At 46.9% G+C, this 144,179-nt stretch overlaps 1 protein-coding gene across 1 annotated transcript; it reads right to left on the bottom strand.

Moving 5' to 3' along the window:
* Positions 1–1,026: 1,026 nt before the first annotated feature.
* On the bottom strand, positions 1,027–96,993 carry PRMT8 (protein arginine methyltransferase 8). The gene is made up of 10 exons (XM_012455896.2): positions 96,499–96,993; positions 53,325–53,510; positions 43,711–43,866; positions 40,077–40,140; positions 24,889–25,031; positions 24,174–24,261; positions 16,753–16,868; positions 10,814–10,964; positions 2,666–2,787; positions 1,027–1,897 (listed from the first exon to the last, which is right to left on the bottom strand). The coding sequence occupies exons 1-10, from the start codon at positions 96,571–96,573 to the stop codon at positions 1,814–1,816; spliced, it is 1,185 nt and encodes a 394-aa protein (XP_012311319.2). The 5' UTR covers positions 96,574–96,993; the 3' UTR covers positions 1,027–1,813.
* Positions 96,994–144,179: the final 47,186 nt, after the last annotated feature.

Below are 144,179 nucleotides of genomic sequence, written 5' to 3' on the forward strand. Positions count from 1 at the left end.
ATCTTGGCCCAGCTCACATCAGCTATCAAATGGCTGGAGTAAGGCCTCTGCGTGTAACTCCCAAGGCTTCATGGAATTGCCAAGTCCATGGACCTCAGAAGGTTATGGAAGTGCAGAGGCCATTGCTATTGGATTCAGTTATCATTTCATTATCCAGGGGCTCTACCATCACCAGCACCCCCACCCATGCAAAGCCAGGCCCGCAGTCTCCCCTGCATCTTCCCCATTCCTGGGTCCCATCAGCTTCACCCATCATTTCTAAATGGCCCCTTCTTCCTTCCTGCACCTGGAATGTCTCTTCCCAGGGAGGTAACATTGATGAGAATCATGGTCTTGGAAGCTAAAGAAAAACCCAAGACCAAACCAAGTCAAAACACTCCACCACTTTGGGAGGCCAAGACGGGTGGATCACGAGGTCAAGAGATCGAGACCATCCTGGTCAACATGGTGAAACCTTGTCTCTACTAAAATACAAAAAATTAGCTGGGCATGGTGGCGCGTGCCTGTAATCCCAGCTACTTGGGAAGCTGAGGCAGGAGAATTGCCTGAACCCAGGAGGCGGAGGTTGCAGTGAGCCGAGATCGCTCCATTGCACTCCAGCCTGGGTAACAAGAGCGAAACTCCATCTCAAAAAAAAAAAAAAAAAAAAAACCACTCCACCACACCCTGAAAAGTACACCGTATTTCTGTCCTTCACAGATTCCACTGTTATCACGGCCAGACCAAGGCTAACGAGTCAATCCTGACAGGTCTCCAAGCTATGCATGGCCTTCTGTCCTGGCACACTCTTGGTTCACTCCTGTCCCCCACCCCAGCTCCGTGACCTTCTTCTCACCCTCTAAGGCAGGACCCCTGAGAGTTCATGGGAGAGATGCTCTTAGACCAGCCCTGACTTCCCTGCTGGGGAGCAAATGTGAACCCATGTAAGTGCTGCTGCCCTTGAGTGTCCACTCCATGACGGCCTCTCCTCTGGCTTCCTCCCAGCCCTCCTACTTCAGAGCACCAGGAAACCAGCCATCCCACCACTTTGTTCTCATGTGTGTTTATTGAGTGCCCACGGAGTCCGTGGTACTATGCTCAGGGTTCAGAGCCACAGTCCAGTCAAAAGGAGACCAGAGCTAGTACAGAGAATGTTTCATAGCTGCTTAACATCTGGTAAGGGGTGGGGAAGGGGCGAACTAATCACAAAACAAATTCCTATTCGAAAGCAACAGAATCTCCTCTGAGAGTAATATATATTCTAGGCACACGCGCACGCACGCACGCACACGCCCCTCTGAACACCTAAGTATACCCACTTGGTTGTATATGCATGCATATACAGGTATTTGTGGGTAAATATGGACTATGCTGCTCACACTCACACATGCACGCACACACACACCACCGCACACACAGATAATCTGGCTTATGCTATCAAAGATGCTATGTCTCCAGGTTCTAGTGGAAGCAATCTGTCCTAGACACCCGCAGCATGCAAAACTCAGAAGACCCGGAGAGTCACAGTTAAGGAGGAGACAGGGAGACGCGAATACGTTTCCACCCTCGGGGCCCAGCCACATCTCGCGAGGTCGCTCTTTGCTGGCAACACAAAGCCTTCATGAAGGGCTCCCAGGGCAGAGCGGAGGAGCTGGAGGCCTTCTGTCCAGTGGCGGAGCCCACAGGAACCCTGGGGAGTTCACCAATCTTCAAGGCAGAGTTGAAAACTCTGGTTTTCAAGTGTGTAGTCCTGCAAACGGTATTCTTTGGGACGGCACGGCAGATCGAGGTGAGAGTTCCTTTTCTCGTTGCTCTCTGCAGCTTCCCACGTGTGCTAACGCATTTTGTAGTCATTAGATACGGATGTTTCACACAGCTGTCCCTTAAAATCCAAGTCTACTGTGAAATCGAGGTCTCGCTGCAAGGCAAAGAGAGAGCGAAGGGTCAGGCAGTCATCTGGGTACGAAACCACAGCCCCACTCCCTGGCACTGCCTGCTCCTGGCACCACAGGGATGGGTGGCACCAGCGTCTTAAGGCTTTCTGGTTAAAGGGTTCCCCTGAAGAGCGTGCAGGAATCCATTCTGATGCCTCCTTGTCCTCACAGGAAGTTCTTCCATTTCTCCCTAAATCCTTCCTGCTTTAATTTTAAAAGTTCCCTCTGAGTTCACCCTGGGAGTAAAGCGATTGGGGTGGTTGAGTGTTCTGTGAGGTGACCCTCAGTGCATTCTGCAGACACTTTTAGCTCACATGCCCACATCTGGGGCTGCCCAGAAAGAGCCAGCTGGTCTCCCCGCCACCAAGCCAGCGGAAGAAATGCACGCCAAATATCCTGCAGGCCACCAGGAGCTTGTCTCCTGGCCCAGCCCATGCTAAATGAAGGAGGACCCATTGATTCGAAAGCCTCTCACGGAAAGAGCTGGAAGCTGTCTTCAAAGCTGAGACAGTCCAGAATCGGACCCAGGGAAAACCTCTACTTTCTGAGTTTTGAGAGGTCAAGCCTGAGTCCCTCCATTAGGCCTAGTCACGTCCACATGTGGCTACTGACTGCCTCCCTCAGTAAGTTTCTGACTGTGCAGGAGACACTTAAGAACCCCGGCAACTGGGTCCTAGCAAGCCGGCTCCGTGGGTCCCTTCTCCCCTGTGTCTCTGGTCCCCCTCTGTGACACAGGTGGCCTCGGCACTTACCACATTTTTGGCATTTGGCTTCATGGATATGGTCCCGTAGATTTCCTCCCCCCTCCGGACAGTGAGGTAATCTTCCAAGTAGAAGACAGTCTGCTTCCAGTGGGTGTAGGGAGCGTCAGGGGCTGAGGGTAAAAGAACAGCAGAGGTGGGAAGAAAGAGTCAGGGAAGATGTCTCCAAAGGGCTGAGGCTGGGACCCTGCATAGAAGTTGCTGGGCTTCCCCGGGGACTCACGGAAACCACCCGCTCCAGCATCTTGTTGTGTCAGGGGCATAGTCCTTGCAGCCTGGCTCTGCGCCCCCACCAGAACTCCCGCTCAACCCCAGTGGCCTCTCCTCCCATCACGGCTCCATCCCCTCAGTGCTGATGGCTGATCTTACCTGGGGATCAGCAGAGAGACAACCTGATACTACAAGTTCACACCGAGGGATGGATGATGAATGCCTTGTCACCAACTAAACGCATCGATGTAAATGCATCTGAAAATGCTGCTGTTTTTAATTAGTTCAACAGAGGGAAGATCTTCAGACAGTGTGGGGAAGAGATTTGTAGAGTAGGCCCTCCTATCTCCCCTTGAATCACATCATTCACGCAAACACCACAGCTAAGCCAGTTTCCCCAGATCCACTGATAAGGCAGGTACCTGCTCCTCAATCTTACAAACAGCTTTCCCTGCTGGGCACACGTAGTGGCTCACAGCTGTAATCCCAGCTACTCAGGAAGCTGAGGCAGGAGGACTGCTTGAGCCCAGAAGTTCAAGACCAGCCTTGGCAAGAGAATGAGAAAATTAGCCGAGTGTGGGAGCACACATCTGTGGTCCCAGCTACTCAGGAGGCTGAGGCAGGAGGATCAATTGAGCCTGAGAGTTCAAGGTTGCAGTGAGCTATGACTATACCACTGCACTCCAGCCTGGGCGTCAGAGTGAGACTCCTGTCTTAAAAAAAAAAAAAAGACGCTTTCATTGCCTGCTTCTCTGTGCAGGGGAAACTATACCTAGCACCTTGGCTCAGGCCTGCTGTAGGGTTTCAGGTGTGTCTTCCTAACTGTATCAGAAAGAAATGAGCACAGCCCTAACGCTGGCCCACAGCTCACTCATCCTGCATGACTCAAAGCCACAGTGATACCTGCACCTCCCCTGTATCTCCCACTGAGTCTCTTCCCTTCCCTCTCAGCACAGGACACATTCTCCAGCTAAATGTGACGGGTCCTGCCTCATAGGCCATCATCCTTGCCAGCAACGGTCTCTGAAACTCTCCCCCTCCCTCCTCTCCAGCCTCTCTCTTCCTCATCCTTCCTCTGAGAAGCCTTGCCTGACCCGCGAAACCTGGATTGAGGGCTCCCATGGCTCCCTGAGCTTCTGTTATTGCAGTGTCTGTCACACAAGGTAAATGCCTTCCCTCCACCCCCACTTGTCTGCATCCTCCATGGACTGCAAGCTCCATGAGGGCAGGGACCGGGCAAGCCTTGCTTCCTTAGTGCCTGCCTCTGTGCTTGCTGGATGAACAATGATAAGAACCCGAAGAGCAAGCGTCTGTGATGCTTCAACGTACTCGTACATGTCTAATTACACTGGGGGCCTTTGGAATCTACAGATTGTAGATGAACCAATTTTATTATAGGAAGTTCCTTTTGGTTTGGGCTGTTGCATTTCTCTACCAGGATTTCCTCTTTTTTTTGAACCAATGATAAAAATGAGAAGACTTGGGGATAAAATAAGGGTCTTCAAAACACTTCAAAACTGTCACATGGAAAGACTTACATGTGGCCTTATGGCTTTGGGGGCAGAACAAAGGCAGAGCTAGGAATAATTAGAAGGCAGATATTTAATTAACCAAGAAGAATTAGAGCCGTCCCACAATCATATGAGCCACCTGAGGTCCACCCTGGCAGGTGTTCACACAGCACCAACTGGGGCTTTATCATGCACTGACTCAGACCAGGTGACCTCTAAGATCTTTCAAAACCCCAAGGTCTATTTTAATGGTACCGAAGAGTCTGTCCTTCTCTGTCCTTTGCAATGAACTGGCTTGATCAAATGTCAGTGGTTTGGAGAGAGATTCAAGTAGCCCTCCATGAGTGCGTTTGGGAAATTGATGCAAATTCGAGGTCATGGGGAGCAAGCACAGCCTGCACATTTGGAAGGAAAAGAGGATCACGAACGTTGAATCTGCGCCTTTCAGACCCTGCCTGGGTTCCCGAACACATTCAGCCTTCTGGCCTCCAGGGCACACTGCTGTCTGCAGGCAAAGTCCACCTGCTCCCAATAACCTTCTCTGCCAACTACCTCTAAATAGTCAAAAGATAGTGCCTGGTTTTGTGTGGAGACTGTCAGTGTATGACTGACAGCACTCTCGCCCCCACTTCCACCTACACCAGCTCAGACAGGTCTCTCTCCTGTTCCTAAAGACCTTCAGGCAAGGGAATTCAAGCAGCCTCCTTCTGTCACCTAATCCGACGCCTTATGAGACCCCCAGAGACTTCCTGGCCCAGATTTGCCAGCCATCGGTCTGCCTCTGATGGTAGTCCCCAAAACATACCAGTTTTGAGTTGGAGGAAGATGATTTTTTTCCTTGATGTCAATATCAAAGGGTTAAGAACATCCATAAACATTTCATTTCCATGATGGGGCCACTAGCCATGGACTAATTGTCTAAACCAATTTTCCCAATCCTACTTGTCCATCAAAGTGCCCGGGAGAAACTTAGTAAAAGTCAGTGTTTTGATTCTATTCCAAGAGATTTGAAGTCAGTAATTCTAGGGGCTGTGGAGGGGCAGGCAACGTAGACACACAGCCATGGCTGAATCGCTGTGCATCTCCTGACCTCTTTTGGCAAGGTAGAGTGGGAAAGACGTTTAATTAGGTGACGATAGGCCCAGTGTCCTGTCTCCGCTTTGCCACTGACCAGGGGCTCCTTTTCTACATCTGCAGAATATGGATCACGATATTTGTCTCCTGATGTATTATGAGGATGAAATGAGATGAGGAGGGGAAAGCATCATATACTAACGGTGACCAAGCCTCCTGTTCTGTCTGGGACAGATCCAGTTTGCATCTGTTTCCCTGGCATAATAATTACTAGCTTTCCCCATGTTAGGGACTTACTAGGCGATTGTATCAGGCAATTCTTTGGTCATTACAGTGTATATGATTTTATTTGTCTATCAACTATGGCCCTGGACTGCAAAGGTATGCCACCTCTCTAATGGTAGAGAATGTCTTAGAAAATATCCAGAATGTCACCGTGCACAAGGGCGAGTGCTCAACAAAAGGTTATGGACAACATCTAGAGTTCTCCTTGTCAGGGAGCAAGGCTTTCCCTTCCCCTGCCCCACCCCTATCTGGAAAAACTTCTTCTGGGGCTCCTGCCCTTCCACCCACTACCTGGCTTTCCTGGATTACACAGTAGCCCCAGGGGCCCCAGTTCCCACTTCTACCCCCACCCTACTGAGGATGTGTTGAGGAGGGGCTGCCATGCCCACTGGCTGCCACAGCCTGGAACCCTGGGTGTCTGTGCCTATTTACAACAGCTTCTGCCTGGAGCTGCAGGGACTTCAGAGCCATTAGAAGGGATCATTTTTCAGGCTGTGCGGTACGGGATGTCCTTCTAAGTGGCCCGCAGAGCGGGGCTACCACTGGGCTGAGACAGAAAACTCAGTTGGGGGTTGATAAGGAGGGACCACACACAGCAGGCTACACTTTGCATCAAGTCCAAAAACAGCTGAGACCAAACGATACCTTGTTTAGGCACACGCACCCATGTGATAAAACTTTTCAGAAATAGCAAGGGGATAAGGATCACAAAATTCAGGGTAATGTTCATCTAGAGGTGATACGGGAGGTGGGATGGGGTAGGGTATCCAGGAAGATGCAGAGATGTTGGTAGCATTTCAGTCATTGAGTCAGGGCATGGCTCGAATTAATAAGTGCAAGCAAATTAATGCAAATATGCATTCATTTATTTACCCTTAATTATAATCATATTACAGTTATTACCATTGTCTTTCTAGTTTATATTTAAATGAACAATTTATATTTATTTCTAACATTAATGTAGTACCTTCTAATAGTAATACTAATAAATTTATTTACTAGTATTTATTGATTTATTTTATTAGATTTATTATTTTATTCTAGTTACTATTTACACTCTAATTAATAGAAATTAATTTATATTCTAGTTACTGAGTTACATGGTGAGTTCATGGATATTCATTATGTTAACATATATTAATATATAAGTTAGCAAAAAGTGAACCATACATGGCCCAATAATGACATATGTAATGAGCCAAGAATTAGGATTAATCTGAGTCTGTGGATCTGAGATCCATAAAAACAGAAAGGGTTACTCTGTCAGTTGTCAAGAGTACAGACGGTCTGAGTATACCCCACTGCTAACCCACATGAACTGGGAATGAAGTTTGCTACCTACTAGAAACAGAGCCCCATGCTGACAAACGAAGGTGGCTGAGAAAGTAACTCAATAAATGATTCCCCCACCCCGAGTGCTAGCCATATGGGCATGTGCCAAGAAAAGAGATTTAAGTCAGCCAGAAAGCAGAGTCTTTGTGAGGCCTGAGGGTATGCCTGAGTGAGGAGATGAAATAGCCTTTCCAGAAGAAAGTCAACATTGGTCAAATTCTCAGCCTTCTGGTTCAGGGCAGTCTTGCACAGAGGCAGTAGTCCTCAAGATGGAGCATGCATTGCAATCAATTAAAGGTCTTGTAAAGACACAGACTGCTGGTCTCCACCCCCAGAGTTTCTGATTCAGTAGGTCCAAGGTGAGGCCCAATAATTTGCAATTCTAACAATTTCCCAGGTGATACTGATGTTACCCGTCCAGGGACTACACTTTGAAAACCACTTCTTTAAAGAAGTTTTGCATGGCAAACTGGAGACTGTGGGACCTCCAAATGTCTTTCAGAACATAGGTTTGTGAAATTCTGTGCAAAAGGGAGGAGGTATAACACTATAATTGCAAAAAGACAGAGGAGCAGGCTCACAGCTGGGTTTAGACCCATGATCTTTGAACCACGTGGGACTGTGGTGGGGGTGTGACCAAAGACTAGGGAGGAAAGCCACTGGGTTAGAGCCTTCAGCACTCAAGGCAAATCCTCACCATCTTTCAGGCAGCCCAGAGCTGATGTCTTGACTGTGGACATGAGCTTAACCCAGGCTCCTCCACATGGGGCCATGAAGAATGTCATCCCTGCCACCACAGAGCCAGGGAGCCATCTCTAGACAGGGTCCAGAAGGCTGTCTGCTTGACCTTGGGGACTAGAAATATTAATAGATCATCTCAAGGAAAATAAAACCCTGGCTGAGAGCTGCAGGGATGGAGCCTGGGCTTTGGAAACTTAGATTATTTTTCCAGAGTATCCTTGTCCACTGACTTTCTCATCACCTACAGCAGGGCAGGCCCTGGATTAATCATCCTGGGGATGGAATAGGCAGAGCCAGCTCCTGTGACTTCATCTGTAGCTTCCAATCACAGCCATTGTCCCCAAAAAGGCTCCTCCCCAGCTCCTTCACTACCCCCACTCTCACTATTGCTAGGCACAGTCTTCCCAATCCTTCAAGATCAAAGTAAAACCTGCCTTCCCCCTCCTGGCTGCTCCTGCCCACTGGCTCCTACTGGCCCTGTGAGGAGGGCAGCAGCTGACAATCACCCAGGGCAGGAAAGCACCATCACTGCCTGACTGACAGAGATCAGAAGACTCCCTCTCAGTACTCAGGAGGCACTGGGTCTGGGAGAAGCCTTTCTGTGAAGAGATTAGTTTCATGCCCTCTCTTTCCATAGGTAAAAGAGAATCATTGAGACCAGCCTGGGCAATGAAGCAACACCCCACCTCTACAAAACGTTAAAAATTAGCCAGGCCTTGTGGCATGTGCCTGTAGTCCCAGCTACATGGGTGGTTGAGGCAGGAGGATTGCTTGAGCCCAGGAGGTCAAGGCTGCAGCGAGCTATGATTGTGCCACTGCACTCCAGCCTGGGAGACAGAGTGAGACCTTGTCTCTGAGAAAAAAAATAAAAGCATCATTGTCATCATGGCTTCTGGAAGCAAAGAATCATGTCCTCGACTTCTGGTAGAACTCACCTCCCCACTCCCCCTACTAGACACACAATTACTCACCTACTCACCCCCTGATGCCATGCTCCCAATTCCCAAGAAGACTCAATAGGAACACATTCCCAAGGGCAGGGGTCATATCATCATACGCTTCTTCAACAGCGATTTGTTTAGAACTGTGCTTTAGAAGCCAGGAATGCAGAGATCACTGAGATGTAATTCCCTACTCATGCAGGAGACTGACGGTTGCAAGACAGAGTGAGAATGCTGAATAAATAATGGCATGGCCTGTGTGGTTGTTTAAAAAAAGAAACTAGATATCCCTGTGAGGCTATGAGGGTATCACCAAGATAAGCTTGTTAAATAAAGAAAAGGTAGCTGAGGGCAGTGTGGAGGGTAGGATCAACCTAAGTGTTTTAAAAAAGGTGCAGTTTTCACATTGTACTATGCTTACATAAGACCCCTCCAATGGGGCAGCAGGTAAAAGGGCTCACACAACTCTGTGTACTATTTTTACAACTTCCTGTGAGTCTGTAATTATTTCAAAATAAAAAACCAAAAACAGAGGTGTCTGTGGATATGTATGTGCTTGTGTACCCACTGAAACTTGGGAGAATGATACAAGAGAAGTCATTAATAACAGTATTTGCCTCTGAAGAGTAGGGGGTGGGGGAATGGGTCGTGGGTGCGAATGTTTTGTTTGACTTTATACCCCTTTGTCCTGGTTTCTTCCTGCTATTGTGCATGTGTATCACTTGAAATGTCACCATGACAGGCACATGCATGAGATGTTAGGGAGCCCTGAGGACACTGAACCTTAACCCAAAGGGAAGGCAGGGATCAGGTAACCCCTGAGCTGAGACAGGAAACCAGGTGAAGAGATGGGGCAGGGGCGGTATTACCACCTGAATTGTGCGACCCTCCCCCCATCAAATTCATGTTGAAATCCTAATTCCCAATACCTGAGAATGTGACTGTATCTGGAGAAAGGGCTTTAAAAGAGGTGATTAATTTCATCCAATCTGACTGGTGTCCTTAGAAGAGACAATTAGGACACGCATAGGGCCATCAAGGGCTCATGAGCACAGAGGAAAGACCATGTGAGGACATAGCGACAAGGTGGCCATCTACAAGGCAAGAGGAGCTCCTCGCCAGAAAGCCACCCTGCCGACACCTTGCCCTTGGACTTCCAGCCTCTAGAAATGCATGTGTGGTTTAGCCCCCAAGCCAGGGTACTTTGTTACGACCACCCTCGCAGACTGACGCAGGAGGAGAGAGGATGATGAGAGCCTCTGACAAAGGCCCCTCCCGCCTCCAGGGCATACCTGAATGGGCAAGGGCTGGTGTGTGCAGAAGCCACAGCCCAGAGAATGAAGAGGCCTCACTGAGTTTAGAAGTCAGCAAGGAGCTCGGTGTAGCTGGGCCATCCGTAGGGTAGCAGCGATGGGACCCAGCTCGGCCAAGGACGGGTGGTGAGGAATGAGCCTGGAGAGTGGGCCAGGCCTAGGCCATGGGATCCTCATTTGCCAGGTTAATCTACTGCAGACAGTGAGGCACCTCGGAAGCGGGCCTGGGATTTGGGAGTGGAGTGATCTTGGGGGAACACCATCAGGGATTTAATGAAGGATAGGTTGGTGTGAAAGTAAGGCAGAAGGGAAGGAGACCAGTGTGCAGGCTGCTGTGAGACAGGCTGTGTCCTGCACAGAGGCATGGCAGTGCAGACAAGGCTTATTCAACTCCATCCATAATCCCCCTGCCCCCCGACACAGAATGTGCTCAGAAAATGCTACTGAACAAATATGCATTTGAAGGGTCTTGGGACCTCTCCATGAGCCCTACCTCCTGCCTCGCCCTCATCCAACACACTCTCAACTTGGGCTGTAACAACCACAGCATTATTTACCTTCCCCTTGGACAGCATACACGTAGGGATGCACGGTTCCTCCCTGGCTGGGGAGGGCTGATGAGTGTCGTCCAGCTAACACTCGGTCCAAGTCAAGGCCAGCCCTGGTCACCCCACAAAGACTTGGAAGAGCATGGGAGAGGGAGGAGGCTCTAGGAAGCAGTAAACAGCTCACCTGTGGAAAACCCCATTTTCTTGTGGCACTTGGTAAATTCAATATTAAAATAGGTGACCAGGGCGTGGACGTAGTCGTTGCGCTGTATCTGCAGGCAGAATGCAGATGTGAACGACAGCTCTTCCGTCTTCACTGTGTAAATGTCCACCTCCTGCAGCCCAGAGAAGAGAGAATGCCGGGAACTTATTGCCTCCACCAGGTCTGGGTCCCGGTCAGCAGCCTTGTTCTACGAGAGACTGTGGTCTGCCGGCTCTCTAAGGGAGATTTATTATTACTCTTGAGGTGATTTCCCAGGCTCCCCAACACCCTCCAATCACCTCCTCCATCCTTTCAAGGGTGGGGTATGCTCAAGCAATGGTGCAAATGGATTGGAATCAAAACCTGAGGGGAGCAGAATTCCAAAGGTAAATCTTCTGGGATTTGGGGCTGTAGGGGGATGACGAGGAAGGGAGAGAACAGGAGGGTTAATCAGATAATGCGTCCCTACACCTGTCACAGCAGCCTTGAGTGGTCCACCCAGGCATTGCTTCATCCATCGCTCTTAAAATGTGGTCCCTGAAAGATCAGCATCAACAGTACCTGGGGGCATATTCTGAGGGGAGCCGGCCTGCTGCATCAAAATAGCAATCTGTGTTTCATCAGGTCCTCCAGTGATGTGGATGGACCAGACCACGCCTTCCCCAATTTTTTGATACTCAGGTTCCCAGCAATAGGAGGCATCAAGGATGACATTAGGAGTAAGGATCCGAGCCCACAAAGTCACAGACTGAGCTTAGGAAAGTTCTGCTGCCCATTTATAACAAGGCTGGACTGTTTTCAAAAATAAATAAAAGGGGAAAATAAGAAGTGAGGATTTTCAGTTCTGGCTGGGGAATGCGGAACATGAAGAACTAATAACGCTAACAATTTCAACTGGAAAGTGGCTGCAAATCAATCTTGCATGGGGAGCAGCTGGCATTGAAAGAGGTCTGCACTGTGCTGTTCTTTTCTATGTGAAGAATCCTGGCCTGCTGCTTGCTGGCCCCGGGAAGCAGGGCAAACCTACCAGAGCCCAAGAGGCATCCTGACAGATTCTAGTGAGGCCCAGGGAAGAACTTCCCATTGGTCAAGTTTGCATGGCAAGGACCTCTGTCCTGAAAACTGTAAGAACCAGAAGGCCATCTGTGTGCCTGGATGGTTCCACAGGGACCTCCTGAGGCCCAGAAGACGGAACTGTTAGGAGGAATTAGGAGAGGGGCCGGAGGGTAGGAAAACAAGATCAGCAAAGCAATGAAGTGACACTGTAGAAATGGCTTTTGTCTCAATGTATTTCTAGGATAAATAAAGGAAAAACAGATGCAAAGTATCTTGGGCCCTTCAAAGAGAAGTCCTGACAAAGGGAAGAAAAAGTGGTCGAGGGAACCAATCAGATCAGAGTCCCGCTGCGATCTGTGCTGTGCGGCCATGACATCCTCTGCGGAAGCGGAAGCTCTCTGACTGTTGATTGGGAAGAAGGTGAGGTTGCAAGTTTAGGGGAATGTGGGAGGCCCTTGGTAAGGTCACATTCAAATGCCAGTTACACTGTGTTTCTAGAGCCCAAAGATGGGGAACAAGAACTAATTGAATGATGAGCCCCGGTCAAGCACACAGAATTTGATGGGATTATAAAGACCATCTTCTTAAGCTGAGGCCTTTTATCCAGGCAAGATCCTCCTCTCTAGTGGCCATGTAGTGCTTGCTGATCACCCTTCTAGTGCTTGCTGAACATCCATCTAGTGCTTGCTGATCACCCATCTAGTGCTTGCTGATCACCCATCTAGTGCTTGCTGAACACCCATCTAGTGCTTGCTGATCACCCATCCAGTGCTTGCTGATCACCTTTCTAGTGCTTGCTGACACCCATCTAGTGCTCGCTCAACACCCATCTAGTGCTTGCTGATCACCCATCTAGTGCTTGCTGAACACCCATCTAGTGCTTGCTGATCACCCATCTAGTGCTTGCTGAACACCTCTAGGGATGGAGAATTCACTATCTGCCAGGAAGCTCAGTCCATGTCCTGGCATCTCCATTCTTTAGATCCTTCTTCAAAACTAATTAAGAAAGTCCACACTCGTCCCTCTGTAACTTCCACTCGCAGAAGCCAAATGTCTGTTCCAACTCACACAGGTCCCTTAAACCTTTTCTTCTCCAATATAAGCTATCTCTGGCTTTCTATTCATTCCTCATACGTTATGATGTCTGACCCCTTCATCACCCTGGCCTTTCTCCTCTGGGTGGGTCCTGCCACTTGCAAAACTGAGTGTTACATTGACCGCATCAGGTCCTCCAGTTCCTCACCACCTTTTACCTTTGCCCCGGCCAGTACACTGGAGCCCTTCAGTGGCAGAAGCTACACCTCATTGGCCTGTGTATCCTCAGTGCACAGCAGCACCTCATCCACAGCAATGTGTGTTGACTCATCAATCATCTTCTCAGAACAGGTCTCCCTGCTTGAAGACTTACTTCTTTGCCCAGGCCCCTCTTTCATAACTAAGGTTCATCCAGACTGTGTCACTCTCCGGACCTATAACCTTCAATGACTCCCTATGACTTATTGTAGATGTGGTTACTTTCTCCTATCACTCCCCTTGCTTCTTCACTACTTTCACCATGCATGTGCGCACGCATGCACACACACACCCCTCACCCCATCTAGCAGGAATTCCACCTCTAAACCTCTAAAGGATCTTGCTCTCAGATGTCCATCAACCGAATGTCAGCCATCAACTCTTGTGGCTGACAGTGTTCAATAGATCTCTCAGACATTTGCATCTTAACAGAGGCCTCTGATGGAACAAAAGACTTCAAGACCAAAAGTATTGAAGCCACATATTATAATGGCAACAATAGAGGCAGGTGGTCTTTTGGAGTGGGGGTCCAGGCCATCTGTGAGGATGGGATCAGCTGTAGCTAGGCTTCAAAGACACAAAGTCCTCCGGGCTCAGGTCTCCCAACCCCCAACCAAAGTTTACAGATCAGCCAAGTCTACAGATCAGCCTCAGTTACCCTGACTCCCCAGAGCCCAGCCCCCTTGGCTAGGAGGCTTCCTCTTTTCTGCAGCAGAAACAGCAGCTCTGAGACCTCAGGGAGACCCACTGACTTGGCCTCAGGTGACCCGCTTGAAGCAGAGGGCTCCGCCAGCACAAATTACTCAGAAGTGCCCCTGGCCGCTGAGATCCCCACCACTAAATAATGTAACAAATGGATGTCTCTGAGCAGAAGTCTGGTCAAAATAGAGTCTTAATTATAATAAAGTGTCATACTCTGCGATGTTAATAGCAATGAAAATAGCAATTAAGTGTGTGAAGAAGGGCAAGTGTTTTCCCAACAGGCTCTGCAAGACGTTGCTTAGCACATTAGCAGGAAAGAGCTGGTGGAAGGGCTCTCCTGGAAGCAGAAGCAAACAGACAATCGTCATCCTTCTCAGGAAGATGGAGGAAGAAAGGGGCCAGCATGGGGCAGGAAACCATCACAGATCGTGAGTCCTGAGACACAACCCTCAGAGCCCCGGGAGTTTTCATAAGGAGTGTGCAAAACACACGCCCCTCCAGCCGCTCCTTGGCTGCGTTGTCTCTGGATATGCTCAGGTCTAACCAGGTGAACGGCCCCTGCTCATTTTTGCCTGGGGAGTGGAGAGAGCCAGTTGCTGATGTATCCAGCAGTGCAAACAGAAGAGCAGTGGCCACACATCCAAGTAGGGGCTGGGTCAGGGTCAGAAAGCGATCTGGGGTCTAAGAACATGGAAAGAATTTTATCCCCAAGCTGAGGCCATTACATGCAGAGGCCTAATGGTACATATCACTGCCACATGTCATTTTGGCAATTCAGTTGCACCAGTAGACATCTGCCTATTCTACATTTACAGAAGTGCCTTGCACTATGGTTGAGCTTCTTGCTGGGGGCATACTTTCCTTGTTCTTGTTTGGGATGCCAAGGAGGAGGAAGAGCCTTGAGGGACAGAGGACAGAGGAATTGGTAGGAAGAAACAGAAGGACACATTTGTTCTGGGTCCAATGAATCCTACCTGGACCCAGAAAAGGCTGAATGAAGTAGTGAGGCCCCTGTGAATGGAGAGTCTGAGGCTTAGATTCAAAGCCACACCTCTCAGGCAGGATGTTACTGAAGAGAGGGGCATCTGATGGATCTGATGAGGTCCATTCTAGTTTTATTTGCCCTGTGAGGTCCCTTCTAAAGGCCACAGTGATACTCCATCCCAACGGGTGCAGTTCTTCCTAGCAAGGCTTGTGTCCCGGGACAAAGGACAGTTCTCATGTGGGCAGAGCAGCAGTTGTATCGGTCTTTCCAAAACTTCCCCTGATTCCCGGTAGCCCTGAACTCCTCTCCCTTCATCCTGCTATAAATATTCCAGTCGCCTGCCCTGATACTTTCAGAAAAAGAGTGATGCATGCAGGAGCATAGTAGGCCAGCATATTAGCAAGATGAGAGTCAAGTGGGCTGATTTTTAAATTTAAAATTAGCCTGGGCCAGGTGTGGTGGCACGTGCCTGTCATCCAAGCCCTTGGGAAGCCAAGTGGGTGGATCACTTAAGCCCAGGAGTTTGAGACCAGCTGGGCCAAACCCCATCACTACCGAGAAAAAAAAAAAAAAGTTAGCCATGCCTGGTGGCACGCAGCTGTAGTTCCAGCTACTCAGGAGGCTAAGGTAGGAGGATCACCCGAGCCTCAGGCTGCAGTGAGCCATGATCACACCACTGCACTTCAACCTGGGTGACAGAGAGAGACCCTGTCTCAATACAACAACAAAAACAACAACAGCAAATAGCTTGAGCTACACGAAACTGTTCATTCAGTCGAGGCTGCAGTGAGCTGTGATTGTACCACTGCACTCCAGTCTGGGTGATAAAGTGAGATCCTGTCTCAAAAAAAAAAAAAAATTGGCTTGCACCATGTGAAACTGATGTCTCTTTTTATTTTGAGAAACAGTCAAATATCAATAGTTTTATATTGTTCAACATAATATACTAGCATATATAATGCAAATGCATACAAAAAGGAGTAGAAGAGGCAGCCCAGCCTGTGAACAGTGGTTACCTCTGGAGGAGGATGGGGCTGGAGGGAGGCAGGGGGCACCTTTCACCTTTACTCTGTCTAAGTGGACATGTTTGAATTTTTAATAATAAGAATGTACTAGGGATTGGTGTGGAAAAGATGCTGACCATTGTTCTTCATCTGCACTTCATAAGGAAACCTTGGGAAAAGGTGTTTAGAGCAGCAGTGTCTAATCTTTTGGCTACCCTGGATCACATTGGAAGAAAGAGAATTGTCTTGGGCCACACATAAACTACACTAACGATAGCTAATGAGCTAAAAAAAATTACAAAAAAGTCTCATAATATTTTAGGTTTACGAATTTGTGTTGGGTTGCATTCAAAGTCATCCTGGACCGCATGTGGCCCAGAGGACGCGAGTTGGACAAGCTTGGTTTAGAGCAGGTACAAACACGGATGCTTAGGAAGGGGCAGCTGGAAGCTCTATCTGGCAGGCTACCAGGGCAGAGGTGTGCTTGGAGGCCGGAGCATGATGATGATGACACAGCATATTGAGGGCCCGGATTCTTTCCTAAGAGAGATGTCTACCTCTGAATGGACCAACAGCCCCAAACCTGAGCACGCTCTCCTCCGATGCCCTTCCCCTCTCTGCACCCCCACCCTTCCACACACCACCAGGACCCCTGTGCTGGGCCCCTCCCTCATCCGTGCCACCATGGACCCACTCTCTCAGTGGCTGTGTCCAGGCAGACTGTCAGCTTTTGATTTGTGCTTACGGAGCACCGCAGGCTCTGGCCAAGGAGGCCTTGCCTCACCAGGTGGGGCTGTGCAGGAGCCGGTGCTGTCTGGACTCCAGGGTGGCACAGTGGGGCTCCCAGCACACCCAGCTCCGCCCCGGATGAGTGTCCAGACCTTTATTAAACAGGCATTGGTCACCACTTGCTTTGGATCCACGATGTCCACTAGAGGCTCCTTCATGGCCACGTCCCGGATGCAGGTCATGTCAAAGCCATAGACATTCTCCCACCCTGTGGGAGCAGAGCAAGACATGAAGGCTGTCGCAGGACCCCCAGAAGCTTACCCGACCCTCCTGAGTCCTAGAGCGCAGAATGCCTGAGGGCTGGGTGGCAGCTGGCATTCCCTGCATGGAAATAGAGGCAAAACTGCTCCACTGGGGGCACTTTGTGATGTGCCAAATGCTCACTCCCATTTCCCATTTCTACCTCTGGAAAAGGTAAGTCCCACTTTGTCCTTAGGTAAACTAGAGCTCAGAGAGGCTGGGACACTGCTCCAAGCTCCCACAGTTACAGTGAAGCAAGGCAAAGACTAGAACCCAGGCTAGCTGACTCTTCCTTCCTGACCCCTCCCCAGCCCGGCAGCATCTCCTATGAACTCCCTTACCTGCCTTCTATGTTCCTATTCTTATGCTGGCTCAAGCTGTTCTCCGCACCTAGAAGACCCATCTCTCTCCCTTTTCCTGTCCCCATCCAGTGAAGCTTTAATTCAGCACAGAGAATAATGGGCTCTTGAAGTGAAATCGATGACAGTTTAAATCCCAGCACCACCACTTACTGGTCAGCCTTTGTACAAATGACCTAACCTCTCTGGACCTCAGTTTTCTCACCTGGATGGGCCCAGGAGCATCTCTGCCTTCCTCGTATGCAAAAATGTACTCACTAAGGATCTACTCATTAGAAATTACCCCCAAGTGGACCACAAACCCTCTCAACCATGCTCCTTGTCCTCTTTGGGCTACTTGTAAGATACTTTGTTTGGGAGGAAGAAAGATTTAAGGGTTGGTGAGAAATTAGTTCAAGTCTGTTGGTTACACAGCATATTGAGTAACCAATTCAAGATCACCCTTAAATATGGTAATCATTGCTATCTTTTTTTTTTTCTTGAGACAGAGTTGGGCTCCGTTGCCCAGGCTGGAGTGCAGTGGCCCAATCTCAGCTCACTGTAACCTCCGTCTCCTGGGTTCAAGCAATTTTCCTGCCTCAGCCTCCCAAGTAGCTGAAACTACAGGTGCTTGCCACCACACCTGGCTAAGTTTTGTATTTTTAGTAGAGACAGGGTTTCACCATGTTGGCCAGGCTGGTCTCGAACTCCTGACCTCAGGTGATTCACCCGTCTCAGCCTCCCAAAGTGCTGGGATTACAGTCATGAGTCACCATGCCCTGCCAATAATTGCTATCATTGACTGATCATTCAGTCCAGGCCAGACTTTTCATTTAATCTACCCGGCAACCCCATTCTATGCTACAGATGAGAAAACCATGGCTGGGAGAAGTTGGCATCTGGCTCACACATAATAACTGGCCCGTGATCACACATCAGGGAAATGGTGGGACAAAGGCTGAAGCCCAGCCTGTCCCCAAATCCTTCACCTGCCATGGCCCAGCTGTGACAGCAGCCAGGAATGCAAGTTTTCTCTCCCTGCAATGCAGAGAGGATGACCTTAGCAGACTCTTTAGTTTCTGGGCACCTCAATCTCATTCACCTATTTTTTCAGATGGGTTTCAAAATGCCTTGAAGTAGAAATGCTTTTCTCTAAAATCTTACAGGATTAAATTTTATTTTAAAACATTCAGCAAACAAATGGGACCTTAGGGAATATATGTCCCCGTGTGTGTTTTGGAGAGTGGGCGTGTGTGGCAGGAGATGTGAATGGTCAGTGACAGCTTTGCTCCTTTGACTCTGATTCTTTTCTAAGGCACACAAAGAGCTTCTTTCTTGGGAAAAGAAGGCAGAGAAAGTAATCCCAGAGGATGAGTGCTTATGAAATTCTGGTTTGAGGATAAGACGCCCATCGTATCCCATTAAACCACCTGAGGCTGTGCCAAACTCCCAATTGAAACCTACTCTAGGGGGAGGAGGCTGCTTAGTTCACAGCAGGGCAGGTTTCAGAGAAGACTCCCGTCTAGAATGTGGAAACAGCTATCACCCTCTCCCCAGATAAAACATACACACTAAAACATGTTGCCTTCTGGGTCTTCCTCAAGAGACTTGCAGCTGTGCTCCTGCTCTTTCCTCCCTGGACCCCGCCTGGAGTTCGAGTTCGCTGCTAGTGCTAGACAAAGGCTTGAGAGTCAATGTGTGTAATGGTTAAACGCCTAGGCTTTGGAGTTTAAATCTGAGCTCCGCCACTTATTTGCTGGGGAATCTTAAGCAAGAATGTAACCTTTCTGAGCCTTGGTTTCTAAGGATTTTTTAAAATGGAAATGATATAATGACGGTGATCCCACAAGAGTGTTATGAGGATTAAATGTGATAATATATGTAACGTGCATTAGACAGTGCCTGGCACACAGAAAGCACTTGATACATAACAGTGGTTATCACTATGTGGTTTGAGTTCTGGCTTGGCTGCCATGCAAGCTGTGTGGCCATGTGCAAATCAGTCCTTTTCTCTGAGCTTACTTATAAAGTAAGGATTTTGGTTCAGCGGTTCTGAGTTCTAGAATCACTTGGAACCGTTTTTAAAATGCAGACTCCTGGGCCCACAGCAGACCTACTGAATCAGAATCTCCAGATTTGAGACCCAGGGAGCTGGAGTTTTACAAATCTATACAGACAATTTCAACCAGTTTGGAAACCTTTGGGGTACATGCTATTTAGTGTCTTCAAATCCCAAAATGGTGATCTTAATGTCTCACGGTCTTTGTGAAGCCTTCTCTAAACGCTCCTGACCACACCACCCCTCCTGCCTCCTCAGCACCCACAGTACAGCATTTGGCACAGAATGGGCCCACCGATAATGCTTCTTGAATTGAGATTCATTCCCAAAAATTTAATGCCTGCACTGCTCTGCAATACCTGGTGTTTTAGTTACCTTTATATGGGTTAATTCAGGTCTTATTTCCTCAGCTGGGCTGCCCCAACTTCAGAGCACAGATCACCGAAGGCGTTAGATTTTTTCCTCCTCTCTGCTGGCCATTTATTTCCCACTAACCCTTTTTACCAGAAGTGGAGCAGAGATGGAGTAGGATAGAAATCAATCATATTAATTATTTGTTGCAATTGTATATTGTTTGCTAAATGAGTGTATGCGGGGTAAGAGCTATTGGTCATCACAAAATATGATTATTATCTAGAAATCAGGGAGGCCTGTGAAGCTTTTGTTAGTGGGTGAAAATAGACTCCTGAAAAGAACTGTACTATGGTGTATGTAATTAAAGCAACGACAAAGCCCAAACCTACTATTACTACAGACTAGATTGACTCACACCCTTATTCTAATAGCCCGGCAGAGCCAACACTGTTTTCTGGGCATAGATGTGATTAACCTGTCTCTACTGGTCCTTTATGTGCAATGTCCAGCATTAATGAAAAATTATAAGACACATAAAAAAAGGAAAAAATGTGACCTATCATCATAAGAACAAAAGTCATAAAACCAAAGTTAGAGATGCTCAGATGTTAGAATTATCCAACAAGACTTTAGAGTATCTATACTAAGTATGTTAAAGAAGCTAGTGGAAAAGCAGGATGACGTGCATGAATGGATGGAGAATTTCATTAGTAAGACAGAAACTTTTTTAAAAAGCCAATGGAAATGCTAGAAATTAAATTAATGATATAAGAAAAAAAGATTTTTAAAAATGAACTTGTTAACAGAATGAATATATCAGGAAATAATCAATAAAGTTGACAACCGGGCAATAAAAATGATCCAAACTTAAACACAAAGAGAAAAAAAGAGTGAAAAAAATAGAGGATCCAAGCTCCATGGGACAATAGCAAACAATATCTCATATAATGGGAGCTCCTGAAGAAGGGGAGAAAGAGAATCAGGCAGAAAAAAATATTTGTAGAGATACTGGCTGAAATTTTTCTAAACTAATGAAACAATCAATCCACAGATCCAAGAATTCTATATGATCCCAAGCAGGATAAATAAAAACACACCTAGACACATCAGAGCCAAACTGCAGAAAATCAATAAAGAGAGATATCTCAAAGCAGCCTGAGGAAAAAAAAATTAAGTACCAGGGGAGAAATGTGACCTCTGATTGGAGAGAGTTATAGCTACAATCTCCCTCACCACCCTGGCCCCAACCATTTGAGTTTCCCTGATGAGGCTAATGGGACTGCCTCAGAATAAGGTTAGAGAAAAATATAACAAGGGCAACCAGATGCTACTTACAGATTCTCCTCTGTGCAAAAGGGAAAATGTTTACAATAGATTGACATATTTTAGGCTCTCGGGAACAAAGTGGAATCCTTTCATAAAATGGGCTAGAGCCAGAGGAAACTCTGGATGTCATGAGTGGAAGTGAAGCCCACAGACAGCAGCTGAGCCATCCAAGCGGGCTGTGCTTCAATCATGAATCTATAAGCCCTGCCACCTCTGCATGAGGTCTTTCTTTCAGTCTTCTCATCAGCCAAGAAACTGGTGTCCATCTCTCTCATTCTCAGCAGGGTGTAGATTCATGCATTGGGTGCAATTCATGTATTGTGCATGAAATTGAATAAAATATCCACCAAGTTTCCTTCCATTTTTTAAATTCTGTGAATCTCCTTTATAGCAGAAAATGTTTGTAAAATGACTTCTCCTCTCTAAGAGTTAAATACTACACCTTGCACATCCCTCTGCTGGTTTACTTTTATTCTCTCATTTATTCATTCATTCATTCATTCATTCAACAAAATTATGTATTGTGAGCTTAGCATATGCCAGACATTGGTCTCTCTCTATGTGGTCCATATTCATTGGTGAGCAAATGGAGGACAGGTTCTACATTGCACTCATTCTTGCATTCCCATGTTGCTGCATGTGGTTGAGAAAGAAAAGAAGAAGAAAGGAGGGAAGGAAAGAGAAGGGGAGGGAAGGAAAGAAGAGGAAAGGAAAGGAGAGGAAAGGAAAGAAAGGTTTCCCTCTAACAATTTACTTTCTGAAACGGCTGAGCATGTCTCACTCTCCTGCCTCACTTCAAAATTTTTCCTTCTTAGCTGGTTCTTGAGCCAATGGAAAATTGCTTACGGTTGTTGCCTCAGCAACCAGCAACCTTTATGGTTTACTTCTGATTTAGAACTCATAGTAACAAAAATCTCCATTTATTTGAAATGAATTTCTGCATGGGCTTGCTTCCTTTACTAAAAAAATAGATTATTTTAAAAATGTAAATAGAAAACAATATTTTAAATAAATTTTAAGTGTCTGTTTATTAGTGTTCTTTTGGGGTGGGGAGGAGATTGGGGTATTTTTCACAGCCACTCTAGAGCAGGCACAAGAAAAAAATGGGGTTGACTTTCAGATTTTTTTCCTTTTCCAGAAGCTATGAACACTGCACTGAGAATCAAAGAAATAAATCACATGACCTCCTGTCTGGGGCCAGTGCCCTAGGAGCCTCTCCCGGCCCCAAGCTGGCTCATTGCAATGTGCAGTCCTGCAGAGGTTCCCAAACACAGGTATCTTTGTTGCGGAAACCATGAGGAAGTTTCTTAAAGAGGTGTGCCTTGGGTTGGAGCTCAATAAATATGTAAGTGAATGTGAGAGAGAAGAATGTACTTAGAAGTTTTCCTCCTCAAAACACTATTCAGTACAATTGCACAGCAAGAACTCCAAAATGCAGCTCCAGGGAAAAATGTGTCCTATTTATACATGCATTTGATCAACACTCACTGTTGAGTTGTGTCTGCAATCTTCTATGAGAGTACATCTGTCCTAGATTCTGAGCCACCAGGGGCTTGGCACTCAGGCTCACTTGTCAGAGCCAGGGGCAAAAAGGGGCTTAGCTACACAGTCAGAGACTAGATCCCATCTAGTCCCATTATAGGACCAAGAACTGTCATGTCCTTTAATATACATCATCTCCCTTAATCCTCATGACAAGTCTGTGGGATTGAGAAGATTATCCCTTAACTGAGGCTCAAAGATATTAGACAATTTGCTCAAGGTTACACAGTTAGGAAATGACAAAGACAAGATTTAAACCCAGGGCTGGCGGCGTGCAAAGCAGTTAACCTGGGGCCCCCTACCTCTCACTGTCCTCATTTGGTATTTTGCCTCCTTCCCCCAGGAGGTCAAATAGTAGAAATCACACCAGATTGGCTGGAGGCAGACAGCAACCAGAGAGGGTTTCCAGGGCACAGAGCTTCAAACAGCTGTCCCATTTTTGTCTTCTTCTGAACCTGGCTCTGAACTTCACACTTTGATTTTATGTTTCCAGAAGGGCATGAACCCACACAAATACACACATTCCATAGCAGAGTCCAGCCTAGTTTTCATCAGTGCCACTAACAACGATTAGATGATAATTGTTTAAATCCACGGAGCTTCCATTTGTTGAACTGTGGATGGAGTCTTAGCCCCTTGCGGAAGGAGGCATTTATTCTTCTATTCAATCTGTGAACTACTCCACAGTCATCTTGCCAAGTAGAAATGGACCACCTTTTTGAGGCAGGAACCCCAGATGTGCCCAGTCTGATGGATAGGTTGGAGCTTCTGCCTCTTGCTTTAATTTGGATGTTTGGGTGCTTGTCTGTTTGAGGGGTTCTTTGCTCCTTTGTTGTATTTGGTTCTGGTTGAGGAGACACAGCCATGTTCAACTTTACAAAAACATGTTTGGTATAATCTCGTTAAATATCAGGCCTGTGTCACAGAGAAGTGTTACCCTTTATGAGAAAGAGGATAACAGCACTTTCAGACCAGGTAAAACATGGGAGAGGCTTTTTGGCTTTATTGTTCTAGGAGAACCACACACTCTGAGCTGATAAGGCATTAAGAACACACATTTAGGTAGGAGCCCCTGCCTTATGCACACATGCACATGTGCACTTGCCTTTGTTTCATTGTTCAAAGCAAAATCTCCACTCCTTCCCACCCCTTCTGCTATCTATTCCTCAAAGGAACCTCAAAGAATATGTATTTGGATGTGAAGAAGAATCAATATTATTTTGATAAGTTTGAGTGGAATGAAGGCAGGATGCAAAATAACTGGTCTGGCTAGAGATCTGCCACTTCTGACACCTGCGGTGGACTTTTGGACGAACTGAATCTTGACAGGTTTCAAGCTACTTGCCCTGCTGTTCTCTGCAAAAACTCAGCCTCTGCTATCTCAGTTCAGTTTTTAATTCACATTGCATTCATCCTTTCACCCCAGGACATTTCCCTTATACAACCAAATGACTTATTGTCTCTCTGTAGACCTCTCATCCTTGGGACCAGATAGAAATATCTAGAGAGAAGACTCCAGGAAGGGCCCCAGGTAGGCTCCTCCCCAGGACAACAATGGTGTTCATGTCACTGCCTGCTCATCTTGGGCCCACTGAAGTGCCTCCCACCCCAGCTGTGGAGTGGAAGTCCGCCAGAGAAGCAAGAGGGGACTTACAGTGGATTTTGAAGTCCTTGTACTGTCTGTCTTCAATCGCTACCACGTACAAAGCTGCCCGGTCTGGAAACATAAGCCCTCCAGGTTTCTGTTGATGAATTGTGGGGAAATGGGTCTCGTAATCTATTCACCTGACAAAGACATCACATTTTGAACTGCACATAGAGTCACCAGACAAGCACCCCCTTGCCAGCATCTCTCATGCAGTGGACTGTCACCTTGTCTGGGGTCAGGGTTAGGACAGCAGTGCTCAATTTTTGTTTTGGAGCAAGGAGAATTTAAGGGACCTAGGTGGAGTCAATAGGACCAATGAAAGGGGTGAAGGTAAATCCAATGAGGAGCAGTGAGGGATGTTATGACTTTGACCCGGAGAAGCCTAGATGAATAGCACACTCGGCTCTGGCAGCCATGCAAGTCCTAACTACTCGTTGACCAAAATGGCCTTTTAACTTGACAAGAGAGAATGGATGCCTATTATTACAAAAGAGGCTGAGGTGAGACCTACAGAAGTCCACTCTGATGGTTACACATGTTGGACCCAGGGCGACCATTCCATTCCCTGATGCAGATCTGCTCTCAAGAGAGGGGCCTGGGGCAGTGACCTCCTAGCCTCAGTCCTCTCTGAAGTCCTTGTATTCCTCCTAGGCTGCAGGCCTTGGGTAGAGCAGCAGGACAGCTGGCCGACCAATGTAGGGACAGCATGCAGGACACTTACCAGCCACTTGTCCCTGGCAAAGATCACCGTGTTGAGCATGGACTCATAGAACAGACAGTAGCCCATCCACTCGCTGATGATGATGTCCACCTTCTCCACAGGCAGCTCCACCTCTTCCACTTTACCCTTAAATATGGTGATGACTGGAAAATAAGAACCCCAGGGCCATGCTTTGCAGGGACCCCACCCGGGAACCACAAGCACCTCAGTTCAAGGTCAGATCTCCAGGTTTCAGCCCTGTTCCAATCCTACTTTTAGGATGTGACGTAGCCCACCCTTCGCCACGCTAGTTTATACCAACATAATTGAAAACTACCTGCATGTTTCCCCGTAAAAGAAACTGAGTCATGACTATGTGCCTGGTACAGCGCTAAGCCCATTATAGTCACGTTATCACATCATCCTTCCAACAACCCTATGAGGTAAGTGTATTACAGTTGACCCATGAACAACATGGGTTTGAACTGCACAGGTTCACTAATATACAGATTCTTTTTAATTTAGACCAAGTGTGCCTGCCCCCCCTTCTACCTCACCAGCCTTGTCAACCTCTGCCACCCCTGAGACAGCAAGGAAAGCCCTTCCTCTCCCTCCTCCTCAGCCTATTCCATGTGAAGGCAATGAGGACAGAGACCCTCAAGCTGACCCATTTCCACTCAATGAGTAGTGAATATATTTCCTCTTTCTTAAGATTTTCTAAACAGTTTTCTTTTCTCTGGCTTACTTTATAGTAAGAATATAGTATATAATACATATACAAAATATGTGTTAATTGACTATGTTATCAGCAAGACTGCTGGTCAACAGTAGGCTGATAGTAGCTAAGTTTTGTGGGAGTCAGAAATTACGCTTGGATTTTCACCTGTGTGGGGGATTGGCACCCCTCACCCCTGTGTTGTTCGGGGTCAACTGTTAACTTTTGTTTACAACTAAGGAAACCAAGGCTTAGAGAGGTTGAGTAGCAACAGTGGAAACAGAGCCCAGATCTGATATGACACGATTCTAAAACTCTTCTCAAGGCCCCCACCCTATTTTAGGTAACAGTGACAATTCAGACCCAAAGAAAGCATAGATGCCTCTTCTACTGCCTTTGCATCTGTTCACAGCCAGGCTCAGTACCAAATGGGTGCCCTTCCAGTGTTTGTGAGGGAGGCAATTGATGTTTTGGTGAGAGCATGGGTTCTGCAGTCAGGGAAACCTAGGTTTAAGTGCCAGATCGTCTCACTATTAGCTGTATGACTTTAGACAAGTTACCTGACCTAACTAAACTCCAATTCCCAAGTGAACAGCCAGGAAAAGCAATATCTATTTAGAGGGTGATTGTATTGATCAAATGAAACGACACATGTGAAGGGCCAGGCCCATAGTTGAAGCTCAACAGAAGGTAGAAATCATCTGACATATTCCTGCTTGTTGACCCACAGATGGAGAGGGGAAGGGGATAGGGCCAGGGTCAAAGCCCCGTCCCCAGTGGCTTCTGCTTATGAGTCACCTCCAAGACCTGTGGTTTCCTCTGTGGCAGGAGACACTTCTTAGTTGAGTTTTTGATCAACTAACACAGACATACACATAATTTTGGAGTCTCTTTTTGTACTTGTTGCTGTAAAGATCTGAGCAAGCTAGTTTAGATACCACTGTTAAATTGGTAGGCTGATGTACTGGTTGGCTGGTTCTTTCTGAACATTTCCTTGGAAAGGTTAAGTATATTCATCCTCTGAAACTCTCATTCTGTAACATCCTCTGAAGAAAATCACACAATGCCTGAGCTTGCTGGGAAAAATGAACAATGGCCTGTACTGACGAGTAAAAATCAAAAGAACCACGTCTGCCTAGAATCTGAGTTTCATGAAAATTAATTTGAACTGGAGGCTCCTGGATGGCAAAGGACACACCATTTGCTGGCTTCATTTAGCGTCTTTACAGTGAATAATGCGGGCAATAGAGTGTCCATTAGCAGCTTCTAATGACAGTTTATTTTCCACTATGCCGTATTTAATCAAGCTTTAATTGGATGCAGCCTCCTTTACAAGGAGTAAGACACTTTGTACACATGCACTGACCCAGATCGTTCTACAGTGAGGCTCAGGCTTGTGTGCCCTCCTGATTGGTTACTGCTTATCAGCCCCTACCACTAATAAATAATAAACGGAAGAGCTAGTCTCCAAAAGTGCTGGAGGGGGTGGGGGAAGGCAGGTGTTAAAGTTTCTCTGGGCCTCAGAGGCCCCAGGACAGGAACTGGACTGAGAGCAGGGCCCAGGGTGCACTAAGAACATTCATAGGGGGGCAAAGTAAAGGATTTTTAAAAATGCAAACATTGTGCCTAATTTATTCCTTATTTTGAAAAAGAACTGACAAATATATGCATGACTCACCTGCCTAATTATTTGCACGCAAAGCCTGGATTGTTTTAGTGTTGTAAACTTAAAAATTGTCTTTAATGGCCTCCCTTATTTTTTTTTCTTTTCCATGTTTCTCGAAGATTCTTCCCTAATGTCTGCCTGTTGTCTCTGTGGCTATGGGTCAGTTCCTCCTCCTGCATTTATATCATGACCTCCTTGAAGCCCCAGAAGATGTTTTCTCCTGCCTCTGGGGCCTCATGGCCTCCACACTGAGTGTTTAGTACAAGGCTCCACCCATGACGATTTTTGTGGTAAGGACTCTATTAGGAGCTGCAGGAAACAGACAAATAGTAATCCATTATCAAGTCTAACAAGCAAGTATGTATGAAATAGTCCTCGGGTGTCCCCCAGAGTTACCGCTGCTCATCTTCTCTGTATCAGCCCTCCTATCCATTAGTTGCTGTATCCTCATCAATATGGATTACAAGAGATGATTGATAGATGGGTAGATGATATAGAAGACAGATAGATAGGTAGACGCAGTGGGTCACAGAATAGCAAAATTACAGTCTCTGCTTGCAAAAAGGGAGACAGAATCAGTTAACCCTATAAAATGCTCGACGGTCTGGACTTCTGTTCTCTTAACATTACCCTTCTACATCTATTAGAGTGCAAACATTTCTCAGTGTGGACGGCCACACGGTTGGCTAGATGAGGAGATGAGCCCTTTGTCAAAAGAGAAGGACACATCTCCCTCAATCCAGTGCTGGACTGGCTTTCAGATCCCATTCATCTCCTTTCTCTGGTGCTTCTGTGCTCCACCTGTGCAACTTTATGCTGGAATCCTAAAAGGCAGCAACTTATGCTCTTGTTCCAGCTGACAGCTAATCTCAATCAAATATCTCCTCTATTTTGAGGCCTCAGTTTCCTTATTAGGAAAATAAAAAAGAAGGGAGGTTGAATCTGAAATTCTTTCCAGTGCTAGAGAGCTGTGGTTCTTCAAATATGTACTGAGTACTTGCTATGTGTAAGGCATTCTGCAAGATTCACTGGTGGAGACAGCAAGCACCAATAAAAAAGGATGGTGCCTGGAAGTTCCAGTTTGACTGTCATTTGCAACACTTTCTGGGTCTATTTATTTTTTATTTTTATTTTTATTTTATTTTATTTTATTTTTTTGAGACGGAGTTTCGCTCGTTACCCAGGCTGGAGTGCAATGGCGCGATCTCGGCTCACTGCAACCTCCGCCTCCTGGGTTCAGGCAATTCTCCTGCCTCAGCCTCCTGAGTAGCTGGGACTACAGGCACACGCCACCATGTCCAGCTAATTTTTTGTATTTTTAGTAGAGACAGGGTTTCACCATGTTGACCAGGATGGTCTCGATCTCTTGACCTCGTGATCCACCCGCCTCGGCCTCCCAAAGTGCTGGGATTACAGGCGTGAGCCACCGCGCCCGGCCTGGTCTATTTATTTTTAAGAAGTCACATTGTTTCTGTGCATCCAAATACAACTGTCCAGCTGAATCACCATGGATATTCTTCCTGTAGTCTGTAGTCACCACCAGCAACCACTTAAACTTCCAGATTCAATTTCCCAATCTACAAAATGCTACCTCTCCTGGTGGGGCTTATGCCAACTCACAGTGGGGCTATTGGCAAACACAGGGCGTTAGGCTGGGTCAAGGAACTGTGTGGGCACACACAGCAGCAGTCATCTCTTCTTCTCCATGCAAAGGATTTTCAAGGCGGTCTAAACTATTGATATTAAGATTCTGAGCAGCCATAGGTTACAGAGCTCCATGCCCGATCTAGGCCCCACATCACTAAAACTGCATCAGCTCAAGGTTGCATTGAGGTCACTGTCCAGATCCATGTTTTTATTCCGTAAAGATGATGGAAAGTTTGTTCAACAAACTGTGACAGGACCCTGGCTGGTAAATTTTAGAATGATTAATCATAACTAAATGCATAGCAGGGAGCAATAGACTCTAAATTGGGAAAATTTCTCATGTAGCTTCAAGTTTGCAAATTAGACATCCAGATTTTTAAAGACAGTTTTGAGTGGAACTTTTTTTCTTTTTGATTTGAGTGGTTCCCACAGAAATCTAGTCATTCTCATTAATGGTCATTTTTATGTTCAAACAAATCAGGCCAGTCCAACCTCATTTGAGCCTCCAGAGCATTCATCAGTCAGCTGACTCCCTTAGGATCTGAACTTAGTGATCATTTTTAGGGTTCTCACTGTTTTGGAAAGCAGATCCTGTCCCACAGAAGAGTAGGCATGAGGGTCACGTGTATGGGAACAGGGAGCACATGATGAGCCTGTGAAATCCCCTGAGCCCCCACCAGCCCGACTGCAGCAAAGCCCCCCACTCGCCCTCCCCACTCCCTTGGTCCTTGCTCACACACCTATTTTGGTGACACCCACGCTGGCTGCCTCACACCTGCAGAGGGCCTGGCTCACCTCCAGCGTGTTCATTCTTTCTCTTCGTTGTCTATTTTAGCTTCCTATTTCCAGGATCTAGCCGAGCACTTGACTCCTCACAAACATTCAAAATCATTACTGAATGAAACGGATGGATGAATGAGCGATTTCAAAGAAAAAAAAAAGGGCATCGTTTAAGAGACAAAAGATATTCAAACTAGTCTTAATTGTGACAGTAAAAAATTACTAGCATTTGAATAGCAGCTTCTTGAGTGATTTTCCATATGTTACTTCAGTGATCCTCCTTGGAACTTGTGTGTTTGATTCTATTATTCTTTTTGCCTAAGGAGAGAACTGGAGTTTAGAGAAGTCAAGCTGTGGAGGCAGGACCTAGGCCCGTTGTGCATGTTGGTGCCTCCCCGTGGTTCCTTTCCTCCCCCTGTGAATGGGTGCACATCTGACCTCCCTGCCACCTGGGATTCTTGTGGACTTGGAGCAACTGCATAGGACGTTGACAGAAGAGAAATCAGAGAAGGTAAAGGACTGACCCACCCTTCTCCTGCAGCTGGTCAGGTTGGTTGGCAGGTTGAGAGGAGATCCAGCCATGGAGAGCAGCCAGGGTGGGTCAAGATCCCATACATCTCCCTTGATGTCAGCCCCTGCCTTGCCCTGCCACCCTCTCCTCCTCCGGAACCTGGGTGCATGGATAAGCCTCTCTCACAAGGTCAGAACCTACCTATTCTGGAGACCGTGGTGATGGGAAAAAGGATGTCAGTATCTCTGCCCTCAATGCTTCAATGTCAGGTGGAACTGGGAATGTCCTGTAGCAAACTGACCCCGTTGCTGGAGTGGCATAAGGGAGCCCCGGGTAACATGGAGCCTCAGTGTGGTAGGTTCCACAATATAGTACCCCTCTCCCTGCCCAAATCCCCCATTCACCTGAGACCATAGGACTCAAGGATCTGCCTGGTCCCCACTGTGTAATCTGCCTGGCTTCATGTTCTAGCCTGCTCTGGCTCCCTTGAGGGCTCAGGGCCCAATGTGCTTAGCTGGAGCTCTAAGGTCCTGCTAGCTTTGCCAGAGCCATTCCCTGGCCAGAGATCCTGCCTGGTTTCTCTCCACCCTTAGGCAGTGGCTGGAGTACTCAATTAATCAGAACAATACCAGGACTCCTCCAACCTCAAATCACCGCCCACCACTTAGAACTCCGTCTGCGGTCCAGCCTGGCACATACCAGGCATAATCATGTGGGTTTGGCCAAAGGGGAGCAGGGGTTATCAAGAAGGCATTGGTACTGGGTAGTGTGGCTGAAATCAATGGGAATGTAAAGGTCAACAAAGCTTCCCCTGGGCTTAGGTGTTCAGAAAACCATTCCAGGTTTTCATTCTCTCCCTGCTGCAGAAGCTTCCATGGGACAGAAAGTATCTACCACCCGAGGGACTGTGTGGTAAAACTCTCTTCCTGCTGCTCTCAGCACGGTCCCATCTTCACCTTTAGGTTTCCAGAACGGAAAACAAAACAGCTCTGGTTTGCAGGGTCTGCCAATGTCCATGGTGTAAATACTTCCACCAGAGCCGATTTCAAGCTAATGACACGCACGACGTCATTCAAGGCAGAGTTGAGAAGAGATGAGTGCATGCAGCTGGCTCTTGGCAGGCAGTGAGTAAGAGCCAGCATGCCCCTGCGACCACCCAACTGAAAGCACAGCCCCAGTTTCTCAATTACTCCATGCTGTTTCTCTCTAAACACTTTCGTAATTTGTGATTGTGCTGTGATTTTGTTTGTTTGCTTGCCTTCATGTCTGTCTTCCCCTTGAGACTGTAAGCTTGATGAGAGCAAAGGTTTTGTCTGTGCTAGTCACACCACGAAGTCCCCCCACCTGACATGGGACCTAGTACGTGGCTCGATAATACTGGAAGGGATGAATACATGAAACTCACTTCTAAGATTATTGATGGGTTGTTTCTCGAGCAGTTAGGAAAGGAAGTAGCAGTTGCCAGCAGTCACTTGTACAGGCTCATTAAAAATAATTACATATGATTGGTCTCATTTCTTCTTTGACATGGTTATTAGTCAAGTTAACAAACGGAATAATAATAACAATCGCTAACGTTTATTGGTTGCCTGGTGCCCACCGGATGCTGCTGTGTTTTATACAGTGGTGTGCTGCAGATACTTAACAACTGTCTTTCTGGGAGAAAGAAGCTCTTGTTTGTCACCTTTGCTGATTTCTGTGGTATAAATACTTCCACCATGGCCAATGAAGAGCATCCATTCCAGAAATTTACTGAAAATTTCACAATCAGCTCTCAGAATCCTTTAAGGGGCTGACTCCAGAATGCCACGGTTATACAAGCAGAAACTATGCAATCCCTACAATGGCCCTAAAGGTGTGAACCACTAGTTCCCATCCCATAGATGAGGAAACTAAGGCACATAAACTAAGTCATCCAAGATCACAACCTAATTCGGGCAGAGTTAGATGTGAGCCAGAAAGTGATTCCAGAGCCAGGACTTTCAGGATAGCATGTGGGACTTTAGCAAGGACTTTGACGAGGCCCCATTGCCATGGCCTCCTAAGGGAGAATACGACAAACTGTGTGGATTCGTGGCTGACTGCATGACCCTCTTCCAAGGAGCTGGTTAAGAGCCGGATGTAGAGCAGCCTATAGGAGCTTCCACTCTCCCCATAGGACACCCATCACAAAGCCAGGAGCAATGACCCCAGGAGAGTGAGAATCTGTAGGGCTTCTTAGTCATTTGTGATAGAAGACCAATTCTAACAACATGGTGTTAAATATGAATAAAAACATGCGACTCTCGGTTTGGATTGATTCAAAATATCCACCAACCGGATATAGGTTAGGAGGCACCACTTGGCAGCAGCAAGTGGATACACAACAGATTGCAGTTGGCCTCCAGCCAGGAAAAGTGTAACACGGTGTTTTCCACAAGTGCCGTCAGAAACTGGAGCTTCACTGTCACAAGTGCAGCATCTCGGCTCCTCCCATTGACTGGTTGTGTTTATTTCTTAGCACAACCCTCTGCTGTTGAAAAAGATGCTAAAACACGGCCAGAGGAGAACGCTCCAACCATAGCCCTCCTGAGCAAATGGGGAAGGAACTGGGGATGTGTAGCTGTTGTGGAATCCCCACCAGGAGAGTTGTCCCAGGACTGGATGGTTGCACAGCACAGAGGATTACTGTCAGAGCACTGAACCAATCATCACCTATATAAGGCTGAGACTGTGTGGCCAAGTATCATCGAGGTGTAGACTACTACCGCTGAAATGACCTGTAGCTGACATTTGAGCACCTACTGTATGGGACGCCCTATATCAGGCACATGACCTACACAATTTCTAAGCCCCTAATAACCCTACAAGCTGTGCACTGGCCTGCCTCCTCGAAAGGGGACAACTAGAGGCTCAGAAAGGGGAAGTGATTTGACAAAGTCCTACCTACCATTAAGTTGCAGAGACCCAGCTGTCCCTTGTCCCTGCCTCATGTCATGCTACCTTAAAGTCTCTTCTAGCTATGACATGTATGCTTTAGGTCATGCAAAAGTAGAAGAAGGACAAGGAGGGGTGTGCTTTTTTCCTTGAGATTTCTGGGAAGTAAACGGGTTATATAGTTTTTTGCTTCTAGAGTTATACCAATGCAATCAATCTCGGAGCTCCTATGTCAACTTTCACAAATGAATTTGCCTTTTTAAGCATCTCGGCAGATGAGAGGAGATAACGGTTGTTAGTGCTTAGGTCAAAGAAGAGTCACTGAGCAGTGTGTGTGGGCCACACATGTGGAAGAAGCCATGTGAAGGCTGCACGCCTGCCGCAGGTGGCTTCCTGTGGGTGTGTGTCTACGTGTGAATAACTCCATCACGGGAGCCGTACGGAGGTGGAGAGGGAGAGTGGCTGATTGCTTCTGGGAAGCAGGTATTCCATGCTCCGTGTTGTTATTTATGTCTCTCCACCTACGCTCCCGAGACCCACAAGGCTGGCTGTTGCAGCATTTCAAAAGCATTTCCATGGAAGCATCCGTGCAGCCAAGCTGTTCTCCTCTGAGTACACACGCCAAGGCTGAGCGAGTGAGCGAGCGAGTGCAGCAGTCGGGGCCCTGGGTGGCCTCGCTGGCTTCACCCTCCTATTGCAAACCCTGGGAGGAAGAAGTAAAGACCATTTTGCTTTATGAAGGCACCTGGGCCTGGAGTTCCCTCCTCCCTGGAACAGGTGTGTGAGGGGAGAAACAGGCACAGGGAAGCTATTCCCTTAGGACAATGGTTTGCCCTCTTCAGCCTTTGCCTCGGTAGCACAGAATCAAGTCTGAGCCATCAAAATCCAGAGCATGAACAATTCCATGCTAAAGCCATGAAGTGGGGCAGAGCAAACCCAGAGAAGGGTGGGTGTGTGGATGCCACAGCGGGTCAGCATGGACCATGGCAGCCTGGCTTGGGCAGAGGAGGGTGCCCGTTCGGGATGCTGCCCAGTGAGGGTGTCAGAGCCCAGCACGGGGTGACAGACATCTGCCTGGGGCAGGAGGTGGTGACAACAGGAGATTGATTACATCCAGGGTATGTAAACATATTATAAATGAGTAGTAAGCAAACATATCACCAAAAATGGGAGTCTGGTTTTCCAGAGAAAAGAGGTAGAAATACGGAAAGGGAGGAAATGAGAGAAAACTCCATGGTATTGGTTAACACTGGAGTATCATGTGAGCTCCCACCTGACAATACATATAGATAGATACAGGAATAAAGATTGTGTAAATGTGTGCACTCACGCAGAGACACACACTCCCCAGCTCTCCCCAGTGCAACAGCCTGGGAGCATCGACACTTTAAAATTAATGAGCGTCTAGCCCTGACCTTATTTTCTAAATGCTGTTGTCCACTAATTGGAACCGGGGAGAAATGACTGATTCCAGAACAGAGGTGTGGAGGCACAAGATGAGCCTGCAATATCTTGTGTGGGAAAGCAAGAAGACTTGGGAAAAGGGACAGAGGCATTTCAAAGGGACACAGAAGCCAGCTGGAAGGGCATCAGTGACCAAATCAGGGACAATTTCAGTATCAAAGCAAGTAGTGATAACAGCTGTAACCTATTAAATAAAATAGGAAACTAGAGTGAAATGAATGAATACACAGATCAGTAGATGGATAGATGGTTGGCTGGCTGGCTGGACAGTAGATAGCTAGATTAGATAGATTACATAGACAGGATAGATAGACAGGTAGATAGCTAGATTAGATAGATATAAATAGATTAGATAGATAGATAGATAGATAGATAGATAGATAGATAGATAGATAAGGTAGGCAGGTAGGCAGACAGACCAACAGACAGAGAGAGAGAGACAGATGTTAGTTTGATGAGGAATCCAATATTTACATGGTTTCAAAGTACCTCCTCCAGAAAATCTTACTAATTACAAAGGGAAAAGAGCAGCTTTCCCATGGCGAAGGCTGGCAGACACTGCCTTCCCCAAGTGGCCTAAGTGATGCTATCAGTAATGAGACAAGCCGAAAATTGCATGAGAACACAGCATCCTCTCTGTGATATTTCTACCCATGATGCAGAACCTGAATCCAATCATGAGGAAGCATTGCACAATTCCAAACTGAGGTACAGCCTACAACACACCAGCCTAGGATCTTCCAGTGTGTCCAGACCATGAAAGTCAAGGAAAGTCCGCTAGGCCAGCTTGAAGGGAACCAGTTATGACAACTAAATGCAACGTGTGATTCTGAACAAATCCTTTTGCTATGAATGTTATTGAGGCAATTGACAAAACAGGAAGAGGATCTGAGCATTAGGTGATGATGTGTTAATCTCCTGACTTTGATGGTTGCCTGTGGCTTGTAGAAAATGTCCTCGTTGGTTGGAAATGGACATTAATGTATTCAGGGATGATGGAGCATCACACCAATGACCCGCTCTCAAAGGATTCCATAAAAAGCCCAGCTGTATGTGCGCCTTTTCTGTACATTGAGTATTTCAAAGGTTAAAATAAAGAAGAAAGAGAGGAGGAGAAGGGGAGGAGAAGGAAGGGAAGGAAAGGGAGAGCCCTAAGGTGTGAGGCAGAGCAGGATGATGAGGGGGCTGTGCAGTTCCTTTCCTGGCAAACAGGTCAGAGATGCTGCAGGTGGAGTTAGCCACCTCCCCTGCCAGCCTACCCCATACTCTCTATGAATGGCTGCAGGGCAGTAGCCCCTGCAAGCCTGAGGAGGAGGGAGACCAGGGAAGCTGTGTTTCTAGAGCCTCAGACACTTACTGGGGGTGGGCTGGCACTGAGAGGGAGATGAAGAGTCAGGGGCTAGGTGAGAGGTCAGGAATTACGGTGCAGGTGAAACCTGTGCAGAGGCAAAGGAATCATCTAGGTATTGATTGGAAGCCTCTCGGGGCTCAGGGATGAGACTCAGGACCACTGAGAGGACATCCGATCCTGCTGTGCCTGCACACAACCTCCCTTCCCACAGGCTTTCAGGGTCAGCAGCACTCCTGGCGCTTCTGCATCCACACAAACACACCTTAGGAAAGGGCGCAGGGACGAGAGCCCAGGCTCAGTCATCCACCTCTCCTAGCCTCAGTTTCCACATCTGTTAATGGGAAAACCATTTGCCCTATTTCACGCGCCACGTAGAAGGATGCCAGGCTGTGTCACCCTCCCAGAGAAAGAATCAATCAGTTTTCTTTTTCTGTCTTTAGTAGGCAGATAGGGAGCCCGGGTCAAGCACTTCTCTGAGGAGGGCACAGGAGAGACCCGGCTCTGCTGGGTGAGCTACGAGAGGCTGGACACCAAGGCAGAGGTCAGAGGGGCCGAGCAGCATTCCCCTACTTGGGCCTCAGGATCTCAGCTCCACTTGTGGCCACTACAGATGCTGCCCACCCATTGCTCCAGCCTTTGTTACAATCACCACTGCCCTTCCCGACTTCCTTCCTGTCTCAGCTTAGATCCCACTGTCCATCACTGTCATCAACTTCTGGGCCCTGCGCCCTACACACCACCCCCCACTGCCCGCCGTGTGCTCCCAGCAAAGGCCTGATCCAGGCAACTTCCACTCCAATGGCACCCAAGCTCCTGAGTGTGATAAGAGAAAGATCACACAACAGCGAGGACGGGATGCACTGTGTCTCTATAGCCACACATCTCTACAGGCATCAGGTGTGTCACAGCCATCCTCACTCTCCCAGCCTGTCTGCCGCCCTTTCTCCTTCCCTCACATTCTAGGCCTCACATTCCTTCACCTTCTGCCTTCTCGGCCAGCAACTGTCTCATTCTTCACTGAGCAAATGAAGCAGCAAAACAGGGGCTTCCCACCACTGGCACTTCCATCTGGACCCACACTCCCCACTTTCCCCCACCTTGCTACGGCCAAACTGTCCCTACCCCAAGGCACAGGTTGCCTCTCTGCAAGGCAAAGGCCACCCTTCCACCTGGGCAGGGCAAAGGTTGATTCTTCACCTGTGCAAGACAAAGGCCACCCTTCCACCTGGACAGGGCAAAGGCCGCCCCTCCACCTGTGCAAGGCAAAGGCCACTCCTCCACCTGGGCAGGGCAAAGGCTGCCCCTCCACCTGTGCAAGGCAAAGGCCACCCTTCCACCTGGGCAGGGCAAAGGCCGTTTCTTCACCTGTGCAAGACAAAGGCCACCCCTCCACCTGGGCAAGGCAAAGGCCACCCCTCCACCTGTGCAAGGCAAAGGCTGCCCCTCCACCTGTGCAAGGCAAAGACCACCCCTCCACCTGGGCAGGGCAAAGGCCACCCTTTTACCTGTGCAAGGCAAAGACCACCCCTCCGCCTGTGCAGGGCAAAGACCACCCCTCCACCTGGGCAGGGCAAAGGCCACCCTTCCACCTGTGCAAGGCAAAGGCCACCCTTCCACCTGGGCAGGGCAAAGGCCACCCCTCCACCTGGGCAGGGCAAAGGCTGCCCCTCCACCTGGGCAGGGCAAAGGCCACCCTTCCACCTGTGCAAGGCAAAGACCACCCCTCCACCTGGGCAGGGCAAAGGCCACCCTTCCACCTGTGCAAGGCAAAGACCACCCCTCCACCTGGGCAGGGCAAAGGCCACCCTTCCACCTGTGCAAGGCAAAGACCACCCCTCCACCTGGGCAGGGCAAAGGCCGCCCCTCCACCTGTGCAAGGCAAAGGCCACCCTTCCACCTGTGCAGGGCAAAGGCCGCCCTTCCACCTGGGCAGGGCAAAGACCACCCCTCCACCTGGGCAGGGCAAAGGCTGCCCCTCCACCTGTGCAGGGCAAAGGCTGCTTCTTCACCTGTGCAAGGCAAAGACCACCCTTCCACCTGGGCAGGGCAAAGGCCACCCCTCCACTTGTGCTCTGGAGCCCCCCCACCACACACACCCCCTACCTTCTCAAGATCTTTGCTCCTGAATTTACTTTCTTCTGCATCTGCAATTTTTCTCTGTCCCTCTACTACACCGGTGAATCACATACACATTTTCATATATCCTATTCTTTAAAAAAAGAAAAAGAAAACACTTCTTCACTTGACACCACCTTCTTCTGCAGCTACTGTCCATTTTTCTATTCCCATTGCAACAAGAGCTGTTTCTGGTCCTCGCCTCACAGTCTCTCCTGAACCTACTCTAACTGGATTTCTCTCTCATTTGAGCCTGTGCTTGTTAAGAGCACTGGTAACCTCCATGTGGCCATAGTCAATGGTGGTCCCTTCCCTGTTCTTCCCTGATGTGATTCCCTCCACATTCCCTACAGTTGGGCATGTCCCCTCCCCAGGCCTCATGGTCCTCCTCTCCCCTGAATGCCCTTCAGCCTCACTGAGTGCATCTTCTCTGCGCCTTTTTGCTGCCCATCTCTCTTGCTTGACCTCCGAATGTTGCAGTGCAGGGCCCTAGAGCCCTATCTTTGACCCACGTATTTCCTCTAGCCACAGACCATCCCTAAGTGACATCATCTGTTCTGTGGCTGTAAATAACACCTGTGAGTTGACGACTCCCAAGTGGGGGTCTCCTGGTCTGGCTCTTCCTGAAATTCTAGACTCTCATATCCAAGTCTGACTCAGCGCATCTACCTGGATGACCAATGGGCATCGCAAACCTAACACGTGCAAAAAAGAGCTCTTGATTTCCTCACTCCTGCCTCCTCCATCAGTCCTTTGTCTCCAGCCAACCACCAGCCACTCAGTTGCCCAAGTCAAAAAAAAAATTCCTTGCTTCTCTCTTTTTTCTCATCCCCACACTCGCTCCATCCTCAGGTCCTCATGCCTCTATCCCCAAGCATATCCCACAGTGGTCACTTCTCTCCACTGCACCCCAGTCCCTGCTACAGCCCCTCTCACTGGAGCTCTGCAATAGCTCCTTCCTGTGTGTTGCTCATGTGTTCTTGCCTGCAACCTATTCCAACCCATCCTCCATAGAGAAGCCATGTCCCTTGCTTGAAATGTTACAAAAGACTGCAGCACCCAGAGAATAAAATCTAATCTTGTTTTCCTGGTTACAAATCCTGTGTGATCCGGTCCCCTCCTCCCTCTCTGACCCCCGTGTTCTCTGTGCTCTGGCTGCACGGCCTTTTTGTGTTTCTGGGGCATGCCAAGCTCGATACATCCCAGAGGACTTCGTACTAGCTGTAACTTCTGTCTGAGATTCTCTTCCCCTGACCTTCGTCAGCCTGGCTCCTTCCTGTCATTCAGATTTGAGCTTCACTGTGACCTGCTCAGAGAGCAGCTAACCTAATGCAGCCATGGGATCTCTCTCCATCCTGTCAGCTGGCTTTGTGATCTGCAAAGCATCTATCAGCACCTGGCATTTTTCTTTGAGTGTCTGCTTCTTTGTTTATTATCTGTAACCCCGCCCCCAAAAGGGAATGTGAATTCTGTGAGGTCAGGGACTTTACCTGTCTTGTTCCCTGCTCTGTCCCCAGAGCCTAGCTCATGGTGGCTTGCAGAGAAGTTTGTTGAGTCAATAATGCTCCTGCCCTTTCAAAGAGTCTGCAGCAAGTGGGTCAAGTGGCAGGCAGGACAGGTGGCAGGGCTGAAGCCACATGGACACAGGTTTGTAGTGTTGTGTACAGGTAGGTACCACCTGGGTGTGGGTACTCAGGTCAGACCCAGAGGGGTTGCAGGGCAGCTGGCACCCTCTGAGAGGGCAGAGGAGTTTTGGAAGGTTAGCAGGGAGCACAGCAAGGGCTGCATCCATAGAGCAGAGGATTGCACACACAGAGAGGGGAGACTGAGCTGACTCCTCAGTGCCTCGGATTCAACAAAGCCCACCTGCCAGATCTCCCTGCCCGGGCTCCCTCAGGAGGGACACTGAAACCAGACTCCTTCCCAACCTGGCATCTTTTTCCCCCTGCCCCAGACCCCTCAAGGGAACATCCTTCCCTCTCAGCTCCAGCCTTCCCACCTTTCAGAACTCTGCAGGGAGAAAATACTCAGAGGTATGTCTTACTGTTGTCCAAGTGGTTGGCCTTAATGATCTTCTCTGAGTAGTCAGAAATACTGGAGCATTCGATCTGGAAAGGGCACAGGACAAAGGAGCAAGGCGTCAAAAAAAAAAAAAATCACAGCAAGACCCACACTGGTTCAATGAATGGAGACGCTGAGGCCCAGACAGGGGTGGTGACTTGCCCACGGCAGCATCACGACTTTGAGGCAGATTGAAAACCAAAACCCAGCCCCCCCACCTCAAGGCCAGTGGCCTTCCATGAAATTGAGCTGCCTTTGTGAAAAGACAGATCCAGCCGCCACCCATGATGGAGGGATTGATCTCCGTGCTGGAGACTCAAAAGGGGCTGGCAGACCTCATGCTCCTGGCCAGCAGAGAATGGCAGGAGGCAGCACAGCCATGGTTCCCCCAGGGGAGGACGTGGGAAGGCAGAGCCAAGCCAGAGTTTCCAGCCTCCCTCGATATGATCCTCCACAGTCCAGCCCTTCCAGGGTAAACGAGCCATGTGCCAGGACGAGACCATCCGGAAAAAGCCAGGTCAGGACCTCAGGGCTGGTTTAAGATTTTTCTCCTCCCCTCCCATCCCCCACATTAGCTTTTGCTGCTCCATCTTTGAAAGAATTTATTCCTTTTAATCCGGACATCTTTCCAGGCTCTCCAGACCTCCTAAGCAAAGGGCCAAGGTACTTGAGAGATGAGTGGACCTTCCCTGAGAGGAGGCCCTCGTGGGGATAGTTGGAAGCCAAGCTCCAGTCCAGGGTTAGAGTCTCAGGCACACAGCCAGGGGTGCTGGACATGGAGGGGCAGCTGCCGAGAGCCGTCCTCACCTCCAGGGCCGGCCCTCTTACAGAGGCTGGCCCATGCTAAGGCTCTGAGCTCTACTCACCTCCACACTTGGGGGCCCCTCAGACTACCCCCAGGCCTCGGGCAGGGACCATTCCCTTGAGAAGTACTCGCAAAGGGGCACTGAGGGAGATTCTGACGCCTCTGGCCACGCCTTGAGGAAGGGACAGGGCACCTACGGGGTTAGAAGGGGTCACTCAGTTAGAGCTGCGTCCAAGGAGGCAGACTCCGGCCAGGGTGCAGGTCCCGGGAAAACCAGCCCTTTCCTGGACTGCCAGGTCCCTGGCCTTCAGGTCACACTGTCTATGGGGCTGTGATTCCCTCTTCTTCTCCCCCTCTGGCCATGTCATCATCTGATCTGCAAGAGGTGACTGCATTGAGTGATGAGGAGCATGAGATCTGGAGCAGGCAGCCCCGATTCACGCCTGGCCACTGCCCTTCCTAACTGCAACTCAATGTCCTCCCGAGAGAATTCAAAGCCCCCAGTGCACTTGGGTGTTGTGAGGGTGAACTCAGCCAGAGCTTGTTCACCGCTCAGAGGGTGGGGTGGTGTCCTTCCCTCCTCGTTTTCCTTTCTTCTGTCTTCTCCTGTTCCATTTCTTCTCTCCTCTCTCTTTATCACCTCTCTTCAGTTTCCTGATTTTTTTTTTTTTATTATTTGAGATGGAGTCTCTGTTGCCCAGGCTGGAGTGCAATGGCACAATCTTGGCTCACCAAAACTTCCGCCTCCTGGGTTCAAGCAAGTCTCCTGCCTCAGCCTCCCGAGTAGCTGGGATTACAGGCGCCTGCCACCATGCCCAGTTAATTTTTATATTTTTAGTAGACACGAGGTTTCACCATGTTGGCCAGGCTGGTCTTGAACTCCTGACCTCAGGTGATCTGCCAATCTATGCCAATTTTCTTTTGTGCTTTCTACTTTGTCTTCTTTCTGCTTTTTCGGACCCCTCCCCCATTTCTCTAGCTTTTCTCTGCGACTTTCTCTCTCTCTCTGTCTCCTCTCCATTGCTCTGATCACATCTGTCTCTTTCTCTGTGCCTATCTCCACTCTGTCTGGGACGATAGTCTTCTTCCCTCCCTCTCTGTCTCTCTCTCCCGCCATCTCATCTCCCCACCGGAGGACAGCAGTGGGTGGAAGGGGGTCTGGAACAGGAGAAACTGTGAAATGAGCCATCCGGAAAGGAGCCCAGCTAAATGTGGAGGAGCCATTTATAAAAGAGCTGTTAGAGAGAAGGGCGGGAGGCAGACAGATCTCGCCAAGTCACCGCAGCTGGAAGGCACCAAGTGGGAGCCTCCTCCTGACAACTCCTTGGCTGGAGCCCCCGGATGACTCAGGCGCCAGGGACACCATGCTCAGCCCTGTCCCCTACCAAGGCCAGCGCTGAGACCGGGCCTCCGTGCTGGGAGAGAAAGCACGTGGGGGTCACCAGAGGCCTCAAGTCCAGCTCTCACGCCCTGTGAACTCACTAAGAGTTGTCTGTCCCTCGCCTGAGGTCTCCATCCTGGAGAACCAACAGTCATACCAGTGATGATGGCATGATCTGCCCTTGGACATCCGGGTGGGTTTCTGCCCCCAGCGAGTGCCTCAACTGAGAACATCACAGCTTTTCTGGATCAAATCTACACCTGAGGCAGCCTGAGGGCAGCCCAGGCTTCCAGAAAACCCTTGGGCAGTCACGGCCCAAGGGTTTTCCAAGCCAGGCTTGGAGGAAGAACGCTGTCCTGCTGAGTGACTTAGGGGCAGGCCTCTGGAGGCAGAGGGTGGTCAGGGGATCTAGGAGTGTATAGTCGACCTAGAAGTTAGCGGCAGGGTGGTTCCCCAGGGCCAGCTATGGGATGACCCAGCCAAATGCATGGGAGCAAAGACCCGCTGCATGCTGCTCAGGTCAGCAGGGCCTCTGCAGTTGGGCTGGCTCACATGCAGGCTGGGAATCTCATTGTGCTTTGCCTTTCATTTTGACCAAGATGAATACTCGTGCTCCAGCCCTGGGCCCACTGCATTTTTCAAATGTCAGCCCGCAGCTCGCAGCTCTTCTTTTTTCGTTTCTTTCCAGCTCTGGACACTCCCAGGCCCTCTGCCATCAGGCTGTGTAAAGCTGCCTTAGGAGAGCTGGGGGACAGCTGGGAGGCTTCCCAGAGGGTCAGACCCCACATCTAGCCTGGAAATGCTGCCACAGCCAAAACAACAGAATCTAAGTTGACCGACTTGCCCTTTAAAGAAAATGGGAAGGAGCTTTTCCCATTATCTCTAGGGGCCCATCTCAACTGTAATAATAGATGCTGAGCATTTGCCATATGCTGGGCACTATTTTAAGCACTTTATATGTATTAAACTCATTTAATCCTCACAATCACCCCATGCGCAAGGGACTGCTATTATGCACATTTTACAGATGGAGAAAGTGGGGTACGCGGAAGTGAATAGTTCAAGGTCACATGCTTAGTGAATGTAAATGCAGAAATTCTAACCAGAGCTCCCCCGCATAACCACCTGCACTGCCTCTGAAGTTGACCTTGGGGCTAAGCACCGAAAGATCATGATGACATTGGAATGGTCTCAGGAAAGCCAAAATTCCTCTGCAAATGTCAGTGGTCGCAAGGACCCAGGAGCCATGCATAGGGACAGGCAGCCTGCCTTGCTTCCTGAGAGTCACACCTGATTTCTTCTACTCCTCGAAGGCGTGACCCCAGCAAAAGAGATGAATCAGATTTTGTACTTCTAAGAGGGCGGGTGGAGGCAGAGGACAAGGGGCCAGCTCTGTGGAAGCCAGCATATGGGAGGAAGTGGCATGCTCACCCCAAACACCTTCTTGGCCCCTGCCTTGGCAGCAAACATGGAAAGGATCCCAGTACCACTCCCCACATCCAGTACCACTTTGTCCTTGAACACGTGCTTGTTGTGGTACATGGAGTTCCGGTAAGTGAGCGTCCGCACCTCGTCCTTCAGCATTTCCTGTGGTGGAGGGAAAATAAATGAAACATCAGTGAATTCAAGGTACCTGGGAGTACCTTGTACACACCACCTCAGGTGACCCTTCAGGAGACTCAATGATATCATCAGGCAGAGCCACAGAGGACAGCAGTGGGGCAGCTGGGCCAGGTGCTACCATCATCATTCCAAACTTCCTCCGCCTTAAAACTCTACCCAGAAAGATAGTTATGCACCATCAAAAGAGAAACTCATGTCCAGACCTGGGAAAGCTCTGATTTATTAAAGGATCAAAGGAGAGATCAGTACAACACAGCGTAAGAGATTTAAGTTAGACCCAAAGCAGAGCTATCTGTCATGGTGAGAGAATGATCATTGAACAAGTTATTTAAAGAGGCTTTTGTGAGTGTATTTTTTGCTTTGTTTGCTTTTTTTTTTTTTAAAGACTGGGAACATTTTCCTCTGTCCAGCATAAGGGCTTTGCAGTGAGAGAAACAAGATTACTTGTTACAATGTACTCTGACCCAAAGAGAACATGTTAACTCTGTGTATGGTGGTGAGGTAGGGATCTTTGGCCATTCAAGGTATCAGCAAACGCTTTTAACTAATTTATCATCAAACGTGATTTTTTTAGAAAGCATAATTTGCATACAACAAAAGCCCAGGTTTTAAGCTTCTGGTTCAGTAAAAGGGCTTTGACAAATGTACACATGTGTAACCACCACCATTACCAAAATATAGAACATTTCTATCACCCCAGAAAGTCCTTCATGCCCTTTTGTAGTCAATCTTCAGCCTCTCCCAAGATGACATATGATCTGATTTCTATCACCAAAGCTTCCTTCTGCCTATTTTAGAACTTTATATAAATTGTGCAACATGAAGTTTTTGAGATTCATCTATGTTCTTACACAGATCCAAGGTTTGTTCTTTTGCTGTTGTTATTGAATGGTATTCCATTGTATGAACATGCCACAATGTATTTATCCATTCACTTGCTTGTAAAATACTAAGATTTTTTCCAGTTTTTTGCTCTTTATTCGTAATAGCAAAGGATATGTTTTCATTTCCCTTGGGTAGATACCTAAAAGTAAGTGTGCTGGGTCTTAGGGTGGGTACATGTTTAACTTTATAAGAAATTGCCAAAGAGTTTTCCAAACTAGTTGTACCATTTTACACTCCCACCAGCAATGTGAGAGAGTTCAAGGTGTTTCACAGCCTGGCAACTTTGCATTATCCATCTTTTTAGTTTAGCCATTCTTGTGGATACGAACTGGTGTCTCATTATAGTTTTGATTGCATTTCCCTGATGATTATTGAAGTAGATAATTTTTTCATGTGCTTATTGGTTATTTATATATATCGTCTTTTATGAAGTGCAGATTCAAGTCCTCTGTTCATTTTTGTCTTGAGCTGTTTGTCTTGTTCTTACTGAATTGCAGGGGTTTATACATTCTGGAAACCAGTCCTTCATCAGACATACTGCACATATATTGCAAATATCTTCTCCCAATCTGTGATTTGCCTTTTCATTTTCTTAATGTTGTCTTTTGAAAAGCAGTTTTTAATTTTGATAAAGATCAGTTTTTCCATTTTTTTCACTTATGATTGGTGCTTTTTGTGCCCTGTCTGACCTTTGTGTACCCCAAGTCACAAAGACACTCTCCTTTGTTTTTTTCTAGAGGCTTTATAGCTGTGGCTTTTACATGTCAAATTAATTTTTGTGTATAGTGTAAGTTAGGGGTGTGAGCTCATTTTTTTCTTGCAAATAAATGGTCCAAGCATCATTTCCTCCATTAATTACCTTGTCACCTTTACCAAAAATCAATTGACTCTACACGTGTGGCCTCTCTGATCTAGTCCACTGATATACAATGTCAACACTGACTTGACTGCTGCACCTTTGTATTAACTTTGAAATAAAGTAGTGAGAGTCTTCCAATGTAGTTCTCTAACATGATTATTTTGGTTTTTCTAGGCCCTTTGCATTTCCATGTAAATTTTAGAATTACCTTATTAATTCATACAGAATAGTCTCCTGGCATCTATCAGAATTGTATTAAATCTATAGATCAATCTGGGGAGAACTGACATCTTAGCAATTTTGAGTTTTATAATCCAAGAATGTCACAGTTCTCCATTTATCTAGATCTTTTATTTATCTCTGGAATGGTGTATAGATTTCTGTATAAAGATCTTACATTTCCATTCAACTGTTTTATCTTATTTAGTTTTTCAAAAAAATTTAATTTTTTTGTTTATTTTGAGACCGGGTTATGAGACTGGCTAATTTTTGTATTTTTGGGGTAGAGACGGTGTTTTACCATGTTACCCAAGCTGACCTTGAACACTTGGGCTCAAGCAATCTGCCCACCTTGGCCTCCTAAAGTACTGGGATTAAAAATGTGATCCACCACACATGGCCCCATTCAATTATTTTATTTTGTGGTACTGTATATGGTGTGTAAAGCTTTTCATTTTCCAAAGTGTTGGTGTATATATGACCTTGTATTTTGCAGCCTTGCTCACTTCACACATTAATTCCAGTAGGTTTTTTTTTTTTAGATTTCTTTATTTTTCTACGTAAAACATCTTGTCACTTGTGAATAAAGACAGTTTTTCTTCTTTTTTTCCTACCTGTATGCCTTTTATTTTTTGGTTCTTTCCTCTTGCTTTATTGCACTGGCAAAGACTGCCAGTAAAATGTTGAATAGAATTACAGAGGACAGACATCCTTCCTTTGTTCCAATAATATATCCATTAAGTATAATTTAGGCTTCCTATAAATGTCTTTCATCAGACTGAAGAAGTTCCCTTCTATTCTTAACTTGGTGAGAGATTTTATCATGAATTGGTATTTAATTTTGTCACATGCTTTTTCATTTATTGAGATGGTATATGACTTTTCTCTTTATTTTGTCAATGGGTTGAACTTCACAGACTGGTTTTTAATGTTACACAAACATTTTGTCATGATGCATTAGCTTTTTAAAATATTGCTGGGTTTTATTTGCTAACATTTTGCTGCATATTCATAATTATGAGGAACGTTGATCTTTAACCTTGTCTTACCTTTTCTCTGGTAATCGAAGTTATACAGGGCTCATCACATAAGTTAGGAATTGTTCTCTGCTCATATATTTTCTGCAAAAGTTTGTATTAGGTACATTTCTTCTTTAAATGTTTATTATAATTCACCAGTAAAGCCATATATGCCTGGAGTTTTTTTATGGGAAGTTGTATATGAATTCAATTTCTCTAATTAGTAAAGGCTATTTTAGTTTTTGATGCATTTTATGTCAGTTTTGACAAGTTATTTTTTCAAGACATGTATCCATTTTATGTACAATGTCAAATTTATCAGCATGACATGTCATCATATTCTCCCATTGCCTGTTGAGTGTCTGCATGATCGTCACAATGTTCTTGCCTTCATTTATGATACGATAATTTGTGTTTTCTCTTTTTTTCTTGATTAGTCTAGCTAGATATTATCGATTTAATTAACCATTTCACAAAGCAACTTTTGGCTTTGTTGGTTTTCTCCACTGTTTAGTTTCTATTTCATTGACTTCTGTTTTCATCTTAATTATTTCCTTTCTTCACCTTACTTGGGTCTTATTTGTTCTTCTCTAGCTTCCTAAGGTAGATGTTTTGATCATTGATTTTATGCCTTTTTTTCCACAAGCATCTGAAGCTACAAATTTCCCTCTAAATATTGCTTGAATTTTCTTCCCCAAATTTTAATATGTTGTATTTCCACTGTCATTTAGTTTGGGATAGTTTCTCTTTCTTTCTGTGATCTCTTCTCTGACCCATGGTCTATTTAGCAGAGTGCTGCCTACTTTCCAATTACTTGGAGATTTTCTGGATAATTTATTGTTTTCAGTTTCTAATTCAATTCGTTGTGATCAAAAAACATACTTTGCATGATTTTAATCTTTGTTTTGTGACCCAGCATAGGATCTACCTTAGTGAATGTTCCCACATGCATGTCCTCTGTAGTTTGAAGATGAAATGTTCTAAAAATGTCAATTAGCTCATGTTGTTTGATTGTATTATTCAAATTTTCTGCATTCTTACTGATTTTTTTTGTGCCCGTGTCTGATCACTTACCAAGAGAGAAGTGTTAAAATATTTAATCATGACTGGGGATTTGTCTTTTTATTCCTTTACTTCTGTAGGTTTGGTTTCATGTTTTCTGGAGTTCTGTACACCACATTGGGAGGCTTTGCAACGTGTCATCTTGGCCAGGTGGTGCTACATTTCCCAAATTCTGTTTCTCTTACGTTTCCAGTTACGGTGAGTCACAGAGGAAATTCTGGTGGAGACTGAAGGTGAAAAGGAGGCATGAACCATTCTGAAGCCCAGCCATCATTTCCTGTGCTGCCCCGGGGCTGATATCTTTGATCTGATTAGAAGTTGAATAAGGTGTGGGGATTGGTTGTGTTGAGTTCAATTCTGGTTTTAAATACTCTGAAGGAGAGCTGAAGCCTTTCCCTATAGGAGATCTCGGACCAAAGACAAGATAGATGGTTTACCCAGAACCAGGCATGGGGCATGGTTCATAGCAGGTGCTCAGTAAGCAGGAAAACCGTACAGCACAGTGGTTAAACACACAGACTCTACAGCATTCAAATCTCAAATAACTGCATTCAGATCATACCTGCACTGCTTGTGAGCTCTCTGACCCAGACCAGCTTTCAGCTGTCTGTGCCTCAATTTCCTCATCTGGAAACGGGGAGTCATAACATCACCTACTTTGTAGGGTTTGTTATGATGATTACAAAAGTGTAGTAAGTTTCACAAAAATGTTAGTTCTGGCTCTTTGTGATAACTACAACCCTTTTCTTCATCCATGCAAGGAAATAGCTGAGGTGAACAGGGAAGGGAGGCAAAATACCAACAAAGGCCGAAAAACTGTTTCAATCTTAACCACAATTAAAAGTCTAAACTGCCTTTAGTGGATGGAAGTGGATTGGCCGAGTACCTCCAGAGAGCCTGCTAGCCCATACTGCACCATTTTGTAAGCTCCCAGCTATTTTGCAGACCTTGGTCAAAGCAAAACATTTCATAGGGGTTCAGGCCATGAGAAGCATCCTGCCTAACCACTTGACCGCAAGGCAGACAAAGGCCCAACTAAAGAAACATCCCTGGCTGGGCGCAGTGGCTCATGCCTGTAATCTCAGCACTTTGGGAGGCTGAGGTGGGTGGATCGCAAGGTCAGGAGTTTGAGACCAGCCTGGCCAATATGGTGAAACCCCATTTCTACTAAAAATACAAGAATTAGCCGGGCATGGTGGCAGGCACCTGCAATCCCAGCTACTTGGGAGGCTGAGGCAGGAGAATTGCTAGAACCCAGAGGTGAAGGTTGCAGTGAGCCAAGATCATGCCACTGCACTCCAGCCTGAGCAACAGAGCAACACTCCATCTCAAAAGAAAGAAAGAAAGAAAGAAAAAGAAACATCCCTATTATATCTTGCTGGACAAAGGTCCAAAGAACACCATATAATATCCCACCAGAACAAGGGCCAGCACTGCCTCATCATAGGAACATCTTATCAATATCCTGCAGGGCAGCAAGCCATACTGCCCAGACCCCTCCTTCCCATACCTGTAAGTACCCCCAGCCTGTAAGCATCGGTGGGGGGAGGGTTCTGGCATTAGTCTGGTTCCCCACTTCTGTAGGTTTTACGCTGGACATAGAGCCTGCATTTGCTGTTGAGCCGCTCTCTTTCTGTGGGTGTGTCTTTCTTTAACCCTTGCCTTCCCTTCAAAACCTAACCTATTTTTGCTAATGGGGAGCCCCCCACCACCTCACCAGTGCCCACCCTTTAGTTCATTGCCTTTGTCACTTTTTTGGCCAATTCTCCTTTCCTGAAAGTCCCAGATCCCAGGAGTTAAGTCGGAAGTTACAAGTTCTGGAAGAACAGAAATTGTGACTTAGCAAGTCTTCCCCTACCCAACTTGCCAAAAGAAGGGGTCCGCTCTCCCCTTCCTCTACCCCTGCTTTAAATATTCCTGGGAGAATAGCCCAAAGAACTCCCAAGACATTCAGACAGGAACATGCCACCCTATTGAAAACAGCTCCCAGCCTTTAGCAGGGGATTCATTTGTGTCCTTGCTTTCCTGCCTATTAAGCACATGATGGCACATTGACAAATTGCTGGGAAATGAGGCCCCGAAGAGTCTATTTCAACAGAACCTGCAGCCAGAGTGCCAAAGGAAGGGAGCTGGCTGGGAGTGGGATTGGGACCCAGGGCTCAGGTGCTGGAGGCACAGCCGCATTGGCAAGGATGCTTCTCGCGGCTCAGGCACCAAGCCCAGTGCCGACTGTTTGAGATGCTGAGATTTCAGAGCTGGGATCTGGGGGTCATGGAGCTTGCTGCCTCCTCCCTGGGTGGTGGCCTCAGGAAGTACACAGTCTCCACTTCAGATTCAAGATTGTTCAAGACTCCATTCTTCTCAGAGAGGCCTGAATTGGAAGGTCAGGGTTTTCCTCTCCCTAGCCCCTGCCCTCTGGAGGCTGGAAACAGAGTTGTCTGTGAATGGAGCCATGCGATCAGAACAGAAATGTCCAGAGTCACCCCCTGCTGTGCTCTCTAGCCCCAACAGTCCCCTGTACTCAGCACTTCTTGTTTGTACTTACAGACTCATCAAACCCAATCCATCCACACCGTGTTTTGTCAACACTCACTGATGGCTATTAATCAGCAGGCCAGCGGTGCCACTCCCCACTGTGTGAGCATTTCGTTAATGATGGGGAGAAGACTGCCAAATGGCCAGCATGGCTCCGGATGGATGGAGAAATATGGGTCTTGCTCAGACCAAGGAGGCAAAGGCATCACCATGCACCATCTGGCACGGAAAAGAGATCCCTGGTGCTCGATAACAAGAACTGAGCAGGCCTTCTCTCTGCAAAGAACGGTGCTGAAAGTTCTTCCGTGTGCCCCCCACCTCCTTTCATGCAGATGATCTGGAAAACTGAAAACAGGGTAAAAGGAAACCTCAGTGGGAAAAGAAGGTTACCTAGCTGTTCCTGCATTAAATGACCTATGAGATGGTCTGGTGCAGCAGCAGGAGGGAGTTAAGCTAGATGTCCAGAAGTATTTCCTAATGAGAAGGCTGCTAAGGACTCTCCCAGGACAGGAACGTTATCTATGACTCACAGGTCTTTTACTCTAAGTCCCCAGCTCAGCCTGCAAGATGTTTATATATTTGCATGCACAAGCTTGACTTTTCTATCAATACACACAATTGAGGGAACCTGGTCTAGTATTTATCTGGTGACACTTGGCGTCCTCTTCCCTGGGTACTGAGAATGGTGCTGACCAGCATCGCCTGAATGACTGGATTAGCAGCTGTGTCAACAAGCCTTTGCAATCCGGACAATGTGCCAAGCACTAGGTAACAGGCTGGGGACACCAAGTCCTGAAGGAATGATAGAGATCAGGAATAGCCTAGTGGAGCACATTTGAAATGCCAAAGGCGTGGCCCAACACGAACCTAGCAACCCAGAAGGAGGTGTCCAGGAAGCCGATCAGGGAGGCTCCGAGTGGGGAGGGGGAAGCCTACAGACCTGGCTTGAGTGCACCTCATGGTGGTTTGGTTTCTAATGGGGGAGTTTGGGCCAGGTCCAAGAGGAAGCATTTTGGAGTCCCTAGAACTGCTCTCTTGTCCCATGAATCTGTCCTGAAATGGGTACCCCAAGCCACAGGCCTGTTAGAACTTGTCACATGGAGAGCATGATCTTTAATTAGGGACAAGGTCTTGAGGATAGAGCGCTTGCAGAGGCTCTTTCCCCCACCCACTGGAGCCTCTCACGGGCCAAGAACAGGGCTCCATGAATTCCTACCCCAAAGGAGAGCGGAGTCAAGTAAGGGGTAAGAGTTCACCTGTCTGCCCTGAGACGGCATTTTACCTCCCAAGAGCCACAGGCTCAGCTGTCCAGGCCCTCCTGGGCCAGGATCTTCTGGACTGAACACAGGCCCCAGTCCTCCTCCACTGCAGGCCCAGGATTACTGGTTTTACATAGTGAGCAGTTCTCAGGGAGCCAAACCTTGAGCCTCCATGGATTAAATGAGGCTGAGCCGCCAGTCTAGAAGTAACTGAGGGGCCTCCTTCCACCCTCTACCTCCACGTGGGTCTGCAGAAAAACCAGCAGGAACAAATATGGCAATTTAATTTTTACAGTTCCCAGATGGGAAGAAAGAAAACTTGTTTTAAGGGCTGTATGGCGTGGTGGTTAGGAACAAAAGGTGAAGGTTAAATTGCTAGCTCTGCCATCTACTAGCTTGTGGCCTTTCGCCAAAAACAAAACAAAACAAAACCAAAGCCAGCAAAGCTGAATGAGAGTTGATCTGATTCTTAAGGGCCAAAATCATCTGGACAATGGGGACAGATGATAACACCAACCGCACCGGGTTGACCTGAAGAATAAATGAGCCGATAATATAAAATGCTTGGGGCAACACAGTGTATAGTCAGCTCTAAAACAAAACAAACCAGCCAAAGAGCTGGCTATGATTACTAAATTACTAAACACCCTTCTGGCAATGGCAGTGTCATCACTTCCACGTAGGAAGTGTTCACAGCAGTGCGTACGTGGAAGGAAGCTCTTTGAGACTTGTTTTGAAAATGGATTTGCATAGCAAGCAAACTTTTGTTCCCAATTTGTTTTTACACTGTAAGAGGATCATGGAAATATCTTCTTCATAGAGTTCTTATTAGAATTAAATGAAATGTTATGTATAATGTGCTTAGAACTGTGCCTGGTGCTTAGCAAGCACTCAGTAAATGCTACCTATTTATTTGGAGTGGCTGAAGAAATTGCTGGAGATTATAATGAAAGATACACAGTAAGGGCACCATTAGGCCCCCACTCTAGCCAGGAAGCCTCGTGTTAGGAGGCTCTGTTCTGTTCCATAGCCAACATTAGTCTTCTCTGTAATGTAAGATTGGCATTTAGACATAAGAATTTCCAGATACTCAATCAGGGTGTCAGACCTGGGCCAAGCTCCCAAGAAAGCTTCCTGCAGCTCTTCCCCCGGAGGTGCTCATTGGTTAGCGAATGGACATCATGATCTCTGGAAGGACCTTGCTGCCTCAGGACGCTGGCTGCAAGCATTTGAGCTCCTGGTGCAAAGACCAGTGCTATCCAGCCCACACTGGATGAGCTGGGTTTATGGCTGGGGACAGACACAGGAGCTGGAATGTAAAACAAACCAACCCTAAACACCTTGTGTGCTCTCTCTGACTGTGGAGCATACAGACACACACTTTCGCCTGATCCCCTGCTCCAGACCTGGCCTGGCCCCCTCCCAGAGGGTACCCCAAGGTTGGAGAAAGGGTCAGAGGACTCAGGGACGCTGGGAACACTCAGTTTACCATGGCAAGGAGTTGAACACACTGTGCTGCCTCTGAAAACAATAAAACAGCAGAGTCAACCTCGCCCCATTAGCCACCCACTTGGGAGACTTTACCTCATGAATCCCAAAGTGGGCGTAGGAGTCGAAGTAATAATCTCTGGAAGTCATCTCCTCTGGGTTCAGCAGCTTGGACATCTTGCCCCTTCCTGGGCAGCTGGGTTGAGTGGACACATGATGGACGCATTGCACGGGCTTAGCAGGGATGACGGGCTGAGGGGGCTGGGAGGGGGGACTGTTCACCTGAGGGGAAGAGAAGGGGGTCCGGTGTTAGGAGAGATAACAAGGTTCCGCCTGCGGGGGCTGGTGGTCCTCTTTCCTTCCCCCTTCCTGAGGCCAGCCTCGAGCAGCCCCAGCAGTCCTTCCTGAAAGGGAGGTAGGTGAGCCCTTCCAGCTCCCGGCAGCAGGGCTCTTGGCTATGATCTGCTGAATGGCAGGCCATGGAGGAGCCACATATACCCAGATCTCACCTACTTTCAGCTCTTATTAATTGGGTGACCTGAGCAAATGCAGGCCTCAATTTGTGTACTGTGAAATGGGGAAATAGCATCTTCCTTTGAAGGCAAACAGGAAGCATTCAGTAAAGGGAAAGACGCATAGCACAGCACGGTGGCCAAGAGCGTGGATTCCAGAGCTGAATCCCAGCTCTGCCATTTCCCAGCTATACGGGGCAAACTTCCGAACATCTCAATGCCTCATTTTCCTTGTCTCTAACGTGGGAATAAAATGGTCCCTGCCTCCTAGAGTTGTCCTGAGGATTACACAAGTTTGTATTTTGAAGTGCTTAGAAAAGCGCCAGGCACGTAGTAAGATCTGCTAGATGAAACGAAGTCCCACCTGCGTCCTCAGGAAGGTGAACCCATGGGCTTCTCTCCACTCAACAGGCAGCATCAAGCTCCAGGAGGATTTGATCCCCACAGTGCAGATGTCTTAGGTTCTGGTGTCTCCCATCTGCTGTCTTGCTCCTAGTTTCTGATTCACAGTTCTACCGTGGATTCAGCACTGTGGATACCCACACTGATGGTCTCCACACGACCAATTATTGCTATTCCTGGGTGCCCCAGTCCTGAGGCCCAGCCCAGCTATACCCCCACTGCTGCTGCCCATCGCCCTCTGCTCCCTGGTCCTCCACAGGCTAGGGGGAACAGGGAGAAGGAGATAGGGGTCCAGAGAGCTTCTGGTACCCAGGGACAGCAACTGGAGCCCAGAAACTCAAAGCTGCAACAGAAGCAGTTTTGCCAGGAGACCTCCTCTCCCTGGAGTGCAGGAGACCCAGATGTGCAAGGCATGGTAAAGGCCTCAAAGCAGAGCAGAATTTGAAAAATCAAAAAGGAGTATGATCTAGCAGTCAGTCCTCTGGGGCTGGGAATCCAGGCTCCTGGATCCTATCCTGGCTCTAGTGAAATTAAAAATAGATACTAGGAGGCAGATAGCAAAGTGGCTGAAAGTACGAACCCTGGAGCCACACTGCCTGACTCTGAAACCCAGCGTTTGTTGGCTGTGTGACCTTGGGAAATCATTTGTCATCACTGTGCCTCAGCTTTTCCTCCTCTATAGAACACAAATCATAATAAAACCTACCTGAAAAATTTGTCCAAAAGTTTGGAGGAGTTAGCATACGGAAAGGTGTTAGAACAGGTGGGCACACAGTAAGTGCTCATTATTACTGTTACATAAATCATGTCCTTATTCTATGTCTTGATTTTCTCGTCAGTGAGCTGGGTCAGCTCAGACTTACTGCCTTCTTTCTAGCAAGGGAAACAGGGGGATCCTAGGACATAGCAAGATCAAGAAAGCCAAGTGATTTCATCTGCTCCCCGGAATCATTGGGCACAGCCCCCACACTGTCCTGTGTCCAGGGCTGCAGCGGAGTGAGCTGGGGGGAGTGGGATGGTCCCATTTTCCCAGTGTATCTAGGCTACTGCACCTGGGAAATAAACACATTTCCCAGTTTAGCAACATCAGATTTCAGGTTGGTGAGATCCCGGACGGGCTGGCAGAGGCGAGTGGGGCTGCCTCATTAGAATTCAGTAGGTGTACCCACCCTCAGCTTGCGATGTTGGTCACGGTCTCTAGGAGGATAAAAATAGCCAGTGTCAATTGCACACTCCTGTGCAGCCTGCAGAATCACCTCTAAAGCCAGAGAAGTCTCTGTGCATGAAGCTGACCCCAATATTGACTCCATTTAAATATGTTAAGGAAGAGGAAGAAGTCCTAGCTGGTCTGGGCATTGTGCGTGGTCAAGGTCACAGGGGCCTCCAGCACCCTTAGCTGTCATTCCACTCTGATTCCAAGGCTCTGCCTTTCCCATGTGCTTCCTGAGACTCCACAGCCTAAGACTCCCAGGAGGCTGGGAGTGGGTGGGAAACAGCAGTGGCCTGTGATCACTGAACATTCAGTTACATGGGGTGTTCCTTTTAATTCCACAACTACCTACTGAACATCTACAACAGCCAGGCACCGCGCAGGTCCTGTGGAAGAAACAGACGTATGGGAACTGTGCCCTCCAAGGACCCTGTTTCCTAGATTCTAAGACCCTTAGTGTCTCTGATGGATGTTGGAATAAGATTTGTCCTACAAGAGAAGTTCAAGCAAATTGTTCTGGAGGTTCACAGGAAAAAGAATTCACTTTAATGCAAAGAGTCAGGAAGTCCTGGGATAGCAGGAGGTGGGGTGAGGTGGGAGCTTTTTCAATGGATTTTGGCAGGTGGAGGAAGGGATAGCTTGAGCAACAAAGAGGCAGGAGAGCAGTGAGTTTGTCTGGGAGCTGCTTGGCTGAGACGGTGAGAGATTCAGTTGAAAGGAAATTATGTCCAGGCTGAGAGGTTGTAATTAAACACAAAAGACAATGGGGAGCTATTGCTGGTTTGTAACCAGGGAACTGGCAACTTCCGTGTTTGGGCTCTGCTTTAGGAAGATAGATGTGGTAGCAGCGCACGGGAGGGGCCGAGGAGAAGAAGAAAATGGAGGAGAGGCAAAGTATGAACTTTGGGGGCTATTTTCAAAGTCCAGTCAAGAAATAATGAGATCCTGAACTACTGGAATGTCCAAGGGGCTGCCTGCCAGAGAAAGTGCAGAAATAGACTCCACAGGCTTTGGCAACTGACGACACACAGGGGAAGAGAGAGGAGATGGAATCAAAGATGACTTGAACATTTCAAGCCTGGGTGACTAGGGAAACGGTGGTGACATTAACAAAAATAAGCCAGTCAGCAGGCAGAGCAGGTTGGGGTGGGGGGAAATAATGAATTTCAGTTTGGATATGCAGAGTTGGAAATGTCGTTATGTCATATAAGAAAAGATGCCTAGCAAGGCATTAACACAGTTCCAGGCAATAAATACTATAAACAAAGTTAAAAGGCAAATGATAGACCGAGAAGCACATTTTAGCATATATGGCAGACAAAGGTTAACACCCTTAATACGTAGAGAGCTTTTATAAGCCAATACAAAAATAGATGAACACCCACAATGTAACGTTGGGGAAAGGCTTTGATAGTCTATTCACATGAGGCAAGTACGTGTGAAATATAAATGGCAAGTTAATGTGCAGCAAAAGCGTTAAACCTCACTAGAAATCAGGTAAATTCAAATTAAAAACTTATGGTTCTTAAATACCAGGTAAGCTCTTCTCCCACCAAAACTACCAAAGCGCTGCATATGTAAGAGCTGCAGAGAGACAGGTACTTTCACACATTTCTAGTGGGAATGAAAATACGTCAAGACTTTTAGTTAGCAGTTTGTTAAATGGATTTAAAGCGCTAAAGAGCACAAATCCGTTAGCCCCGCAATTAAAGTTTTGTGGACTTCATATTAAGGAGAGAATCACGGATAATCATAACGATGTAGCTGTTAAGAATTTCATGACAACGCTGTCCTTAGTGACAAAAGATAGGAGTCAACTTAAATGTTCCACAAAGCAAAACATTAAACTGTGGTGTAGCCACACAATAGAATACTATGCAGCCATTAGAAGTATTGGGAAGAGTGTCTGATGACACGAAAATAGGATCATGATAAAGTGTTGGTTGAGGAGAACAAGTGGGAGAAGAATACACAGCGGGGTACCATTTAAAAAATGTAAGCCTGTTCATGCCTGTGTGTGAAGAGAGGGGACTCAGAAGGTGCCAGGAGTGTTGGTGATTGCTCTAGGGGTTTGGGTTGTGAAGAGTTCATTCTTTTCTTTCTTGTGCGTGTTTGCATTTTCTAAAATGTATGCCATTGACATGTACTGCTTTGTCAATAGCAAAAAGTAACAATATTGAGAAACACAAAGAAGTATAATCCCAGACTTCTGGAGAGAAGCTGAGGCTGGTACTTGGATTGGAAAGCCACCTGTGACTGCTGAAAGGGTGCAGGTAGACAGACTCCAAGGGGAGGAAGGTAGAGGGGAGAGAGGACGGGCCTGAGAGAGAAGCTAGGACAGGACCTCCTACCAGGACCTTGGAGGCACCAGGGGACCAGGCAGAGAGGCTTGGGGACACAGAGACAAACAGTGAAGCTGGGAGGATGTGTCCTCACTCCTGCCACTTCCAGGCTGCCCTTTCTCCGAGGATATGTAGCCTGAGCATTGCACTCCAGTGTCCAATCAAGGGCTCCGAAACAAAGTCAACCTCCATCCAGCCTGGCTGGGGCCCTCCCAACCTCAGCCGCCCAGGAGGACACTGCGCTCAGGAAGCTGTGCAGATCACTTCACCTCTAGGGATGAAGAAGGCTCTGTGTGTGTCAATACTCTGTGACCCCAGTATTGACTCCATTTAAATATATTAAAGAAAAGAAAAAGGCCTAACTGGTCTGGGCATTATGCAGGGTCAAGGTCACAGGGGCCTCTAGCACCTGTGAGCTGTCATTCAACTCTGATTCCAAGGCTTCCTTTTCCATGGGGCTCCCTGAGACTTTCCCCAACAGCCAGCTTATGAAGTGTCTGCCACGTGCCATGCAGAAGGCAGAGGGATGCGTGGATTTGGAGGCATTCAGTTCAATAGCCACAGGTCATGGGGACAAAGAAAAGACTGGCCCAGACCCTGGTCCACAGCCTGGCACTCTGCCCATTGGCTGATAGGCTTGCCCTCTCTCTGGAGGTTGGGAGTGGGTGGGAAGCAGCGCGGCCTGTGATCCCTGAACATTCAGCTACATGGGGTGATGCTTTTAATTCTACAACTACCTATTGAACTTCTACGAGAGCAAGGCACCATGCCAGCCCTGTGGAAGAAACAAGAGACATATGGGCATTCTATGGATCCCATACAGGCAAATTGGAACCCTTATTGGAATCCAGAAGCATCTCAGATGAGCTACAGATTGTTCTGCCACAACTGAAGGCTCTTGAGACTTGAGGAGCATAGCGGATGGTCTTGGGGGATGAGAGTGGTCTCCTCTGTAAAGTCAGAAGGCTCAACTCCTCCTTGAGCCACACCGGGCAAGCAGAGTCTCTGAGTGAAGGTGACTTGCAAACTCCAATCTTGTATACATAGGCTGAGAGATCAGCAAAAGGATTTGGAATCACACTCGGATGGGCAGCTGGACGCTCAACGTCAGCACCTTGGTCTGCCCACAGCTGCGGTTATCTCAGCTCCAATTTGCTCTCTGTGCCCAATTCCCTCCCCGCTGGACATTCCAGTGCCCCCAGTCACCTCCAGGGTGACTGTGCCCACATCACCCTGGAGGTCTGGCCCTGCCTGCTCCGCCCTGGAGTTGGTTGTGGTACTTGTTTCTGCACTGTTGTCTGTGGCCTTGTCTCGCCAGATTCTTGGGCCCCAGTGCAGAGAAAGTGCCCTGCCTTACTCTTTCTGCACCTCCACCCAAGGGCCCAGGCCTAGGGCATTGCTAATTGCTGGAGGTCTCCCGATGTTGTCTGCCTCCCTGATCTGCTGAGAATCACCCTCCACTGTCAATATTTGTGATTTGCCTTCCACCCGCCATGCCAGCAGCTGATCAGGACTCCCCCAACTCGGTGTTCTGCCTCCATACTGGCCTTACCCAGGGCAGCTTCAGCGCAGTTTTTCTCCCTGACAAATAAAGCTCAGTCGTCTTAGTCTACCCACTCTACTAGGGTGAACAAGCCCCAGCCCCACTAAATGCAGAGATGGAGGGTTGTGGAAGCAGCAGAGCTATAGACAGGAGGAAGATGGCTTCCTGAAGAAGGGGCATGTGAGCTTGTGAGCTGGTCCTTGAAAGGTGGGTCGGATTTCCGCAAGCAGGGGTAGGGATTCGGGGGAGCATGTTTGACCTAACCCACATCCCTTGTAAATGAGGATAGATGCAGATGATGATGATGGTGATGAGACCTAACATGGACTGAGAAACCACTATTCCCCAGACACTGCGCCAAGCGCTTTACAGATAGACACCATCTCATGAAATCCTCGTAGTAACTGACATTTACAAATGAGGAAACTAAAGCTTACAAAGTGCAGGCATTTGCCAGTGCCCAGAGATAGCAAGCAGCATAGCCAATATGTCAGCCAGTATCTGTTTTATGCCAAAGCCTGTGCTCTTGAAATTGATGCCATGGTTAGCTCAGTTCGACCCAACCAAGCTTAACTGAGCTACTGCCAGGAGCCAGAAGCCAGGCCTGTGCTCAGAAATGGGTAACACAGCTGGCCCAGGCAGGAAGCCCAGTCTTGAGGGCAGAGAGTTAATAGGCAATGACTAGACAAAGGACAGCGCTTTGGTGGAGGTAGGCACAGACAGGCACCTCCCCGAGGTGACAGAGTTTAAAGAGGGCAGACAATAGGTGTGAGGGTGCAGGGTGCAGATGTCAGGGTGCTGAGGCCCACAGAAGGTGAGGAATTTGTTCAGGCTCACCTAGGGGAATCTAGATCCAGAGGTGGATCTGGAACTAGAACCTCCAAGAAAATAGGAAAGAGGTGATGGAGGAAAGGAAGAAGCAGCTTCAAGGAAGGAGAGTGAAGGTGCTGGACATCTAAAGGGGGAAGGCAGGCTGCAGAGGGCAGAGAGAAGCCAGCGTTCTCTGCACCAGGCAGCCAAAGCTAACCCAAGCCCTTTGGGCTATAAATGGCTCCTGCTGGCACCAGCCCAAGCTTTAAAATGATTTTCCTGAGAACAAGAGGCTCCACTAGAGGAGCCAAATCCTGCTCTGTTCTCCAAATGTCAAGAGAGCTTTTTCTAACCTGAGTCGTCTGTCCTCAGCAGCCACCTGCCTGGCCTAAAGGGCCATGGAGGGAAGAAAGAGGATCGCAGCCGGAGGGGACACCGCAGGGGTGGCAGAAGGTTTCCAGCATGGGCCTCACCCTTCTTTTGCCCACCGCCTTCACCTTCTTCCCTCCTTGCCCATCTTCATGCTAGCCCCTCTGCCCAGTGTCACCCTCAGATACGCAACACACCTCTCTTCACCCCGTGTTTACTCACCAGGCTGTGATCTAAGCTGTGGCTCCTGTTGTGGATAATCACACAAAGTGTTAGCTCTTCTAGCACCATCTGCCTGCCTTTAGATAGGGACCAGAGGTTTGCATAAAAAAAAATTCTTGCGTGAAATGTCAGGCAGCAGAAAGAGAAGCCAGGGCTCTGCTGGGCATTGGGACCTCTCCTATCACCTAAGAAAGCAAATGTACGGCTTTATTGCCTGCCTTTGGCCAAGATGGCCCTATGTCCACCTTCTCTCTACTCTCCTGCACCCCTATGTCTTATCATTGGGGCTGGAAGATGAAGTCAGCACGCCCAGAGGGATGTACTGTGCTAGGGTAGGTAGCTCTAGCTTGCTGCTTCTTCCCCTAGGGGCTGGCAGCCCAGAGTCTCGGGGTAAAGGGGAGGAGGGTCAAAATATTTTGGCTTCCCTGGGCCACATTGGAAGAATTGTCTTGGGCCACCCATAAAATACACTAACGATTGCTGATGAGCTAAAAAAACAAAACAAAACAAAATCTCATAGTATTTTAAGAAAGTTTGTGGATTTGTGTTGGGCCATGTTCAAAGCCACCCTGGGCCGTGGGCAGGCTGCAGGTTGGAAAAGCTTGGTCTAGGTGTTGCCCGTCCTGCGAGATGGTGTTGCCTTCTGCGCATGGCCTCCCAGACTCCCTGGCTTGCTCTGGTTCATTCTTCAGTAGTCAGCCTCATGCCCTTCACAGGACTTGGCTTCTTAGGCACAGACGCTCTCCAGATCCGCCTTTTCCAGGCCTGGATGCTGGGGCAAGGCCAGCCACTGATGCCTGTCACAGAGGGCCGGCTGTCCCCTGTTCGGAACGCCCTGTTTTATAGTATATCTGACTCTAGCTCTGGGATCTTGGCAGAGCCCATCCTCACACAGGGTTTTCTTACCTTACAGTCAAGCCCCTTCAAGGCTGTGTTTCCTGGAAGCCCCTTCTCTTAGGTCCTGCTGTCAACTGCTCTCAGTCTCCACCCTCCCGCTCTGGGAGGCCTCTCAGGACCCTCAGCTGAGCCAAGGCTTACAGAGGGCAGTGTCTCTCGAAGTGTGGTCTCCAGACCACCAGCATCACCTGGGGGCTTGTCAGAAATGCAAATTCCCAGGCCTTGCAGGATGGAAACCAATGAATCAGAAACTTTGGGATGGGACTCAGAAGGTGATTCTGATATACAATAAAGTTTGAAAACCACTGGTCTAGATTAGCACTTTCCCATATAGTATTCCACGGAATCATTTTTTTTTTTTTTTTGAGATGGAGTCTCACTCTGTCGCTCAGGCTGGAGTGCAGTGGTGTGACACTGGCTCATGGCAACCTCCACCTCCTGGGTTCAAGGGATTCTCCTGTCTCAGCCTCCTGAGTAGTTGGGATTGCAGGTGCATGCCACCATGCTCAGCTAATTTTTGTATTTTTAATACAGACAGGGTTTCACCACGTTCCAACATGGTGGTCTCTAACTCCTGACCTCAGGTGATCTGCCTGCCTCGGCCTCCCAAAGTGCCAGGATTACATAAAGAGAGTTCTTAATTGCAATACTTTTAAATCTTTAAAATGCTAAAATAAATGATTTTATCAGAGTGTATATATATTATATAAAATGAATCTTCCTTTTTTTTTTTTTTGTTTTGAGACAGAGTCTCGCTTTGTCGCCAGGCACCAGGCTGCAGTGCAGTGGCATGATCTGGGCTCACTGCAACCTCTGCCTCCTGGGTTCAAGCAATTCTGCCTCAGCCTCCCGAGTAGCTGGGACTACAGGCACGTGCCACCATGCCCAGCTAATTTTTGTATTTTTAGTAGAGATGGGGTTTCACCATGTTGGCCAGGATGGTCTCAATCTCTTGACCTCGTGATCCACCTGCCTCAGCCTCCCAAAGTGCTGGGATTACAGGCATGGGCCACCAGGCATGGGCCACCAGGCCTGGCCAAAATGAATCTTCTAAAGGAAATCAGGGCATCTACTACTACCACATTTATGGCTGTGGCACACTTTTTCCTGAGATCTATAAACATCTCTAGAAATTAGAAAAAATCTAGGCTCTGATTTTGAACAGTGTTTCTGTTTTATAATCCATGTGGGCTATCGCTGGTGGATCTCCAGCCCACCGTAGACCAATGAAATCAGGGTGGGGATCAGACCCAACCCTGCCCATGTTACCAGGCTCCCCAGCTGGTGCCTAGGATCCTGACAGTGCTGAGGACAGCTTCAAGCCTTCCCTCTTCCTCTCTGAAGCCCTGAGCTCTGTCATAGCCCTTAGATGGCAGCCTGGTGCTGCTTCACAGCCACGGAGATTCCCAGGGCTGGGCCAAGGACACCTGGAAGAGAGGCACCCAAGGCCACGAAGAGCACTTCAGCTCTAACAGCGGAGGGGCTGGGATTGGGTGTGGGTGCTGCCACCTTCAGGCTTTGTGACCTTGGGCGGGTCACTGGTAGGGACTCGCTGCCCTGACCAGGGTCACTGAGAGGCTCGACGTGAAGGCTGCCCTCTGCAGCTGCGCACTGTGCATGGTCGCCTCCCTCCAGCCCTGGCTGTCTGTGGTACAAAAGCAATGTCTGCCTCAGATCAAAATGGCATTGCACCCACACAGCACTCCCTCTGTCTCCTGGATCGTAAGTGCTTGAGAGGGAATCTATCGGATTTGTTGGGCCTGACCTATTTTTTAAATAAACTGGGGCTGTTTTCCACTATTAGTCACTTGTCTCCCAAGCCTCCACATATTAAATTCGCTTCTTATATCCTCAGATATTTTGGCTGCAAGAGATGTCAGGTTAATTGGATGCTTGGCTCTTGGTTCTTCCTCTTTAATGGGCTTAAAAGCAGACTTCCCTGTGCATTTCCCTCCCTTTCCTCCTTCTTCCCTCCCCAAGGCAAGGGAGCCTCCTCCCCTCCTTCAACTTGAAGGGGGTTACGGAGCCTCGGCTTCTCCACTCTCCTTTCTAGGTAGATGTGCAGAAAGACACAGCCAGTGTCCTCTCTTACCCTTGCCTTGCCTGGAGTTAGACTACACTTTTAGTCCCAGATTTGGGTCAGATCATCCCTGTGGGACCTATGCTACGCTCATGAGTCTCAGAGGAGTTTTTCCTGTACATGCTCCACAGGCACACAGCCAGAGAGAGCGCCAGTGTGTCCTGGAGTTGCTTCTCTCCTTCCCTGTTCATGCCCCTATGCAAAGGCCATTGAGCCTTCCCTAGCCTTAGTTTCCTCTTCTTCAAATGGCAATGATTTTCTGTCCCACCTCTTCCGTGCAGCTCTGGCGATGACTGGAAGACACTGAGTGTGTAAATATTCAGAGGAAATTCTAGCGTGTGTTACAGGAGTACCAGGCTGCCCGTTCTCGCCACCTGACTCTGTGCCAGGGTGCTATCTTTAGATGCTCTCTGGGCCCTTTCCTGGCACAGGACACAGTGGCTTTGGCTGCCTGTAGGGCCCTATTCTGCCTACTGCTTGGCCCTGGCTCCTCCCCTTACACATTGTCCACTCTCAAGCCTTTGGTCCTGCTCCTCTTCCTCTGAGCTTTCTGGGCATTACGGGATTGATATCTTTAGAAAGGCAGCCATGATTGAAAATCAGTCATTTTCTCCAGCCCCTGGTGCCTGGGTCTCTCTTGCTCCTATTCTGACCGCCTATGGCATCTTGTTATCTGAAACTATTGGCTATGTTCCCATTTATTTTGTTGGCAAATTGTCTCCTGAAGATTGTCTCACAATTGCAGGTGTTATTTCTACAACAAGAAGTAAATTCCTTCAGACTAGTAACCAGATTTTATTTGTCTGTGTTTCTCTCTTAATACTTAGTATAAAGCTAATCGTAAAGATTATTATAATGGTACCCTTACTCTTCAACTGGGTCAATGTTGCCCTTCATAAATGTATTACAAAAGTCGAGTGAAGGAGGTCCTTTCCCACCATACGATCAGAGAGCATTCACTTCCCTTGAGAGGGTAGAAAGGTGACAGGAAGAAAGACAAAATTGGGAAGAATAATAATCAGAATCCCAATAATACTCAATACTCTTTGGAGGGTTCAATGGTACTCGAAATGTCTTTACCAAGAAGTTTCTTATCTCCTGGGAGACATAACGATATTTCTAGGAGAAGAAAATATCTTGCAAACATATAATGCATTTACTAAGCATCCACAATTCCACACACTATGAGTGGCTTCAAGTACAGATCCAAGTGTATTTGTTAGACATTTTCCAACCGTCTCTTTGCACCTATGTAGTACAAGTCCTCCCTGCAGGTAATGATGCCATGGTTCAGAGAAGCTGACTGACTGATTCAGCTCATATAGCATAACTAGTGAGGAGCCAGGAGCTAACTCCTCATAGAGTCTCAGGGCCCATCATCCGGCCATTGAGCTGATGGCTGGAGAAAAGTGAACTACAAAATCATGTTATAAGACAGAAAGAAAACCACAAGTTGCTGGCCAACATGATAGCCATGCCAACTTAATCTAGATTCTCACCTGGTTTCCATACTCTTTCTAGACATCTTCCACCTAATTCTAGCAAACCCATCTACTCCAAATAAATATATTTCCACTCTGATTTTCAGCAGAAGTGACTGACTACTTTAACCAGAAATTCCAATGTACATACTCACTGAAAATACTGGCATTGCAAGGAGAGGGAATAACATTAGCCACTGGGTAATATGCAGGTCTGCTCCAAAGGTGGCTTCATATTAGCCAATACAGATTCCAAGAAACTGGATTTTTTAAAGCACTCCCAAGTAATCCAATGAGTTAAAAAGCCAGAAAAAAATTAAGAAATAGGTTTTGAGATAATATCAGACAATAGAAAACCATAGTCCCCTAGAGATGGCAAATAAACAAGGCAAACACTGAGATTACCCCAGCTTATTGCCTAGAAGGATTATCCAGGATGCCATACAGAGAGTAGGAACCCAGGTAGACCCGGTAATCTCTCTCAGTAGAACAGTTGGAGGTGGGAATTTGGGGACAGTGAGGCAGATAAAGTTTGCAATGCAGAGTCTTGGAGATTAAAATACTATACAGAGAAGAGCCGTCAGAGATCTGTAGCGAATTCCCTGCAAGTCTTCAGCTGAGACTGATCAAACCACAGATGTGAAAAAACTACCAAAGCCTGGGTAAAGAACTACTGAAATGACAGAGGGACTTCTCTGTGGGCCTCACAGAGCCAGAAATAGTTCTTGTCCTCCCCAGCCAGAGTAAAAACTTCATAATTCATGAATACTCAGAAGAGGTGTTTTGTTGTTATTCTCCTCAATAGTGGAAAATCAGTCCCAAAGATAGCTCTAATCCCACCAAAGCTTAAAAGCAAGACCTAAAAGGATTAAACTGTCTAAATTAACTGTGCCTCAAAACAAAGCTTAGAAATACAAAATATCTAAAAATATCCATCACCCAATGAGGTAAAATTTACAACGTCTGGCATCCAGTCAAAAATTACTAGGCTTGCAAAGAAGCAAGAAAATACACCTGTAAAGAAGAAAAAAAATCAATCACACAAAACAGAACCCAGAAATGACACAAATGATGAAATTAGTACATAAGGACATTAAAGTACTTATTATAACTGTATTTTATGTGTCCAGGAAGCTGGAGGAAAGATTGAGAATGTTAAGTAGAGATACAGGAGATTTATATATGACACAAATAGAATTTCTAGAGATAAAAACTATATGAAATTAAAGAAAGAAATACACGGAATGAGGTTAATAGCAGATTAGACATTACAGAAGAAAATATTAGCAAACTTAACACAAGGCAATAAAGATCATCCAAAACAACCCACAGAGAAAAAATAATGAACAAAAGTTAAACAGAACATCATCGAGCTGTGGGACAACTTCAAATAGCCTAATATGCATGTAACTGTAGTACCTGAAGGAAGAGGAGATACAAAAATATTTAAATATGGCTTTAAAATTTCATCTTCCAAATCAATGAAAATCATAAACCCACAGATCTAAAAATCCCAACAAACCCTGAACACAAGAAGAAAGAAGAATTTAAAACTCTACACCAAGTACACAATCAAACTGCTTTAAACCACTAAAACATAGGAAATCTTAAAAGTGGCAGGGGTAGAAGGGAGTGGGGACATTTTACAAAAGAACTAAGACAAGAATGACAGCTTCCCATAAGAAGCAACACAAGCTAGAGGACAAGATAGCAACATCTTCAGAGGACCAAAAAAATAAAAGAAAAAACTGTCAACTTAGAATTCTAAACACAGTGAAAACATCTTTCAAAAATGAAGGCGAGTAACGGATCCAAGATGGCTGATCACTAGCAGCTAGGGCACGTACTCCCAGTGAAAGCGCAGAGAACGAGAGGATGCCACACTTTCAGACGAATATTTGTTGCTCACGGACCAGGAGATTCCCAGTGGAGGAGCCCCACGGGTCGCCAGAGCGACTCTTGTGGCCGGTGCGGCAGTTTTGCTGGCACCTTAGCACGGCAGTTCTAGGTGCAGAGTCCGGAGATCCCCGGGCAGAAAAGCACCATCAATCTTAACACCACTGTTTTGGCCGGCGAAGTGGATTGCTCAGATTTCGGTGCTGGGAATCAAAAGTTGGACGTCCGCTCAGAGACCTAGTTGGAAAGTCGGTAATTACAAAGACAACAGAGGGATAAATATATAATGAAGAGAAGAAACCAGCCTAAAAAGGCAGAGAATACTCAAAATCAGAATGCCTCTCCCTCTACAGGGGATTGCAATTCCTCATCAGTAACGGAACAAGGCTTAATGGAGAACGAGTGTGTTCCAATAACAGAAGCAGGTTTCAAAATGTGGGTGATAAGAAACTTCTGTGAATTAAAAGAACTTATTCTAACCCAATGCAAAGAAACTAAGAACCTTGAGAAAAGGTTTGACAAAATGCTAACGAGAATGGACAATTTAGAGGGGAATATAAGTGAATTTGATGGAGCTGAAAAACACAACACGAGAACTTCGCAAAGTATGCACAAGTTTAAACAGTCGAATTGATCAAGCAGAAGAAAGGATATCAGAAGTCGAGGACCAGCTCAGTGAAATGAAATGAGAAGACAAGATTGGAGAAAAAAGGATAAAAAGGAATGAGCAAAGTCTCCAGGAAATATGGGACTATGTGAAAAGAGCTAATTTACGTTTGATAGGTGTACCTGAATGTGACGAAGAGAATGAATCCAAGCTGGAAAATACTCTTCAGGATATCATTCAGGAAAACTTTCCCAACCTAGCAAGGCAGGGTAATATTCAACTCCAGGTAATACAGAGAACACCACAAAGATATTCTTCAAGAAGACCAACCCCAAGGCACATAATTGCCAGATTTATTAGGGTTGAAATGGAGGAGAAAATACTAAGGGCAGCCAGAGAGAAAGATCAGGTTACCCATAAAGGGAAACCTATCAGACTTACAGCAGATCTCTCAGCAGAAACCCTGCAAGCCAGAAAAGAGTGAGGACCAATATTTAATATCCTTAAAGAAAAGAACTTTCAACTCAGAATTTCATATCCAGCCAAACTAAGCTTTATGAGTGAAGGAAAAATTAAATCTTTTGCGAACAAACAAGTACTTAGAGACTTCACCACCACCAGACCTGCTTTACAAGAGCTTCTGAAAGAAGCACTATACATATAAAGGAACAACCAATATCAGCCTTTCCAAAAATATATCAAAAAGCAAAGAGCATTAACACAATGAAAAATGTACACTAACTAATGGGCAAAACAGCCAGCTAGCATCAAATGGCAGTATTAAACTTATATATATATTCTAATTGGATAAAAAGCCAAAACCCATCAGGGTATGCTGCATCAAGACCCATCTCACATGCAACAATACACAAAGACTCAAAACAAAGAGAAGGAGGAAGATTTACCAACCAAACACAGAGTAAAAATAAACAAATAAACAAAAAGCAGGAGATGCAATTCTTGCCTCTGATAAAGTAGACTTTAAAGCAACAAAGATCAAAAGAGGCAAAGAAGGACATTACATAATGGCAAAAGGATCAATGTAACAAGAAGAGCTAACGATTCTATAGATCAACCAGACAGAAGATTAACAAGGACATCCAGGATTTGAACTCAGACCCGGAACAAGTAAACTTAATAAACATTTATAGAACTCTCCACTTCAAATACACAAAACATACATTACCACCTCACACCTATTCCAAAAGTGACTACATAATTGGAAGTAAATCACTCCTCAGTAATCGCATAGCATTTCATAGGTTTAAATGAAATATTGGTTGGCTGCTTATTTTCTTCCCTTATTCCTTCCTGTCTACGTCATTAAGTATAATTATTGGAATAAAAGAGGTTTTCAATACCCACTACTAAACTGCATTCTAGCCTGGGCAAGAAAGCAATACTCCCATTCTCTCTCTCTCTTTCTCTTCCTTTTTCTTCCTCTTCTTCATTCTTTTTTTCTTTCTAAAAACAAAAAAAGAGAAAACAAATACCATGGTAACATCAGGAAGTTACCCTATATGGTCTAAAAAGGGGAGGCATGAATAATCTACCCCTTATTTAGCATATCATCAAGAAATAACCACAAAAATGGGCAACCAGCAGCCCTCGAGGCTGTTCTGTCTATGGAGCAGCCATTCTTTTATTCCTTTACTTTCTTAATAAACTTACTTTCAGTTTACTCTATGGACTCACCCAAAAAAAAAAAAAAAAAAAAAAAAATGAAGGCAAAGTAGGTTGGGCACGGTGGCTCATGCCTATAATCCCAGCACTTTGGGAGGCTGAGGTGGGCAGATCACAAGCTCAGAAGTTTGATACCAGTCTGCCTAACATAGTGAAACCCTGTCTCTATTAAAAATACAAAGAATTAGCAAGGTGTGGTGGTGTGCACCTGTAATCCCAGCTACTCAGGAAGCTGAGGCAGGAGAATCGTGTGAACCTGGGAAACAGAGGTTGCAGTGACCTGAGACTGCACCACTGCACTCCAGCCCGGGCAAGAGCATGAGATTCCATCTCAACAACAACAACAACAACAACAACAACAACAAAAAGAGGCAAACTAAAGACTTCTTGAAACATACAAAAGCTGACAGATTTTTATCATTCACAGGCACATCCTACAGAAGGGAAAAAACGCCACTTGGAAATCTAGGTCTGCACCAAGAATGAAGTGCTCTGGAAATGGTAACTATATGCGTAAATATAAAAAGCTTTTGTTGTTATTATTTGAATCCCTTTAGAAGATCATTAACTATTTAAATTTTTTAAAACTCTTGTAAGAATTATAACATATGTAGGAATAAAATCAGTGACAGGAATAGCACAAGGGCCAAAAGGGATATATTGTTGAAGGTTTTTATACAGTAGTCTCCCTTCATCTACGGCTTTGCATTCCATGGTTTCAGTTACCAGATGTCAACCATGATCTGAAAATATTAAATGGAAAATTCCAGAAATAAACAATTCATAAGTTTTAAATTACACACTATTCTGAGTAGTAAGATAAAATCTTGCATCATCTCACTTTCCACTTACCGAGGAAGTGAATCATCCCTTTGTCCAGCACATTCACGTTGTATATGCTACCCGCCCATTAGTCACTTAGTGGCTTAGCTGTCTTGGTTATCAGATTAAAAAAAAAAATAGTACATATATGGTTCAGTGCAATCTTTGATTACAGGCATCCACTAGAGGTTTTGGATTGTATCCCCTGCAACTAAGAGGGATTCCTATATATAAGGTGCTGTAATATTACTTGAAGGTAGATGATGATGAAAATTCAATACACATACCATAAACCCTAACGTAGCCACTTTGTAAAAGCATAAAAGGTTATAGATTGTCCCCAAAATGCAGAAAAAGAAGATAAGCATACAAAAAACAGATAATGGAGAAACAAATAGCAAGATGGTAGGTTTGAACCCAACTGCATCAATAATTACATTAAATGTAAATGGTCTATACACTTCAATTAAAAAGGTAGAGGTTAGAGGTTATCATTTTAGATTTTACAAATAGCCACATGCCATTCTATTTAAAACTTACTTTTAACATAATAAAAGCTTGAAAGTAAAAAGATCATGAAAGATACATATCAGGTTAATTCTGAAGAAAGAAAAGCTGGAATAGCTATATTAATATCAAACAATGTATATTTCAGAACAATAATATTAACAGGAAAAAGATCATTTTATAATGATAAAGGAGTCAATCAAGAGGACATAAAAATTCCAAATGTTATGTTTGGAATGTTTATTCACCTAATAAAAGAGCTGCAAAACATTTGTAACAAAAACTGATAGAACCAGTAATTAGGGAAATGCAAATCCAAACTTGAATGAGATACCACCTCCTACCCAGAAGGTGGCTAATATATATATATTTTTTAAAGAAAGAAAGACAATAAGAAAGTGAAGAAATCGGAACTCTTGTGCACTGTTGATGATGCTGTGGAAAACAGTATAATCGTTCCTCAAAAAATTAAGAATGATATTACCATGTGATCCCATAATTCCATTTCTAGATAAATACTCAAAGTAATTGAAAGCATGTTCTTCAAGAGATATTTGTATACCCTCGTTCACAGTAGCATTTTTCACAATAGCTAAAACATTAAAGCAAACCAAGTGTCCATTAATAGGTGAATGGATAAACAAAATATGGTATATACACATAATTTAATATTATTCTGCTTTAAAAGGAAGAAAAACCTGACGTATGCTACAAATGAATAAGCTTGAGGATATGTGCTAAGTGAAATAAGCCAGACACGAAAAGACCAAGACTGTAAGAATACCTGTAAAAGTAGCACAGTCAGAATCATACAGACAGAAAGAACAGTTGTTGCCAGGGGCTGGGAGGAGGAGGGAGTGGGGAGTTGGTGTCTAATGTGGGTAGTTCAGTTTGCAAGACAAAAAGAGTTCTGGAGATGGTGGTGATGAGGGTCGCACTGTGAGGTGAATGTACTTAACACCACTGAGTTGTGCATCTAAACATGGTTAAGATGGTGAATTCTATGTTATGTGTATTTTATCAAAATAAAACAATTGGAGAAAAAATCTGATAGAATCACAAGGAGAAATAGACAAATTCATTTATATTGGTGGTTTTAAGCCGCTGAAATCAGCAATCCCTGTAGTTAAGGCCTATGAAATCTAGACACAGCCTTTCTCTTTCTATCCTTTTTGTCATTTCCCAAACTCTCAAATCAAAGACTTTTAAGCATCTACTTGTCATATAAACACTTAAGTGTGAACTCACTCATGAGGTTTCTTCACTCCTACAAGGAGGGGAAGAGCACATTCCAATAATGATGGAAAAGAGAGAAGGACAAGTCTGAAAGACATTTTCCCAAGGAATATCTGTGGGTCCTGAAACCTGGAAAAGGCAATCTCTAGGAGCAAAGGAAGGCCATGTGCTAAAAAGAGAAGTGGGAAGACCAGAATGCAACTGCAGTCCCTCGGTGCTCCAGAGTTCTAAACCTTGATCCTCAAACTCCTGCGTCCTCTGCATACCCACAAGGCTCTGCAACTTTCCCAGACCCCTTCTGCTATTCAGCCTCTGTCACCCTGATCTTTATTCTGTTACTTGACACCCACAAACTAAGGGTTTCCATCTAGAGACTATGCGCCAGCTGTTTCCCTTATATTTGAATAGTTCTTTTTTTGTTTTTTTTTTAAGACAGAGTCTCATTCTACCACCCAGACTGGAGTGCAGGGGCATGTTCTTGGCTCAATGCAATCTCTGCCTCTGGCGTTCAAGCCATTCTCATGCCTCAGTCTCCCAAATGGCTGGGATTACAGGCATGCACTGCCACACCCAGCTAATTTTTATATTTTTAGTAGAGATGGGGTTTCTCCATGTTGGCCAGGCTAGTGTTGAATTCCTACCTCAGGTGATCCTCCTGCCTCGGCCTCCCAAAGTGCTGGGATTACAGGCATGAGACACTGAACCTGGCCATATTTGAATAGTTCACTCTTTCACTTTCTGAGAAACAAACTCACCCATTTAAAAACAAAGAATGGACTCAGAGACTTGGAGAACGGTGAAAGGGAAAGTTTTAATGTCAGTTTTGCAAGATTGGGTGTTTGATAGGCAGGCACGCCCAGCACAGTTTTAACAAGCAATTTATCCTCTAGTTTGCAGGTCCCTCCCCTGGTTCTTTATAGACTGAATACATGGGGTTACAATTTTCCTGGATGTCACCTATTGATTGTTGGGTAGGGGCTGTAGGTGGTGGTGGTGTTTTTTAGTTTGTCTTGCTGCATTTTGTTGCAGCCCACAATGCATTGCAATCCTAGTTAGCTCAGGGGCTCTTCAAGTATTTGATTTGTGACCCAAATAGCTGGGCAGGCTGATAAGAACAGACAAAAGTGAGCTCTTTTGCAGACTAGTAAACTTTTATTTTAGATGAAACTTTTTTGGTTCTGGTGAGGGCAACTCAAGGTAGGGAAAGAGCAGGGAAGGTGGGGAGGCTGACAAACAGGCATCGGCTATCCAAGCAGGGGCCTAGTATATCCTGTTTCTTCTGTAGTTTGCTGATCTATGCCAATTTCAGGCAATTTGTCTTGGAAACGGACCGCTGTATACATTATTTCCTTCTCTTTTTCTTTTTACTCCTGTTGTTCCCATTTCTACATTTATTTTTGTATTCTTTGGTTTTTAAATGTATTAGGTGCCCCTTTCAGGACTCCTATTGAGTTAATATAAATGTCGAGATTAAAAGAACTTGTTAGATTTTTCCAACTTTGGTGGCCATGTGGATTCTTGGGGATTTTATGGAATGCCAAGGTGAATGGAATGGCCAATGAATCTAAGGCACAAGCTCTGGTCCAATTGGACGGTAACAGGTTACAGAGGTTTCTCTTCTCACAATACCACCAGACATTCACCCTGGGTATATGAAGAGCTGAGTGGTTGCCTTTGTTTGACTCATTAGTAATGTTTAGGATGTGTGTACAAGTTGAGAGTTTCCCCACGGGCTTCTTGAACTTTGCCCCTTCCTGGAGAGGCAAGGGAAGTAGTTTATATTCCCGTAAGGCGGGAAAGAGCAGTGATAGACTTTTCTAAGTCTTACTTCCCCATGCATTTCTGTTTGGGTATAGAGCCAACATGTAAGGCATTCCTCTGGGATTGCTATTCCATCTTAGAGGAAATAGAACTACCCGTGCCTAAGGCTGCCCAGTAGAGCATGCGTAACGGTTGCTCTTATTAAGAGCTAGTACTGAAAATTTGACCCATTTAACCCAGGTATTTAAACTCCCATATTCAGTCTTAATTTTTTAAGTTTGCCTTAAGTTAGCTGTTTTAATTATTTTACTCTCTTGGGGTTATTGTCTGGTGGGTTAAAGGAAGTAGAGGGACGGGGAGCTATAGTAATCCTGGGTGGGCTTGGGATGGAGTTGGTGACTAGCCTAAAAGCTAACCATCCCACAGGGTCCCTTCCTGAGATACTTATTCCTAATCCATACCTCCAAGGTTCCTGGTTTAGAGTAGCTGGGTTGTTTATGGTGATTAATCTAGGATTGCATTCTAAATTTTTACAGTTTTAGGTGGTGTAGGGCCCTTATACAAATGTATTTTATTTTTTAAGGGTTTGTTTTTGGAATGACTCACCTAGCCTGGAAATTGGGTGGTTTACCAGATCTCATTTCAGTTAGCACACGGCTTTTCCCAATAGCGACCTGTTTCAGGACATAGGTATTTGCTCGTGACAGCTGCCTTGGGTTTTCTAAGTTTTCATAATGTAAGACTTGGCAGGCATTGAACTTTATGGTTTTAGTTATCCTGACTATTAGTTTATTGGGTATTTTTTTTTTCTTTCGGGCTCCATTTAGTAATTGTGAACCCTCTTACCCCTGGTACAGGATTGATTGTAACCACATCTACCCCCAGTGATGGAGCCTGCATATAGCTTTCTTTTAGCTTTTCCTTAGAGTTAGCTTTAAGGCTGGGTTTCTTAGGTGATTTATACACTTCCCAATTACCCTTTTCCCTTTCTTTGGGTTTTTTTTTTAAATCGGTTTTTTGACCGTTGTTCAGTTGTTTGCATGGTGTTTTGGTGGTTAGGAGCACTTGATAGGGACCTTCCCCGCTTGGGTGAACCTTGTTTTGCTTTGGTTTTCAGTCTTAATTAGCACCGAACTGCCAGGCCGGAAGTGGTGAACTGTGAATTTAAGAGGCGGTGTTTGGGTTAGAATTCTTTTTAACCTAAGGGATGACAGGGTGGAGGATATGGCCAGTATGTAATTTTTTTAAAATTGGCTTTTGAATTTTATAGTAGGAAGGTTAGTAATCCTACCTAAATACAGGAGCCAATACAACAACTTGTAAGGGGGCAATTTCAGGTTTTTTGCGGGGACTGCCTTAATCCTAAGAAGTACTATTGGGAGACATTTGGCCTAACACATTTTAGTTTCTAAGATTAGTAATATGCTTTTTGAGAGTTTGATTTATTCTTTTCACCTTTTCAGAGGAAGGGGAATGCCAAGGGATGTGGCAATCCCATTTAATGTGTAAATGTTCCATAATTCCCCTTAGTACCCTTGAGGTAAAGTGGCTCCCATTATTTGAATTAATATTTTCTACCAGGCCAAATTTAGGTATAATTTGTTTTAAGATTATTTTGACCACATTCTGGGTGGTGGCAGTTGGGAGACGGAAAGCCTCTACCCAGCTGGAGAGGTGGCCTACCGTTACCAGCAGATACTTTAGTTTCCCGATTATGGGCTTTTTTATAAAATTTACTTGAATCATTTGAAATGGTCTTAACTCAGGAGGTCTTTCTTTGATAGTTTATTTTCTAACTATCTTTTGTTTGTTTTCTGGCAGGTTACACCATTTTCATACACTTGTGTAGCAAGGTTATAAATCCCTGTACACCCATAATTCTTGTTTTTGTTTCTGAAACGGAGTTTCGCTCTCGTTGCCCAGGCTGGAGTGCAATGGCGTGATCTTGGCTGACTGCAACCTCCACCTCCTGGGTTCAAGTGATTCTCCTGCCTCAGCCTTCCAAGTTGCTGGGATTACAGGTGCCCAACACCAAGCACTGGCTAATTTTTTGTATTTTTAGTAGAGACAGGGTTTCACCATGTTGGCCAGGTTGGTTTCAAACTCCTGACCTCAAGTGATCCTCCCACCTTGGCCTGCCAAAGTGCTGGGATTACAGGCGTGAGCCGCTGTGCCTGGGCCCACCCTTAATTCTTTATTGCATCACACGTGGCCTGGAGACCCCAGTGGCTCCCCTTATGCAGTATGGACATTAGTTTCTCTTATTTATGGGTTTGCTTATCAGTTCTCTCCATCAGGGAGCACCCGTGTCCCATCCTCGGTTTGAGTGGCCCCTATTTTGCCCAGCTTTTCCTTTTTCTCTTTAGAAAATTGGGGTTTTACTGTCACCTTAGGGGTATCTGGGATTAGGCTAAACAGTTTGACTTCCTCCTCCAGGGAGGCTTGCTTAGCAGCTCTGTCCACAAGCCCGTTCCCTTCAGCTTCTGTAGTGTTTCCTTTCCCATGGCCATTTACATGAACTATGACTGTCTCTGCCAGAACAAGAGGCTTTCTAGAACTTGTCTGACCAGTTTTCCATGTACCAATTCTTTCCCCCTGCTATTTATTAGGCCTGGCTTTGTCCAGATTTTTCCAAAGATGTGTACTAGTCCATAGGCATATTTGGAATTAGTACCTACAGTGCCTTTTTGGCCTTTTAGGAGCTTTGGGACCTGGCTAAGACCATATAATTTACAGATTTGGGCTGACCAGTTATTGAGCAATTTACTTTTTTTACATCAGGATTGTTTGTTTTCATTAATGACAGCTTAGCTAGTGTGTGTGTGTGTGTGTGTGTGTGTGTGTGTGTTTTACCATCTATTACTTGGGATGATGCATTTACAAACAGCCTTATTCCATTATGTAGTGGGTTTTTTCAAGGTTTGGTTTAACTTTAGTTTGATATTTTATGATATTTAAACAGTTGCAGTTTGATGCGTTTTTATTCTCTTCTCCTCTTTATAAGAAAGTGGCTAGAGTTAGGTTAGGTGCCTTCCTAGGGCCTACTGGGGAATGTGGGGAGGCAAGGGACTGACCAGCTGGGCTCCCAGGGTGCCTCTGGCCGGGCCCTGCTAGGTCTGGCTTTGGGCCAAGAGCTGCTGGTTTGAAGAGCTCTCAGTCTGTGGCACCTTCCCTGATGGGCACTTTTGAGCTTCCCTTAGCAATTTTTTAATTGTTGTTTTATTTTATCCATTAAGTTTTTGCAGTTTCTTAGTAATATCAGGCCAGCTTTTGATCACAAAATTAACCTTTAAAAGGCCTTGCCCTACTGGGTTTTCTGGATTTAATCCTGAATATTTTCCTCCTTGATCCCTGAGCCTTTGCAGAAACACAGAGCTAGCCTTCTTTTTTTATTGTTGGATTTTGAATGCTTTTGAGACATTCTGTGTTTTAGGAGTGTACTCTTTCATCCTTTAATTATCAGTTTTCTAGGGTCTTGCATTTGGGCCCGATTTCTGGGGTGATTTTTATCCCATCTGGGATTTGCATTTGGGAGTTTCTGCTCAGCTGGCAGGACTCCTTGCCTGGGAGGATGCTGCTTTTCCCAAATGGTTATGGCTGCCCTCTTAATTATTTCCTTCTCTTCCCAGTAAACAGAATATTCATGCTTGACATTATCTTACCACAGGTATAAAAATTGGGCTCTAAAAATTGATTTAGCTGCTTTGCTAAACTGAGGGGATTTTCCAAGAGTGGCCTTATTTTTTTAAAAATTCCTAACCATAGTATTCGTTAGAGGCACACTCACAAATTTAACTTTTCCCTGTCCCATAGGGACTTCTCTAAGAGAGTACATGTTAGATGCCTGCTGTTTAGAAGGAATAGGGAAATTCTCAATGTCCTTCTTACATTGTTCTAATTCCTTCCTCAAGCTTGGATGAGGATTTAAGGGAGCATTGGGTTCAGCTCCTTCATGACTCCCAGATTTCTCTTCCTCCGACTTTCCTATTGTCCCTGATATCCCTATCCTCTACTTTGTGAGATGTGTGACGGGGGTGGGCAAGTGTATTAGGGGATCCCAGGGCTTTTCAGTTGGTAAAGGCTTTTTGCTGTGCTTTTTTTCCCTCTCTTTAAGGGGGAGCATGAGAGTTAATTCACTAATCCAACAAAGTGCATAACCTGTCTCCTCTTGTGAGGATGGGGTTTTATTATTAACATACAATACTAAAGCTTGGCACACTCAATCCTTATCTGAGCCAAACTTAGGCCAAAAGACTAAAGGCTGACATATAGGCTCTTTGGGCCAGATAAAACAGCAATACTTTATTATTTTTTGCTTTTCATTGTCCCTGGTTTGAGGATTATCCCTTCAAACCTGCAACATTCTCCCCAACAGACTATCTGGGAGACTGTTAGAGGGAGTTTTTTAGTTTCCTCTTTGCTTTGTTCCCTAGGCCAAGAATTTCTGTTTCTCATTTTCAGTTAGTCTCTGTGTCTGAGCTTTTCCCTGTGTACTCAGCCCCCGTTATGGAGGTTTCTTGCACACCCCAAGACCTCCAAAGATGCCCAACCACCAAGCAGTACTTACAGTTTAATTTTCCGACCTTGGCTCATACACGAGGTTGCCTGGTTGCCGCGGTGTCTGCTTCTCTCCCTGTGTCACTTTCACTGTCTCCTGAATAAACAGTTTCGGGTTTGTCTATGACTTCTGTGGGGGGCCAGGACACCCCGACAGAGCGGATCACTTAAATCAAGTGGGATGCATCTCTCCTCTCGGCTGGAGTCTCACTCCACGCAGGTACAGAGATCCCCGTATGGGCCACCAGGTTGTGAGAAACAAACTCACCCGTCCAAACCCAAAGAATGGACTCAGAGACCCGGAGAACAGCAAAAGTGAGACTTTTAATGACAGTCTTGCAACATTGGGTATCTGATGAACAGGCACACCCAGCAGTTTCAACAAGCAATTTATCCCCCAGTGCGCAGGATCCTCTCCCTGATTCTTCAGAGGCTGAGTACTATGGGGGCACAGTCTTCCCAGACGTTGCCTATTGATTGCTGGGTAGGGGATTTAGGTGTTTTTTGTTGTTGTTGTTGCTTTGCTCAAGATTGTCTTGCTGCGTTTTGTTGCAGCTCACAATGCATTGCAATCCTAGTTAGCTTCGGGGCTCTTCAAGTGTTTGACTTCTGACTTAAGTAGCTGGGCAGGCTGATAAGAACAGACAAAAGTGAGGTATTTTGCAGACTAGCAAACTTTTATTTTAGATGATACTTTTTTGGTTCGGGTGAGGGCAACTAAGGAGCCAGGGAGGTGGGGGTAAGGTGGGGAGGGGAGGCTGACAACAGGCATCAGCTGTTCAAGCAGGGGCCTAGTATATCCTGTTTATTCTGTAGTTTGCTGACCTAAGCCAATTCAAGGCATTTTGTCTTAGAAATGGACCACTGTATACACTATTTCCTTTAACCTCACTTTCTTTATTCAAATGTCACCTTTTCAGAATGCCCTCTCCGGACTACCCTCTCTGCAGACACCGCCGCCTCCATCACACCCTATTTTCTTACTTGCTTTAGTTTTCTTCAGAACTCTCTTCAGCACCTGACACTATTTCATATACTTGCTTATTGTCTGTTTCCCCCATAAAATGAAAGCTCTGTAAATGCTGGCAGCATCAGGCTCCTCGGTGCTATAATCCCAGTTTATAGAACTGTCTCTTGCACGGAGTGAACATCCAATAAATATTTGTTGAATGCATGAGCGAATGAGCAAGTGAATGAATGGATGAATGAAGTCCTTAACAAATCACCAGGAAGGGACAAGGCAAAGAAAACAGCAAAGAAGCACAGTGACAGAGCAGCTGAAGTCAATCCTGGAGACCCCATCTGCCACATGCCAGGCAGCTCCATACCAGAGAGCCCCAGGGCCAATGGTGAAGAAAGGTGTTTCCTCCACTGCCCAAGCACGGCCCTGACCCCACTCAGTGCTGCTCCGAGATGCTCCTCCATGTGAATGGCACACCCTGCCTTGCTTTATCTCAGAAGGAGGTTGGGCACTCCAGAGTCCAATAAAGCTGGGTCATCTATTGGTGGATACTTTATGCATGAGGCCAAAATATAAGCTGGAGCTACCAGAAACCTTACAGATAAAGTTCAATTCATCAAGGAGAAGACCAGCCAAAGACAGAGCCAGGACAAACAGGTACACAGACCTAAGAAGCCAACCACCAGGACAGCCCGGACTTCTTGCTGGCCACAGTCACCAGAAGACAGGAAATAGGAACTGCCAAGGCCAAGGGCGATGCATGGGTGCCGAGGCAGCCTGTTTCCCAGAGCAAACTAGAGAATGGGGCCTGGCCTGCTAGTTCAACCACACCAGGCTCAGAGTGCAGAGACTGAATTCCCCTGCAGGAAAGCGATGTGGGTGGGTTCTGTGCAGTATGGTGGCTGTCAAGACAGTATGTCTACAATCACCTGGACAACAGATTGTTGGCCCCACCCACAGAGGTTCTGGTTCAGCAGGTCTGGGATAGGGAGACAATTTGCATTTCTAACAAGTTCCCAGGTGACACTGATGCTGTTGGCCCAGGGACCACACCAGTGAGCAGGCGGAGGGTGGACCTAACTTTGCAAACCAGGTCTGCTTTTCTGAACTCATCCAAAACATGTGAGGAGTTAGAAATCCTAATAAGCAGTCACCACCACAATCAAAAACAACAGCCACCATGCGTTGACCAGACACTCTGGAATAGGACTGCTTATGGTTGAAACCTTGTTATCCCGGGAAATTTACCGAACCCATCTGTATCTTAGTTTCCCAATTGTAAATGGGAGATATCAGTATCTCCTTAGAGGATTTTTAAAAGGATTTAGATGAGAGAATTCGTGGAGAAAGCTTTGAAATGTGCTGGGTACATAGCAAGTGCTTGATGAATGGCATCCATAATTTCTGTTTGTCAACACATCTTAGAGAAAGCAAAGTGGCAGTCGCCCGGGATTGGTAAGAGAGGAGCTCCAGGATGACCCCTAGGTGTAGGAGGTGAGAGGAGAGAAGTTACTGGAACCCAGAGGCCAGGAGGGAGTATGGGGGCAGCTACATGAAAGCTTCAGGTCAGGGAAAGAGCAGGCCAACAGTGACCCCCCCCATAGGGAGGGGCTGAGAGAATCAATGCTCCTCCCTTCTCCCCTTTCCATGGGTGCTCCTGTTGCAGCTGCCCATAGGCAGAACCCATCCAGAAGGGTCAGCTTTGCCAGGAGAGCTCTCCAGAGCAGGGTGCAGATGGGCACAGAGTGAACTGGAAGGGCAAATGTGGGATGCTGGCACAGTCAGAAAAAAGGCTCCGTGTGTTATTTATTCACACTTCACCTGGAGGCAGGGTGACCCTGACCCGCTTATATTGGAGATCTTCAGTGGAAGAGCGGACGGATTTGGAGAGGCTCTGCAGGCCTGGGTGAGCGAATCCTCTCTAAACCACATCTTGCAGCCCGAATGCCAGCCACATCCCAACAGCAATCTGGTGCTGGCATCCCTCGCAAGGTGGGCCAGAGAGTCCTGGTGCCAGCCCAGCCAGGACACTGACGCAGAGCCAACCGGGCACCAACCTCAGAGGAGCCAGAACTGCTCAGTGTTCTGTAGTGAACAAAAGAGTACTTTAGGGGTAATAGAAAAAGAAAAAACAAGATGAATTCAGCAGAGACCAGACAGCACAGCAACGTGACGCATGGAACAGTCGGGGCTCACAGCCTGACTCTGGCCCTGCAGCCAACTCTTTGACCATGACAAAGTCCCCTCCTTGGAGCTTCTCTCTCCAAAGGACAGTCACAATCACTTCTGCCCCTGCCACCTGCCTCTGCCCAGATCTGCCTGATCCTTCGGTATCTGGGGACTCAAGATGTGCTAAGTCACCTTAGGCTCCTTGGAGGAAATCACTAGAGCAGTTCCATTTACTTATTCCCTTCCAAAGGGAATGCTGCATGGGAGACACAGAGCATCCGAGGCCCTCCAACCCTTTGATCCCTAGTTCTGTCAGGGACAGAAATAGTCTCAAAAAGGACCTGTCACATGATGAGCAAGCTACAGAGCCTAGACAACAGCCCCAGTCTCCTGAATCCCACAAACCTCTTTCTAAAGTGGGTTCATTTACAAGCAACTCCACGGAGGGCAAAGGAGATGAAGGATGGTGATCCCTGATGGTAACTCACAAAGACAACCAGCTGCGGAACAATCACTATGCTTTACTCCCCCGAGCGGGCGATCTCTACCCATAGTTCATTTACTTATTCATTCGTTCATTCAACCAACATCCGCTAAGTCGTCCTGTCACCCAGGCATTGTGCTGCAGTGCGGAGGAGAGACAGGCACGGAGCAAGAGCTGAGAAGAGGAGTTAATGAGTGCTGATCTGGGGCAGTGTGGATAGAGGAGATGGACGTAAACAGTGTTAAGAAAGTAGAATTAGCAGGCTTTTGTCATCAAACGTCTGAGACTGGGGCAGGGGAGGTGAGAATAAGGGAGGCCTCTGGTCTGGTTCCTGACTTCTGGCTGGGGCGAAGGGGAGAATGGCAGTGCCCTTTATGAGACAGGCAGACAAGGAGAGAAGCAGATGAGCAAATTGGGAGGAAAGGCGAGGAACGTAAGTGCCTGCAAAACACAGAGGAAGAGACATACAGCCAGAAGTGCAGATCTGGATGTCCCAAGATGTGGAAAAGGATGAGATCACCCAGGGACAGATGTTGCTAGAGGCAACATCCCTGGCCGAGGAAGAAGAATCCACATGAAAGCTTGAGAGAGAGCAGTCAGGGAGGTGGGAGAGGCCGGAGAAAGCAGGGCTTAGAAGCCCAAAGAGCAGTGGCTATCAAGTCAAAGGCAACAAGCAACAGTGTCTAGTGCCACTGGCTGATTGGCCAGGTGAGATGAGACCAAGGAGCGTCCACTGCAGTAAGTCATGGGGGTCTCCAAGGCCACTGGCAAGAGCCACGTTAAAGGAGAGTAACTGCAGGGACGGCCACAGAATCACTTCCCACTGTCCGCCCCCCGCCCCCCGCAACTCCCAAGGCCCCATTGTGAAGCTCAGCTGCTGGCACCAGCCATGGTACCCAAAGGAACACAGCATCCTGGCTCAAGCCTGTGTCCTGGGAGATAAGCCAGGCCCCAGCACTTTAGAAATAATGGTCCAGCACTACACACTTAGGAAGCCAGAGAAAGATGGCTTTAATGAATTTGGAATTCAAATATTCGCTTTTCTTTTCCTTTAGCCCTTTTCATTTTCAAGGCTAGATCCTTGACACCTGTGTAAGGTTACGCATCAACTGCCCAATCAGGCAGGCACCAATAGAACAGCTGCCTGAGACTGGATTCTTTCCAACACCCAGGCCCACACAGCCCAGAGCTGAGAAGCTGGGCTGCCACTTGGGTAGTGAGCCCTTCATAGTCTCTCCTGCTTAGAAAAGAAAGAGCTATTGCTCTTAGATGCATAGAAACACAAGCCTGGGAAGGGAAGAGAGAAAGGAGAAGACTGAGCCAGCAGGAGGGAAACAGAAATGAAGGCAGAGGTTTCTGGAGCAAGGTTCCTTCTTCCCCAGACAAATAATTGCCGGCAGGCCGCCTGCAGTGAGTCACGTCCTTTATCGAAGTCACTGACCCAGAAAGTTCAGCTTTGGCCAAGTCCTTTGTCCAAGTCACAGCCCCTTACATCCTTTGTCAAAGTCTCAGACCCAGAAGAGTTCTGCTCCCCTCCAGCCATAGCCCAGATTGACAGCACCTTCCTGGGCTCCCCAAACCGCCACTTTCTATGCCATTTGCTGCCAAGGGGAAAACATCTCTCCATTTTCAACAGCATGAATTCAGTGCCCGTGGACAAGTCTGGAAAGGACAGCCATGTGGAGCTGGCACCCAGCTCCATCAACAGCATGATAAGGGGAGACAGGCATGGAGCAGCACTGGAGGCCCCCGAGACAGAAAGGCTATAGCAGCAAAGGGTAAGATCTGCACACAGCCCTCTACCTCTTAAAGTCCTCATTGGAGCCCATCGTCTCCATTTATTTGAGGGGCAAGCCTACAGACTGAGACAGATGGGGATCGTTGCACCCACTTCTCAGATGTGTAACTCTCTGCAGCAGAGTCAGGATCACGGGTTCGGGCTCTTGGTTCTCAACTTTTTCAGTGTTACTTGGTATCAGTCGAGGGCCCGAGGAACTGGAGGGAATGTGTAAGGAAAGCTAGGGCAGCTGCTCCTTCGGGCTCAGGATAGGTCCCTGCTGCCTTGACTGGATTATGCGAAGTGCACTCCCAAGGTTGGGGCGGACCTGAAGAGCTCTTAAAACGCTGATCTCGGCTGCTGAGGCAAAGCTGTAGAAAGTGGGGTGGAGTACAGGCTTGCAGCACTTTGGTCAAGCCTCCAAGAAAAGTCACCAGAGTTGGCCTTGTGGCAAGGCCCCAGGCCCTACAGTACTGGTGGTCCATGCCATTGGTTTGGTTTTCTTTACATATTGGAGTAGGGAACAATTTATTTTTATCTATTTAAAAAATACAGTTTAATTTTTTCATTGACAAATCATAACTGTACCTATTCATAGGGTATAGAGGAATATTTCAATACACAGGATGTATAGTGATCAGGTCAGGGTAATTAGTACATCCAGCATCTCAAACAGTTATCATTGTTTTGCGTTGGGAACATTTGGTATCTTCCATCTAACTAACTGAAACTATATAGTATATTATTGTTTGCCGTAGTTATCCTATAGTGCCACATCTAGAACTCTAGAACTTACTATAAAGAGTGCATGGCTGTTCTGGACCCACAGCACACATGAGTAAAAGGGCCTGGACCATGCTGGAAGCAGGGGTCATGTCCACTCTGCATAGCCGCCCCACCCCAGAGCAGGAGCCCTAGCCCCTGAGTGCCCACAATTGGGAGCCTGGGCTTCAGGGCAGTTCAGATCCCTGGTCTGAGGACATCCCTCACTGCATCTTCTGCTCAGATCAGCCAGTGATGATGGATCAGGTCAAGGGGGAAAATATTTTGGCTGCTCCAAACCCTAAAACACTCCTGCCTCAAGCAAGGTTTTTCAGGGGCTCCCTACAGTGTCTTTGCTGCCACCGCCTAAGCATAGGGCATTCCTGATTGTCCCAGGCAAAGCCCTCACTCCCCTGGCCTTTTCTAAGATTTATATCACGCCAGTTACACTTGTCTATACGAAAATCTCCTCTTACTCAGTTTGCATTGATTAAAAACCTCTCTGCAACTCTGACTTTGCCTGACTTTTCTCTTCAGCAGTGAACATCTAACTGGGACAGCTTAACTGCAGACCTGCTTTAGGTCAGACGGATGGTGGCTTTGACCTCAGAGGTATACTCTTCTAGCAGGATCCTCTGTGACTGACAGAGCCTCAATCAGTGAATTAAAAAGGGGAGCAACAAATAGATACTCATTTAATTGCTAGCATCTGTAGAACATTTTTTTCCATGCAGGAAAGGTGCATGTGGCAATGAAAGTTCATTGAACAAATAGTTTTAAGGCACCGGAAATTGTGTTCGATGTGGGGGTTCAGTGGTGAACAACATAAACAGCGTCTACTCTCACAGAGTTGACGGTTGACTTCTAGGCGAGGAAATAGGGAAATAAAGCACAGGGTGATATGTGCTGAGACAGCAGGCACTGGTACTCTAGCATAACATAGGAGAAGACTTGGATCTGAAGGTGGTGGCTGGAAAGTCTTCCTGGAGGAAACGACCACACTGAGACCTAAAGAGAGAGGAGGAGCAACATGTCGAGGAGGGAGGTGGGCAGCTGGGTGTGGCTGGAGCAGAGGGAAGGACTTGTAAGAAATGGAGATGGAAGAGGACTTGGTCTCGAGGACATAAGGGCTCCTGAGCCCGGGTGAGGAGTGGGTCACAATCCTAAGGATAATGGAAAAGCCACTGCTGGGGTTTAAGGAACGGAGAAGCATAATCAGGTTTCTGTTCTGGAATGCACACTCACACTGCTGTGAGAAGACACCAAAGCAAGGAAAGGGAGGGTGTGCGGAGAACATCTAGAAGGTCACCGCAGAGATCCAGGCAAGAGGTGAGACAAGAACCAGGATGACCACAGGGGGCGTGGAATGGGGAGGACAGATTCAGGACAAAGAGGAGAAAGATGTAAGATGTAGAATCGCCAGGTCTTGTTGTGGAGAGAGCAGAGAGCAGAGTCCAGGCTTGTGATTTCGGTGACTTATTACTAAGCAAAGTGAGAACGGCAGGAGTTGGGAAGAGGGCAGGACTCTGGAGGCAACCCTGGTGAACCTGAGGTGTCTGTGAGACATCCCAGTGAAGGTGTCCCGCAGGCAGTCGGATGTGCCAGGCCTATTTTGGGCAGTCGGGTCAGATATGTGGGCTGCAGTCCGGAGTCTGACAGCATAGACTGGTCATGGTGTGAGGGAGCCAATGGGGTCACCTGGAGACAGCATGCAGAGACGGCAACCAGAACCCTGCCCTGAACAAGCCCACAGCACCACAAGCCACAGAGTCAACGAAGCACATCAGCTGCAAAGTCAGGGCTGCATAATGTCTCTGACCCTAAACCTCAGATCCATCATCACAAGACTCTCCCTCCGCTGTTCCCCCACCCGGCCTCACCTGAACGTGTTTCTCACAGCAAACACGATCTCCCGCATTGAGACGTCAGATCCCGTGTCTAGCTCAGAAGCTCCAGGCCAGTAATTAAATGTGTACCTCATGTCTCACATATTACGAACTATAAATCACAAATGATACGTATGTTTTTGTATGAGAGTGTTCTCCTGCATGACAGACCTACTGACTCAGATGCGTGTACACATCCCGCATAGAAATGGCCTGACACAATGCAGTCTGTCTGGAATAGGTCATTTATATCTACTTTTAGCGAACATCAGAAGTGACTATTCCCATTTTGAACGATAAATTTTCTCCTAAAAGTGAAATAAAAACTGAGCAGAAAAAAAATCTTAAAGTTATAACAGTAGGAAAAAAAAAAGAAAACATCTGTCAAGCTTTATGTCGCATCCCATGATCAAATTTAATTCTCATGGCCATCCTATAAAATGGGTTTTATGATCCCACAGGGATGAAAGCAAGATCCAAACACAGGTCTGACTGCTAAACTCTCCCCTACACCATTCAGCTGTGATTTGGGGAAAAGGGGAAGAATACAAAAATTAGCAGGGTGTGGTGGCACACACCTGTAATCCCAGCTACTCAGGAGGCTGAGGCAGGAGAATCGAATAAACCCAGGAGGCAGAGGTTGCAGTGAGCAGAGACGGCGCCACTGCACTCCAGCCTGGGAGACAGCAAGCAACATCTCAAAAACAAAATAAAATAAAATACGGAGAAGAAAAAGGATTCTAACAAAAGGAAGTTGGCATAGCACGCGCTATATACGGGTTTATTTTCTTTACTCATTCAATAAGAGTAGTCATTAATTTTCTACTATGTACCTGTAGGCAAAAATTGAACTAATAATGCATGTCAATAGCGAACATGCCTTAATTAGGGTCCCATCTACACTTCTGATGGGCTATAATCATTTGCGGAATTCTTTGACTGAGCCTCCCCAGAGAATTGCTGTCATGACTGCTTGTCAGGGAGAGACGAAGTCGTTGAATTTAATGTGTCTGTGGGAATTGCAGTCTTTCATTTTCCGGGAAACCCAGGCTTGAAAGGCCACCACTTTAGCTAACAAGAGATGATCTTTCACAATGCAGTGACAAACGGGGCCCTAATTGAGGAATTTGCCAACAGCCCTTCCCTTTATAGTGGCATTAGCCCAATTTGGCTTTAGCAGTGCCACGCACACAGCTTATATTCTCTCTGCGGGATTTAGTGCCAAGAAGACAGGGAATTTAACTCAATAATTAAATCTCCAATCTGCAATCTCCGCCTGGCCATCTCTCTCTCTCCTATCTCCTATCCATGCCTCAGTTTCTCTCAGTAGGAACACAGGGGAAGGTCACCAATCAGTCCAGTAATCAGCCAGTAGGAATGAGCAAGTCTCGAGTGGGGCACTGAGAAGCCTGAAAGCGTGTCTGCCCCTAGGGAGCCTCCCGTAGAGGGACCACTTCTCTTCCATGCCCTGATTCCCTCACACCTGTAGGAACTCCATGAGGCTTCATTTTCATTTTATAAGTGTTGACAAACACCTGAGTTCTACTCCCAAAGCTGAGAGTGAGCCTGGAGTGTGGTAGGCAGCCTGTGGGTCACACAGGCTCCCTGTTCCTCCTATAACTGGGGCCCTTCACATGGCACAGTGGACCCCTGGGCAGGGAAGCTAAAGAGCCCTGTCTTCAGCTGTTTTCTTGGCTCCACCTGGCTGACCTGAGAATGAATTCCGAGAATCAAAGGTGCCTTCTCTCGACTGCTCTGCTCCTGCCTCTTCCAGTGCCCCACAATTCTACAATGTCACCAAAAAAGCCCTGCACTTATCTGTTCTCCTTTCATATACTGTTGGTTAAGCCCAGATTACTAATAAAGCTAATCTTTCTTGAGCATTTGCCATGTGCCAGCTTTATGTGAAATAACTCACTTAGTCCCTGTGATAGCCTTATGGGATAATGCACCGTTACCCATATTGTAGAGGATGAATCACACACACAGATAACTGCAGTAAGTAGTGCAAGCTAGGAAGCAGCAGGGTTGAGCTTGACCCCGGCTAGCAGCCCCATGCTAGCCCCAGAGCCTGCACACTTAACCCCCACACAAAGCTGCTGCAGGCTGAGAAGTCAGTGGCCTACATGGTTTAATTATTCATTGTCCTTCCTGCCCTCCAGAATAGCCCTTCAAATAAGCTACTTATCGGCTCCCAAGCCTACCACTAAAATAATTCCCCTGACAACTACAAAGCAAAACCGGTGGGAGGATGAGGGGATCTAACCCAGGGAGCCTGTTAAGGGCCACAAGCCCCAATCAGTTATAGGCCCATTTCCACATATGGAAGTGTATCTTCCAAATCTCCAGCTGCGTAGGAGCTGGTGTGGAGCAAAGGTTAAGACACGTTTAAGGTTGGGAGTGTGGACAAAAGAGAGGCAGGAGGCCATGTCAATAGCAGAGAGAATTCCAGCTCTGCTTACTGACGCCATAATGTTGATCAGGATAACTAAACTGCAAATTCCAGTTTCCTGAATTGCAAAACAGAATTAATAAAGTTGCTTAGTAATGTTGTTGAGTAAATTAAATAAAGCAATGTTTACAAAGTGTCCGACACAGCACCCAACACATAATACGTATGTTGAAATGGTAACTCTTGCTGTAACAATTGCTACTTTCCAAGGAAAAAGCCATGATAACGACCACGGGAAGCCAGTGGGTGCCGTGTCCAACTGAGAAGCAGGAAAGAGCTGAGGGAGAGAGACCACGCTCACAGACTTTGCAACTATTCTGAGGCCATTCATCAGCCATTTGCTCTATGATGGGCACAGTGCTGGGTAACGTCATGGGTTGAATTGTGTCATCTAAAAAGATGTGTTGAAGTCCTAACCCCTGGTATCTGTGACTGTGAGCTCATTTGGAAATGGGGTCTTCGCAGATGTTTTCAAGTTAAGATGAAGCCATATTGGATTAGAGTTGGCCCCAATCCAACAAGACTGCCGTCCTTATAAGAAGAAGAGAAGAGGTGTAGACACACATAGGAAAGAATGTCCTGTGAAGATGAAGGCAGACCAGATGATGTGCCCACAGTCAAGGAATGCTGAGTATCACTGGCCACTAACAGAAGCCAGAAGAAAGGCAAGGAACAGATTCTCCGTAAGAACTTCCAGAAGGCACCAACCCTGCTGGCCTCTGAATTTCAGACTTCTGGCTTCTAGAACTGTGGAAGACATTTCTGTTGTTTTAAAATCACCCAGTTTGTGGTACTTTGTTACAGCAACCCTACGAGGGTAGCACAGGTGATGAAACTACAAAGACAAATGTTAAGAAAGTTTCTGTCCCGGAGCCTTTAGGATTCATTTTATCCCAATAAAATAGCTGGATGAGAGTCCAGATCTAATATTGATGGCATAGGGTCAAGCTCCCAAAGAGCTGTACTTTGCTAAACAAGAGTCTTTTTCCTGGTACTCCAGCTAGGACCTCAGGCCTAGGGATAGTTTAGATGCACAGGGAGAGTGGGGTGATGGCTGTCCCTGCCACAATCATGCCAGGGCCCTGTAACCCACACAGCATAGTATTGGAGACTGTGAAAGTGCGGACGACAAGACGATGGTGGAAGCAAGAAAAGAAGTCCTGGAAAAAGGAAAGTAAGGCTGGTGTCTATTCTTAGGTTTCTTCCAAATTCACCAATCCACATTCCTCCTTTAATTTCTCCACCCTTTCTCTTCATATTTTAGGTTTCTACTCTGGTTCTTCTCATGCCTTCACAGCCTACTGGACTGGAAAAAGCATTTCAGTGACTAGAAAACCAGACTTTGAGCCCCAGCCCCATCACTTACTAGCTGTGGGATCTTGGGCAAATAACAGTAACTCTCTGTGCTTCAGTTTATTAATCCATACAATGGAGATGATATGTAATTCACAGCATCATACATGATGCAATGTATTAAGCAAGCATTTTAAGTTCTACAAGAAGGAGGGAGCCCTCACTATGCACAATTCCTAGACCTTATGCAGAGAAACACTGGGCTTAGACAATACAGATCAGGATATACCAGAAAGTTGGCACAAAGAATAAAAACAGTAGATGATATGCTATGTTTAAAGGAGGTATAAAGAGTACAGACCCAGGAGTCCACAGGGTCTCAACCCCAACACGGAAGAGCTCTGGGATACTGGACAAGTAGTTCCTATCTCCTGATTTAAATGATTTGAGTTTTCACCCAGATTTAACAGTCTGTGACTTTATGAAAATAGGCACCTCAAGCTGTTCACTCATATAAAATTACACTTTAAAAAGAGATCTTTACTTAGGGGTCACTCATTACAAATATGGGAAAGACTGTGATGCTTGAGGGAATTCTTATAACAAGCAAAGTAAGAAAAGATATTTGATGTGTGAAATATCCAGTGGCTATTTTGGCTGGATAATCCTGGAGGGACAAATCTCAAACACTCCTCTCCTAGCAATTCCTATTAGAAGTCTAATACCAGAATATCAGAAAAAGGGATTGGAATCAATGGGAGCAAAAACTAGTAAAAAGGGTGAGACAACTCCAAATGGAAAGGCAACCAGTCAGTTTTCATCTCTTTTTAGAATAACATAGACGAAGGTGACTTGATTGCAATCAAAGAGGTTGAGTTCAAACTTCAAGGAGAACTTCCAACTACTGAGACACTCAAGGAGTTTGGGGAAATTCCCTTCTCTGAAACTCTCTTCTGTGAAGCTTTTTAACAAGAGACCAAGTGGCCAACTATGCATCCTGGGTTAGGTGGTTCTGAGACAGAGGCACAGACAGGATGACTTTTCAGCGGTCCCTTCTTGCCTGTGCTCACTCTATCTTGTGACTAAGCCAGTTCACCACAGCACCACCTGCTTGCTTCTCACACACAGAGGCTGCTTTCAATTACCTTGGCTGTTCACATATTTTCATGCTGCCCATTTTTCCCCTGCTGGCAGAGTAGACTCCAAGGTGTAAGGACTGTTTTTACAGATTTTTGCATGTTCCACACTGGTATGTGATAATCACTTCACGTTGCAGTTAGCAAAGAGGAGGAAATGAAACCCATTCCTGAATTGGAGACAGGAGTGTTGTGTTTCACCTTCTTTGACAGCCAAAAGCCAATTTAGGGCTCTCTGAAAAGCCAAATTTGCCAGGCAAAAAAAAAAAAAAAAAAAAAAAAAAAGTGGGTATCTTCTTAATTCTCCTGAGCTCACTTAAGGACTGAAATCAGTGTTTGCAGAGGGAGGAAAAGGTGACATGGACTATGGTTTTATGGATATTTCAGCTACAGAAATGAGAAAGTGGGAGAATACAGTCAGTTTGCACTTTGTTTGGCAAGACTCCTAAAAGCTAGCAGGATAATAATCATAAATGCTTATTGAGAGCTCACCATATACAAGGCAATGTTCTAATCCCTTTGCATGAATCAACCCATTTCAGCATCACAACAATCTTAAAAGGCCCAGAGATGTTAAGCAACTTGTTCAATGCAACAACAGTAGGTCCAGAGCTGGATTGAAAACCAGGAAGTCTGGCTCCAGAACCTGCGTGGTTAGTTAGTGTACACACTCTGCAGAATCAGACATAGATGCATACCATCCTCAGAGAAGTGGGCCTGGTTCCTCCTCTTCCTCAGTTCCCTGACCCCTGTAATAATGGGACCACATTCTTCAGCTGAAAGTAACTTCCTGAAGAGAAAGATCTATTAGCCAAAACCACCAAGATACACCATGCTGGAAGTCAGCTCAGTTATCCCCAGAACTCACTGCAACCCCTAATCTCACTGTCACATTGTAGGATTTTTTCCAGCCTGTGATTATTCCCTCTCCCTGGGCCAGCAAGTCAACAGAACATTCAAAAAAACAGTCTCCAAAGTGACTCTTTGCTAAAACTGTTTTCCGACTCCTGGGGGCCCTCCTTTGAGGTGACAAAACTCTAATCAGGGAGTTATCACCATAAATAACGGATCACGCATCAGACTTTCACCAAGAATCAGTAAAGCAAGCAGCAGCTCAGAAGGGTCCATTATCCCCTCCATGGTTCATAATTGGGCATTGTAATTAATCCATTTACCTGCTATTCAAATCAGCACTCCATAATAAGAGTTCATAATTACTGAATATTGAATAGGTACATGAATAACCAAAATGTACCCGTGATTTGACTGGCTTCAGCACCTTCATTCCCAGAATACTTACCCATTTTGAGTTTTAAAGGTCCACAGCAACATAAGTATAGCAGATGGGTGAGGTGGGAGATAGGAAGCCCAATTTCCAGAAAGCCATGAGTGACTAAAGCCCAGAAGACTCAAGAGCTTGTTCACAATCACATAAATCAATTCAGTCAACATTTATTAACATTTATTACTTATTGTGTGTCAGCCCCAGTGCTAAGAACAGGATATTCCCCCCCCAAAAAAGTGCATTATCTAATAGACATATAAATAGACACACAAAAAGCCAATTATCTTGCAATAGGAAAAGGGAGAGACAGGCGTTACGAACACATAAGAAAGAGTGATCACCCTCCCTAGGGAGAGAGGATAAATGGCAGATCTGGGAAGGCTGCCCAGAGGAGGTAACATTTGAGTTAAGTCTTGCAGCTTGAAAAAGATTGTTTTCCAGAGAGAAGAAGGGGGAAAGAGTGGCGCAGGCAGAGGGAAGAGTAAACACAAAAGCATTCAGGTACGCATGAGACAGGTATCAATGGGCTTTGCATACCATGCTAAGGAAACTGACCTTTATCCAGTGTCCTGTAGACAATAGGACAACATCTTAAGTTTTTAAAGAGATGCCTGATCATGAGCAGATTTGTGCTTCCAAAAGCTGATCCAGTGTAGTAGTGATTATGAAGCTGGATTAGAGAAGAGGACCAACAGTTCAGAGGCAAGTGCCTTAGTGAGGGCAGAGCTGAGATGACCTGTCTCGGGCACTGACAATGGGCCGAAAAGGAAAGTGGGACTGGAGGCTTTGCAAATATTCCAGACGAGGAGGTTTCTGATGACACCTAGGGAACAGGGGAGAAGGAGAACAGGCTGGCAGGAGAATGGTGTTTCCTATAGCTGAGGAAGAGAGGCATAGTTGAGAGATCAGGAGAAAGTGTACACGGAACTAACACTACTGCATGGAACTGGGTGCATGTTCTCTTGTTAACAGAGAAGGGAACTGAGGTCAGAGTGGTTGAAGAGTGCACCCAGGGCCACCCATTGCCAACGGTGCCCACTGAACCTGTGATGTTGATGCTCTTATGCCCTAGCTGGGTATTTCACTTTGTGGAGGGAGGCTCTGGTTACAATGTAGGTAATTTTATTCTTCATTTGCTCCCTTCCTGTCCAATGGTTGGAGTATCTCTCGGTATCTTTACCTTGTGAAGGAATACCTCCTCCCATCTTTGCCTACCCCCATCACTGCATCTCTCCCTTCCAAAGTATTTCTCTCCGCCCACTCCTCATCTACTCCCATTCACACATGGCATCTTGTTAGAAATAGCAAGGGTAGGGCAAACAGCAATGAATCAGAAGTGGGGGCAGTCTGTGTTTCAGGGCTGACTTAACCCACCAGATGACTTTCAGCAATTGCTTGACCTCAGCCTCAGTGTCCTCAACTATAAAATGGGGATAAGAAATGAATACTAATCTTGGCTTATCTCACAGGACTGTTGTGAGGATGGAATGAGATAAACAACACAAAGCAGGAAAAGATGGCTACAGAATTCCCCATCAGAGTTGTCCATGAGACTGTGAGTCCCTTGAGAGCAGGGACCAGGTGGTCCTCATGTTTGGAACTGGGGTCCCTAGCTTTCCTGGTACAGAGTCGGTGCTCCCTAAAGACATGTTGAATTCAGAACTAGGACCACTACCAGGCTCCCCACCACCCACTGACGCACATGGAGGCGTGCTCCTGCCGCTCTCATCCACCACAAATGCAGGCAAACCCACAACACCCTACTTTTGGAAGTGCTGCTCTAGTCCTGGCTTATTCCAAAAACAGTCAGTTCCTGGAGGGAAACCAAAGGATTGTCACGCTGCCTGGATGCCTCCGCTAGGCACGTTTGACCAAGTCTGGGTTCTACCCCTTCTCCAAGGAAGTTGCTAAGAACCGAATCGCCACCCTGGCTCACACCCCTCCAAGGAGCCCCAGCTGGGTGGTCTGCCCCTCGCCGCACTGCCTTGGTGCCCAGCACGAGCCGCGGTTTTTTGTTTGTTTGTTTTGTTGTTGTTTGCAGGAACCCGGCCGCCCCTACTGCTGTTTTCATTGATGCCTTAAGAAGAGCTGGCATGTGCAACTGCTGAGAAGGGGGAGCGCGGAGCGGCGGGGGAAGCAAGTAAAAATAGCCTGGCGCGCGGCGCTCTGCCTGCTCCGGACGTCTTTAACCCTCGCCGAGGTTGGGAGAGCGCAGCGGCCGCCGCTGCACACTGCGGAACCTGGCAGGGGTCTGCACCCAGACCCCGCGCAGCAGCAAAGGAGCCCGCAAGGCAAAGGAGTCCGCAAAAACTTTTTTTTTAGAAAAATAAGCCGGGGGCGGGGCGAAGTGGAAATGCAGGGAGGAAGCGCTTCTCGCTTCCAGGGCTCCAGCCACCTGGCAGAGACCGCTACGTGCCCGCTCGCTCCACACTTTACAGAAGCGCGGCCTTGAAGCGCTGGGTTATTTTTAGAAACTCCTTCCGCCGGTGGGCGATCAGAGGGCGGATTGGGTGAGGGGACTGGTAAGGCTGGCTTTCTGCTGGGAGGCTAGCCGCCTCGCACTACACATCATTCCGAATGTCTGCTCTCAGGTGGGGGCTGGGGAAGAGGCAGTGGTGAGGGGACGGCAGGCATGCAGGCTTTGCCCTAACTCAAGGAGACAGCATTCGCTTCTGAATGCCCCACTGCTTTCAAGTCCTGGAGCGTGTTTGTTTCGAAATCGACAATTGCCAGATGCACGCTGCCTCTAGTCTCTCAGAGAATGGGGATGTATAAAGCTCTGCTGCCTACGCGGTGGGGTAGGGGGTTTAGCAGCAGAGTTAAGACCTCGAGAGAAGAAGACCAGGAAGGGTCTCTCTACCTTTTTGCATTCCGGTAAGACAGAAGGACAATCCCCGCGCCACACCCCCATTCCCCGCCCCCCCGCTGCATATGGGTAACCATATGTGAGATGTGCGGCAGCCCCACCAGACACCCAGCTATTAATAGAGCCTGGGAGTTTGCTCTCTGTGTCTTTTTCCTGCCACTGAGTAAGGGATGATCTTCACACACATGCCCCACTCCGCCCCCACCTCGGCGCACCGTTTCTCCAGGAAGGTAAGGGGGCTGCCCACGCTGATCCCTTTCGTGACTACAGGTGCCCAGGGCCTATGAAAAAGTCCTGTAATGACAACGGGGTCAGGGCAAGGCGAAGGGAACACAGCTTCGTGTCTTGGGACGCAAAGCCCAGCAGGACTCTCTGCGGCTCAGGGCCAGCTGCAGAGAAGAGAAAAAAGGCAGCTGCCGAAGGCGGGGGCCAAAAACACAGTTTGCGGAGCTAGAGCGACCTCCTCAAAAGCCCTTGCGGGACGAGCGGCAGCAGACCCATTTCACGCTGCAGCCGGCGGCGCGCGGCCCCCACCGTCCGCGCAGGCTCGGCTGCGGCAGGGGCGGACGCTGTCCCTGGTGCTGAAGGTGGCCGCGGCCAGCGTGCCCTGCCGGATTTAGCTAAGCCCCCGAGGCGGCTCAGACGACTGAGGATTGCAGACTTCTCTCTGGCCCGGGTGTGGGCCGGAGGGTCTGTAGGAGGTACCCGAGTCTTCCTGCCGGCTCGGCCCCCGCGGCCGGGAGCCCTCCGCGCTGCTGCGGGGACGGAGAGCTCGGGGACCGACTCGAGCTTGAAGGGTAAAGCTGAGGCAGCGGCAGGAGATGGTCAAGGCACTGCAGGGAGCAGACCTGGCCCCAGGATTACCCACCCCAGTTCTGCACAAAGGCGGGACCCGGGAGCCGTCACGGAGACCAGAGGAGAGGGCAGGGGAGCGCGGCTGCCCAGGGTTGGGGACTTGGGGGCAGGAGAAGAGAGCAGCGGGTGGCAGGAGAGGGTGATGGGGTGAAAGTGGCTGCTTTGCATTTTCAAGAGGGAGGGGACCTGAGACATGAACTCCCCCCCCACCAACACACACACACACACACACACACACACACACACACACATACACACACACACGAGGAGGCCGGCAGAAGCAAGCGGGATGAAGCTGGGGAAAGTTTGGCACTCGGTGCTGAGCGGCGGCGGCGGCGGCGGCGGCGGCGCGGTGGTCCGGGTGGGCGGCGGGGTCTCCGAGAGCCCCTGCTCGCTCGCCTGCTTACCTCGGTGTTCTCGGCCGCGTTCTCCGCCATTTTCCTCCTCAGGAGCAGGCAGCGGGAGGAGTGTTTCATGCCCATAAGAGCCAGCAAGGATTTGGTGATACAGAGATAGTAGAGAAAGAGATCGAGCTGGTGTAGCTTTAAAAGAGAGAGCGAGAGGATGGGAGAAAAAAAATCCAACCCAGCCCCTCTGCTGGAGCGTCAGCCGGCACAGTCAGCCACGGTGGAGTCTGTTCTGCAGTCTCCACTTTGTTTTATTTTCCTCCCTTCTCATCTGCTCCGGATTCCTTCACACAGTTTCAAGTTCTTCTCGTGCCCCCGACCCCTCCCCGCCCCTCTCCACCCGCGCTGCTGTCTAAGCGCGAGGGAAGCAGCCCCGAAGTCTCCGCGGCGGCGGCGGCGGCGGCCGCGGCTCCTCTCCAGGCTGCTCGCAAAGTCCGGCCGGCCAGAGGCAGCCGCCAACTCCTCTCAACTTCTGCCGATCCGCTGGGCGAAGCAACACGCTTCCTGCGCGTCTCTCCTAGGGGCTGAGCCGGGTGAGTGGGGGCGGGGTAGGAGGTTCGGTGGAGCAGGCGGCGGCTGGGCGCAGACCGAGGGCCCCCAGCGCCCCCGGGCCCGCCCCCTCCCCTTGTCTCCGAGGGTCTCGGCCGCCTCCACTCCCTGGCGCTGCGCACAGCAACTTGCGAGGAGGCCAGGCCCGCGCTAGGGGCCCAGAGAAAGCAGGCGCCGGGCAAGGCTCTTGCAGGTTCTTAGACCCGGTACGCGTGCTCCTACCTAGGGCGAGCTCCGGGCGAGACCCGGCCACAGTTGCCTCGCATCCTCCTCACGCCATCCCACCCCAGCTCTCCTGCTCCTCTGCCAGTTCCTGGATCCTTCCTTGGCGAATTACGGTTTGGGGAACGAAGGGGGGGGGGTCTGGATGGGGGAGGGTCCTTAACTCCTTCAACTCTAGGGCTAAGTGTGGTGTCATTTTCTATCCTTTTCTCCCATTCTCTGTAGCCAAGGCCCTTGGGACTCCAAGCCCCTCTCAGGCTGAGAGGGAGGGGCAAAGGTGCCGGCCAGAGTGGCCTGGGAAAGAGGGTGGGAGAAAGTCAAATACGAGACTGCAGTCGTGCCCCCCACCCCCACTCCAGTCTTCCCAGGTAGCCCCCTGCCCACGCATTTCTCTTCTCCCCCCTCACCCTTCCCCCACCGTCGCCAGATTTTAAAGTCCCTTTTATGGGAGAGAGGGAGGATGTCACGTACCCATCAGGATTCTCTTGATCCTTTTTTAAGGGAGTTTGGGCGGCAGCAGGGGGTGTGAATTTTTATACAATGCATTCCTGTCTTCACTTTGAGAGCTTCTTTTTCTCTGTCTTACTGGCCATCTGTCGGGCAGTGGGAGATAGAACAAAGGCGGGGGAGACCCCACTCTGCCTCTCCCTTTGCAGCAGGACACTCAGGCTGACTGCTTAAAACAGCTGCACTTTCAAGTTTTCAGCCTACAAGTCAAGAACGGAGACCTAAAAGGTGCTCCGTGAGCACCTGGGTCTCTTCACTTCATCTCTGTACTTGTTTGGGGATGTCGCTCTCAATTGCCCTATTTGCTTTTATCATCACCTTTGATAGCTGGGAAGTGTGAGCCTGACTGTCCTCAACTAACCCCCGAGTCCATTGAAGAATCGTTCTCAGTAGGAAACATGCCTCCATCTGGTTCTCGGGGAAAGAGAGGATACATTGCACTAAGTAGAGGTGAGAAGTGAGGGATAGAGAGAGGAGAGGAGAAGATGAATGAGAAGGATGAAAATCTAGCAAGATGCTTGAGTTAGAGGGACCGTGTGTGCGCGCATGAGAGTAAACTTTAATAAAAATAAATGACCTTAACCTCCTTGACCTTTTCCCTTCTCAGACCACAGTCCTGGGTTAGAGTTGGGGTGAGTGAGCAGAGTCCTTGACAACAGCCAGTCGTTCTTCCCTTTCACATCCTGCCAACGTGCAGAAAGTGGTAGAGAAATAAATGACCTGAATCTGGAGAATGACTTTTACCCTCTTGAATTATTTTTTCTCTAAGCATCTTCTCAGAGACAAAAAGATTCTTAGAGACATCTAATCCCCTACCAAAAGCGTCTCAGTGTTTGTGCAATCCAAGGAAATCAGAAAAGAGGATCCTCACTGCTCTGTGGGTCCAATCCTCTCATTTTACAGAGACCCCAAGATCCGAGAGAGGAGGACATTTGCCCGTGGTCCATCAGCAAGCAGAGGACTCAGCTCCCCAGCCTCCTGACTTTCAGCCTGACACTCTGCCCCCACCCCACACTGCTTCTGCTTGTGCATCCATTCTGTGACTAACCAAGGAGGAGGGGAGCTGAAACAAGCTCCCACCGAAATAGGCTGCTGCCTGTGCGTGATTATGTTGCTATGAGAACCTCAGTGGGTGTGTTTCCTCCTTTCGCTGTTGAAATCTTTTGCTTTGCTTGGCTTCTCCCCAAGCACAGACACGTCTCCCTTTGGAATGGGGAGTGGAGAGGCTGAGATGGAGAGCTATATTTTCACGGCAAGAGTTTTCTATCCCAACCTATCCAAGCCAGAGCCAGCCTAGGGTTGTGAGTGAGGCACCTATGCCACTAGGGTGGTTCCATACAGGCTGGAGTACAGGAATGAACTGTGTTGAAAGTGGATACTTCAGCCCCCTGTTGAGCTGTCTTAGAACAAACTGGTGCTGTTCCTACTATGTAACCACCTAAGTAGAATTTCACAAGCAAGCTAATTATTACTTTAAGAGACTAAGTTTGGGATGATTTGCTGTACACCAAGAGATTACCTGAACACTCACTTCTTATGATTGTGGAAAGTGCCTAGCACATAGCAGATACTTTGTAGAACTGTTTTCTCAGCATCCCCGCCATTTGTGTGAATTCAGTCTTTCTCCATCTCTTTTGCAAAAATTTATTAGCGTAGTCTTTTACCAGGTTAATTAGTTTAGTCATTCCACAAAGAATTTACTAGGCATCTCTTAAATGCCTAGCTCATTAATAGGCACTAGGCTTAACAAGAGGCAACAAAATACGTTGAATGGACCATTGATGAGCTCTTTAGTCACACTGGATGCTTTAAAATATACAGATCCTCTGTAGAGCTCTTAAGGAGATTTTTCATGGGAGGAAAGAAAACACATGGGTTGATAAGGGGTTCAGAAAGTTCACTAGAGTATAAGTTAAATGGGTAGTTTGAAACAATAGGCCCTACCAGGTAAAGAGGTTCTGAAGACGCATTTTATTTATGTAATTTTTCTTATACTACATCTTCAACACAACAAAAGTAAAGTGCTCAGAACAATGCCTATCTCATTGTCTCAACTCTGAGCCCACGCTGGAACCCCAGAAGGTAAGTGCGCAAATGTTAATGTCAACATTTGCTAGGCCCTGTCCTAGGCACATGAGTTAAATTTTATAGAACACTTTCTAAATTTTATAGAACTCTTACTATAACCAAGTGTTTTCATGTAGTTTGTTCAACAGCTCTTTAAGGTAGAGACTATTATCCCCATATAACAGATGAGAAAACAAAAACACAAGGAATTGCCCAAGTGGTGGAGCCAAGATTCAAATCTAGGATACCTGATTCCATAGCATAAACCTCAAGAAGTTGACCAGGTTCGGGGAGCAAGACAGTGGTTCTCAACCTTGGCTATGCAGTGGAATCATCTAGAGTGCTTTAAAAATACCAGTGCTTTGGTTCTACTCCCAGAGAGTATGATTTAGTGAGGTCTGGGCATCAGGATTTTTTAAGCTTCTAATTCTCAGGGACAGTGATGACTGAGGACAACTGGACAAGACTATCTGGAGACAAAAAGAACTGCAGAGGATGAAGATCCCTAAGTTACAGAAGAGCCAAAACAAGAACCCCACACTGTCAGGCGGTCCATCTCTAACACAGAGGTTCTTGAGAGCCCTGGATTGGAGGGAAGCTGTGTCAATGGTTGGAATGAGACTTTTGGGGAGGGTTACAATTAGAAAGGTTATCCAGCTTTGTGAGATCACACAGAAGAAGTGAGTTTCGCATTACTGGAAAGGCTCAGTTAGGTTAACTGTTGGCATAGATGATATAGAGGCCCCACAAGCACTAGAAGGTCGAGCAAGCCCTCTGAGATTCCACCTGCCTTATGCTGGGGCTCTGTAATTCTGTCTTCTGTCAAGTCTGAGCCGGTGCTGGAACCCCAGAAGGTGAAGACTGTACCATATTTCATCTCCAGGGGCCAACAAACACCTTCTTTTAGTGACACCCAAAATCCAAGGTGCCTAGAATCAGGAAGCAGCACCTCTAACTTGCAGACCATGCTGCCTGGGAATTCTCAGGCTCTGGCTTGTTTTAATGGTGGTTGTTGCAGAAAGAGGAGATGTGTTATGTGGTTTTCTCCTCCTTCATCTCCTCCCAGGGGACCTCACACACAGCCAGGGTTCACATATGGCCACCGCACACTGCAGTGAATCCATGGTTCCTCAAGAATCAGGCCACAACTGTGATCCATCACCACCTCATGGCAGCTAACCCAGCAGTGTTAGTGTCTTCTGGGACAGATGGGAGCCAAGGCAAGGCTACAGCAGCCAGCTACCTGGCTGAGCCTCCAGGCAGCCCCACACCTGGGCAGTTCTCCTACACAGAAACCTCTGTGATCCTGTTCCCCTCTAACCCAAGGCTCAATATTTTTAAACTCTATTCCAAAGAACACTTGCTGAGTGCCACCAGTACCTGCAAAGCAATTTGAGGTGGTTGGGATTTTTTTTTTTTTTTTTTGCTATTAAAGTCAATATGTTATTTCTTCCTTGCTCTGATAATGTCTGATTAAATCAATTCACTGTGGTTTTGTGCTGGATAAGATACTATTTGCTTTATTTTAACAATATCTGGGAGGCATTTTCTTGGTATAATAGTTCTGCATTTATAGCTTAATCCTTGCTGCTTTATTCTAAAAAGTTGAATACTCTTGTTACCTAACTTTCTCTAAGGATGAGGAAGGCCCAAAAGATTATGTTGTACTGCCACAACAGAATTAGCTTTTTCTACTTGGTGGAGGTTGTACACTCCACTCCTTTCCTCCTTTTTAGATCTTTCATTAAGACTCAGCTTTTTATGGGAAGTCTCTCCGGAATCCCTGAAAGCCAACTGGAAGCCATTCAGTCTATCCAGTGCAATAACGTATACATATTTTTTCTATTAGCCTTATATGACTATGAGCCAAGCATGTGCTAAGTATTCCGGACTAAACCATGAAGAGACATGTCTCTGGACTGGTGACACTTATCTTCCAGGAAGAGTTGGTTAAATGACTAACTCTGATATACTAAGTGTTATAAAGATTTAAGTACTATCAGGGGTCTTATGCTTTGGTTCTCATAGGTTAAATATAACTGTAATCAATGGCTTATAGACCCTGCCAGAAGTATCTATTGATATGGACAGGGAAATCCTGGAGGCTATAGGGTCTCAACCAGAAGCATGGTAGATTCCAAGTATGACTGCGGACACATTCTTTATCAAGATACCAAAGTTCTAGAGTGCCTTGGAAACTTTTACAGATGAGAAGTTTTACAGGTTTGACTCTCCAGATGCACTATTTACAAATATCACTTGGAGCATAACACATTGTGATCTGCCTTAGCATAGGGGTGATCTCTGGTGCTTCAGGGCAAACCCATCTGGAAATGCACAATGAGTGGAGGCGGTAAAACATAGCTCTGATTGAGTCCACCTGTTTCCTTTCTGCACCATGTCACCATTCTGGTCCCTTTCTTCTCAGGGGATTTTATTTTAATTTAAACTTTGTCAGATTTTTCTTCAAAACTTCACCCCTCTAAGGTAATATTAACATTTTACTGTGTATTCTTCTCTACTTTTTGCTCATGCAAATATATCTAAGACATCAGTTATATATATAAAAGTGTGTGCTATTGGTGATTTCGAAATGAAATCATGTTATATACATTACACAGAAACTTGCTTTCTTTATTAAACAGTGTATAATGGGCCTCTTTCCAGGTCACTACATGTAGATTAAAGTTATTTTTAAAAGCTGTATAACATCTCACTGTATGGATAAACCATACTCTTCAAACAATTCACCTATTGATGAACTTTCAAGTTCTTCCTAGTTTCCTGTCATTCCAAGCAATATTATAATAAATAACTTTTAAATATACCCTTATGAACAGAAGCTTTTATTTCCACATGAAAGTTTCCCCCAAAGTGATGTTGCTTTAACACCCATTGCCAGTCCTCACCAAACTGTAATTTCTGAGACTGTAGCTGGAACAGTTGGAAGGTACAAATTTAATTTTCCTTCCCTTTCCTACCCAACATCAAGTGCAAAAACACCTGCTGCATTCAAAGCCCTGGACCAAGCACTTGAGGGGAAGATCCATGAAATAAAAGACGCAATCCTGTTTTAAAGGTGTATCTATACCAAGAGCCTTCCAATGCCTGGGGAAAGGATCATGAGAGATGCTGAGACCTGGGGCATTCTTTCCTAGAGGTCTTTACAGAGAACAGATCACTTCCAATTGCTGGGCAACAGAGCTTGGATTTCATGTTACCAAGAAGTACTGCGATCTGAAAAACTTAAGATTTTCTTAATTGGCATCAGTTACCTGTCTCTTAGGTGGAACTACCACAAAGGATACTCAGGCCTGAGGGTCACCCTCCGTTCCCTTTCCTTCCAGAAGGCTGTGCCTGCAGGAGAGCCTGGATTGATAGCAGCCTGCCACCCCTACCCTTACCAGTGCCTAATAGAAGCCCACTCCCTCAGAAACCACACTTCCCACTCCCCAGAAGGTCTTGTTTGACTCTCTTTTAAACCAATATTTTCTGTATTCAGACTAGCCTCAATAAGTGACCCACCCATTGCCCTCAACCCAAGGAAGCCTTGCCATTTAAAACCTCCCAATGGAGTCTATCAAAGGGCACTTCAAAGTGTGAGAGAGGCAGAGGGAGAAAGAAGATGAGAGGAAGGAGACATTAAACAGTGCTTAGGAGAAAGAGGTTTGTGGTCTTACAGAACAGTAAATTAACCTCTGCATCTGTGTACAAACAGCTTAATGGTGATCACTGTCTGGCTAAGGGATTGTGAAGATAAAATGAGCCAATGCAGATGAAGCATCTGGCACAGTTCCTGGGACATAGTGTAACACAGGTGAGTTTCCTCTTTAGCTCCTCCTAAAAGACCGTATCTATCCACAGGAGACAGAGACACAGAGTGATATGGAGAAAGAGCGTGACAGCAGGGGTCAGTGTGCCTGTGCACTGGTCCCAGCTCTTTCATTCAGCAGCCAGGTGGCCTTAGGAAAGTCACTTAACCTTTCTGGGCCTGTTTCCTCCTCTTTAAGAGATTTGCCTGAAAGAAACCCTACTTCCTCCTTCTGTTTGCAGTTTCATTCATGGTGTGGATTATGATGCTAACCACTTCCAAATGACAGCAAAGACTGGTCAGAGGCATCTCAAACCAAAATTCAACTCTGATGGCCAAAACAAAGGCTGAAGAGCAGCATGCCCCTCTCCCTCCCACTGTAAAAGTGATGGGAAGGGAAGTTAGCCTGCCATCAGTTCAGGGGTTTACAAAGGAGGCCTGTAAGTAATGTTAAGCAGAGTGTTCACTCCAGCACTGGGCTCTAGTTGGGCTTTTCCAGAGGTCGAAAGAGGTACCATTTTTTTTTTTTTTTTTTTTTTTCTTGAGAAGGAGTTTCGCTCTTGTTACCCAGGCTGGAGTGCAATGGCGCGATCTCGGCTCACCGCAACCTCCGCCTCCTGGGTTCAGGCAATTCTCCTGCCTCAGCCTCCTGAGTAGCTGGGATTACAGGCACGTGCCACCATGCCCAGCTAATTGTTTGCATTTTTAGTAGAGACGGGGTTTCACCATGTTGACCAGGATGGTCTCGATCTCATGATCTCGTGATCCACCCACCTCAGCCTCCCAAAGTGCTGGGATTACAGGCGTGAGCCACCGCGCCCGGCCAGAGGTACCATTTTTAAAGAGCCCCATTTTGACTCCAGCAGCCTCAAAAGTAGTAACCAAGCAGCCATCACAAATAGTCATCTCTTGATTTCCTCATCACTTATCAGGGGCAGAGCTTGATGGGAAAGTCAATGAATTTCTCAGCAATGCAGGCTACTGGGCTGTAAGTCAGCATAAACCCATAGCTCTCAATAATCCATGTCAATGCATGAATGACACAAATCAGCAGATTACTGAAAAAAAATTGCTCTTTGACTCATTTTATGTATTATGTATTTTTATATGCAAGTAGAATTTCTACCTGTCTAACGAGTCTTGACTACAAAATATATTCAAATTCACGTGTTGCTCAGACATATACGGTGATGGCCACAGACCATAGTCCCTAAAGCAGGGGCTAGGTTGCTGGAGAAGCCAGCCAGAGTCCTCATCTTACCAGGCATAATCTGCTCTGAGGCTAAACCACCTATGGAGAAACAAAAATCCATGTTTATCCCAGCATAGCTCTCAACCTCAAGTCTAAATAAAGCGAGGTTAAGGATCATTCAAGTTATTCCACAGCGAAGAAAAAAAAAACCTCTGTAATGGTTAAGTGACATTTTAAAATCACACAGCAAGAGAAGAGTGGTTTCCATTTCTCGGATCTTCCAGGTATCCATTTATTTCCAACACACCCCTCATTTCCAGAGGGAAAGGCTTCCTCCTCCAGGGGTGGCAACACTACAGGTAGGTCTGAGAGATGTCTCCTGCGCTGTGGTTCTTTCATCCTGGGGCCTCACAGAAAGGGAGGGAGCCTGGTATCATCAGAAGCATGACCACAGGCCAAGTACCCACTGCGGACCAGGTGCTGCACTGAGTGTGCTTCACAAGGAGCACTCCCACTGATCCTCACACCAGCCCCAGACGTTAGTTACTTAGTTACCCCCATTTTACAGACCAGGAAAGGATGGCTCAGAAAGATTACTGAACTTGTCCAGGTCACACAACAAGGTGTGGATCTGAACCCTGCTTAAACCCTTGTCTCCTCCACACCATCAATGGGAAGGCACAGACCTCAGAGCCACGCAGACTTGACCTTGAATCCAGACTCTGACATTTAACTAATTCTGTGACCTTGGGCATGTTGCTCAACTTCTCTGAGCCTCAAAATTCCCATTTGCAGAGAGAGATGGGCCTGGTGAAACCTACCACTCTGGGCTGCTGTAAAGTGCCTAACCCAGAACCAAGCTCACTGTGGACCTCAATAAATGGGAGTGATGACATGTGGCATATGACCGGATGTGACAGGCTCATCCCTGCAAAACCGCATCTGTTCAACTCTCAGGCACACGTACAAGTGTAAAAAGGACACCCCAGCCCCAGAGGCCAGAGTATCTGTCAGGCTGACAATGGCTCTTGACAGGGCAACTCCACCTAAGTGACACCTATCAACCTGTGTTCTTGCTGCAGCTCTTTCTGTCACATCCACTTAGTAACTTCTCTAAGTGGTGTCACTCCAGTTTGCATACCATATTTGCAGGTGTGGAAGACGTAGCATTTTTTTTTTTAACTTCTAGAAAACTGAGCTTACATACTGCCCGGATCTGCTATGCAACTACATTGGGACTTAGTGAATGCATCCTGAGCAAATGTGGGCTTAATCACAGGAAGGAAGGAAACATCTAGCACCCTGGCAAGTGGATGGTGGAGGAAGGAGGAGGAGAATGGTAGCAGAACAACTTTGCATATATGCCCCAGCTCTTTTCCAACCTACAAAGATGGCCTTTTCCTCCTTTCTCCTTCTTTTTAAAAACCAATCTATTGTCATCTCCTGCAGGACAGTCTGTGCTACCCTGAGGTTAATTTAAACTGAACATCCATACCTTTTCTTCCTGGCCCATAAAACAAGCCCTGGAAGGTTCGAGTCATAGTTTGTGACTGGAAGGCTGTGAGTACGTCTTGCCCTTTGCCTTCAGCCTCATTTTACACAAGTTAGCTAAGAAAAAGATCGGGCCACTCCCTTCCTTCCCCTGATTGGATAACAGAGTCCCTGAAACCATTGTCATCACTATTCCTTCCCAGACAGGGTTTGGCACAGGTTTTCTAGCCTAAATTTGGTTGCATTCAAAGAGAAGAGCTTGGGCCCGTGAGGTGCTGGATCACTTCTGTCCATCAGCATCTCAGGCGAGCTTCTGAGGATCTAAGAGGAGTTCGAGTATCACCAGGCCATGACAGATAGTGTCACATCATGTAGCAATTGTCCAAAGTTCCTCTTCTGGACCCCTCTTGAGACACAGAAGCCTTTACCACCTTCCCCTCCTTGTAAAGTTCCCCCTCACCAGGGGTTTCCAGGAGACTCTGCAGGACCATATCATGAGTTCATCAGAGGTCTTCTTCACCTCTGGCTGCCCTCAGTCAATATCCCATAACCTCGAGGTCGCTTTCAGGAGCCTGCTGTTGCCTGCATTGACAATGTCCCTTGTGAGGTGGCCAAGGGCTCAGCCAGGGCTGCTGTGGCCCAGCACTCCCAGAGCCAGATGTTGTGCAGAATCAGACAAGCCCCAACCCCCACTGCTTGTGTTCAGAGTCCCAAGGCTCCTAGAGAAGTATCCTTTCCATTTCTGACCATCACTCTTGCCCTCCTCTGTGAGGGCAAAAAGCTAGTGTCAGGGTGGAGTGCAGAAGACACACCCTCCTCTCTGTGTTCTAGGTCTCTTGCCTCATCTACCCACAGGATAATAAGACAGACGTCTCCCCTCTTCAGCCATAGACAAAAGTGCTCATAAAGGCCAGTCCATCCAAATGAAGCCTTAGGGGAGGAGAGAGGATGCCTCTTATAGAGAAAGCACTGGGCTGGCCACTGTCTGATAGCATGTGGAGTGGGAAGCCCTCTGGGCTTCCTTGCGAAGGGGATTTCCCAGCAATGTGCCTGGGTCGTGGTCTGTCTTCTGCATTTGGCCAGGCAGGTAGTAGCATTTATCAAATGTCTACAGAAGAGTGGACTCACCCTCACATCCGTTCCACATGCATCCTCCCATGTGAACTCTTTGTCCTGGCTTCCCTTCCAGATCGTCACCACCACTTGTGGGTATCAACTCTTGGAGGAACAGCCCTTCCTGTTTATTAGCTATCAACACCTAGCATTCCCAGAAGGATTTTTGTTTCAAGAGGAGACTCTGGAAGGAAGCTTGCCTAAACTCAAGTTACAAAAGAATGAATCTCTGATGGTGGAAGGTCAAGCACCAGTTACAGGCTGATGTGAGCATGATTTTGGGGGTGGAAGTTCACCCTGCACTCTTTAAAATCATGTTACACTGGTATTTAATTCTGCCTGCCAGTAAGTTATGCCCTGGACTACAGGCATCAGAGAAAGCATGAAGCTACAAGAAAAGGGGAAAAAGCACTGAGCCAAAATCAGGAGAATCAAATTCTAGTCCCAGCTCTGCCATGAGTTGCTGGAGACCTCAGGGAAGGTGGTTGTCAAGAAAAAGGCCCCTGAGAAATGGGAGTGGGTAGTGGTTAAGGTCTGCTCTGTCATTAAAGTCTCCTGTATTCCTGCTTTTCCTTTCTTCCTCTACAATGGGAGGAGTTTGGACAAATGGAATTTGTCACTTTCAGCTCTTCTATTCCACCTACGATTGTGAACCCCATGACTGGCATTCAGAGTACAGATGCCGTCTGTAGTTCTCGGAACAAGCAAGGGGGATGAAGGAAGAAGTACTGGGAGTGCCTGGGCTCTGGGGCTCAGGCACTGGGGCCTCCAGAATAACCAACCCTACCTATCTTCCAGGTTGTTTTTCTTTAAAAAAAATTGTTTTAAGCTTTAATTTAAATACTGTCTTTTCCCCATGAGGAGCTCAAATGCTCATGGTCTTTGGGCAGAAATCATCTGTTATAAAATATGGCATGCAAGCCAGACTTGCAGACAAGGTCTTTCTAAGCAGACATTTTAAAGAAATATGCCTGTCAGCATTTGTCCATTATCCATGTCCATGGAAGAAGTGTGTGGATGAAATGTGTCTGTGGACTGCTGCTTCTGGGTATCATTTTGCAAGGCAACCCTAAACAACAGCCTGTTCCTCTCCCATCCTCCTCTTCACACGTCTTAACCTTCTCTACTTCTACCGTAGTTTCCTCTCGTTCTGCTCAGCTGGTTTTAAGTGGGTATATAGTGTGCCTGATGCATGAAAAAAGAATCTGAAAGTAGAAACTGACACTAACATGTAACAAATAAAAACTCTCTACCAAGAGGCCTTCTTATTCCTAGGCAAAGATGGCACGAGGCCAAGTGCCTTCAGTGCTCTTTATGGGGTGGGGAAAATTCTCAGGCTGGCCCTTCCCCCACGTCATAGTGGGTCTTCAGTGGAGTAACTTGAAGAAATGGAGGCCCACAGCAAGAAATGCAGGGAAGCCTTCCCAAGAGATGCTACAATAGCTGCCTCTTTAGGGGAGTATTTTTTTTTTTCTTAAAAAATTAAGAAGATGGTGGCTGGGCATGGTGGCTCATGCCTGTAATCCCAGCACTTTCAGAAGCCGAGGTGGGTGGATCACCTGAGGTCAGGAGTTCAAGACCTGCCTCGCCATTAGCGGGGCATGGTGGCAGGTGCCTGTAATCCCAGCTGCTCAGGAGACTGAGGCAGGAGAATCGCTTGAACCCAGGAGGCAGAGGTTGCAGTGAGCCGAGATCATGCCATTGCACTCCAGCCTGGGCAACAAGAGCAAAACTCCGTCTCAAAAATAAATAAATAAAATTGAGAAGATGGCTATCTGAGGAAACTGGTTCAAATTCCATCCTCTCCAGAGCCAAGAGACAGGACGTAACAGTTTCAAGGGCTTCTTCTAGGTTGTACAGTCTATGATGACAATAAAAGGACTAAAAACAATTAGCCAAGTCCATGGGGCTCTTTTGAACACAATCAATTAGGCACATGTCCAGTCTCCTTCCTATCTGGAGAGCCAAGGGACAATGAGGGAAGAGCCAGGGGACAGAGAGATGTCCACCCAAGTAAAGGAAGATCGAGGGGGCTCTGTTCCATGGAGGGCCAGGCCCGAGTGAGGGCTGGGAAGCCACAGGGAAGCAGGAGCCTGTGCTGGGAACATTAGCCCCACTTGGTTTTCTCAAACACAATTAGCCACAGGACAGAAATTTGAGGGGGAAGAATGACTTTAATAACCTATGAATTTTTAAAGAGCCTCCAAACTCTCCTCTATGCAGAAGCCTGCCAGAGAATCCAGGCCACTTCCCCGTCAGAGCTTGCTGTATCCTGACTCTGACCCCGGTGACCTGTGAGGCCGCCCATGGCCTCCTCTCTCACACCCGCCCAGGTGCTCACAGCAGCACGTACAGCCTCCGACGACAACTTGTATTTTCTTCCTAATGCTTCCCCATAACTTGTACTTTTAAAAATTGAAAGCTAACTCTGGAATCATTGCCAAGCGATTGATGTCAGGTAGATGCAGACCTTAGTACCTGAAGGTGAGCTCAGGCCCCAGGACAGTGGCTTGCACTTGCCCCACTCTATTGCTTCAGATTCCCCAAGGACTGATAAGTGGGAGAGATATCCTAATATTTTCCATTAATGACAGGTGCCCACAGGAGCTAACAACCACCATGGTTGCCCCTGACTTCAACTTTTTAACCCTTCTGAAATATTAGGAAAATTTAGATTCTAGGGAATGGAATAGACCCTTGTCAGTGCAAGAAGAAAGTGAGTCTTCTTCCTCTGCTGCCTTTGAAGCACCTAGAGAAGTTCAGGAATACGGTCTCCTTTCATGTCGTCTGAGGGAGAGCCAAGGCACAGGTTTCTCTTCTGTCACTCACCCTCACTATCAAGGAAGCAGTCACGACCAGAAGTGAACCTTCTTCAGAAGGTGGAGGGGCCTAAGCCAAGTTTCTGTAGAACAAATCCCTGCATGGCCTGGCAGGGTGGACCACAGGGTATCATCTGCAACCTCATTGAGAGAGAGAGAGAGAGAGAGAGAGAGAGAGAGGATGATGATGATGATGATAGTTGGATCAATAGCTATCAATATATGATGGATAGGATGAAGACTCCATTGGAGAGTTCAGTCTACTCCTTTACAGTAATTATATGGCTACTTCCTCTCGACTCATCCAGGCCCTGGCCTGTCCTCAAAGTCCGATTAAGCTTCATAACCTTTCCTGGGGCCTCCCAACCCATAGGAAATCTTCTTTTTCTTCTTCACACTCTTAGAGCATTATAGATGGTGCCACCCACTTTGACACCTCATCTTATAGAGTACCATCTTCCCCTAACCACAAGTGACAGCCAACATCTGTGATTACACAGAACACGACCTGAGAGAAAGGAAGGAAAACACCCTCAGAAAGGTAGGAGAATATTTATTCCATTATTCATGCAACATCCAACCACCAAACCCGAGCTTATTAACCTTGAGCTGGAGCCAAGCTAAGCTTGTTCATAAAACAGTTCTCGTGTCCCTCCAAGTCAACATTCAGTCTTAATGGTTACACCCATTTGGGTATAGGAGCAGTGAGAAATGACTGCCAGTGGTTTGGAAGGAAAAAACACCGACCATCGGAAAAGGTGGAGGGATATTCAAGGAAGGGTGAGTTTGGCCCACACCATCAAAAAGAGATAAAATTGTGTTCTGTGAATTCTTTTTTCGGAGGCAGAGGAGGGTATCTTTTTAAAAATCTCTATCAGATGTGTTCAAATAAAATGTTTCAGAACTCAAAGTCAATAATACCGTACAATGCAAGAAAGTCCAGGTGCTTGGAGCACCTCACGTCCAAGACAAGATGAATAAAACTCAAGCCACCCCCGCCTTCCTTGCTGTGCCGCTGCTTGGCTATTTCAGGACATACCTCTTGGTTTCTCACTGTAAGCTCCAAAGAACGGGCCATACCTTCTGTTTCATTTCCCTCTCAATGCCCAGTCCAGTGCTGAGCACTTAGAAGGTGCCTCCACACTAGTTAAGCGAATACATGAGTGAATGAACACGTCACACTTCTGATTCTTCGTCTAACGTTTTATTTAGTCCCACTGCCTTGTGTTACTCTGGAGAATGACCAGGAAACAGATTTTAAAAACTAATTTTTGAACTAGGTGTGGCCTTGTTACTAGACCACAGTTTCAAGAGTCCCACAGCCCTCATCACCCCACCCTTATGCTTCTCCTCACTCCCTCCACAACAATAAAAAATAATCAGGTCCTCCTATCACAGTCAGTGATACTCCAGGCTGACCCTACAAATAGAAGTCCCCCAACAAGACGGTCCAGGAGACTGATTCTCTCTGAAACACTTCCCAATTTCTCCATGACCTGGACCTTGTGGCCCAGCTCTTGAGGGGCTCTCCTCTCTCCACCACCCACTAAGTGGACAGACTGGAAGCCCAGTGCCTGCTTAGCTCACAGTCTTGCTGCATGCATAGATGCTCACATCCAAAGTCATAAATGTAGCCGCAGACTCTTTGACAGGTAGACAGGAGAAAGAATACAAGAGGCTGCTGCGGAAGTTCCCAGGGAAGGCATCCTTCCACTGACGATTCTGATTTAGCCCAAGCTGAAGAGAACTCTGCCTGAGAAAGCTTTTTCGCAAAGACTCATCCAGTCTGCCTTGTCTCATGACCTTTCTGCAGAGCAATGAGCAAAACTCCTATCCCAAGAGAGGGAGATGGGAGAGGGAGGGAGAACACAGGTGCACTAATGAGCCAGGGATGAGGCTCTTGTTGAAAGGCCTAGAGCACCTGTGGGCCTTCCCCACAGATGCAAACCAGCTCACAGGCACTTCCCTGATTCACTATTTATGTACCTGTCAATAGCAAAGCCTCATTCAAACAGAAAATCAGATTCCTTGAAAGAAATGGTCTGCCTGAGACCAGCAGACTCAGGCTCCCAGTATCCAACAAGCCCACATGTCTGGTATCCTACATAGGTGAGTGTTCATCCTGTTTTAAAGACCTCCGGGGAAGGGCTACAAACTCTCATATTTCCAGAAACATCCTGACTCCTAGCAAGAAGTGCTGATGTGCATCTGACCTAAACCACTCCCGCTTAGAGCTGAATCCCCCTTCAGAGTGTTCGGTTCCCAGTAGGGCTGGAAAACATCTTGGTCTCTTCTCTGAAGACTCAGTGTTCAGAGGGAAAATGAAGTCATTTTTATTATCAGTCTTAGGATCTGTTGCTCAAATGAGATCGTCCTGCTATAGACATGTCCAGATCTTAAAGATTCTGCTCAGTCTCCAGCCCAACCCCATTTCTTAGCAAACTATAAGAAAGGCAACTTTGAAAGCTCTGACATGGAAAGGGGTGTCTAAAATGAGACTGTGAAGCACAGAATTCCTGACTCCTCAGCCCCGTCATTCTCCACAGGCATCATACACGGATAGAACATAGCAGACAGTGGAAGGAAATACAAGAGTGTTCTGGGACACGAGGCGCCCCTCCCCTTCCCTCCCCAAGAATTAGCAACCTAGGCACCCCCCGACCCTCACTCCCACCACCCCACAGTACTGGAAGGGAGGCCCTGCTCAGGCCCTTTCAGGACAAGAACTAGGGAGCTGTCTGCAGAGGCCTTGTAATCCGCCTCCACTTCTGTTACAGACCAAAGTGGTGAATACCCCAGTGATGTCTAACAGCTCAGGGCGGTAGTGTTCTCCAGACATAAGGACGCTGCAGGCAGAGGGCTGGCGAGCCAGCCTGACCCGGATCCCAAGGCAGAAGCAATCCCCAGAGCTCCCTCTGACTAAAAACAGGCACTCACTTGTGAAAGATGGAAAGTGATGTTCTGAGACTCTCTGACCTGCCTGAAAACTGATTTAAAAACAAAACCTAGAACCAGTCTGGTGGTAAAAGTCAGTCCTTATCCGACAGTCCCTGGGGCAAGGTCCACAATTCTCCCAGCCAGCCAGAATAAGAAATCGTGCATTTCCTGTGGGACTTTGCTCTGCCCTTCCCCTCCCAAATTTCCTCTGCCTCCCACCCACAATGTCCCCACCTCTTTCATGACCACCACTGCTCCAGGACCTCCAAGCCAATCCAAGATGCTTCACAGCCACTGGGTCTGGTTTGCACTAGGTGGGATGAGGACCCAGCCTCCTCATGTTAGATTTCCCTTCTTTTAGCGGCCAGGCAGTCAGCCACAAGACATACGATGAGAGTTGCCTGTCTGCTAATTCTACAGGGCACCACGCTGCTGGAAGCCTGTCCTCAGGGAGCCTCTCAGTGTGAGGGTGGGTTGGATGACAGCCGCTGTTCCTGAGAAGAGCAGAAAAAGAATTTGAATGCCATCTGGATGTGAATTCCATGTTTGTTTTTCCATCCAGCAAATGTTAACCGACAGCCTAATATGTCAGGTCCTATGCTAGGTATTGGTGATATAAAGATAAATAAGATATAATTCTTACCCGAGGAGATTCCTTGCAGAGGGAAGAGCACTTGAGAGGGAAGATAATTGCAAGATGAGAAAGTGAGCACCTTATGGGGCCATGCAGATTGCTTTGGAAGCTTTAGGGGCAGCAGCTTATCTTGCTGTGCTCGGGAGAAACCTCCAGCAGGTCATTCCTGAAGGGAAACATCAATGATTGTGAGGAATTAGTCAAGCAATTCCTCACAATCAAGGGCTGTATAGTTCCAGCTGGTGGAGATGAGGTATGGCCTCTCTGGGGAGGACAAGCCCCTCAGGATGGCTGGAGCAGACAGCATCGGGTGAAAAGCTGGCAGGAAGAGACAGGTGGGGAACAGAAACCATGGGTGCCACATGCCGGGTGCATGCAACAAGCGGGGCACCTTGCTAGAGAGAAAAAGGCAAAAGCAAGAATAAAGGTGCAAAAGCACGCATTTTATCCTCTATACTCGTGAAGTAGGCATAGTACCCCCATTATATACAAAAAACACAGAAGCCTATATTGGTTAAGTAACTTACTCAAAGTCACATAGCAAAAACAAATAATTACAGCCATCAAAGCTCACTGTATCAGGTCCTGTGCTAGAAAATACAGAGTCACTTGGACTTCCCAGAGAACTTCGAAGTGGGCATTATCCTAGCCTTACAGTTGAGGAAAAGGAGGATCTGCCAGGATCTGAACCTGGGCCTATCTGAGCCCCTCTCTCCAAGTGCAAGCCCTTCGCCATGTGACGTGAAGGGCCTTGGATGCCCCACTAAGGAGTTTGGACTTCTCACTGAGGAGAAGGCCACGGGGTTACCTTGAAGAATCTCAAATGGGAGGAGGGACAGGCATGACTCAATCTGCATTTGTAGAAGCTCATCCAGGCAGCTATGTGGAGAATGGACTGGAGGAATCCACAAACCCAGGCAGGGATTGTTGAGTGGCCATTGTGTTAACCCCCGCATGTGTTGGCAGGGTCTGGAGTGGGCGGAAGCAGCGGAGATGAAGAGAAGGGTGACCTCCACAGAAAGTGAGAAGGTGGGCCAACGGGATGATGACACAAGGATAGGGTGTAGGCCTCAAGGAGAAGGAACCGCCCAGGACGAGAAGGAGCAGCTGAGAAAGTGCCCAGCTAAACTGAGGCAGGGCTGGGGCTCCTGTGATGATAGATTTGGCCAACTGAGTGGTTAGAGACAATATTTAACCACTCTTAAAAAGGAGCAGAATGGAAGAGAGGATCTGGGGGTGAGAGAAAGAACTTTTCTGTGGGAGTGGCCAAGAGGAGATGCCCAGGTGACAGGTGGCTGTGCAGACTTGGTTCTTAGGAAACACACCTGGGCTTTAGATCCCAGTGGGGAGGTGTCAGCAACACAGGGGTCGTTGAATCTTTGAAGAGAATCAGTTCACCCAACAACAAAGTATTGATTGGGGATTGCAAAGAGTACAAGACTCTGGACAACCCCAATCTTTAAGTGAGGTGGACAGAAGTAGAGGTTCTTAGGAAGGAGACTGAAGAAGACCTACAAAGGTAGAGTAGAACAAGAGGCAGCACCATCGGGGAAGCTGAGACAGGAGAGCCTTCGGGGTGACATCCATGGGGAAGCCTGGAGGTCCGTGAGGTCTGAGGAGCCGTGTCCATTGGACTTTATGATCCAAAGGTCAGCAGGGATTTCAGCCCAAGAGATTGCATGGAATGTTCTTGAGGGATTGGGGGCTGTGAAAGTCAGATTGTGAGGGTTGAGAAGTGAGGGAGGGGAACACAAAGTCAGTGAGTGCCTGCAGGTGATACTTCATGAACTTTCTACCGTACACAGAAGTGGTGATGGGGCCACAGTTTCATAGGGACAAAGGGCTGAGAGGGAGTCTTGTTATAATTCCATTGAAAGAGGCTGGGGCATGTTTGAATGCCCGTGGGAAAGAACTGAAGGCTGCCGGGTGGGAGGAGGTGGTGGGGGAGATTTAAAATGTGAGAACTGGTTGGTTTGGGCACCACTGGTAGAATTCCCCTCATATTGGATGCTGGTCCTTCCCAGTGATTCCCCAAGATGTGACTTCTGGAACACAGCCCTGGCTGCCACACGTTTTAGCCTGGCCCTAGCTCCACAGCCTCTCTAGTACCCTGGGTGGTAAAGACATGGAGCTTTGGGCTTCCCATTCATCTCCCTCTCTCCACCACAGTCAAGCAGCTAAGTGTCCCAGGCCAATCCACACACTTGCATATGGGGACTGAGATGCTCCAACCCTCCTATCCCCTTGAGCCAGCCTAATAATTACAGCCATCAAAGCTCATTGTATCAGGCCCTGTGCTAGCAGATACAGTCACTTCAATTTCCCAATGAACTTTGAAGTGGGCATTATTCTAGCCTTACAGTTGAGGAAAAGGAGGCTCAGAGAAGTTAAGTAACTCATCCTAATGTCACACAGTTTGCAAGTGGCAGAGCCGGGATTCAAAGTGAAGCCTTTCTTACACCAAAGCCAAGCACCTTTACCCACTCCTGTCCTGCCTCCAGTGAAGGGCTGCTGGCAAATTCATGTTTCATTTATTCATCTGTCCATTCATTCATTTATCAAACACTTAAGCATTAACTATGCTCCACATATGACTTGGAAATTTAGAAAGATCAAGTTTAGCACAGCAAGGAAAAAGAGGAGGCCAGCCAGAATGTCTAGCAAACAGAGGCCCTGGGGAAGCAGTTTCACAGGGCAATCTGCAGATCACCTCCTGTAGCCAGAATGAACACCACATACCTTTCTGATCACCTTTCCTTGTTCTCTTTTACAGAACCGCAAAGAGGAAAAGACAGAGAGAGGAAATGAGACAGTACCTTCCAAGCTCAACATTGGCTACAACCTGATGGGGAGATCTGACTCAAGAAACAGTACCGATGGGCATTGATGCCTCACCCACGCACTCTGTAGAAGCCTTCGGGATCTTTTCAAAGCACTGCCCTCACCTGCCCCCTGAGAGCTTCATGACTTCTGTTGCTGGGAAAAAGGTTCAGACAGTCCAAGTCTCAGGAGACCTACTCTTCCCTCATTCAGCATTCCCCTACCCTCACCCCCGACCTTACCATCAATGTAAACAGGGAAAGCCTCCCTACAGGGAAAAGAAGACCATCCTTGGTAAGCTCGCCATCCCAGCTGAGTTGATTCCACCAGGGACGGGTGCCAGCCTCCAGTATAGTTGTGTCTCGACGGCCCAGCATGGAAGCAGGTACTTACACAGGCCATGGTGACCAACTGGGCTCATTAAATTCTCTCAATAAGTGTGAGTGTGAGAGAAAAGGCAGATGCTAGTGTGACTAGAGGCTAAAAGCCACACAGAGCAGACCCACAAACAAGCAGAAGCCGGGGTGAGCAGATGTCCCACACTGGTGGAGGGATCCCAGGGGTTGGGGGCCTCAGGGCCAAGTGGGGTATCTGAGGGGGCATTGTGCTGGGAAGATGGTAAGGTAACCAGATCCCTGGAGCACTCAAGACCCAGAAACCTTGTCCAGGCTCTGGAAACGAATCTATCCCCGTTGTTTATAGAACCCTGAGGATTGGTGGCCTCCTAATTTCCAGAAATATCATTACCATAAATCCCATTGCTGAAGGTAACCCAGGAGGGTCTCTGTGGTCCTAAGGGAGTCTGACTGACACTTAGCCTGTAAGCATCTGGGGTTTGCAGAGACAGTTGGGGAGAGCTGGGAGCAGAGCGAGCCATGACGCTGCCACTTTTGACTGTTTTCACTCCACCCTGCCCTTCTCATTCCTGCCACTGTGACAGACTACACCAGCCGAGAAGGAAGCCTTGGGTCAAGGATGTGGGCTCAGTCCAATCTCTTAAAATGAAAACATTGAGACAGGCACCTCCATCAGTACCACTTGCTGCTCCATGAAGAAACCACCACTCCTTCTTCTCCTCTGAGCCCTGCCTCACTTGGTTCCAGGCCCCTAGAGCTTAAGACATGGGTCACCATCTCTTCATTTTCAACCCCCAGTTTCTGCCCAGCATGGCCTGATGGAAAGCCCCACTATCAGAGTGGGAGTCCTCCCGTTATGCCTGTCTTTTGCAGAAGCAGGTTTGAATTGTCATCTTTAAAAATTCCAAAATATTTATTTTACAAAGCAGGCCCTGTGTCCCAAAGTTTTATCTCAAAAACAAGGTCTCTGTGCAAATCAGATACAGCAAACATCTTCTCCTCCTGGCTGATGGGAATGCCTGCTGCATCTTTCCCAGCCACATCTTCAGTCTTGCTTCATTTTTTTCTCATCTTCCAGGTAAGAATCATTAGGATACACGCTTACAGTAGTGCGCCTGCTTATCCACGATATCCAGCCTAGAGAAGGTCCTGCTTCCTAAACCCTACTGAGACTCACCAGCCACGAGCCCACATCTATAGTAAGCTCTTTCAAAGGCCCTCTTTACTGCCGGACATTCTTCCTTTGTGCAACAAGTCAATAAACCCAACTTTGTTCAGCCACAGGTGAGTTGTTGATGGTTTTTAACTTAGGAGGATTGGCAAAGCCCTTCCTCCTTGGACAAGAGCCCCCACCTTAGTTAGGGTGGACACAGCTGAGACACACAGGGCATCTCTCCCTGTCTGATTCGCCAGGTGGCCCACAGCTGGGAGGCAGCTCACAGGCTGAATGGAGTCTGATGTCAAGGCCCCTCCGCCTCAGGTGTGCTCTGTTCTAGGAATGAGGTGCTGTGCGACTTTTCCTGGTGATCCGATCAGATTTGCACCACTCCTGGGTGAAACTGCTGTCTAGCCTTCTGAGAAATGCTCCTATGTCTATCTGCTGGTTGAATGTCATAAGTGTTGTCTCTAAGTGGAAAAGTGCACAGTCGACAGGGGCCTGGGAAGTCTGTCCTTAAGCTGGTCTCGGAGACTACAGCACTCAGCTCTCCTCAGGCCAGCATCCAATGGAATGAGCTTTGCTGGGGGTCACCAAAGGGTTTCCATACCTAAGGTCAGATTTCCCCTCAACCTTGTCTCCATGTGGTCTCTGAGAATGGCTCACTTTAAAGTTCCCTCTGACTAGAATCAGGAGGATTGGGGACAGTCACCCTGTGGCCTCTGAGAGGCCTAGAGGCACGACGTCTCAGACTGCTCGGGTGCCCGTGGGGCTTTCTTCATTGGAAGTGGCTCTTCCCTGGACCAAACACCTGCTGCTTCCAGATTTCCTCACTGCTGTGTGAACTCATGTCTCTGACACAATTTCTTAAGAGACCATTTGAAATTGCAGTGGCCACTCTAGGGAATTTTCACATGAATAAGGTTGTTCATTTGAGAGGTTCCATACAGCAAGAAGTGAAGAGCTTGTCTTGTAGAACAGAGACATCGATTTGTCTAATGCAGGAGACTTAAACAGACTTCTTCCTTTGTTTCCATACTTCAGGGATTAGTAAGTTCTGCTTTTTTGACAGATTGATAAAACTGTCAAAGGCCCAAGCTATTGTCCAAAACAGAATAATATCACTAGCTGTTGAGTGTATTTGTCAACATTTGTTCTTCTTAGTTTTCTTTTTTGCAAAAAGAACCCAATTTGCCTGATAGTGATAATGTCATAGTTATTGGAAGCCATCTCCCTCTAATTTTTCTATCCCTCTATTTTTCTTGGGCTAGAGGACATTGACTCATTATGTATTTTTCAGAAAAGAAAACAGAGGCTCGAGAGGCTGAGTGACTTGCCCAAGTTCACACTGCTAACCTACGGCAGGGCTAGGACTCAACTCGGACCATGAGACCTGGCTGGGGTTCTGAACAAAAGTACCTCTCACTGTGTGGCCTCCCTCAGCACCAAAGAGAAAGAAGAGAAACTTGGGGATCATCAGGCTGGCCACAACAGAGTTACCAGTGGTCTCATTCAGTCCCACTAGCCCACAGGATGTCAACACTCAGATGGATTTTGGAAACCATCCAGTACACCTCTCAGTTTACAGATGCAGAGACTAAGGCCCAGAGAAGGAATGTGACTTCCTCAAGGTCACATAGTAAATTAGTGGCAATGCCCAGACTTAAACCAAGATTGGCAGAGCTTGGCACACTGCAGCATCCCATCCTTCTCCACAGCAGGTGCAGGGAGGGTTCATCCTTCAGGTCACTATACCATGTTACAGTTTTCTGCGTCAGTGCCCTTCCTCTTAGGAAGAAACATCTCTGGGCTGAGTGGCTAGCTCCCTGCCTTCAGCTACGTAGAACTTCCCTTTGGGCATTTTAGGTAGGAGTGTTGACTATATTTCTTAGGTGTCTGAGGCTATCTCTGCTATGGAGATAAATTAGGAAAATATCAACTCTCCTGTGTATGTGTGCAGAGTTCTCCATGCAAAGTAAAGTGTGAGAAGCAGCAAATGCTATTAGCAGGAAGGCAAGCCAAAACTGCTATGCCCTTTTAAATGTCCTCAAGTCATCCCCAGACCCACTCATGTAATTATCTCCTAAGTTCATTCTCAAAAATGAGATTCTAAATTTCAGGGTCTGTTTACAGCCAGGTGATCATGGTACTTCCCTTCTCAATAAGCCTCAGTGACTCCATATGCCTTCAAAATAAAGTTACAAATCCCCAACCCATCCAGGGCTGCTTGTCATCTGGTTCAAATCTATTTCCAGTAGAATTGCCCATTGTTTCCTTTCCAGGCACTCAGTCTCCCTTCAGCTGATCAGATTTCCTAGAAATTATTGCTCCTCCTTCTAAACCCCACAAACAAAAGTTCCAGGAAAAGGAATTTGGAGGAAAGATACTTTATTCCAGTGGACAGTTTGCACACCTGGGAAACCTAGACTTCAGTGTAAAATGTAGGTGTGTTCAGAGAACAAAGAGAGGAGTTGGGTTTGTTTATTTATTTGTCTGTTTGTTTGTTTTGAGATGGAGTTTCGCTCTTGTTACGCAGGCTGGTGCAATGGCGCGATCTGGGCTCACTGCAACCTCTATCTCCTGCATTCAAGTGATTCTCCGGCCTCAGCCTCCCGAGTAACTGGGATTACAGGCATGTGCCACCATGCCTGGCTAATTTTGCATTGGGTTTCTCCATGTTGATCAGGCTGGTCTCCAACTCCCCACCTCAGGTGATCCATCCACCTCAGTCTCCCAAAGTGCTGGGATTACAGGCATGAGCAGGAGTCAGGTTTTATAGCAAAATTTCCTTCCCAGGTTTCCCATGAAGTTTATTTGTGCAAATGAAAGATTGAAACTTGCTTAGTTCTGATTGGCTGTTACAGTTGAGCCCTGATTGTCCAGGGCAGATGAGAGCTGATCGGTCAGTATCTAAGCTCCAAACCAGAAGTCTGTCAGATGTTTCTTTTAGGGGCAGCAGCTGCAGGTACCACGGTATGGATCTTTTCCCTTAAGGGCAGGGATTTATTTTTGTTAGCCCCATCTAGCAGATGGCCTGGCACATGATAGGTCTTAATACATATTGAGTAAATGAATGCATGCATACTTGGAAAAATTACATTTACCCTCCCCTACTCCATGCCTGAAAATGCTGCTGAGGAGAAAACAAGTAACGTCTTGAGATTTTCTCAACAGAATATAAACATAAAGCTTAAATTAAATAGCAAGTTGAAGTGTGACACTGCTTTATTTTCAGGTTTTTTCAGCACATTAGCAGTTGAGGTGAAGGTACTGACTGTCTTTGTGGTTTGTGTACAATTTTTTTTTTTTACCAGGATTGATAACTGGGGAAACAAAAGCATCTCTTTGCCTGTATAACTTTGTTCCTTCCTTTATTGCTTTAAATAGGCGAGATGTGGTTTGTTTTTCTTTCACTGCTAATGTTTGCTTTGTGTTCCTCAACAAAAATAACTTGCCGTTCATATTGCTCTCAAAGGTTGCTAAAGATCCCCTCCCCGCTTACTCATTCCACTCGCTTGTAACCAAGATCCTCAGTGCTGCTAATGGAGACTCCCTCAGCCCCGTATCTTCTGTGCATAAAGCAGTAGATGGCGGGTCCGGTTATGTTAAACATTAGGTAATATCAGTATCCTTTCACTTTACTATGAGAATCCTCAAGACAGAATCATTATCCTCTGCTTATGATTGCTGTAGACAAGAATGTGCACCAGCCCTCCCAGGAGTATAAAGATCATCACCACTACCATTGTAAGATGACAGCTTTTCATAGTTTACATATCTTCATCCTGGTTATTCTCCCTCTTAGTCATTGAGAGTCTTGTGGCCAGGTGCGGTGGTTCATGCCTGTAATTCTAGTGCTTTGAGAGGCTGAAGCAGGAGGACTGCTTGAGAGGAGTTGGAGGCTACAGTGAGCTACGATCTCACCACCACTGCACTCCAGCCTGGGTGACAAAGCAAAAGCCAGTCTCTGAAATTAATCATTTTAAAAGAGTCCTGCAAGATGGGTATGAATCTTTCTAAAACACAGCTGAAAAGTTAAATGGTTTGTCCCAGAGTACACAGCTCAGCAGAGCCAAGAGTAAAATTTAAATCCAATGCTTTTCCATCTAGGCTGCAGTGAACCATCACTAGAGTTTTATCAAAGTCCAACTTCCTGGCGATAGGGAGAAAAAGCAATTATAGCCTTTCTTGATCTATAACCTAGCTAACAGCTTCAGCCCAGAGAAAATCTTCCAAAGTCCAAGACAGGTCTGGATGTGTATACTTTCACCCGCAACCATAACCTTAAATCTGCAGCCAGGAATTAGAAAAATATTCTCAGGGTAACACGATTGCTTCAGTCACAAAGTCTCACTCCCAGGACCAGTTATGATTTGGGTATTTGTCTCTACCCTCCCAGATGCCTCTGATCCCACCGAAAACAAACCCCAAATCCTAGGGCCTTTCTTCTCCCAATTTCACAGTTTCTATACATATTTTCTAGGCACCTCCACCACTCACCACCCTCCAAAAGAGACTGAGCCCCAAGCTTGTCCAGTGATTAATGCTTCCCATGTCTTTTCCATCCGCCTGCAGTTATGCTACAACATCTCTGGGCAAAGGACTAGCCAGGTCTGTCTAACACATACCTTGGTGTGACTCAAACTGGTTTCTACCACTTTCAGCCTGAAGTGACAGTGCTTTTTAACGTTGGTTGCAGGCAGGGGACTGCTGCCCTCTCCCAAACACTTCAGTTTCCTTGCACGGCCTCTCCTTAGCTTCTGTCTGTCCCTGCCAGAGAACCCTTCCCAAAACTAAAAGAAGGCAGAAAAGAGGGTTCCTGATGTAAAAAGTAAAGAGCTTTCATCTGAGGAAGGTGAGCCCTTTTAAATCATCAGGCCTGGAGGGACAGTAAAATGACAGCAATCACATCCCACTCCTTCTTTTGAGCTATATATTCATTTTCAAAAACTGCTTGCTATTGCCACATGTAGCTATAATAATGCCACAGTGGACACTATCACCTGTAGTTTAACAATGAGTAGCCAGTCAAAGTTATTTCTGTAAACCAGTAAGATTTCTTGACAAACAACCCTGTCCCAGCCCACTCTCTGTCCCCTTCTTTTGCCTTTAAAACCCTTCTTGTGGTGTATATATACCACATTTTCTTTATCCCATCTGTCACTGAAGGGCATTTAGATTGATTCCATGTCTTTGCTGTTGTGAATAGCGATGCAATGAACATTCGCGGCATAAAAAGGAACGAGAGCATGTCTTTGCAGGAACGTGGATGGAGCTGGAGGCCATCATCCTTAGCAAACCAACACGAGAACAGAAAACCAAATACCGCATGTTCTCACTTATAAGTGGGCGCTAAATGATGAGAAAATGTGGACACAGAGAGGGGAACAGCACACACTGGGGCCTATGAGAGGATGGAGGCTGGGAGGAAGGAGAGGAGAAAAGAGAAACTGTTGGGTACTAGGCTTAGTACCTCGGTCATGAAATCATCTTTACAATAAACCCTCGTAACATGAGTTTATATGTATAACCTACACACGTACTCCTGAACCTAAAATAAAAATTGTTTTTGTTTCGTTTTTGTTGTTGTTCTGTTTTTTTAAAAAACTGCTTGTCACAAAGACTGTAGGAAGCTCACAGCCAAGGGCCCCTGGGTCTGAGTCTTCCAGGCAGCTGTCCTCACTTTGGTTTAAGTAAACTCTTTAAATTACACTTTGTGTCTCAGCCTCTTCCTTTAAGGTTGGCACTGTGCAGGGTAAGTAAGTGAATGGCCCCTTTTTCTTCTCTGTCTAAAGCTTGGGCTCCTCATGAGAGGACTTCCTACTCCAAGATAGGAAGCTCAGAAGAAGGAGCTCCTGTCTGCTGAGGACACAATTCTGTCCAATGAGGTCAGGAGGGCTGTTGGCAGCTTCCGTTAATCCAACTGGGCAGGCAAGTGGCAGTTATCTGAGCTGAGGATGCTGGGAAGGGTTTTTACATGAGCAGTTGGGCCTTAAATCATCAATTGACCCAGTTTAAGTGCCCAAGGAAATGAAACAGCAGGGAGAGGGACATCACACACACCACCAAAACCTCCTGTTAGTCTGTAGCTTCCACATCCTTTTCCAAAACTTCAGGCCAGCTCACAGCCTCACTTTTCCATCTCTTCTCCATTCCTCCATGGGAGAGCTTCCTTGGTACAGGAATAGCTGAGAAGTGGGAAAGATCAAGGGTTGTAACAGAAAGCTTTGCTGGAGTTAGATTGTGCATCTCTGAACCTGAGCTAGATTTGCTGGGTCAGGGACCATGCTTACTGACTGGCCCAAGAATTGACAGAGGAGGTGTCTAAGAAATGCTTGTTGGATGAATAAGCAAACAGCTGAGTGAGTGTTTATGTGCGCCTGAAAACTGCCTGTACCAGCACAAAAGTAAAACCCCAACACCCTCAGGCCACACCTACTGGAATAATATATGTCAGCCCCAGAAAAATGCGGGCCACATGAGGCAAGTCCGGAGCTACACAGGAAACTGCCTGCCCGCTCTTCTGGCCTCTCCTCCAATGTGAGGCTAGAAATCCCATCAAGGCTGGTCATCCAATCAGCAGGATGTAAGAGAGTCATTCTTCACTGTGGCCATTTAGAAGGTCCCTGGAAACCTGGCTTTCTCCTGACCATTGCCCCATGAGCATGGTGGTGACAAGCTTGGGCTCTGAAATCAGACAACCCCAAGTTTGAAACCTGTAGCTTCTTACTTGCTAGCTGTGAGACTTGGGCAAATTACTTAATTTCCTCAGTCTGTAAAATGGGGATAATACTGGATAATACACTAAGCATGGTGTCAGGGATATAATTAGTGCTCAATAAATGTATTTCTCTTACACCCCAGATCCCACTCTGCCACCCGCTTCTTTCTCTTCCTCCTCCAAGCCTCCAACTTCATCATTGCCTATGAAGAGCTAACGGGTAAAACAAACACAAAATCAGGCAGTTTTGGACAGCCCAGAAGTTATCTACAAGTCTACAAGTAACCACTGCAGTCTGCTCAACTGCCTGGCCTTTTGAAAAGCACACCTAGAAACTTGTGACGTACATGATTCCACATAATTTCCTAGGAATGACAGGGGTGTGTATCCTTTAAAAGAAGACAAGCATGTTTTGCTCCCATGATATCTCAAGTGGCACCTAGATTGCTAGGGACCTGTTGCCCAATAAGTAATGCCACCTAGAAAAGGGGGTGTGGTATGACTGGTTTAGAGTCTGAGAACTGGGGTAAGCCACTTCGGGGTGTCTTAGTCCCCTTATGCCTAAAACAGAGGGATGGGACCAGATGATCAGTAAAGAAACTTCCAATGTTAAGACTTAAAGAGTAAATGGCTCTTTGATAGAGAGGGATCATAGCTTAACTTTCCAGGGGACAATTAAAATGCTTTAATGTGACGTGAATGACCGTGTGGTAGAGTTTGATGTGGTAGAGTTTAATGGCATAGGGAGGTCGGAGGGCATGGGGTCCTCTGAACCTCATTCTCAGCACTAGACATGGCATCTGGAGCAGTCTGAAGAGGGGCTAAGCTTCCGTCCTCACTCCAGCTCTGAAGATGCCTCCACTGTGAGAAAGAGACAGGGAGTCCCTGACTCTTTCTGCTCCCATGTTGGAAGGGAAGGGAGGAGGAAGGCCCCAGTGTCTTCCATCACCGCTGCAAACACCAACCAACTCCTTGCCCTTCTTCCTGCTCCTCTGCTTCAACCTGGGTCCCCTCCTCAAACATTAAGTTTCAATTTCAAACATGAAGCTCCTCTGCTTCAACCTGGGTCCCCTCTGCTACCCATTAAGTGTTAGCTGCACTTCACCTGCAAAATGTCTTTATTTGCCAATTTTTGTCAAAAATTTTGGCATAGTGTTTGCATAAATTTGCAGGTAGAATTCAAGAGACCATGACTCCAATGGTGTAAGAGAAAACATCATGAATGCACTTGCAGTCAAAGGAGGCTTTCAGGAGGGCACACTTGATTTGCTACACAGGGCTGGGAGAGTCACTCAGTATGTGAGGCTGGGATGCCCACACAGGAGCTTCCCCACAATCCAGGAAATCGGAACTTTTTCAATGTTGGTTTCAAATCATGGCTAATAGGCAGAAAAAAACAAAAACAAAAAGCTCTTCTCACCATGAGAGAAGACTGGGGTGAAGTCTTGGTGAAGTCCCTCACCATAAGGGAAGACTTGAGGGCCCCACGAGGGGGCAAGGAAGGACAGTGGCAAGTCCAAGTCTGGAGCTGTTTCCTCCCAATCGTGACTGTCTGGTAACTTTACCTAGAAGTTCTGATTTTTCTAGTTAGTCAAACACAGGGCTCTGACTTCCAAGATTAGGTTAAATCCAGAGCAGTTTGGGGAATGAAGGAATCTGGCTGAACGATGAACATCGGAACCATTGCCCCACCATCAGCAACACCTTAACAGAAACAAACTCCTTTGCCCACTCGTCATATCCACAAACCACTTCAGAGAAGAGAACGTCCTAGCTAGAAAAGGAAGTGGATGCATGCCAACCTGATGAGGCCACTGATTTGTGAGTGGAGACCTCTGAGCAACTTGGTAAAGAAAGCAGGGTTCAGCCTTCCCCCGAGAAGTGGGAGGCTTGAGAAACCCTCCCCAGATGAACAGATAGGAAGGAGGAGCTCAGTGACAGCCCTCAGAAGGGAGTGTTTATCTCCTGGCCACAGTAATGACTAGAGTGACACCCATGCCACAGAAAAACACAAAGTCGACCAAAGCCATTTAAAGTAGACACTCTGAGTGTATTATTTGCCAAAGAAGGGGAGGGCTCCGTTTCATTAAGATAGTTCTACAAACTGAAGGTGAAGAGGACAGACATACTGGGGGAAAGTTTTGTTCAAAGGTCTTACTGGCTCAAAAAGCAAGGTGTAAACTCTTCTGGGACTGGCTGCTGTTCTGATTTTGTGTCCCAGAGGCACAAGCACGACTCACAGGAGATCCTGGATGGATCCAACCTGTGGTGCATGCCCTGGCAGCCTGGTGTCTGGGCCTCCTCTCATGGAGGTGAGATTTTTCTCCGGCACCCATTTGGGTTAAGAGTGAGGAACTCTAGGGCCCATGGGCCTGCTGCATGGCTTTGAGACCATCACCTGGCTCTCTGATCCTCGCTGCCTAGGATGGAGAGATACACAGCCCTCCTGGCTGCAGGGATGAGGAAACCACATGAAAGCAGTTGGTGAATTTTGTTAGCATGTAGCCATCACATTTTCTAAACAGGAAAACTGAGTCACAGAGCCCCAAGCCCTAGTAAGTTGGAGGATGCATGATTAAAATGCTGCTGAATGTGGGGTGGGGGGAGCTGGTGGGGAAGGCAAACTGGAAAGAGCTAACCCAAAATTAATCATGTCTAAATCCAGGTGGGGAGGGGTTGCAGAATTTTATTTTCTTCTGTTTTGAATTGGTTTCCTATATTATTCTTCGCTCTATTGGTATTCTGTATTCTCCAAATTTTCAACTCTGTGGTTCTGAAACCATATTAATTTTTTTTCTTTTTGGTGCAGCAAGGATGAGCTCAAGGTCAAGGTATCATAGATACAAAGATGTGCATATGTCAGGCGCGGTGGCTCACACCTGCAATCCTAGCACTTTGGGAGGCTGATGTGGGAGTATTGCTTGAAGCCAGGAGTTTGAGACCAGCCTAGGCAACACAGGGAGACCCTGTCTATACAAAAAAAAAAAAAAAAAAAATCAGCTGGATGTGCTGGTGCATGCACCTGTAGTCCCAGCTACTCAGGAGGCTGAGGTAGGAGGATCACTTGAGCCAGGAATTCAAGGTTACAGTGAACTATGAGCCCTCCAAGGCAGTCTAGTCTGTGTGACAAAGTAAGACCCTGTCTATAGAAAGACAGAAAAAAAAATGTGCTTAGTAAAGTCAGGACATTCTCCCAGAACAGGAGTTGAGAATTGAGAGCTTGTGGCTAAGCCTGGCAGCCCAGAGACGCCTGCGTCTGCTGTCCCACAGTGCTGAGAGCCCAGCAGTGCTCAGGGACACCAAGCCTGCCCTCACAGAGCTCATGCAGACACTGCTGCAAAGACACCAGACAGCAGCTCCCCTTTAGGAAGCACCTCCTATGCAAACCAAACTAAACTAAACAGCACTCTCATGCTCACTAAGACCGGTGGTGGCACGATTGTCTCAGTGGTGGCACCGAAACTTTATTTCTCCAGCCTTAGAGTTGCCATGGCAGGTGAGGTCACTGAGGACAGAGCCCCCCGCCCTGCCCCGCAACCCCTTATGCTGCTAGGACATCAGTTACACTGTCCTCTGTGTTTAAAGCCTTTAAGAGAGCCCCAGCTCTCTTAAATGAACAGTTCCATTGTTCATCTACTTTCCTGGCTAGAGGGTTTCAATTCTCTCTGTCTGGTGACATTTTTTTTTCTCTTGTTCAATCTTAGTCAAGTGGGTAAGAGACTGTGGCTGCTCAGGGCATTCGGCCCCTTCTGACACGTTCCTCACTGCGGTCCCCTCTAGGCCAAGCCAGCTCTCCCCTGTACCTTCCCTGCAAGATCAACTTCCCTATATCCACTCATTCCCTTGCCTTTCATCCTCACCTGTGGGTAATTTAGAAGGATGGTCCCCATCATTTCGCAAAGAGAAGGCTGTTGGTGAAGTGGGGGATGATTGCCCTGCACAACAAATCGCTCGTGATGCTGAACATGTGCTCACAGGCCCTGCCCTTCCTTCCATCTGGGAGAGGAGTTGTGCTTGCAGTTTCAGAGTTTCTGGAAGTTTCCTGAAATTCTGTAGAAAACAGTGTGGGTAATGGATATGTGGGGGCTAGGTTTTGGGGAATCCATGATCCAGAAAAATGTCACTATGAACACTTTATTTTATGGCTCCATTTCCTAAATGAACCATCCTTGGAGAAATTGTAGTTTGGGGCTTGGAGAACGGTGAGGCCAGAAGAACTGCAGGCAAGGGGAGGCTGCCATTTCCCGCTCAGGGGTGGCGCGTGGTGTGGCTGCCCTGGAGTACTTGGATGGGGTCTTTGGAAATGTGGTTTAAACGAGGGAGGAAAGCACTCTTAGCACCTAGCTCGTGGCCAGGAGTTGGGCTAAACAGATTGTATTCATCTTCCTGCTTCAGCCTCACAGTTTCCCTGTGAGGTGGGACTTATTATCTTCATTTTACAGATGAGAACAGAGGCTCAGAGAAGTTAAGGGACTTCCCCTGCGTCACAGAGCTAGCAAAGAGACAGAGCCAGAGATAGAACTAGAACCACGTGGTCAAAGGAATGTGCTGTTTCCACGGCATCATGTAGCCCTGTCCCATCTCCTGTGTCACTGAGGGGTGTGGTGGGGGGCATGGGCACAGACATGTCACCTGACCTCTTGGAGGTTCAGGTTCTCATACCTTGAAAATGGAAACAAAGTCCACCTTCCTTCTCTCTGCTTTCTGGCTATTTGTCAAACAGCAATTACGAGAGCCAGGAGGACCAAGCCAAATTCAGTTTAGCAGGCTCACCCCCACCTCCTGCTGAGCCTCCAACCCTGAGAGAGGGTTCAGAAGTGAAAGCCCTTGGCCAGGTCTCCCAGGATCGAGCCTAGGCTGGCATGATACCTCCTCTATGCACACACCTACTCCCATGCATGTGTGAAGAGCCTGCATCACAGGTCAGTGAGTGCCAGTTTCTTTGCTCAGGATGGCAAGGGGAAAGGGCATGAGTCAATTCACCTAAGGGAGGAGGAGGGCAGAGCATAAGTCAGGGCAGCACCCACCTCTGAAGCAGCTCACCCCTCCCTCCTTCCTGTCTGTGAGTTCTGTCCCCCTTCTCCCTTCTACCCCCCACACCCAGGCTAGAAGGCACCTTCCCTCACCCTCATCCTCCACTTCCAATCTGCAGCCACAAAGGGTGCATTAATTAATGTGGTGCTTTTGTGAGGGACCGGTGTTGTAAGACCAACAGCTTTGTATGCCCACTGCACGGTAACAGACCAGTTACAGCAAGACAGCAGTGCTGCAACAGAGAAAGAGTTTCATGGTCACAGGGCACTGAGCTAAGAGATGGGAGGAGCCCCTAAACCCCATCTCCCCCAGGATTTCTGTGCAGGAGTCTTTCAGGGGATTGTGGAGGACAAGGAACTGGAGAATTGGGGCTGTTGATTGGTTGGGGTAAGGGGCATGAATTCATCAGAATGTGGAAAATGCATTCTTTGGTGAGTCAGCTCCAATGGGGTCTTTTAGACTAGCTGACAGTAATTTCACAGATGTGCAGGACCTGGAGAGTATCTCAAAGGGAAGACTTTAGATTTAATACTGTTCCAGTTGCTGTCTGTAGGATCCCTAGGACTACTATAACCTTGTCTGTGGGATTCCAGGTCAGTAGGCAGCAAACCACACAGGACGCCCATGCGTGAGCAGGCTGACCCCAGATGAACACGGAGTGCCGGCAAGCTGGGTTTAGTTTCACTTCTCCCTCTCCTTTTTTCCTGGTTCATTTTCTACAGTTTGTATGGGTGGTTTCACTGGGAGCGCTGTGCTCCCTTTCACCTTGGCCTCCCACTTGAGAAATGCCAACATGCCATCTTGTCTGCCCTCTCTCCCCTGGCCCCTGCTCCTGCTCTCTCCTCGAGGGCTGAGCATGAAGGGCTTCCTTTGTGGGTAGTTTCCCTTCCTTCCCAGACTCCGACACCACCTTCCCCGAAAGCGCTTTTACATGACGTGGCCTTTTACTAACATCAGCGATTCAAACCTTAAATATTCTCCCTCTGAAGTCAGTGATTCTTAGAGGGGAGCCCGTGTGGCCACCTGGCTTCTTGCCCCCTATGGCACCAACACCCTGGCCAGGGACATCTGAGCCAACAGCAGCCACCTTGAGGGACCCGTCCTGGGAACCCAACCACATGCTCCTTCTTAGGGAGTCACAAGAAGTGGCTTCAGGAGAGAGCAAAACAGAAGCCAAAAGACACACGGCGGGGGGTGCAGGAGGTGGCATTAAGCCGCAGGAGATTGAAGAGACTGCAGGACTAGGAGCAGGGACAGAGCCAAGTCAGACAGCCTTGGTGTTTGGCCCCGGGCCCCTTTGAGCCCCGTGGTGCTCCAGTTCTCTAGAGGCTGGGCTAGGCTGATGCCCGCATTGCTGTGCCTGACTTTACTACAAGCCCCCCGCCCTAGGTGACATCACTGCTTCTTGAGACCTGAAAGAGCCCGTGGTAAATATGCCCTGAGGAACACAGGAGGTACCCTGTGTTGAGCGCTGAGGACAAGGCTGCACCCAAGGCTGCAGTCATCAATCACCGGAGCAGGGCGGGTGTTGGAAACCCAGACCCAGGCACAAGCTAAGAAATAGACACTGTGCAGGACGCAGAGATCCACAGTTGGGTCACGTCAGGACACAGACCACAGGGGCCACAGGAGATGCGTGGGTGAAACAGACAGGGAGACAGCCAACATGGCTGCACCCCAACACTTGCCCTGGCTGTGAAGGGAAAGCTCCTCTCCTAAGGGTGTCTGTCCCCTGACCACGCTCACCCGTTCCTGACCCAGATGCCTCATTCTCAGCCCTACTTCAAGGTCATGTTGGCAGGCGGACTGCAGCATCTGGCTTCCCCCATCGGAAGCAGGCCTCTGAGGTCAGATACCACGCCCCACGGCACCACACAGTCCCAGCAGCTGTAGCCTCCAGGGGACTCACTCAGACTTGGCAGGGCTAGCCTGGGAATCTGCATTCCCTCACCTGCTGACAGCGACACCCAGCTGCCAGTGTACACTGTAGCCCTTGAGGATCTGCTGCCAGACTCAACACTGAGGCCCGAGGCCCAGGAGTCCTAAGAGTGGTATTTGGTCATATTAGGCCTGTGTAAAGGGAGCCGCACTAGAGAGAGTGAGGGGCGAGGGGAGGGAAGGAACCTAACCGTGGCTGCCCCACACCCTTTCAACAGCTTCCATTGCTCTTGCTGGCCTTTTCCATCAGAGGCCGCTCTCCAGGAGGGTCTCCCGAATCGACCCCTCTCCTCTAGCCCACCTGCAACCCCATGCAGTGTCCTCTGAGCGTCACTCATGTCATCTTATTTCACATGATCCCAGCCCAGGGGGTTAGCTTTTGTCCCTTCTTAGGCTGTAAGCTCTGAACAGGCAGGAATGTTTTCTTAGTGTGGATTTTTTGTTTGAAATGCCAAGTAAGCTGCCACTCTGCCTGTTGCTCGATGGGACTTGCTGAATGGTCCTGTCACCACCCGACTTGCCCTTAAAGACACTGGCTTCACAGGCCTACAGCTATTTCCACAGCAGCCTCCTGGCAACCGGCACTTTCCCAGCAGGGCCTAAGCTGTGGCTTTACCTCTCCTCTGCCTTGAACGTTCCCCCAGTCCAGGTCTTCACCATCTGGAGAGGCCTGACCTGGGAAGCCCAAGCTGGTGAGGCAAAAGTCCTGGGAAGAGGCCCAGAAGACAGCAACCCTGTTCCTAGGATAAAGCAATGTGCTTCTGGGCCACACAGCTGCCCTGCAGGTTATAATCCTGAGACGTGCGGCCCTTAGTTACCATAGAGGATCAGAGAGCCGGCAGGGACCAGGAGAGGCCGCCCAGCCCAGACTCTGCCCCTGGACAGGTGAGCCCCAGCGCAGGGCAGCTTCTGAGGAGACCACTCAGAACATTAACTCCCGGATCTATCTGGTGGGAAGTATAAAAAATGTGCCTAGAAATAATTCTCAGGTTTCACTGTGGACTTCTAAAATTTCCTGTGCTCTTGCATGTTACCAGTAAGTGGTCTCCTTGTGGTGTTTTGTTTTGTTTTTAATTTAAGTTCAGGGGTATATGTGCAGGTTTCTTATATAGGTAAACTTGTGTCACAAAGGTTTGTTACACAGTTATTTCCCCACCCCGGTATTAAGCCCAGCACCCATTAGTTATCCTTTCTGGTCCTCTCTGTCTTCCCACCCTCCGTTCTCAAGCAGGCCCCAGTGTGTGTTGTTCCCCTCTATGTGTCATCTTTGTGGTGTTTGAAAGCACCAAAACACCACCAAGCACGAAGCAGGTGGCTACCAAAGCACTCTGCGCCTGGACAGGTGATCTCCAGCCCAAGGAAGGTGGTGAGAGGACCATCCACCTGCTTGGAAGCCAAGCAGGCCAGGTACTTTGTTCCTAAAGAAAATTGCAGGTCATGGGAGGCATTTTTCATCTTAACTGTCACTAATAGTTTCTGACTGGGGTTGTACAGCCTATTTATGTGGAGAAGCCTGCTCCTCAACTGCCAGGCAGAGAAAAAATGGCCATAGTTTTCTTCTGAAACATCATGGCACAATGGAACAAGCTTATGTCTGGAATCAAGGAAATTAGCAACATCAAGACACTCCAGTGAAGGCAGTTCCCATGGAAAATGTTCCAGAGGCCTCCTTTCGTTGAGCCGGCATGCAGGTGGAAACGTAGAGCCCTCAAGTCTTCATAAGCAGCACTGTGGCCTGAGTGAGTGAGAAAATGCACAGTTCTCTCAGCTAACCAACTCTATAGGAGGTCTAACTGTTGGAGCACAAAAGCATAGCTAACCAAACACCCCTGTATGCCTGATGGCCAGTTTGAGTCCTTGTAGGTCAAGGAACCAGAGAAAATAGGCAGCTTCTTGAATGCTGGCTGGGCAAAAGCAAACTCAAAAACCAAGAGCAAATATGCCAACAATCATAAAACGTTGTTCAATCTGAGTATTAAAAGGATCATTTTTGCACACGGACATGTGTTCAGTGCTATACAGAGTGCTTGCAAATGGCAGGATGTAGTAGAAAGAACACTAGACTAGGAATCAGAAAAACTGGGTTCTAGGTGTTGTTCTTCCACAACTAGCTGCGACATTTCAGGTGACTTGCTCCCGCTCTCTGGGCTACGTATGTTCATCTGTAAGCTGAAGAGGCTAGATTAGAGCAGCTCAAATGGCCCTTCCAGCCTGCAATCTTGAATCCATGACTACTTCCTTGGCAATATGTGAGCCAACCACATAAATAGAGCTCCTGTGCTCTCATTTCTAACTCTTGTGGTAGTTTTAGTTCACCATCTAAGTAAAACTGTAGACCAGCAATGTGTTCTAGGCATCCCTGGGATCCCAAAACCTTTTAGGGGGTCAGCAAGATCAAAACCACTTTCATAATAAAACTAAGATGTGATTTGCCTTTGTCCCTTGTTGACATTGCACTGAAGTTGCAAGACCAATGGTAGTGAAACTGCTTTGCCTTAGCACAAGTCTAGGCAGTTCTTGTGCTACTAGTCATCATATTTTTTATGGCTGAGTGTTAGCAGAAGCAAAAGAAAGCCAGTTTTATTTGAAAATGTCCTTGATGAAACAGTAAACATTTTAATTGTATTAAATCTCAATTTTGGAGTATGTTTTTTAAAATAGTCTCTGAGTCAATAAGAGAAGTTCACATAAAACATATCAAAGCATGGTAGTTGTCTTGAGGAAAGCACTGTGCAATTGAGTTGCAGGCTAAACTAGCCACTGTTTACACGGAACATTATTTTTTCCTGAATGAACAATATGATCTATAGTTACATAGACTTTGGTGTTTGATAGCCATTTTCTTCAAGAAAGATAATTGATAGTAATTTGACCAGTGATAAAACCTGAGCTTTCTAGAGGAAATTAGAATTTTGGAAAACTTTCATCTGCTATTATGGTCTTAATAGCTTTTCAGTACTTAAAAACTTTTCTAAGATTAACAAATGTAATTTCTCTTGTATAATGGGACTTGTCAACATTTAAAAGAACGGCATAAATATTTTCCAAATGACTAGTGTATGATGTTACAAAATCTCATATGGGTAAAAGATCCATTCAGCATCTAAGATAAACTGAGTAAAAAAAAGTATGTTGATATGGTTTCACATTCCACATTACAACTAACATTTAAGAAACCATCACTTCTTGAGTTTTGGTGTAGTAGCAGAGAAGAAAATCCACTATTACCTTTAAAAGGTGAAAGATTTATGCGATCTGAAGAGAAACCATAATACCACTATTACCTTTAAAAGCTATTAAAATACTCTCTTTTTCAATTATCTATGTATGTAAGGCTGTAATTTCATTATCCACGTCAACCAAAACAAGATATGGCAACAGAATAAATGCAGAAGCAGATTTAAGAATCCAGCTTTCTTCTATTAATGAAGACATTTAAAAGGATTTTCTATTTAATAAATGGTGCTGGGAAAACTGGCTAGCCACATGCAGAAAATTGAAACCCAATCCCTTCCCTACGCCTTACACAAAAATTAACTCAAGTTGAATTAAACACTTAAATGTAAAACTCTAAACTATAAAAACCCTAGAAGAAAATCTAAGCAATATCATTCAGGACATAGGCACAGGCAAAGATTTCATGGCAAAAATGTCTAAAGCAATTGCAACAAAAGCAACAATTGACAAATGGGATCTACTTAAACTAATTAAACTAAAATTAAACTCCACAGCAAAAGAAACTATTATCAGAGTGAACAGACCTCATAAAGAATGGAAGAAAATGTTTGCAATCTATCCATCTGACAAACATCTAATATCCAGATTCCACAAGGGACTTAAACAAATTTACAAGAAAAAAACAACTCCATTAAAAAGTGGTCAAAGGACATGAACAGGCACTTCTCAAAAGAAGACATTTATGCAGAGGGAAAACGTATGAAAAAAAGCTCAACATCACTAATCATTAGAGAAGTGCAAATCAGAACCCCAGTGAGATACCACCTTATGCCAGTCCAGAATGGCAATTATTAAAAAGTCAAGAATGATAGATGCTGGTGAGGCTGTGGAGAAATAGGAACGCTTCCACACTGTCGGTGGGATTGTAAATTAGTTCAACCATTGTGGAAGACAGTATGGCAATTCCTCAAAGACCTAGAACCAGAAACACCATTTGACCAGCAATCCCATTACTGGGCATATATCCAAGGGACCATATATCATTCTATTATAAAGATAGATGCAAACGTACGTTCATTGCAGCACTATTCACAATAGCAAAGACATGGAATCAACACCAGTGCCAATTAATGATAGACTAGATAAAGAAAATATGATACATAGTCACCCACTGCAGCACTATTCACAATAGCAAAGATGTGGAATAGACACAAATGCCCATTAACAATACACTGAATAAAGAGAATGTGGTATATATATGCACCATGGAATTCTATGCAGCCATAAAAAGGAACGAGATCATGTCCTTTGCAGGGACATGGATGGAGCTGGAAGCCATCATCCTCAGCAAACTAATGCAGGAACAGAAAACCAAACACTGCATGTTCTCACTCATAAGTGGGAGCTGAACAATGAGAACACATGGACACAGGGAGGGGAACATCACACACTGGGGCCCGTGGGTGTGCAGGGGAAGGAGACCATCAGGAAAAATAGCTAATACATGCTAGGCTTAATACCTAGGTGATGGGTTAATAGGTGCAGCAAACCACCATGGCATATGTTTACCTATGTAACAAACCTGCATGTCCTGCACATGTATCCTGGAACTTAATATAAAATTAAATTTTAAAAAAAGACTGGCAAAATAGTAAAACAGTGGTTCTCATCCAGGGTGAGGTTTGTTTTCTCTCTCTCCGTCTGTCCAGGAGATATCAGGCAACTTTTGGTCATCAAAGTGGGAGGAGGGGGTTCTACTACCATCTAGTGGGTAGAGGCCAGTGATGCTGCTTGCCAGCTACGATGCACTGGAGAACTTCCTACAACAAAGAAGCAGCTAGTCCAAAATGTCAGTAGTGCCAAGGTTGAGAACCCTGTTACAAAATAATACCACACTTCTCACTAAATTTTTTGTTTCAAAAATATGTATGTTAGCTTATTACTTTTAAATGAACTAATTTTTAAATTTTCATTATTTAAGTTCATAATACAATAACCATCAGTAGATATAATCCACATAAACAAAAGCTCTTTGGTGCCCTCAATGATTCTTAAGGTCATAAAGGGGAACCAAGCATGGGGGCTCATGCCTGTAATTTCAACACTTTGGGAGGCCAAGATAGGAGGATCACTTGAGGCTAGGAGTTCAAGACAAGCCTGGGTGACATAACAAGACCCCACCTTTACAAAAAATTGAAAAAAGAAAAAAATCAGTTAAGCATGAGGCCACAAGCCTGTAGTCCTAGCTATTCAGGAAGCTGAGGTTGGAGGATTGCTTGAGCCCAGGAGTTAAAGGGTAAAGTGAGATACGATCAGTCACACCACTGCACTCCAGCCTGGGCAACAGAGCAAGACCCTGTCTCAAAAAAAATTATAAAGGGAGTCTGAGGTCAAAACATTTAACTCCAGATGTAGACGACAGAACATAGAGAGGAGAAAAGTCAATGTGTTGAGCCACCCTGCACGTCAGTCCCTGTAAAAATCAGAAGCATGGCAGGTGTGCCCAAGGTCATGTAGTTTCTTCTCAAGAAAAGAATGTGTGTAAAGTGAGGCAACGTCGAGAGCCGGTGCAGGGCTGAACACCAGTTTAAACCTCAATGATGTGTCTGGGTTTGTGATGGCTGTGAGAAATGTAACCATGACTGAAATTCCTCACTATTCCCAAAAAGCTCCTGTCTAGAAGGGGAGAGACACAGCTGAGATTTTGATTGACGTGTGGTAGGGAGAAGGGGGATGTATGCCCGGGTACAAGAAGTCAGTGGGGAGGGGCTTGGGTTAGCAATGAGGCAAGGGGACAAGGGAGGCTTCCTGAGAAAGAGATGTCTGTGCTGCGTCTTGAAGGATGAGTGGGAATTTGTGGACTGCTTGCGAGAAGCACTGCAGGAGAAGGTGGAGTGGGGGGGCGGTGGCAGTGCCTCAGCTGTGGAAACAGCAGAAGCAAAGGTCCAGAGGTGAGAACCAGAATGGAGTATTTGGAGAAGACATGAAAGCAAGTAGAGAAAGCAAAAAGACAACAAAACAAATGCCATGTTCCCAATAAAATTAAGAGTGTGTGAAAATCAAGAGCAGCACTGCTGACCTCAAACACCAACTCTGTTTTTGGAAGGGAATAGCTGCTTCACAACTTAGGTGCACTAATACAAGTGCCTGTTTTGGAAAACAAAATGAGACTCTGCTCTTGAATCTTGATACAAAGGGAAACGCTCCTGCCACCCCTTCCCCTTCAGGTGCTTTTCTGTCTTTGTACGGCTTCTGTCTCTGGCTCGCAAGGGCAGCCCAGCGTGGTCACTGTGGGTGAACAGGTCCTTGGACCCCAGGACTCCACATGGTTCATAAAGGGGATGTGTGGTTAGTTCACGCCACCCATGTGGAATTGTTTTCCCCAGCAAAGGAGTCGGTCAAGGTGGTTGAAAGTTTATTTCGGAAGCAGCGCATCAACAGCATTCTGAAAAGGCAGTATGCTATTCTAAAGCACATGGGGGCAGAGGGAGGCCCTGCGCGTTACGTCAAATAAAACAGGAGAGAAAAGAGAAAGGGAAAGTTTTTTGATGGCAATCCATGCCCACCTATCCCCACCAACAGCCTTCCTCAAAGGTTGAACTGACCCAAAAGACACTCCAGCATTTGACCAGGAGTCCCTGGAGAAATGCTGGCCTTTCCAACAGGCATTGGTGGGTGGCAGAAGAAACCTATTTGACACACAGCTGGGACTCTGTTTCCAATAGAAATCTGATTGAAGGCCCTGGAATTAAAGAGGGTGAGACAAGTTCCCAGACTGGGGACTCAGGTCCCTCAGAAGGCCTGTGCAGGCTGGTGGCAACCTCCGCCGGTGTTTGCCAGGACAGCGTGTGGCCAAGGGAGCACAGCTACAGCTGGAGTGAGATTCTGCAGGCAGTCAGGCTGGGGGCCGAGGCGGTGCCCACAGAGAGAGCTAGTTCACAGTAGTCTACAGGTCGAGGAGATTCTACAGACAGGAGCAAATTGAGATGGGACTCTCAGAGCAGAGTAGGGGCAAGCAGAAAAGGAATAAGGATTCGACTGGAGGGATAGGAGGTGAGTCTATCCTTCCAAGCAAAATAATTCAGCAACAGGCCACCTAACATAAAGGCTCCCATTCTTAGAGACCTGGGCTTAAACTCCTCTTGCCAGTAACCTGGCGGTCTAATATCACTCGTGGGCTTTAGGAACATCTACGGGTCAAGGGAAGGGGGGCAGTGTGTGTGCCCAAGGAAGTGATAATGGAGAGAGGGAGTGGGCCACATGTCCCCAGGAGGGCCTTGGCTGTCCCTCTCTAATGATCCAGGGTGCTGTAGGAGGCCTGATAGTGAAGGCTTATCAATCCAGTCTATGAGTCCTGGTGGAATCAGATAGGTACCCCCCACCAATGGGACCAGGAGCGAGGTGGCTCAGGGATGGCTTTCCTAAGTAGTCTGAAGGCCTCACAACTGACCACAGTAAATACTGCCTAAGTGTTTATTTCACCATTGCAAACAAGTAGGTTCCTGTTTCACCAACAGATGTGCACTCTGGATACATTATACAACACCTGCATGTGTATGTGGGCCATTGGAGAGTATTTCCTTTTCAGAATCACCAGCGTCAGATATTTAGTCAGAAAAATGACTGTGCGCAGAGCCGTTCCTTCAACCTTTTCTCTTCATGCCTTTTAAGCCCATCAGGCAAGCAAATGGAGCTGATCAGCCTTGCCTGATCCCCATGGAGTAACACCGAGAGCTATTTGTCTACACAGGCTACCAGAAGTCAGTAGCTGAAATGCCATAGCTGCAGTAGTAACAACTGCTGTTTGAGGAATAACTACCATGCCAGGCACTGAGCTAAGCTTTACAAATATTAACTCATTTAATTAGCAGTAGCCGATATGGCATTTTATAAGCAACTTTAAATCAATAAAGTGTTTGATGACCAATAAAACACAAAGGTCATGGCATCAACTCACTACTACACCATACTCTGGGCCAGCCCACCCCTCCCAGGGAGGCGATGAGTAAGCCGAAGGCTACCCAGGACCGCTCTGCCCCAGCCACCTTTCCCCGGGCACCAGGAGGGTTAGCATTTCCCTGTCTTCATGCTAGTTTCGTTTAAGTAGTGATGACAATGAGGAGAACCCATGAGACAACGTGGATGTAGCTCTGAATTCATTATTTATACACTGGGTCTGATTAAAAGGAGGAGCAAGTGGTCTCCATACTAGAGTCTGTCTCCAAGCCACAGCTCCAAATAGCCTTTTATGCTCTCACTCAGAATCCCTCCTTCCTACCAGTCATTCCTTTCTGCGGCCCTCCCTTCCCCATTACCCCTAACCTTCCCCATTACCCCTAACCTTCCCTAAAGGGAACGGGGGCAGGGATCACAGGTAGTCGAGCTCCAGATGAAACATGGGCTTCCACTACTCACTGTCTTTTCCTTGCGATGCCATAGCCCTGTGTGGGGTTTGCTGCCAGGCACCCGAAGAGGCATGTGCAGGGCAACTCCAGGGAAGCTTGTCCTCAACTTGGCCCTCCACATTGGTCCGCTCCACTCTTGCCATTGGGCAAAGGCAATCTCCCACTGAACTGCCTGGGTTTTCTCCTTGTTTGACTCTCTTGCTCCACGATGTCTAGTGGCATGTACAGTTTGTCTTAAATGTGCCAGCCTAGCTCCTTAAATAGCAATTGTGCTAACTGGCATGACCTTGATGCCTTTCCCTTCCCCTCTCATACAGACTTGACCTCTAAATTTCCCCTCTAACCAAGACCTTTGCTCAACATTTACTGATCATAAAACATGCCTAGAAGAAACAGAATATAACTAGAGTGCCAGGTTTTGCAAAAAGACTAAAAATGGGTAACTTCAGAGGAAAGCTCCTTGCCCCCATGGAATTTCATCCTAGTAAGGGTAGCTCTGGGGCTGCTTAGGACAGTGGTCTCAAGGCTGTTGTTACCTGGGCCAAGTGTCCTTCCCCTTCTTCCTGATCACCTTAGAGGTCTACAGGCCAAAATAGTACAAAAAGCAAGGTGGCAGAGTCAGATGCAGTCAACGCATGGTGGCCAGGAGGGCACTGCATGCAGGTCAGGGGTGTTTACTAAGAATCTGGGACAAAGACTTTCCTTGATCCAGAACCACTGGAGAAAGCTCCATAGCACATCTGATGAGAAAGGAAATTAACCTAAATCCTTGTCTGGGTTCCGGGCTAAGAGGAGATAGGACGATGAACCTCTCATCACTGGCCATTTCTATACACATATAGAAATGCATGAAGACTTTTAGATGGTGTTGTACATAATATAATGAAAATATAACAGGGAGATGTGATAGAGTGAATGGCAGGGGGATCCTTACATCAACTCTAAAGCGATGATGTTTAGGCTGAACTCAGACGAAAGAAATTCCTTGCCTTTTGAGGGGCTTGGATTGCAGGAGAGAGAGCAAATGCAAGTTTCTAATGCAGGAACAAATTTAGGAGACAGACACAAAAGCAACCGTGGCCGAACCATATGAGGTCCAGGGGTTGGGGGTGGTTGGTAAAGCCAAGTGCTGATAAGATTGGCAGGGTCCAGGCCCTGTGCAGCCTCTAGGGAGAGGGGTCTCAATTTCATTGCAAATGTGATTGACAGGCCTTGGAAGGTTTAAACCAGGAGGGTGATGTGATCGATTTACCTTGTAAAGATAACTCCAGCTAGTCTAAGCAGAACATCTGAAGGGGGAGAGAGCACAGGCATGGACACCGAGTAAGAAGCTGCCGTAGTGCTTCAGGCAGAAAATGATGGTGGCTTTGGCCAGGCTGGATGCAGTGGAGAGGGAGGACACTGCATCCTTTTGGAAAATGCTTTAGAGGTCTCTTGACAAGACTTTATGTTGGATTGGATGTGAGTTAGACAGGAGAAGGGAATCAAGGATGGACCTCTAGGGTTTTGGCTTGAGCAAGTCTGGGCAAATGGCAGGGCCATTGAGTTAGGTGGAGGAGAGAGACAAATCTGGTTTGCAGGGGGAGGTCCAGTCATTAAGAACTCTGTTTTTGGGCATGGTGAATTTGAGCATTCATAGCCTATACAATTGAATGCTATCATAGAATCCATAACACCTGCCAGGAACTGTGGCTTCTTCACTGGGGTTGTAAGTTCCACTGGGAGAAACATCGGCAGCATCCGCAGTGTCAGGTGTCATCCTCAAGGGCAGCAGACAGTAGCGCTGTCTTAGGATCACTCATTCATTCTTTCACCCCACAAAAACATACGTGTAAGTTCCAGAAAGTAAGTCCCTCTATTTAAAAAAGTAACCTATAGAGGACTTTAGATCCAGAATCTATCATTTTACTTAAAAAAAAAATTGATTCTTTCTTAGTAGGTATGGGCATAGAAAAGTACAAATCAGACCAAAGCATTGCAAATAAGACCTACACCCAGTTTAGGAAATGCATCCAAGTGGTAGCCCCGGGCTGGGCCCCCTCACCTCCTACCCCCTCCAGGCCTGGCCCTGATGCCCCATTCAGCTTGCAGCCTAGATGGGAAGTTTCTGTTCCCTGTCCCAGGAGAACAGGCAGCCGCACAGGAAGGACTTGCTGTTGGCATGGGGGTGACAGATCAGGAAGGACGTGACCAGGAGCCCAGGCACAACTGCCCCAGCCAGCTCCCCTTTTCTCTACCTCCCTAAACAGAGTTCTAAGAGGCAGGCTGTGTAAAGTCATTTTCCTTCATATCTTTTTTTTTAAATTTTTTTTCATTTTCAACCTTGTATTTCTGCCTTTTTCTGCTCAAAAAAAAAGTATAGTGGCCACCCTATCATTAGCTCTTTGATCAGGGCTTTGGATTTTTCTGAGTTGCAAAACATCTTGTTCCAGTATTATTTCCGTTGTTCTGCTTTCCTTGAGTTCTTTTTTTCCTCCCATTTCTAACTTTCTTAGCTTGACTCTGCCTTGCCCAATTCATTTTCACACTTTCATTTTTAGTTATGTGAAGAATTCAATGCTATGCATTTTCCTCTTTGAATAGCATTTGCTGTAAGTTTGGATGTGCTGTGTTTTCATGGTTAGCGTTTTCTAGATAGTTGTTCAGTTTGGGTTTCAATGATTCTCGGATCCAGAGTTTATTGAGGGGAGCTTTGTGGTTTTTCACAGTTGCTGTTTATACTTCAATTTCTGTTACCTGTCTCTAAATGTACTAAAATATCATTATAGAAAATCATCTTCATTAGAGAATTTTATTTTTCAAATGATTTTGAGATCCTCTTTGTAGTTTAAGGGTGAATTTTGGGGAATGACATGTGGTCACCCAAAGCTAAGCATTTGTTAAATACTCCCAGTTACATTCCACGAATACTCTACATCCACAGGAGTTTTGAACTCTCTGAATGGAACCATCTGCTGCACCAGGAGAGCATCATGAGTAACTCTCCAGGGATGGCCAGTGCTGGCTTTGTCCCTCGTCATTCTTTCCTCTGCAGGCATGTAGAGCACTGAGAGCCCTCTCCGTGCCAGGCCTCTCCTAGGCACTGGGAAGACACGGGATGAGGCCAAATGGTTACAGGTTGCCTTGTGATGCCCACATGGGCGGTTAGCAAAGAAAGGCATTTTCGAAACAGAGGGAACAGCAAATGCAGAGGATGGGGAGGTTGCTTCCTCTGGGAACAGGCAGCCCTGGCAGCCGTGAAGAAATGTGAGTTATTTCCTCAGAAACATGTCCCCCGCCATTCTCTCCAGAAAGCAATGAAAAGACCTTGGTTTTTCTGTATGTACTTACCTAATATATTCATTCTGTATGTACTTACCTAATATATTCATTGTGAAACAAACAAAATACTTTTTAAAAGATGCTACAAAAGTAAAAAAAAAAATTCTTAATATACAGTTTTAGTGATTAATTATACAAAAATGTCTGGTCTCACTAAAATATTATCCATAATCATATTATTAGTGAGAGCAATGTGGTAGAGTTTGCATCATTTTTTACATACTGGAATTATACTTTGAGATATATCAATATAAACATCTCAAATATCAAACTTGATACATCAACTCGAAAGTTCCATTTATTTTCCTGCTTGCTTTTAATGATCGTCAGAGCTGAGAAAGATAACTCACAGAGGCACAATTGGCACATCGAACAAAGTGTATTGTTAACAAGTAGAAGTAAATCCCTATC

Source organism: Aotus nancymaae, unplaced genomic scaffold (genome assembly GCF_030222135.1).
Source record: "Aotus nancymaae isolate 86718 unplaced genomic scaffold, 86718_ANA_hifiasm-v0.15.2.pri h1tg000016l, whole genome shotgun sequence".
Taxonomy (NCBI): Eukaryota; Metazoa; Chordata; class Mammalia; order Primates; family Aotidae; genus Aotus; species Aotus nancymaae.

Bases quoted from the DNA above. Each gene is read 5' to 3' on its own strand.
- PRMT8 (XM_012455896.2), bottom strand. From the start codon at position 96,573: ATGGGCATGAAACACTCCTCCCGCTGCCTGCTCCTGAGGAGGAAAATG. The intron at 25,032-40,076 runs GTAAGACATACC...CTTATTTTCCAG, and splicing joins GGCCAACCACTTGGACAACA to TCATCACCATATTTAAGGGT. The intron at 1,898-2,665 runs GTAAGTGCCGAG...TTTGCCTTGCAG, and splicing joins AGCCAAATGCCAAAAATGTG to CGAGACCTCGATTTCACAGT.